Source organism: Rhipicephalus sanguineus, chromosome 4 (genome assembly GCF_013339695.2).
Source record: "Rhipicephalus sanguineus isolate Rsan-2018 chromosome 4, BIME_Rsan_1.4, whole genome shotgun sequence".
NCBI lineage: Eukaryota > Metazoa > Arthropoda > Arachnida > Ixodida > Ixodidae > Rhipicephalus > Rhipicephalus sanguineus.
The window spans coordinates 174,725,319-174,869,497 of record NC_051179.1 but is presented as its reverse complement, the minus strand read 5'-3'; the positions used below and the strand labels follow the sequence as shown (position 1 = coordinate 174,869,497).

Here is a 144,179-nt window from a genome sequence, read left to right as displayed (position 1 = left end):
AGTTTATTTCAGAAATAGTCATGCATTAACAACGAAGCTACAATGCATGTAATAGAAGTGACAAAACGAGACAAACGCTTTGGAGAGAAAGAGGACTGCGCACATGCCGTGTTAAATAGATATACACCGAAACTGAAGTAGGATCGAAAATTCGTGCATTAACCTAGTCGTCGAGGAATTCAATATCCGGGTCCGGACCGAGTTCTTCCTCCAGGGCAGCCAAGTCGACCCGGGAGGGCGCCAGTCCAGCGACGAACTGCCGCGCGCGGTCCAGCCGTAGCTCGACCTCGGGAGGCGAAGTCCTCTGTCGTCTGGCAGGGCGGGCTTCACTGTCGTCGCCTTCCCTCTGGCGCCTTCTTCGGGGACGGCAGCTACCTGCAGGGACACGGCGATTCCTGGCAGCTGCCAGCTCCCGTACCAGGTTCTGGTGGAGTACCCGGCGCCGCATATCCCCGCTCTCACAGCACTGGCGCAGCTTCTCCTGGGCTGTAGAGAGAAGGGTGTTAATGTCGGTCAGTCTAGGCATGATAGAGTGGACGATACTCACAGAGAAAGTCTCCACTGTCAGCAGAACGCGATGGACACTCCGTCGAACTTGGCAGTCACGAACAGAATGAGGCAGGGGGTGGACGACACACGTGTCGTGTGTTCCTGCTTTCCCTCTCTACCCACACTCTCGCCCTCTTAAGCCTGCACCTGGAGAAGCGATGCTTTGTTGGAGAGGGGAGGGGGGGGGGCTGCACTTATAGACACGTGCGCCGAACCTTAGAGGAGAGATGTTGTTATCGCCACTCGCAGTGAGAAACGAAATAAATGATACATTTATTTCGCCGATAAGTATAAACTATGTTTTGAATGACGCTAAAGTAAGACGTAAACACGACAGCACCGGTGCATTGAATAGTAGCTTATGTTGCTGGGGCAGTTGGTGCGTACTGGTCGACATCTTCGTTTTAGCACTAAAAGGACACACACATGAAAGACCACAGGACTCAGATATTGTACGCAAGAACATCGCGTGAAGTATGTTATTCATCTTTCTAGAAGCTTTTGCTTTTTACTACAATACTCAATATTTATTATAAATTTAACACCTCATATATGATTTTTTTTTTTTTTTGCCACAATGACACTGCCTCCCACTGAAGCGACTTACGTTCGACAGTGTTTGCGAGAAGAACAATTCTTGCGTTGAAGATAGGCGCTCGGATAGTTTTCCCCATTTCTTTGAACAAATATAGACCTTCGTTCACCAGCTTCGCAATTTGCAATTTCGGATGATGTGCCACTGTCCTACCATCGCCGACATTGTGCCTGTCAAAAGCTCGATTGTGCTTCTCCCCTCACAGAGTACGCCGTTTTTCAACTGCGTGACAGGAAAGCTGCTTTTGCTAATCACGACTTTCTGCGGCGAGCAGCCGTGTTTCCCGGACTTAGGCATTTGGACGCGCCAGTAAAGAGCTTGCCGCAAAAACCAAGCAGCATAGTCGTGTTAGTACTCGCGACTATCACTTATGATTTCGTTCCAACGGATGACACCAGTGGTCACGGGACTTTTCGTTGTCATGCCTACGCATTATAAACATACCAGTAAATAATCGCCACTGCTGCAGAATACACTATTGTGGACTATTGTACAAATAAAGTTGTCGTGGTAGCTTAGCACCACTTGTCCTACTGGATGCGGATTCAGTGCCCGCCTTCTGGTGAATCTATTTCACTTGGGGGAAGTGCATTAACTTCCGCGAACTTACATTTAGGGGCATTGTGACGAATCCAGGATGCCGAATTTAGAGAGTTTGAGAATTGGGGACCCAGGACATTGGGTCCCCAAGCTGCGTTGGGTAGGTTGTTCTTGCGTTCTGAAGAGCAGCAGAGTTTGAGAATTGGGTAAACCCAAGCTGCTTTAGGCCAATCGCGCGGGGCGCCTCACGCGGTGCAATGAAAATCATGCGACACGCAAGCCATTCTGTGCCGTGGCCCACGCTGCGTCTTCAGCGTCTCCCTGGCGACCCAAGACGCCTTGGGGACCCACGGTAGTTTTCGATTTTTGGGCCTTGGCACAACACGAACGCAAGAGTCCAAGAGTGGCTTGGGTTCTGCGCATGCGTCCTGGTGGCTTGCAAAATTTGTGGGTCCCCTAGCTCCTTGAGGCCCCAATTCTCAAACTCTTTATTATTTCGGAGTACCCCGTTAGAACGTTCCCCATAATGATATCGCGGATCTAGCACGTGAAATACGATAGATACACATAACGAAAAATTAATTGCTTCATTGCACATAAAATGCCGTTAGTTACTTGAATAAGCATCCTATAGACCTTTTCCCAGACGGCTCCCTGGGCGCCGCCATAGTTCTCTTTGGGCTGCGCTAAATAGGCGTGACCCCCCAAAAATGCACTACCGAGGCTGTGGCCTCGGCCTTTGTACTCCCGCGCGCAGCCCAACATGGCGGCGTTTTTTCTCTCCTGTGAAAAGGTGTATACTCGGGGACAACTTTCTGTGACAATGAAGGAAAAGCTACAGAGCCACAATGCACGTATCCTACCGTTAATGAATGTAGTCCCACAATTGCGTCCGTATTTTCTGCGTGAAGCCGCGTTCAGACTGCAGTCGCATCTGTCATAAGTGTCGTATCGCGTAACTGCTGTAGCGTCCGTTTACGTTGCTACCGACCACGAGTGTTCACATTGAACCCTTCGGTAATATACGTCTTTTACGACGGGCCAATCACCGCTCTGATTTTACAACATGGCGCCGTTGGTGGTAGAAAATGGGTCTTTGACGCACTTCATCGCTGCACAATGAAGGCCTTTCCGCACTAGTCGTGGAACTTGCCGCGAGAACACAAAACAACGAACACGGGCAAACCAGCTCCACGGACACGCTGCTGCATGCCAAGACGCGCATGAAGACTCGGAATCTGGGGAGACCGGAAGCCCCGTGTGCGGAAAGTGATAACCGAAGATGCTTTGCCCATTGGTCGTGCCGTAACGGTCGCATCAGTTGTGGTCGTAAAAGTCGCGGACCCGCCAACAAATATGCCCAAAGCGTTACGTGCTTTACACTAAATACAACAACGTCTCAACAAGCTCATTACGTTGATTACGTTTACGGTCGCGATCCTTATCGACGATCCGTACGTTGCGCACGTAGCCTGAACACGGCTTGAGATATATAAAATACTCCTTCATATTCTACATGTAGCTTTTTGAGACGGAACGCAGCGCTCACAAGCGAGATATATGTATTTCTTTTACTTTATACGTTGTCACTTTGCATTTTTGCGTGCGTGAAAAAGTCGCGCTTTTTACCCGTACCTTAGACGCTAAGCAGCGTTTGCGTCGAAATGCAACGCTCGCCATCACTTTTCATGGCGTTACGAGACGCGCGCCAAACCGGACTACTTCAAGTAGCAGTACATGTGCAGACGCCCCGCCCCCTAGCTTTCCCTTCATTGCCACAGAAAGTTGTCCCCGAGTATGGAAGTCTTGTACTAAATAGATAGTTTAGAGGTATGCCCAAGATATTACATAAATGCCCGTATAACACCACAAGTGAACTTTAAAAAGAGCTTACAAGATCATGCCTTTAGCACAAATTTTGACCGCGTGAACAAAATAAGTTATAAATGGTGATATAACGATCAGCAATTGAAATTACGAAAGACGCTAACATCCGTGCAATAAAAAAAAACTCTTTAAAGTTGCGAACAAAATGAAGCATAAGGGGGGTGTCTAAGACAACCCGGACAATTCAAATACACCCTAGAAAACCATGCATAGAGCACAATCATCCATTCTATGAACGAAATGACGTGCAAGGAAGTAGTTAACGACCAGAAATTAGTCTTAATAACGACCCTAAACATCATGCATTCACTAAAAGGGGCTCCAGGGCTAGCTGCTACACATCTCTTAGAAAAGGAATGCACGGTAAGAACCCTGGACGTAAAGCACACGTCTATACACAACTCGTCAAAAAAAAAAAGAAAAAAATGAGACAGCTGCATTTTCGATGGAGGCGAAAATGTTTGAGGCCCGTGTACTTAGATTTAGGTGCACGTTAAAGAACCCCAGGTGGTCGAAATTTCCTGAGCCCTCCACTACGGCGTCTCTCATAATCATATCGTGGTTTTGGGACGTTAAACCCCAGATATTCTTATTATTATTATTAAAAAATGAGACATCAGTTAGGCTTATAAGAGGGGAAAACATTTTGAGAAAGTGTGTTGAAAATCATGCATGAAGCAGAAAGCTCAAGGACACAATGGAGGTTAATGAAGAGGCGTAATGATATGAATGCCTAGCAAGAACCACCATAAGCCCCCCCCCCCCTCCCCCGCCCTCACCTTTCGTGCCCTCTTAGGCTTTTTTTTTTTAAACCAATGTAGAAAGGTGTTTTCCCACGTTCAGTAATACAAGGATATACGTGCAAGCTGAAGTGTGATTGAATATCCCTTCAATAAATAAGGACTCGATAGCTACATGCGAAATTATACATAAATAGCGGATATAAGTGAAGCAGTTTATTTCAGAAATAGTCATGCATTAACAACGAAGCTACAATGCATGTAATAGAAGTGACAAAACGAGACAAACGCTTTGGAGAGAAAGAGGACTGCGCACATGCCGTGTTAAATAGATATACACCGAAACTGAAGTAGGATCGAAAATTCGTGCATTAACCTAGTCGTCGAGGAATTCAATATCCGGGTCCGGACCGAGTTCTTCCTCCAGGGCAGCCAAGTCGACCCGGGAGGGCGCCAGTCCAGCGACGAACTGCCGCGCGCGGTCCAGCCGTAGCTCGACCTCGGGAGGCGAAGTCCTCTGTCGTCTGGCAGGGCGGGCTTCACTGTCGTCGCCTTCCCTCTGGCGCCTTCTTCGGGGACGGCAGCTACCTGCAGGGACACGGCGATTCCTGGCAGCTGCCAGCTCCCGTACCAGGTTCTGGTGGAGTACCCGGCGCCGCATATCCCCGCTCTCACAGCACTGGCGCAGCTTCTCCTGGGCTGTAGAGAGAAGGGTGTTAATGTCGGTCAGTCTAGGCATGATAGAGTGGACGATACTCACAGAGAAAGTCTCCACTGTCAGCAGAACGCGATGGACACTCCGTCGAACTTGGCAGTCACGAACAGAATGAGGCAGGGGGTGGACGACACACGTGTCGTGTGTTCCTGCTTTCCCTCTCTACCCACACTCTCGCCCTCTTAAGCCTGCACCTGGAGAAGCGATGCTTTGTTGGAGAGGGGAGGGGGGGGGGCTGCACTTATAGACACGTGCGCCGAACCTTAGAGGAGAGATGTTGTTATCGCCACTCGCAGTGAGAAACGAAATAAATGATACATTTATTTCGCCGATAAGTATAAACTATGTTTTGAATGACGCTAAAGTAAGACGTAAACACGACAGCACCGGTGCATTGAATAGTAGCTTATGTTGCTGGGGCAGTTGGTGCGTACTGGTCGACATCTTCGTTTTAGCACTAAAAGGACACACACATGAAAGACCACAGGACTCAGATATTGTACGCAAGAACATCGCGTGAAGTATGTTATTCATCTTTCTAGAAGCTTTTGCTTTTTACTACAATACTCAATATTTATTATAAATTTAACACCTCATATATGATTTTTTTTTTTTTTTGCCACAATGACACTGCCTCCCACTGAAGCGACTTACGTTCGACAGTGTTTGCGAGAAGAACAATTCTTGCGTTGAAGATAGGCGCTCGGATAGTTTTCCCCATTTCTTTGAACAAATATAGACCTTCGTTCACCAGCTTCGCAATTTGCAATTTCGGATGATGTGCCACTGTCCTACCATCGCCGACATTGTGCCTGTCAAAAGCTCGATTGTGCTTCTCCCCTCACAGAGTACGCCGTTTTTCAACTGCGTGACAGGAAAGCTGCTTTTGCTAATCACGACTTTCTGCGGCGAGCAGCCGTGTTTCCCGGACTTAGGCATTTGGACGCGCCAGTAAAGAGCTTGCCGCAAAAACCAAGCAGCATAGTCGTGTTAGTACTCGCGACTATCACTTATGATTTCGTTCCAACGGATGACACCAGTGGTCACGGGACTTTTCGTTGTCATGCCTACGCATTATAAACATACCAGTAAATAATCGCCACTGCTGCAGAATACACTATTGTGGACTATTGTACAAATAAAGTTGTCGTGGTAGCTTAGCACCACTTGTCCTACTGGATGCGGATTCAGTGCCCGCCTTCTGGTGAATCTATTTCACTTGGGGGAAGTGCATTAACTTCCGCGAACTTACATTTAGGGGCATTGTGACGAATCCAGGATGCCGAATTTAGAGAGTTTGAGAATTGGGGACCCAGGACATTGGGTCCCCAAGCTGCGTTGGGTAGGTTGTTCTTGCGTTCTGAAGAGCAGCAGAGTTTGAGAATTGGGTAAACCCAAGCTGCTTTAGGCCAATCGCGCGGGGCGCCTCACGCGGTGCAATGAAAATCATGCGACACGCAAGCCATTCTGTGCCGTGGCCCACGCTGCGTCTTCAGCGTCTCCCTGGCGACCCAAGACGCCTTGGGGACCCACGGTAGTTTTCGATTTTTGGGCCTTGGCACAACACGAACGCAAGAGTCCAAGAGTGGCTTGGGTTCTGCGCATGCGTCCTGGTGGCTTGCAAAATTTGTGGGTCCCCTAGCTCCTTGAGGCCCCAATTCTCAAACTCTTTATTATTTCGGAGTACCCCGTTAGAACGTTCCCCATAATGATATCGCGGATCTAGCACGTGAAATACGATAGATACACATAACGAAAAATTAATTGCTTCATTGCACATAAAATGCCGTTAGTTACTTGAATAAGCATCCTATAGACCTTTTCCCAGACGGCTCCCTGGGCGCCGCCATAGTTCTCTTTGGGCTGCGCTAAATAGGCGTGACCCCCCAAAAATGCACTACCGAGGCTGTGGCCTCGGCCTTTGTACTCCCGCGCGCAGCCCAACATGGCGGCGTTTTTTCTCTCCTGTGAAAAGGTGTATACTCGGGGACAACTTTCTGTGACAATGAAGGAAAAGCTACAGAGCCACAATGCACGTATCCTACCGTTAATGAATGTAGTCCCACAATTGCGTCCGTATTTTCTGCGTGAAGCCGCGTTCAGACTGCAGTCGCATCTGTCATAAGTGTCGTATCGCGTAACTGCTGTAGCGTCCGTTTACGTTGCTACCGACCACGAGTGTTCACATTGAACCCTTCGGTAATATACGTCTTTTACGACGGGCCAATCACCGCTCTGATTTTACAACATGGCGCCGTTGGTGGTAGAAAATGGGTCTTTGACGCACTTCATCGCTGCACAATGAAGGCCTTTCCGCACTAGTCGTGGAACTTGCCGCGAGAACACAAAACAACGAACACGGGCAAACCAGCTCCACGGACACGCTGCTGCATGCCAAGACGCGCATGAAGACTCGGAATCTGGGGAGACCGGAAGCCCCGTGTGCGGAAAGTGATAACCGAAGATGCTTTGCCCATTGGTCGTGCCGTAACGGTCGCATCAGTTGTGGTCGTAAAAGTCGCGGACCCGCCAACAAATATGCCCAAAGCGTTACGTGCTTTACACTAAATACAACAACGTCTCAACAAGCTCATTACGTTGATTACGTTTACGGTCGCGATCCTTATCGACGATCCGTACGTTGCGCACGTAGCCTGAACACGGCTTGAGATATATAAAATACTCCTTCATATTCTACATGTAGCTTTTTGAGACGGAACGCAGCGCTCACAAGCGAGATATATGTATTTCTTTTACTTTATACGTTGTCACTTTGCATTTTTGCGTGCGTGAAAAAGTCGCGCTTTTTACCCGTACCTTAGACGCTAAGCAGCGTTTGCGTCGAAATGCAACGCTCGCCATCACTTTTCATGGCGTTACGAGACGCGCGCCAAACCGGACTACTTCAAGTAGCAGTACATGTGCAGACGCCCCGCCCCCTAGCTTTCCCTTCATTGCCACAGAAAGTTGTCCCCGAGTATGGAAGTCTTGTACTAAATAGATAGTTTAGAGGTATGCCCAAGATATTACATAAATGCCCGTATAACACCACAAGTGAACTTTAAAAAGAGCTTACAAGATCATGCCTTTAGCACAAATTTTGACCGCGTGAACAGAATAAGTTATAAATGGTGATATAACGATCAGCAATTGAAATTACGAAAGACGCTAACATCCGTGCAATAAAAAAAAAACTCTTTAAAGTTGCGAACAAAATGAAGCATAAGGGTGTCTAAGACAACCCGGACAATTCAAATACACCCTAGAAAACCATGCATAGAGCACAATCATCCATTCTATGAACGAAATGACGTGCAAGGAAGTAGTTAACGACCAGAAATTAGTCTTAATAACGACCCTAAACATCATGCATTCACTAAAAGGGGCTCCAGGGCTAGCTGCTACACATCTCTTAGAAAAGGAATGCACGGTAAGAACCCTGGACGTAAAGCACACGTCTGTACACAACTCGTCAAAAAAAAAAAAGAAAAAAATGAGACAGCTGCATTTTCGATGGAGGCGAAAATGTTTGAGGCCCGTGTACTTAGATTTAGGTGCACGTTAAAGAACCCCAGGTGGTCGAAATTTCCTGAGCCCTCCACTACGGCGTCTCTCATAATCATATCGTGGTTTTGGGACGTTAAACCCCAGATATTCTTATTATTATTATTAAAAAATGAGACATCAGTTAGGCTTATAAGAGGGGAAAACATTTTGAGAAAGTGTGTTGAAAATCATGCATGAAGCAGAAAGCTCAAGGACACAATGGAGGTTAATGAAGAGGCGTAATGATATGAATGCCTAGCAAGAACCACCATAAGCCCCCCCCCCCCTCCCCCGCCCTCACCTTTCGTGCCCTCTTAGGCTTTTTTTTTTTAAACCAATGTAGAAAGGTGTTTTCCCACGTTCAGTAATACAAGGATATACGTGCAAGCTGAAGTGTGATTGAATATCCCTTCAATAAATAAGGACTCGATAGCTACATGCGAAATTATACATAAATAGCGGATATAAGTGAAGCAGTTTATTTCAGAAATAGTCATGCATTAACAACGAAGCTACAATGCATGTAATAGAAGTGACAAAACGAGACAAACGCTTTGGAGAGAAAGAGGACTGCGCACATGCCGTGTTAAATAGATATACACCGAAACTGAAGTAGGATCGAAAATTCGTGCATTAACCTAGTCGTCGAGGAATTCAATATCCGGGTCCGGACCGAGTTCTTCCTCCAGGGCAGCCAAGTCGACCCGGGAGGGCGCCAGTCCAGCGACGAACTGCCGCGCGCGGTCCAGCCGTAGCTCGACCTCGGGAGGCGAAGTCCTCTGTCGTCTGGCAGGGCGGGCTTCACTGTCGTCGCCTTCCCTCTGGCGCCTTCTTCGGGGACGGCAGCTACCTGCAGGGACACGGCGATTCCTGGCAGCTGCCAGCTCCCGTACCAGGTTCTGGTGGAGTACCCGGCGCCGCATATCCCCGCTCTCACAGCACTGGCGCAGCTTCTCCTGGGCTGTAGAGAGAAGGGTGTTAATGTCGGTCAGTCTAGGCATGATAGAGTGGACGATACTCACAGAGAAAGTCTCCACTGTCAGCAGAACGCGATGGACACTCCGTCGAACTTGGCAGTCACGAACAGAATGAGGCAGGGGGTGGACGACACACGTGTCGTGTGTTCCTGCTTTCCCTCTCTACCCACACTCTCGCCCTCTTAAGCCTGCACCTGGAGAAGCGATGCTTTGTTGGAGAGGGGAGGGGGGGGGGGCTGCACTTATAGACACGTGCGCCGAACCTTAGAGGAGAGATGTTGTTATCGCCACTCGCAGTGAGAAACGAAATAAATGATACATTTATTTCGCCGATAAGTATAAACTATGTTTTGAATGACGCTAAAGTAAGACGTAAACACGACAGCACCGGTGCATTGAATAGTAGCTTATGTTGCTGGGGCAGTTGGTGCGTACTGGTCGACATCTTCGTTTTAGCACTAAAAGGACACACACATGAAAGACCACAGGACTCAGATATTGTACGCAAGAACATCGCGTGAAGTATGTTATTCATCTTTCTAGAAGCTTTTGCTTTTTACTACAATACTCAATATTTATTATAAATTTAACACCTCATATATGATTTTTTTTTTTTTTTGCCACAATGACACTGCCTCCCACTGAAGCGACTTACGTTCGACAGTGTTTGCGAGAAGAACAATTCTTGCGTTGAAGATAGGCGCTCGGATAGTTTTCCCCATTTCTTTGAACAAATATAGACCTTCGTTCACCAGCTTCGCAATTTGCAATTTCGGATGATGTGCCACTGTCCTACCATCGCCGACATTGTGCCTGTCAAAAGCTCGATTGTGCTTCTCCCCTCACAGAGTACGCCGTTTTTCAACTGCGTGACAGGAAAGCTGCTTTTGCTAATCACGACTTTCTGCGGCGAGCAGCCGTGTTTCCCGGACTTAGGCATTTGGACGCGCCAGTAAAGAGCTTGCCGCAAAAACCAAGCAGCATAGTCGTGTTAGTACTCGCGACTATCACTTATGATTTCGTTCCAACGGATGACACCAGTGGTCACGGGACTTTTCGTTGTCATGCCTACGCATTATAAACATACCAGTAAATAATCGCCACTGCTGCAGAATACACTATTGTGGACTATTGTACAAATAAAGTTGTCGTGGTAGCTTAGCACCACTTGTCCTACTGGATGCGGATTCAGTGCCCGCCTTCTGGTGAATCTATTTCACTTGGGGGAAGTGCATTAACTTCCGCGAACTTACATTTAGGGGCATTGTGACGAATCCAGGATGCCGAATTTAGAGAGTTTGAGAATTGGGGACCCAGGACATTGGGTCCCCAAGCTGCGTTGGGTAGGTTGTTCTTGCGTTCTGAAGAGCAGCAGAGTTTGAGAATTGGGTAAACCCAAGCTGCTTTAGGCCAATCGCGCGGGGCGCCTCACGCGGTGCAATGAAAATCATGCGACACGCAAGCCATTCTGTGCCGTGGCCCACGCTGCGTCTTCAGCGTCTCCCTGGCGACCCAAGACGCCTTGGGGACCCACGGTAGTTTTCGATTTTTGGGCCTTGGCACAACACGAACGCAAGAGTCCAAGAGTGGCTTGGGTTCTGCGCATGCGTCCTGGTGGCTTGCAAAATTTGTGGGTCCCCTAGCTCCTTGAGGCCCCAATTCTCAAACTCTTTATTATTTCGGAGTACCCCGTTAGAACGTTCCCCATAATGATATCGCGGATCTAGCACGTGAAATACGATAGATACACATAACGAAAAATTAATTGCTTCATTGCACATAAAATGCCGTTAGTTACTTGAATAAGCATCATATACTCGGGGACAACTTTCTGTGACAATGAAGGGAAAGCTACAGAGCCACAATGCACGTATCCTACCGTTAATGAATGTAGTCCCACAATTGCGTCCGTATTTTCTGCGTGAAGCCGCGTTCAGACTGCAGTCGCATCTGTCATAAGTGTCGTATCGCGTAACTGCTGTAGCGTCCGTTTACGTTGCTACCGACCACGAGTGTTCACATTGAACCCTTCGGTAATATACGTCTTTTACGACGGGCCAATCACCGCTCTGATTTTACAACATGGCGCCGTTGGTGGTAGAAAATGGGTCTTTGACGCACTTCATCGCTGCACAATGAAGGCCTTTCCGCACTAGTCGTGGAACTTGCCGCGAGAACACAAAACAACGAACACGGGCAAACCAGCTCCACGGACACGCTGCTGCATGCCAAGACGCGCATGAAGACTCGGAATCTGGGGAGACCGGAAGCCCCGTGTGCGGAAAGTGATAACCGAAGATGCTTTGCCCATTGGTCGTGCCGTAACGGTCGCATCAGTTGTGGTCGTAAAAGTCGCGGACCCGCCAACAAATATGCCCAAAGCGTTACGTGCTTTACACTAAATACAACAACGTCTCAACAAGCTCATTACGTTGATTACGTTTACGGTCGCGATCCTTATCGACGATCCGTACGTTGCGCACGTAGCCTGAACACGGCTTGAGATATATAAAATACTCCTTCATATTCTACATGTAGCTTTTTGAGACGGAACGCAGCGCTCACAAGCGAGATATATGTATTTCTTTTACTTTATACGTTGTCACTTTGCATTTTTGCGTGCGTGAAAAAGTCGCGCTTTTTACCCGTACCTTAGACGCTAAGCAGCGTTTGCGTCGAAATGCAACGCTCGCCATCACTTTTCATGGCGTTACGAGACGCGCGCCAAACCGGACTACTTCAAGTAGCAGTACATGTGCAGACGCCCCGCCCCCTAGCTTTCCCTTCATTGCCACAGAAAGTTGTCCCCGAGTATGGAAGTCTTGTACTAAATAGATAGTTTAGAGGTATGCCCAAGATATTACATAAATGCCCGTATAACACCACAAGTGAACTTTAAAAAGAGCTTACAAGATCATGCCTTTAGCACAAATTTTGACCGCGTGAACAGAATAAGTTATAAATGGTGATATAACGATCAGCAATTGAAATTACGAAAGACGCTAACATCCGTGCAATAAAAAAAAAACTCTTTAAAGTTGCGAACAAAATGAAGCATAAGGGTGTCTAAGACAACCCGGACAATTCAAATACACCCTAGAAAACCATGCATAGAGCACAATCATCCATTCTATGAACGAAATGACGTGCAAGGAAGTAGTTAACGACCAGAAATTAGTCTTAATAACGACCCTAAACATCATGCATTCACTAAAAGGGGCTCCAGGGCTAGCTGCTACACATCTCTTAGAAAAGGAATGCACGGTAAGAACCCTGGACGTAAAGCACACGTCTGTACACAACTCGTCAAAAAAAAAAAGAAAAAAATGAGACAGCTGCATTTTCGATGGAGGCGAAAATGTTTGAGGCCCGTGTACTTAGATTTAGGTGCACGTTAAAGAACCCCAGGTGGTCGAAATTTCCTGAGCCCTCCACTACGGCGTCTCTCATAATCATATCGTGGTTTTGGGACGTTAAACCCCAGATATTCTTATTATTATTATTAAAAAATGAGACATCAGTTAGGCTTATAAGAGGGGAAAACATTTTGAGAAAGTGTGTTGAAAATCATGCATGAAGCAGAAAGCTCAAGGACACAATGGAGGTTAATGAAGAGGCGTAATGATATGAATGCCTAGCAAGAACCACCATAAGCCCCCCCCCCCCTCCCCCGCCCTCACCTTTCGTGCCCTCTTAGGCTTTTTTTTTTTTAAACCAATGTAGAAAGGTGTTTTCCCACGTTCAGTAATACAAGGATATACGTGCAAGCTGAAGTGTGATTGAATATCCCTTCAATAAATAAGGACTCGATAGCTACATGCGAAATTATACATAAATAGCGGATATAAGTGAAGCAGTTTATTTCAGAAATAGTCATGCATTAACAACGAAGCTACAATGCATGTAATAGAAGTGACAAAACGAGACAAACGCTTTGGAGAGAAAGAGGACTGCGCACATGCCGTGTTAAATAGATATACACCGAAACTGAAGTAGGATCGAAAATTCGTGCATTAACCTAGTCGTCGAGGAATTCAATATCCGGGTCCGGACCGAGTTCTTCCTCCAGGGCAGCCAAGTCGACCCGGGAGGGCGCCAGTCCAGCGACGAACTGCCGCGCGCGGTCCAGCCGTAGCTCGACCTCGGGAGGCGAAGTCCTCTGTCGTCTGGCAGGGCGGGCTTCACTGTCGTCGCCTTCCCTCTGGCGCCTTCTTCGGGGACGGCAGCTACCTGCAGGGACACGGCGATTCCTGGCAGCTGCCAGCTCCCGTACCAGGTTCTGGTGGAGTACCCGGCGCCGCATATCCCCGCTCTCACAGCACTGGCGCAGCTTCTCCTGGGCTGTAGAGAGAAGGGTGTTAATGTCGGTCAGTCTAGGCATGATAGAGTGGACGATACTCACAGAGAAGTCTCCACTGTCAGCAGAACGCGATGGACACTCCGTCGAACTTGGCAGTCACGAACAGAATGAGGCAGGGGGTGGACGACACACGTGTCGTGTGTTCCTGCTTTCCCTCTCTACCCACACTCTCGCCCTCTTAAGCCTGCACCTGGAGAAGCGATGCTTTGTTGGAGAGGGGAGGGGGGGGGGCTGCACTTATAGACACGTGCGCCGAACCTTAGAGGAGAGATGTTGTTATCGCCACTCGCAGTGAGAAACGAAATAAATGATACATTTATTTCGCCGATAAGTATAAACTATGTTTTGAATGACGCTAAAGTAAGACGTAAACACGACAGCACCGGTGCATTGAATAGTAGCTTATGTTGCTGGGGCAGTTGGTGCGTACTGGTCGACATCTTCGTTTTAGCACTAAAAGGACACACACATGAAAGACCACAGGACTCAGATATTGTACGCAAGAACATCGCGTGAAGTATGTTATTCATCTTTCTAGAAGCTTTTGCTTTTTACTACAATACTCAATATTTATTATAAATTTAACACCTCATATATGATTTTTTTTTTTTTTTGCCACAATGACACTGCCTCCCACTGAAGCGACTTACGTTCGACAGTGTTTGCGAGAAGAACAATTCTTGCGTTGAAGATAGGCGCTCGGATAGTTTTCCCCATTTCTTTGAACAAATATAGACCTTCGTTCACCAGCTTCGCAATTTGCAATTTCGGATGATGTGCCACTGTCCTACCATCGCCGACATTGTGCCTGTCAAAAGCTCGATTGTGCTTCTCCCCTCACAGAGTACGCCGTTTTTCAACTGCGTGACAGGAAAGCTGCTTTTGCTAATCACGACTTTCTGCGGCGAGCAGCCGTGTTTCCCGGACTTAGGCATTTGGACGCGCCAGTAAAGAGCTTGCCGCAAAAACCAAGCAGCATAGTCGTGTTAGTACTCGCGACTATCACTTATGATTTCGTTCCAACGGATGACACCAGTGGTCACGGGACTTTTCGTTGTCATGCCTACGCATTATAAACATACCAGTAAATAATCGCCACTGCTGCAGAATACACTATTGTGGACTATTGTACAAATAAAGTTGTCGTGGTAGCTTAGCACCACTTGTCCTACTGGATGCGGATTCAGTGCCCGCCTTCTGGTGAATCTATTTCACTTGGGGGAAGTGCATTAACTTCCGCGAACTTACATTTAGGGGCATTGTGACGAATCCAGGATGCCGAATTTAGAGAGTTTGAGAATTGGGGACCCAGGACATTGGGTCCCCAAGCTGCGTTGGGTAGGTTGTTCTTGCGTTCTGAAGAGCAGCAGAGTTTGAGAATTGGGTAAACCCAAGCTGCTTTAGGCCAATCGCGCGGGGCGCCTCACGCGGTGCAATGAAAATCATGCGACACGCAAGCCATTCTGTGCCGTGGCCCACGCTGCGTCTTCAGCGTCTCCCTGGCGACCCAAGACGCCTTGGGGACCCACGGTAGTTTTCGATTTTTGGGCCTTGGCACAACACGAACGCAAGAGTCCAAGAGTGGCTTGGGTTCTGCGCATGCGTCCTGGTGGCTTGCAAAATTTGTGGGTCCCCTAGCTCCTTGAGGCCCCAATTCTCAAACTCTTTATTATTTCGGAGTACCCCGTTAGAACGTTCCCCATAATGATATCGCGGATCTAGCACGTGAAATACGATAGATACACATAACGAAAAATTAATTGCTTCATTGCACATAAAATGCCGTTAGTTACTTGAATAAGCATCCTATAGACCTTTTCCCAGACGGCTCCCTGGGCGCCGCCATAGTTCTCTTTGGGCTGCGCTAAATAGGCGTGACCCCCCAAAAATGCACTACCGAGGCTGTGGCCTCGGCCTTTGTACTCCCGCGCGCAGCCCAACATGGCGGCGTTTTTTCTCTCCTGTGAAAAGGTGTATACTCGGGGACAACTTTCTGTGACAATGAAGGAAAAGCTACAGAGCCACAATGCACGTATCCTACCGTTAATGAATGTAGTCCCACAATTGCGTCCGTATTTTCTGCGTGAAGCCGCGTTCAGACTGCAGTCGCATCTGTCATAAGTGTCGTATCGCGTAACTGCTGTAGCGTCCGTTTACGTTGCTACCAACCACGAGTGTTCACATTGAACCCTTCGGTAATATACGTCTTTTACGACGGGCCAATCACCGCTCTGATTTTACAACATGGCGCCGTTGGTGGTAGAAAATGGGTCTTTGACGCACTTCATCGCTGCACAATGAAGGCCTTTCCGCACTAGTCGTGGAACTTGCCGCGAGAACACAAAACAACGAACACGGGCAAACCAGCTCCACGGACACGCTGCTGCATGCCAAGACGCGCATGAAGACTCGGAATCTGGGGAGACCGGAAGCCCCGTGTGCGGAAAGTGATAACCGAAGATGCTTTGCCCATTGGTCGTGCCGTAACGGTCGCATCAGTTGTGGTCGTAAAAGTCGCGGACCCGCCAACAAATATGCCCAAAGCGTTACGTGCTTTACACTAAATACAACAACGTCTCAACAAGCTCATTACGTTGATTACGTTTACGGTCGCGATCCTTATCGACGATCCGTACGTTGCGCACGTAGCCTGAACACGGCTTGAGATATATAAAATACTCCTTCATATTCTACATGTAGCTTTTTGAGACGGAACGCAGCGCTCACAAGCGAGATATATGTATTTCTTTTACTTTATACGTTGTCACTTTGCATTTTTGCGTGCGTGAAAAAGTCGCGCTTTTTACCCGTACCTTAGACGCTAAGCAGCGTTTGCGTCGAAATGCAACGCTCGCCATCACTTTTCATGGCGTTACGAGACGCGCGCCAAACCGGACTACTTCAAGTAGCAGTACATGTGCAGACGCCCCGCCCCCTAGCTTTCCCTTCATTGCCACAGAAAGTTGTCCCCGAGTATGGAAGTCTTGTACTAAATAGATAGTTTAGAGGTATGCCCAAGATATTACATAAATGCCCGTATAACACCACAAGTGAACTTTAAAAAGAGCTTACAAGATCATGCCTTTAGCACAAATTTTGACCGCGTGAACAGAATAAGTTATAAATGGTGATATAACGATCAGCAATTGAAATTACGAAAGACGCTAACATCCGTGCAATAAAAAAAAAACTCTTTAAAGTTGCGAACAAAATGAAGCATAAGGGTGTCTAAGACAACCCGGACAATTCAAATACACCCTAGAAAACCATGCATAGAGCACAATCATCCATTCTATGAACGAAATGACGTGCAAGGAAGTAGTTAACGACCAGAAATTAGTCTTAATAACGACCCTAAACATCATGCATTCACTAAAAGGGGCTCCAGGGCTAGCTGCTACACATCTCTTAGAAAAGGAATGCACGGTAAGAACCCTGGACGTAAAGCACACGTCTGTACACAACTCGTCAAAAAAAAAAAAGAAAAAAATGAGACAGCTGCATTTTCGATGGAGGCGAAAATGTTTGAGGCCCGTGTACTTAGATTTAGGTGCACGTTAAAGAACCCCAGGTGGTCGAAATTTCCTGAGCCCTCCACTACGGCGTCTCTCATAATCATATCGTGGTTTTGGGACGTTAAACCCCAGATATTCTTATTATTATTATTAAAAAATGAGACATCAGTTAGGCTTATAAGAGGGGAAAACATTTTGAGAAAGTGTGTTGAAAATCATGCATGAAGCAGAAAGCTCAAGGACACAATGGAGGTTAATGAAGAGGCGTAATGATATGAATGCCTAGCAAGAACCACCATAAGCCCCCCCCCCCTCCCCCGCCCTCACCTTTCGTGCCCTCTTAGGCTTTTTTTTTTTTAAACCAATGTAGAAAGGTGTTTTCCCACGTTCAGTAATACAAGGATATACGTGCAAGCTGAAGTGTGATTGAATATCCCTTCAATAAATAAGGACTCGATAGCTACATGCGAAATTATACATAAATAGCGGATATAAGTGAAGCAGTTTATTTCAGAAATAGTCATGCATTAACAACGAAGCTACAATGCATGTAATAGAAGTGACAAAACGAGACAAACGCTTTGGAGAGAAAGAGGACTGCGCACATGCCGTGTTAAATAGATATACACCGAAACTGAAGTAGGATCGAAAATTCGTGCATTAACCTAGTCGTCGAGGAATTCAATATCCGGGTCCGGACCGAGTTCTTCCTCCAGGGCAGCCAAGTCGACCCGGGAGGGCGCCAGTCCAGCGACGAACTGCCGCGCGCGGTCCAGCCGTAGCTCGACCTCGGGAGGCGAAGTCCTCTGTCGTCTGGCAGGGCGGGCTTCACTGTCGTCGCCTTCCCTCTGGCGCCTTCTTCGGGGACGGCAGCTACCTGCAGGGACACGGCGATTCCTGGCAGCTGCCAGCTCCCGTACCAGGTTCTGGTGGAGTACCCGGCGCCGCATATCCCCGCTCTCACAGCACTGGCGCAGCTTCTCCTGGGCTGTAGAGAGAAGGGTGTTAATGTCGGTCAGTCTAGGCATGATAGAGTGGACGATACTCACAAAGTCTCCACTGTCAGCAGAACGCGATGGACACTCCGTCGAACTTGGCAGTCACGAACAGAATGAGGCAGGGGGTGGACGACACACGTGTCGTGTGTTCCTGCTTTCCCTCTCTACCCACACTCTCGCCCTCTTAAGCCTGCACCTGGAGAAGCGATGCTTTGTTGGAGAGGGGAGGGGGGGGGCTGCACTTATAGACACGTGCGCCGAACCTTAGAGGAGAGATGTTGTTATCGCCACTCGCAGTGAGAAACGAAATAAATGATACATTTATTTCGCCGATAAGTATAAACTATGTTTTGAATGACGCTAAAGTAAGACGTAAACACGACAGCACCGGTGCATTGAATAGTAGCTTATGTTGCTGGGGCAGTTGGTGCGTACTGGTCGACATCTTCGTTTTAGCACTAAAAGGACACACACATGAAAGACCACAGGACTCAGATATTGTACGCAAGAACATCGCGTGAAGTATGTTATTCATCTTTCTAGAAGCTTTTGCTTTTTACTACAATACTCAATATTTATTATAAATTTAACACCTCATATATGATTTTTTTTTTTTTTTGCCACAATGACACTGCCTCCCACTGAAGCGACTTACGTTCGACAGTGTTTGCGAGAAGAACAATTCTTGCGTTGAAGATAGGCGCTCGGATAGTTTTCCCCATTTCTTTGAACAAATATAGACCTTCGTTCACCAGCTTCGCAATTTGCAATTTCGGATGATGTGCCACTGTCCTACCATCGCCGACATTGTGCCTGTCAAAAGCTCGATTGTGCTTCTCGCCTCACAGAGTACGCCGTTTTTCAACTGCGTGACAGGAAAGCTGCTTTTGCTAATCACGACTTTCTGCGGCGAGCAGCCGTGTTTCCCGGACTTAGGCATTTGGACGCGCCAGTAAAGAGCTTGCCGCAAAAACCAAGCAGCATAGTCGTGTTAGTACTCGCGATCAGCAAAATCTTCGTATCGCGGACATTTTAAACGCGGAGGGTTTTGTTTTCCCTGATTTATTGACGAGATATCCTCCCTCATATTCCTTCGTTGCATGACGACCTTGCTGGATAGGCTATGGAATGAGCTGTTTTCAACGTCAGAGGTTCGAATCCCGATGTGAGGCCCATTTTTGTTGTTGTTTTTTTTTTCATTTCAGAAAGCTTCCCAGGAGCTGTATAGTGGTCTCTAGATTTATGAATACGTTTGAGTGACTTAATAAAAGATGCATTTGATAATGAATGGCGTAACGCACCGAACGATCTGTGGGGTGGGAGATGTTGGGTAAGCTGGCTCATGTGCTCTTTATTATCCGCAGTCCGTATGCGATCGTTTGAAGCTGAGACTTTTTTCGGGTACCGAAATGGGTACCACAATTTCAGTTGCTGCAGCTCACGACGAATCGAAGTTCGCGCGGTCAAATACGTCCCAGCCTAATCAGGATACCTTGCTTTCACTTAGCCCCGATAGGTGGCGCCATGGGTCCGGCCATCGCATAGCAAGTAAACAAAAATTTCTTCGGCTGGCGCGAGCGCTCGGCTGCGTCCGCGTTGTGAGGAAATGTTTTTTTTTTTTTTTCAATGTAGGATGATTGGCGTCATCTCTAGTGCATTCTTTTAATTATAGATGCCCAAAAGATCATTAATAATATAATTTCAAAGTTCTAATTCTTCTGCATGCACTTGTACCGGCTTCTAAAATTTTGGATACCCAATGGTGTACTGCGGGTCTGAATTGTGTTCTTAACACTTTTCAGCTATATACCTGGCCGACGATTAAATTCAAGCTCTTTTGGAGGAAAGCGACGCGGAGTTTTTAGAATCTGAAGACGCAGATCCCGACAGTGAAGATGTGCTAGAAGAAGAAATAGCATTCGATGAATGTGAAGACGACACTATTGCTGATGAGGAACCATCTGGCCAAAGAAAGCTACTTTGGAAGACAGAACCGTATGTTCTTTTTTCTTATTGTGTTGTGTTATATTTTTTCGAAAATGACGCGCGAAAAGCGCGTAAGCTTCAAGCACAGTATACTGAAAAACTTCTTTTTTTTTCATTTTCTGCGGGAACAGATTTGTAAGCCTTCAAGTTGAAGATGAGCAGGCGACTACGGTTGTCAGAGAAGCGACCAGTATTTTTCGTTGTACTGTGGGGACCAACTTTGGGAAGAATGCGCCTTCGAAACAAACGTGTACTTGGTACAAGAAAGGTCTGGCCAATCTGTCAAATCTGACGCTGAAGAATTGAAAGTGTTTGCTGGGATACACATCTTAATGAGAATTCTAAAGCTACCCCGGGTGCGGATTTAGTGGTCGCGCATGGTTAGTGTGAATATCAATTCAAAGGCGATGCCACGTAACCGATTGTTTGATCTGCGGAGGAACCTGCACTTTGCGGACAAATGTACGTTCACTGAAGAGAAAAAGGGAGAAAACAGGTTGTTTCTTGTGGATCCAATTGTTGGTTATTTCAGAGAAGCCTGTTTGATGTTGCCGCGTTCGCAAAATGTGCGTGTCGACGAGCAAATCGTTCCTTTTTCGGGAAGATGTCCTTTTCGGCAGTACGTGCCAAGTAAGCCGAACCCTCTTGGACTAAATAATTTGTGATGGCAGCGGCTGACGGCCTCGTTCTTGACTTGCTCATTTATGTCGGGAAAGGAACCGCCCGTGAGGATGATATGAAACAGCTGGGCCTGGGAGCCAGCGTTGTGAAAAAGCTTGTGGAGACGGTCAGAATGTCTGACCCAATGTTTGTTTTTACTGACAGACATTTTACTGGCTTCAAGCTCGGAGACTACCTCCTTGAGAAAAAGATGTCCCTCACAGGTGCTGTGATGGCGAGCAGAACAGGCGGTGTGGCGCCAACAACACCTCAAGACAAGTCTACGAAACGAGAACAATCACACTGCAATGTTCGCAAAGATGAAAGAGGTGTGCGTCCTGTAATGTGGAAGGACACCAAATCCGTGTCCTTCTCTTTTCCAGTGCATTCGGCACTGAGCAGGAAGGCAAATGTAGGAGATGGGCAAAAGATGAAAAGAAGAAAGTTGACGTGACGTGGTCAAGAAATACAATGCAAACACGGGTGGCGTCGACCTAATCGATTGCTATATCTCATACTATCGAATTTCACTCCGAACGCGCAAGTGGACAGTACGAGTTTTTGCGCATTTTTTGGACCTCGCATGGTGCAACAGTTGGATTAAATACCAGAGACACTTCGAAAGGGCGCTGACCCACAAAAAAGAAAGACTTGTCCTTCCAGAATTCAAATCTAACATAGCCAACGTACTCATCAAAGCTGACACTGGAAGGCAGCTAAGATTAAGCCAGAGCTCAGTGATTGAAGAGCAGCCATCACTGTGTGCAGTGAAGCGGAGCAAGGTTACCCCACCTCCACCTGATGAGGTGCGGTTAGACCAGGTTGGACACTTCCTTCAACATGAAAAGCTTTCATTTCAAATGAAGTGCCCTTACCCCGGATGTGGTGAAAAATGAAGGGTCAGATGCCTGAAATGCCATATTTTCCTGTGTTTGCAGAATCGCAACTGCTTCCTCGCGTTTCACACGCATCGAGACCCAGAGTACCCAAGCGGCTACCACCAAATTTTGATACAATCGTTTAATTTTCTGCACTTGTGATATTTCTGCGTTCATTGAGCAAGAAGCCAAATAAAAGACCTTCACATATTTCGTCTCATTTGTGTCTCCTTGAAACCGAAGAAATTAAACTGCAGCTTATCAGGCCTACGGGAATATGGTTGCGCATGAGGCCATTCGGCTTCGTATACGGTTTTTGCACACTGGGCCTGTGAGATCATTTTGCGACTGGTGCCTTCGGAAGGGGTCCTCTGAGCTGCATGTACATCGAGTTAGAGCACTAGTCCATGGAGCGCCAGCTGAATGCTGCATGCAGCCGAATGCACACCCTATTTATTTTCACTTGCATGCACCCCTTGTACGAAACCGAGTACTAACACTAATCCCGTAATCATTAAACAAAAACGAACGTATACCGCTATATTTTAGCAGCCTCTACGAGGATCCTTATTGGCGTTTGGAGAAGGGGGGAGGGTGTGCCCGCCTCTCCCTTCAATAATTTACGTGGATCGCCAAACTTGCCTCACATATTCAACGTACTCGGACCTTTGCCGTCATTGCTGAAATGAGTCCTGATACAAAAATTGGAACACAATTTTAGACTTACAGCAGATAGGTGTATGGCGAAAAGTATCAGCCGTAAATGCTACCTGAAACGTATTTTAATGTAGTACTGAAGTCGGTGGAAGCGCCGAATCTGAAGGCGAAGCACGTAGCGATGTAGTAATCGCGCAGGTCTGTTTTGTAAACGACGTATTTCATAAGTATAGGCAGGGTTACTGGAGACTTGTACGTGATGGACAACGCTGGTAGCGACAGCTGATTATGCGGTGTCTAACAAGAGATCCACAAATCTAACGTTACAGTGACTTACCCTCCTCACTGATTGTAGCGGGATGGCATTCTATAGTATTGAGCTGCTAGCCTTACTTCGTATAACAATGTGATTGGCTGCTGTCGCTTTCATTGCTTCGCCTCTGCGGCGAAACTGCAATTTATTTAAGGCGATAGACTTAGATGCCTCATCAAACGCGAAAATTGGCCGTCAGCGGCGTCGGCGTCAATACGAGCGATGCAAGACATCTCCATCACGTGATGACGTCACCATATGACATCTCAATGACGACACTGATCGCCAAAAATTTGGCGACCAGTGTCGCCAAAAAACATTCACAAATGTTGGACGCTGGCGTCATTCTCTGCACTCTCCCCTTGCATGCGTTATAAGGTTAACCAAATGAAGCGGCGTCACGCTCAGGGGAGTAGAAAGGAGATTTTCTAGTGAGCCGAGGAGCGGGGAGCATTCATTAAACCGAAAAGCCTGCGAGTGGTAGGCGCCTTCCAATTATTCCTTCCGGAAAAAAGTTCCCGCAATGGCCTTCAAGACCGCTGACTCACTGCGATGCAAATGCAGCTTCCCTACCTCGCCATTTTCCTTGCATATCCTTTGAGTTGCGTAACCCCATCCTAGCCGTGTAAGAACCTGCCTCCCGCCCCCTCCCCATTAGGCACCTGAGTCCACTTCTGTGCAGACCACAAGGACACGCGTGTGCGACCCCTTGGACGGTGTACCGATGCTTACTCATACTTAGAAAACCTCTCTTGAGGTTCTGTGAATGTTTTAGAACAAAATCCTGAAAACTTTCCTGCTAAATAATGAGCAGAGCACACTTCAACGTGGCGTGTCGTTTCTCCAACACCTATCCCATGATGGAAATATTTATGCTCAAATGTTCAAGCCTTAAGTACCCAACAGCTTATGCAACAAATAATTTTAAATTCTGGTCATACAAGATTTCAATTATAATTATTTTTTAAAGGTAAACATTCGGTAGAAGTCTGCCTGGTTGGGTAATAGAAACCGGAGAAAAGAGAAAGCTCCAACCAAGAATTTATTTCTTTCCTGTAATTTCCTGAATCTGTCTCATGCGGTACAGTGTGTGTTCTGGACGGTTCGTTCATATCTCTATAGTTATAGGAAACTCACGCGGCCCTTTATGCATGTGCTAAGACGGCTTGAGGAAGTAAACGATAATCTTCTTTCTGGCCTTATTTTTCATCGGAGTCTATTGCATTGATCCTCCCTCCCCTCTTTTGGAAGCTCTTGCAGCGAACGTGGTCGTGCACTGATTTCGGGTTTGGGGTATGAAAAGAGTCATGCACCTCACATGGTTTTGTGCAGCCACCGTAATCGGCCCATCTTTGACCAAGCGATGACGTCGTGGCATGACGTCGTAATGCGACGTCCACATGACCTCATGATGGCGTCACAAATTCTTCTGATCTGTGACGGCATGCTGGTATCACAGGGCGACGTCACTTACTGATGTCGAAATAATATTTAGAACTATCATACAATAATGCCAAGGAAAGTATACGGGATGTTATTTGTGGTAATTAGAATATAATTGTGAAGAAAATAAAGTGGACGAAACGACAACTTGCCTCCGGCAGGGACCGAACCTGCGACCTTCAAATAACGCGTCCGATGCTCTACTGAGCTACGGCGGCGGTCATCCTACACTGCAAACCGTTTCACACCCTTATAGGTGTATTTGCGATATAACACCTATCGTACACCCTTTTTTCTGACAATATTATCCGAAAGGGTGTAATGTCTTCTTTGCACACCCTTCACACACCCTTTTTTATTTTTGGGTGTACAATGGGTGTATGTTCTGTTAAACACCCATGGGTGTTCTTTGAATTTTACACCTATGGGTCAATTCACGCAGTGAATTGACCCATAGGTGAAAACAGGTATCGTTGTACTGCTGAATGCAATTCACTGAGACACTGAACACCACGGGCAACGCCTCCTGAAACCACGGGTCACTACCCTGTTCGACAGAATGTCTTGGCACAGGATACTGTTTCACGAGGCACCTGAGTGTGAAGCTACCTGCTCGTTAATCAGTAATGGTTCACGTTGCTCTGCTAAGCTTGCCACTCAATTTTCATTCTTTTAGTTGTGCATCACAAGTCTGCTGTAATTGCAAAGACGCATGTATTTTGCCTACTTTATTAGGCAAGTGGTAGTGAAAATAAAATATAGCATTGTCGTGCCTGAGGTTCTGAATGCAGTGAGTCAACTGATGCTACTTATTTTGAGCTCACATGTATTTAAGCCTTTACATCCCGATTTATTTTTGAGAAATCATTTCCAAAATAATTTCATTTATTGCTTGATTGGATTGACACGTTGAATGAATGCCCGAAACACATTCGGAATAATATATGTATTTGTTTAGCATTCATAAGCATTTGTTCAGTTTAGAGACGGTTGGCTTCACTGCACTGTGATCATCGCAAACACCTCTCCTAACGCTTAATCTATAGCATACATATACAATGAAATCTCGTTGACACGACTCTGCATAATACGTTTTTCAGCCTAATACGTTATCGTTTTTATTTGCTGCCAACATCCCTTAAAAATAATGCATTTTAATGCGTTTAATACCATCACATTTTTGCCAAAACTGGATAATACGACCGCGAAAGTGGACCTTGACCGATATATCGCGAAATCTTGCGTTTATTCTTCGCTATGGCAGCTCGCACCGCGTTCCAACAACCCACGATCTGCGCGTAGCAGAGCCGCTGAGACCACAGCAGCATCAGTTTAGCGGCGAAAAGATCGCTGCTAGGCGATCTTTTCTTTGAGATTATGTATATACATATATATTGCCGCTTTGTGAGGGCCCGCCCTCCAGTGAAGGGAGACTTTAAGCCCTGCTTGTAGTCGTGCAGCCCTCACTGTGTCGTCGCAATGCTTACTGCGATTCGAATACATGCACTGTGTAAAGCATAAAGCATAACACTGCCTCGAAAGAAAGCTGCGCCCACGCGACCCAACAACGGCCGGGTCGCCACCACCTCGGCCGGCGTAGAGTCACTGAGCATATACAGTAACTCTAGGACGGCGCAGCCGCCGCGCGTGCGCAGCGCGCGGAACAGCTCTATCATCACGTGACTTATGCAACGCGCTCAGACACGCCGCCGGACTCAATCGTTTTCTGCGTGTGTTGTGCATCGCCTCCCGATCGGTCGAGTTTTGCAGTCGGTGTTTCGGTTGTTTGAAGTGTGCCTGCGCTGTGTGCTCGTCCTTTACCTTCTGCCATGCTGCTTATTACGAAGATGCACTGTACTCAAAGGGAGACCCGCAGCTTCATATCGTGGAGCATTCGAACTGAAACGGTATGTACCACTATCACGTTGCTACGGCCAGCGCTTTGTTAACTCCGAGAGCGCGATCTAATGCCGTTAACTAAGCTTTTCTTAACTGGTTGACGATCGGTGAGCATTTGTTAACGCAGCGAGCATATGTGAGTGTATTGATTCATCGGGATGAAGGCAAAGTTGTGTGACATCAGGCGCGGGCAAGCTTTGCTTTGTTTGGTGTTGAAAGCAGTGTGCGCATGCGCGGCCGTGATTCGGAGGGGGATTTGAACACAGTTGTGGCGGTGCCCTCCTGTCGGCGGTGGTGTTGGAAGGGGGCCCCGCTCTCGATGAACCACTAATTTGATTTAAGAATAGTTGTGTTGTGACGGCGCCTGTTACATCTAAGCGTCAAGCGTGTCTAAGGCGCGTATGCTTCGGCCTGTTGGTAATTGAAGTGCATTTTTTTTTCGCACAAGAAAAAAAAAAACAGGACAGAAAACAACGACGTGGTGTCCGCGTCGTTCTTTTCCGTCCGTGTTTGTTTTGTGCGCTGAAACTACCGTGATGCTCGGGTTGTTGCGTGTGGGTCATTTTAACGCAGCATGTTGCTTCGTTTTAGGTACGCCGCGCGAAGCCTGCCTAAGTGCTAATACATTCCGTTTCGTTAAATTCGTACCGATGTTTTAATTCATCCGTACCATATTTTTCCTGATAATGCCGGCACCCGTGCACAGGGAGCCGTTCGTTAAACTTGACTTGTGTTCGAATGAATTTTTCATATCTATGTGTGGCCGAATCGCCTTAACTACCTGAACTGTGCAAGCGCTAGTTCGAGCATCAGTGTGCACTTAGACGTGCGTAGGGTTCCCCATCAGGGGGGAGGGAAGTAGGAAGGTTAATCGCTGCCCCCCTCCCCCCGCCTTACTAAAAAGTAAAAGTATGGGGGCAGACTTTGCGCTCCCCCCCCCCCTCTGTCTGAATTGACTAGGGGGAGGGGCGCATCCCCCCCCCTCTTCATGCGTACGTCTGAGTGGCCGCGTTCGAGCACAATTTATTTTATTCTGTTTGTTTCCATTATGTCTAGCTTTCATTATTTTGTTGTGGTTATTAAGAGTTATATGCACCTCGCCTCGCTTTGGCGTTGTAACTTCGCTAAATACTTTCACCTGTACAAACATTAAAAAACGCACTTTGTACGACCACCTGCAATGATATTATTTGGTAAAAGACAAGCCTAATGATTTATAAGATATTTTAAATTCTCCACTCATCTTCAAGGCTGCAAGTTGCAGCCTTGAAGAGAAAAGTTCTTGTGCATAGTTTTGTTTTATATGCTTTTTATCGATGTGCAGGAATCCTTCATGCCACTAAAGAATGCTCATTTTTCTTTAAAAATGCGCATGATATTTGTCAAATAGTACTTTCTCTTTCCCAAACAAGCTAATTGCACGTAGAAAAGCTGTTAATTCTCTCCAGTTCCATATGGGGCATGTTATGAGCTTCATATTTGGATGGTACTATCGTGAGCAATATGAGCTCTAACACGCGAGCGCGTGGCGAACAGCCTTGAACCTTACGTCGGCTGATTCGCAGCGGCGGCTGTCGGAAACAAAGCGGAAAGGGCGCCGCGCTTCCATTAGCTGTTGACCCTCCCGCTTCGATATTGTTGATGCGAAACAGCATCGTAGAGAGTGTCAGTGGCCGCTAGCGGTGATATGAATTCCCATCAACGCGAACAGCCACATCAGACAAGGTAGCTGCTGAGATATCGGCTGTGACGTAGCCTGCCACGATGCGCAGGCCATGCTTGCGCATCGGTATCTCGGTGGTGTCGGCTGAGGATTTTGCTGCGCCTCACTTATTTATTTTGTTATCATTGCTAGCGGTCATTGGCACGCAATCAGCCGACATCTCGCAGCAACGGTAGCGAGGCGGGAGTACCAACAGTCAGCGGAACAGCTCCCCCCCTCTCCCCTCTAGTTTCGGCAGCGCCATCCACGTATCACCCTATCTCAGTTTTAAGGCTATTTTCCACGTGCTCGCATGTTCGAGCTCATATTACTCACGATAGTACACGGTACAGAAACTATTATTTACTGAAACAAATAATTGAAGTCTGCGTAGCACTTTATAGACAATGATTTTTTTTTATCATGCAGGGAGAAAGCGTTCCAATAACACCTTGCATTGTGTACGATGGCCCCGATCTTCCTTATGCCAGCAAGCTTTTCCTCCATGTGGACAAAGAACTGCTCTTCAGTGTGTAAAATGCCGAAGAATGAGTAGCTGCACTCATGGCAGCACATTGGCTGTTAAATATCGACTGCCATCACAAGGCGTTCAACGTTCTCGTCGCTGTTGAATGGCTCCTTCTTGGCCAGTGGGTAATGACTCCGAGGACACAAGTAATAAAGCTCCTGAACATTTTCAAGAAAGCCTAGAAAATAGGCCTCAGCTTCTGCTTAAAGTATGTCGCCACCTGTGATTAACTCGAGCTTAAGCCATAAAGTTATATTTTCATATGGTAACGAGTAGTTATTTGTTTTACATTATACAGAAACGAATACTCTGGCGGTACTAGTATTTCATTTCAATTTCTTGCTCATTTTCTTGTGACATTTTAATACAAGCCATTTTGTCTCTGCCGATTTCAACATGTTCTCGCAGGTCATTCCACTTTGTGGTTATTGGCTTAGTTTTTATATTCAAAGGACTTTGTGACTTTTTTGCAGTAGTTTTAATAATTGAGATGTTTTGCTATTGAAACTTTAGCTTAACAAAACTGCCAGTACTTGTCAGTGAAATCAGTGCATCGAATGTTGTTTTAAAATTTATTTTTGAGTTATATGACAAGCTTTAAGTTTTGTCAATATTTTTTAAAAGAAATAAATACTCGTTTTATTCAATTACCAATGATTCTGTTGTATTTGCTTGGAAAGGGATAATCTTTACATTTCTCTGAACATGCCCGTGTAAAATTTGATTCTACTGTTGTTATGTAGGTAATGCTTCTGCAGTGCTTTCGTGGTCATAACGTCCCTATTCCCATGCATTTCCTGCATATTACCTGCATTTCCTGCATATTGCAGCGCATTCAGCATGCGCTGCAACGTGCGCGTCTTGGCGCGATTGCTCACTTTTTTGTGTTGGAGCCACAATCCATTGCTTTTGAGGAAGTGGGAAATATTTCATAATTCCAGCAATGTGCACAGTTTTCTACTTCACCCATGTACTTTTCCAGGAAAGAGATAATATGAAGGCCTGCTGTGGAAAACGACATTCTGAGTCCTTATAATATTGCGTGAGTTGTCACGGAGCACTGATACCCTGCTCGTGTATCAGCTACAGCTGTGTGATGGTAGTGTTTACCTTACTAAGAAAGTCGAAAACAGGCACAGTGGTGTGGGCACTGCTGGAATTTTGAAACTTTATCAATCCCCTTTCTCATCAAGGGATTGCACATTTCTGAACTATCTCCTTAACAGGAGAACGACCAGACCGTACCTTGTGTGTTCCAGTTGACTTCAAACACATACACTGATGTTATGCAGCCCATTTAAGAGGATGGCACCTTATTTTATCAACTGCATAAGTGCAGGTATAAGAAGTGGCACCAATATTTCCATTCTTGGGAAGGGAAACTACAGCGGGAAAATTCATTCTGGGGTGCGCCCAAAGGGACCAGGTGTCTGTAGTGCCCCAAGGGGGCTGACAGGGAAGAAGGTTTATTTGTGCTTCTCCCTGTAACTGCTACCTTTTCGAGGGCGGTTTCGTCTATTACACCCCACTCGCACGGGTGTAGCTTGTTCTAAGACCCATACTGCACTATACGGCTGTGTTACAATGAAGCATGTTAAATTGAATTCCTCATTATGAAGTGGAAATAACGCCCTTGCTTCATATTTAGACACAAACGCCTTGGTCATTTGTGCTTCATGTAATTTGTGCTCCTGTTTGGCGGCATACGCGATGGCGCTCCGCACACTCGCGAAAGGTCATTGAATACCGTAGAATTTGTCTCGGATGTACGAGCTCTGTGTTTATTAAAGCTTGACTTTATTTTGTGCTATTAGATAACTGTGTGAACATCTTGCAATGTGTGTCAACACATTTTAGGTAATGACTTTGTGTTCAGTCAAGATTGCACTGTATATGTAAGGGCCATATATGCCGTGCTTCATATGCACCATAAAATCAGTGCTGCTGCCAGCATTTTCCTTCTGTCTGCAGGAGCCACTATAATAGGTCATGCGCCCTTGAAAGGACTAGCTAAAGGGTAAGCTTTCTAGCGTTTCAATGGGAGCCAACTGGGAGGGGAGAACCACTCGAATTATGGAAATTTTTGCCTGGGTGTTTGGGTGTAATTGTGCATAAACACCCTAACGCCCTTTTTCTCGTTTGGGTGTAATGTGCTTTTACACCCTACACCCTTTTTTTCATTTGGGTGTAATATGCTCTTACACCCAACAACACCCATTGGGTGAAAGATTGAAATTACAGCCATTGTATAGTGTAATCCTGCTTGGTACACCTATTTTTTGGGGTGTAGGGGTGTGACTTATAGACACCAAGTTACAACCATACGGGTGTAAAGTGGTTTACAGTGTACCGTACACTTTATGGGGTATAATGTGCATTTAAACAAGGAGTCTTAGCGCCTATCATAGCCGTGGCGGCGAGTGCGGAACGCTCTTTTTCTGCGTGTTTGCATCACGTAGCACGTGATCGTTTTTTTTTTTACGAGCAGGCGTGACTTTTGCTCATGCGACTTTTGGTACAGCGACTAGAAACGCAATAACTTGAGATTACGTGACTTTTGACCGAGTTTCAGTAGTTTTGTTTTCGTAGTTCGTGCTGACGTTGACTACAGGGTATCACGATAATCGTCAGGTCTCGCGAATTACGGTGACGTGTCGCCAAATCTCGCAAACATCCTGACTCATGTGACACATAAGGCTTTCGGCCTAATTTTGATTGTGCGTCCTGGTACCTTTAAGATTTGGCGCTGTATTTCATAGGATAACTGCCAACTGGGCATGTTGGTATAGGTTCATAATGTAAAAAGTGAAACTTGCACGGAGACTAGAATGCTGAACGGAGATATAATGCTCGTTGAATTGAACTTGTGAAGGTTTTCTTCAGCGGTGATTAGCGAAAATTGTTTGTGAGAAGCGTCTATTTACGGAACAAAATCAAAAGCCGGACTTGACGTGCGTGCCATTATCTCGGAAAGGGATTCATGGCTCCACCTGGTGTCCGGTTTTCTAAAAAAACATTTGCAGTCACTCGGTTCTTTTTATCCTTTTTTTAGTTTCCAACTCCACGGAAGTCGTAGAATACCTCAAGAGAGATGATCTAAGGGTGTGTGATGTCTTCAGTATTGACGTTGTTGATGTGCACTATTCCGTTGTGCATGGTACCTTGTTAATAAGCGTAAAAGAGTGCATCACAAACAAAAATGAGAAAGTGGCTTTTCATAACGCCAGTGGAGTGCGTAGAAGGTTTTATGGAGGCACTGGCAATGTATTTCAGTTCAGTGCTAGTTGGGTAAATGACGAAGTGTACGCCCGGAAAGATAGCATTTGCATTGGGCCTCGTGTCGCCCGGATCCTGTGCAGTGTATTTTGGAGCAAGCCTGACACAGCTATTGAGAAATAGCTAGATGGCAAGGGTCTAAAGCTGTACAAATCGATCGATGACTACCTTCTTTTGGTAAAAGTAAATCCGGGTACGAGCATACTTGCAAATGTTATGAAAAATCTTAAGAAAATGTATGCGGCTTGAGTATACCTTTGAAAGGGACGTAAAATTCAGTTTCTGGACCTAGTAATTAAGTTTTAAGAAATAAGCTATTTAGCAAAGCGTTCCGTGTGAGTCTACTCAGAAAACTATCATCATCATAAACGGATTTGTGCCACAGAAATTGGGGAAATCACAATACTCACCACTGGTCCACGAAAATGAGGAGGCAACAGTGGGCCCAAGAAATGGCTGTGAAAAAATAGGTATATACCCGTCACGGTGGTCTAGTCGTTATGGTGCTCGACTACTAATGCGAAGGTCGCGGTATTGAATCCCGACCGCGACGGCCGCATTTTCGATGGAGGCAGAAATGCTTGAGGCTCGTGTACTTGGATTTAGGCGCACGTTAAAGAACCCCATGTGGTCAAAATTTCCGGAGCCTTCCACTACGGGGTCTCTGATAATCATATCAAGGTTTTGGGACAATAAAGGAAAGGACAGCGGAGAGAAGAGCAGGCGCGCGATAAAAAAAAAAGATATAAACAAAAGGAAGCTGTAGATCGGCAGTACTAAAGCCTATTCAATAGGCCACTGGTCCTTTCCATCTTTCTTTCCCTTTCCCCCTCCCCTTAGTGTAGGGTAGCAAACCGGATGCTACAATTCTGGTTAACCTCCCTGCCTTTCTCTCGTTTTATTATCTCTCTCTCTCTCTGGGACAATAAACCCCATATATTACGATTATTAAAAAAACGGGTATGTGCCTCAGAAATTGGGTAAGTTCCATTACTCACCACTGGTCCACTAAAAAAGAAGAAGGTAACAGTTAGCACAACAAATGTCTGCGAAGCGACGGCAGCGAGCCGAAGACCCCGAGTACGTACAACGAGAGAATACCAGGGAACGGGAAATGCAACGACGGCTGCGAGAAGACCTCGAATCGACGGAAGGCCTACGCCAACGGCGGCGCGCCCGTAGATCTATGAGAGATGCGAAGGCTTGGTTTCAGTTCGAGTTTTTGTCTCTGATGTTTGGACGACCGTGTCGCCTCTGAGTCTGTGGTTTCAACGTAGAAACAACCTACGTAGAAACCTAGCAACGTAGAAATGACGTAGAAACAACCTAGAACCACCTAGCTAAAGCCTAGCAACAACCTAGAAGCAACCTAGAACATGTATCACCTAGCTAAGGCCTAACAACAACGTATAGTTGTGCGTCGTCGTGCAGTATAGTTTGGTTTTTGTTAGCGTGCACGCGATGTGCTAACTTATATGATGTGCAGCTGTGACTGCTGTGCGCGTGGTTTGATCTAAGATGTCGCCCCTACGTTTTGTATTAGCCATTCGTCCTCAGGGAAAGCAGCTGTACGCTCTCAAAAATGGATGCGTCGAGGTTTAACCGTGCCATTGTGTAGAATACTTGGTGCCACAGTTGGCGGTGTGGGATCTTGTCATCACGAATGCTCAAGGCGAGTACCTGTTTTCTTAACACGAAAATATTTTATGCCGGCGTCCATCACGGCTCTGCTGACGTATTTCCGTCACGGATATGACGTTGTAAAATATACACTAACAGGTGGCAAAGAAAAAGTGCCGTTACGGGGAGTCGAACCTACGACGTCTCGCTCCGCAGCGCGCGTCGCGAAACCACTCGGCCACAAAGCGCATGTTCTCCAGCTTACTAACGGTGAACTATTTATATACACCATTTACCATCGCCGGTACTCAGAGCTCGGTGGATTCAGCCTGTTCTTGTTATCACTAGCGAGATGGCGCGAAGAGCGCGCAGGGCGCGCTTTAAAGGTCAACGCCCAGGGCGCTGCGATGCGAGTGCGCCTCTACAGGAGGTGTCTCTCGTGTGCGTGAGCGCTTATTTCGTAATTGGGGTGGTTTGCACGTCTTGTGCTTTCACCGCAAGTTTCGGTTGACGTTACAGAGAGCACTTCGCTCGCTGTAGAGACCGCATTTCCGAAAGTAGCGCGCTGCTAACACTCGAAGAAGTTGATACAGTTGAACACACAGTTGATAGTTCGCGCTCGTCCTGTTTATGTTCTTGTAGTGCGTCCTTTCTTGTTTAGAGCGCGCTGCAAGTTTCGGCTTGCCGTTCTTTGCGCGACGTTACAATTTGTTGCTATAGCATTCTTCGCCCTTGGGGCGAAATAATGCACAATAAACACTCAACTACCTCTATGAAGACATGTTTCACTTTCGTGTTATACCGATTCCTATGAAAGGGGGATCAGCCATGTTTTTTGTTACGTTTTTGTGGTTGGCATTTGTGTCTTGTGTCGGATGTTATTGTATGTATTGCGCAATTCACTGCTAAATGGAACATGGGAGCTTAGCGGCCGCCGCCGCCTGCGACGAACTTCGCGCAGCCGCAGCACGTGCTGTGGGTGGTGCTCTGAACTCATCCTTTTGTTGTCTGCTGTCGCACCGGCCGCGCTTCGAATCCGCGCCTTGTTTCTGGCTTCGTGAAGCGAATCGTTTCAGCGTCGAAAGTGCGCTGTCCGCGGTGTTCCGTGCGCCTGTACGCGAAGCTCGTCGCTGCCGGCATTGGCGAGCAGCGGCTGTTGCGCGCTTCATGTTACATTTGGCAGTGGACCGCTTTGCACAGCCATTTTATCACGACCTCAAAATGTGTGTGTAATACTTGGATGTGAGTGTTTGCCAGAGCTCGTACAATGCGGCGGAACACCTACCTATAATAGTCGGATACAACTTAAGATGTCCGCAGAGGCCCCGCACAGACGAACGAAGCGTTGCAGTCGATCGGCTCCGCGACTAAAGAAATAGTCCCGCTCATGCACGCGGCAATGGTCTCCGAAGGGGGGTCACTGGCAATCCGGCTCATGACGTCAATCTCGAGTCCGACTCATGACGTCAGTCTCGAGTGCGCGCTCATTGGTGAAGACTTGCCAGCATCCGCCTCTGATGAGGAAATGCCGCGGACTTCTAAAGTTGTATCCGAATATAGGTTATATAATGCAACAGGGTCGACAGATGGGCCACTTGAGGACAAATAACGCCCGTGTTAAGCTGCACACGGAACAGGAAAAATAGGAGAAAACATAAGTAAACTGAACACTCGGTTCCGCCGCTTGTTCGTGTTTTCTCTGAATTGTCCTGTTTCAGGCGCGGCTCCCGCCCCGCCCCCCCCCCCCTCCCACACACCATGAGGATCTTTGAAACGTGCACTTTTCCAAGCGGTTGATCCGCCCCTCTCGTGCACAGCGCAACACCATCAGCCTATTTTGACGGCCCATGTGCTCGGCGTTATAGACGGTTTGCAGTCAAAGTGCCATAATTCATGGAACAAACAGTAATGTACAAAATTGGAATAGAAATTGCGTGTATTTTTAGCACGCATGTCATAAGGTTGCAATTTACAAACCTACGTTGTAATTCCAACTGCGAGCAGTCTCTGTGTTCTTGTATAACCCCGTATGAGCTCAAAACTACCATGTCGGCCTTCAGATAGGTAGTGACAAGGGGAGAAGAAGAAAAGTCCTGACATTGTGCAGGGGGCCACATAATCCTGCCCCGCGGGCCGCATGCGGCTCGCCCGCCTCAGATTGCCGACCCCTGTTTCAGAATACTTTTCGTACCCGCTCCTCTCCTATCAGAGCACAGTTGTCGCCGCGGGTGGGAAAAGTAGTATCTTGTTGGGCCGACGCCGCGATGGCCAGCTCTCTTAGTTTCCGCAAAGGACGCGCATTTCGCGGTTCATGACAAGGAATGAAGGTGGCAACCAGTGGCGGCCGCGTGCGTTTGGCTCGTCACCTATCTAAGCCGTGCAGCACGCATACAACAGTGGTACTCGGGCAGATAGGTTCACTTCCTTATGGTGATAGGGCTGTGCCTATACTGGCAAGCTCATAGATGGCCGTAACCGCGCTTTTCATGCTTTCCGGTGTTTATCTGTAACGGCGTCGCCGCATGCATTGACGCTGGGGTCCGACTTATTGATAGGCATTTCTCTGCGCTTTCCCAAAGGACGGAATACCTTTTGCGTGGCGTCGGCCATATCACGAGTTCAGGGGCGCGGTTAATCTTCATGCCAAAAATCGTGATCGCGGCATGCGCCAACCGGTGGGAATATGGCCACGCACTACGACAGGGTATAGCCTTGGTTGGGGATTCGACGCAATGATGTTTCAACCTTAATAGGCTTAGAACGATAACGTGTTTGTGATATTCTACTTGAAAAACAAGAATGCGTAGCACTCAAAAGCCTTTATTTGTTCGAATTTGTCCGAATATTCGGAGACGCGCGATTTCGCATTTTTTAGCCCAATATGCTTAATATAAACGGAAAATATTCAACTCGTAATCGAAATTCCGGATACTTGCACACACCTATGAACTACCAATCAAGCACACAACAATAATGTTGTTAAAGGAGGGTAATGGTTCGAGGGCTCGTTTCTTTGTAAGACAGAGCCAAATGAAACTAAACGCCAATTAAGCCAAGCTTAATTGTCTTTTGGTTTCATTTGTTGCATATATGAGAGTTATTACAGCCCAATTATTCGCCTAGGTTGATCTTAGAGCTAGTAGGTGCTCCATATTCGCCGCGAGATCGGGTTATAGGTAGCAGCACCGTCACCACGTTTGTGTGGATAGGCGGTCGGCGGCACGTATACAAATGTACGCAGCGGCGCTTCGCCGTAGGCGATTTGAGTCGATTGTCGGCAAATAAAGCGCGTTGACTGCAGCCTAAAGGTGATGTATACGGCCTGCATTTCCACAACAATGCACGAAACTGGCATAACGTTGCTATTACGTGTGAGAGAAGCGCAATGTGCCAATCAATGGGGTACTGGCCTTCGGTCACATACATGTTTTGCACTGTGCTCGATGTTTTTTCTTGTTTTATTTGCACGTGTTTAAATTGTATTTTGCCTTTATTACAATATAAATAGTGTTGCGTCACTGAGCCAATTAAGTATTTACTTCTTGCTCTAGCGGCTACAAAAAAAGAGAGCCTGTATTTCTGCGTAATTAGATGAAGTAGACCTTTGTGCACTCAGCTTTTCTGTTTGCGCGAAGACGCGTAGTGCTATAGAAATACGTGGCTTCAGGGCTTTCTTTCCGCTAAACGGCCTCTGCAGACGCTAGTTCATGCTTTGCGGTATCACAAGGATTTCGAAATCGCCAACACTTCACGAAATGGTGTCGCTAAAATTCTGCATTCACACCTCGACATTTAGTACTTTTTTTCGTTTAGGACGACGTCAAATGCACTATGTGATGTGCTTGAACGACAAAGTGGTACCCACATTGAAATGATTTTGGCGAATGGACGGTACGACCGTTAGACCTAGCGCCATACGGACACGTGCATGCACTCACTTATTAGAGTGCATACAAGTCTCGTAAGGTGAAATGCTTATGTATATCGCGTAGGCATACGTACGAGCATTTGATACTGTGCTAGCACAACGGAATAAGCTGCAATCTGAGGACGTGAATGACGTACGCACACATGCGAACACTGTGTGGCTAGCACACGACGCAAGAAGCCATCCACACTACGGGGTTTCGTCCGCTCGCCGCTAGGTGCCAACTGTGCTCGATCTCGCGGCCAATAACGAATTTTTTCCAGCTCGTAAAACAGAAGCAGCTGTAGAAAAGCTTCACCACTGTGTGCGCCTTTTTGTAATGACCAGGGAGACCAGTAGCGCCAACAGCTTCAGCTTTGTTTCGTTTTCTGTTTGTTCCCTGCGCTGTCACTTCTTAACAAGTCCGACAATGAACCAACTAGCCCCAACCCAAGTACTGCTCTACCTATAAGTGTTTAGGTGTAGGAGGATATATATATATATATTAACTGCTACTATGACTTCTGCTTTCCTACACTTTAACTAGAAACTGAATATGCACGTCATTACACTGGCAGTAAATGGTCTGCAGTGTACAGGACATTAATAAACAATATACTGTAGCGAACGGGTATGGGCAAGTAGGTGTGTATTCACTTTGTATTAGTGCACGAACACACGAGGACACAATAAATAATGGACACATGTTTTCCACAAGGTAATATGTTGGGCGAGTTGGTTTCTAGCTTCCATATTTTACAGCGTAAGAGGACACCACAGAAAGAACCACAAGACACAACATTGTGTCTTGTGTGCCTCCCTTTCTGTGGTGTCGTCTTGCGCTCTAAAATATGGAAACATCCCTTACAAAAATCCATTTAGACAGTCTATAGACTACCTAAACCCATTTTTAGAGTGTCTATAGACGGTCTAAACATATTTTTGTAAGGGATGTTTACCATTGTGCGTTTGCGCTGCAGTACAGCGTGCATATGTTGTACCCACTCAGAATGCCTTTTATTTTCAATGCAGGGTCACATTCTTGCAATGCCTTGTGCCCCATGTAACGACGGTGGTTTATCAGAGGTGTCACATGCTGCATCAACTAGACAGCGATATTCCAATGGTTTCAAGTGCATCTACTTGCGGCTTTGCGGATTTCCCCTACCTCAAGGTCAATCATGAACATTTTCGTTTATGGACGATGAAACGGCTTGCTGTATGATAGCGCCTGTTTCACTTTCACTTTTTAGTGCAACGGGTTATTTTCGGCATCTGTTTGCTTGAATTATGTTTTAGTGTTGATATAATGCAAAGGTTTGTTGTTAGGTTTTGAGCATAGTAAGAATGTTTTAGATTTTTTAACACCAAAATGTTTGATGCCGGGGTCCACCAAGACTTTCTTGACGTATTTCCGTCACGGAAATGCGTCAGCGAAATGAATGCCATCATATGGCAAAGAAAAAAAAACTGTAAGAAAAAGGCCCGTTGGTGGGAGCCGAACACATGACCTATCGGTCCGCAACGATGGCTAGCGGGCGTTTAGCCCACTGAGCTACCGCCAAACCTTTTTTTTTCTTTATTACCAGTGAGCTACCACCACACACATTATGGAGGCTACATGAACGTGCCTTTTATCTTTCCCACTTTCCTCTCACAGCGCTCTAGGATGGATGGATGCTATGAGCGTCCCCTTTATAACGGGGCGGTGACATGTGTGCGACTAGGCTCGAAAAAACTAAAGCAACAAAAAAAATCACAGCATATCCACGGAGTGAATGATGATGAGTGGGCGAAGCTGCGGAGGTTCATCGGTAAACCGTGAATCTTCCGTGAATTCTGCCCAGTACATCATCACCGACGCGAGATCGGGCGCGTTTATACTAAAGGTTCGATGAGTTATGACGACTTGCAGCTCACTTTAATTTTACATGTACACAGTGAATTTTCATTGTTTAGAAAACCATTGCTTTAGAAAAAATCTGGCGTCTTTCGTTAAGCAGCTGGCGTCTTTTCGTTTTGCTTTAGAAACATCTGGCGTTCTTTCGTTTTGCTTTTACAAAACATCTGGCGTCTTTCGTTGGTTTATTTCATCAAAAAACGGCGTTTTGAACGAAATTTTTATTGTTTAATCACGCACAGGAGAAATCTCACCAGGCACTACCTTGGAGGTAAACAATGGCTGCTAATGGGAATGAGAGACAGAAGAAGTCGGCTTTTAGCTAACACTTACACTTCTACTAACGTTTCCTACTGGAACATGCCAATGGCTGCTAATGGGGAATGAGAGACAGAAGAATTCGGCTTTTAGTTAACGCGCACGCTGCGAATTTTTTATTGTTCAACAACGCACAGGAAAAATCTCCCACCGGCACCACCTTGGAGGTCAAAGCGTAAGACTGGTTACGCACTACGACTACGACTACGAGGGACGAACGGGTGCCGCCTTAAGGAGCTTCGCCCCTAAAAAACACACCGTTGCTACAACCGTACCGTTCGGCGCGTCTCCAATAGAAGTGTAATTTTTGTCAGCGATTTAACACACCGCGAGGCGGCGCCTTTAGCCAAAGCCTCGCTCATAGCATCCATACATATAAAAAAATAGCTCTCCGACGCTCGCCTGGCTGTCGCTCCGCGTTCCCCACTCGCCCTGTGAGAATTAACGGCCAGGCCAGGCTAGAGGGAACACACGACGCGCGTGGCGTCTCTGTTCGCGTTTCCCGACGCTGCGAAGGAGTGCATACCGACTATCAGTGTTTATTATGTGCTTGTTGACGCCATCGTTGCGCGGGATTGACCATACGCGATGTCCAGGTATATCTTGACAACTTCAGCTGCCGCAACGCTTAAATGATGGCGTTATTCATCGGTTCGGAGATGTGTCACTGGCGTCTGCGTGCGTCCACATCTAAAGTCCCTGAAAAATAACTAAAGTAGCGCCAACTGCCTCCCTTCACATCTGCCTCCTCTCCTAGCAGCTGCATCAGCGCCTCTAGTGTGTCCTCTGGGAAACTACAAATTTTACCTGCTGTAGTGAAAACACCTTCTTTCTGCTGTTGTACCGGTGATTGCTGCCACTGGCACAACAGGTCGGCATCCCGAAGCATCCAGAACCACCGTACGAACTGACTCAAGCGCGGTCGACCACACACCGTGCACCGATCAAGTAAGCAACCGAGACGTGGACAAACACGATGGCGTTCGTACGACCTTCAGAAAAACTAGTGCGCCACTCTTAAAAACTAGCCATTTCTTAGCGCCGCCGAGTTTTCAGTGGCGCTGCCATCAGGAACGAGCACTTTTTCCTACTAAAACATTATGTACCGTACAATTTTGTACTGTCGGACACCATGAAAAAACGCCACTTGCTTCTGTACACATTACATTGCCGTATTTATCGCTATTGGGAGCTGGATCGCCAGTTTTTTAAGCTGGGGCGAAGTCCCTCGCTGTAACCTGCATCCATCCATTCAACGCGTCGTGGAACGCGAAGAGGAACGCTACGCGCGTCGTGTGTTCCCTCTAGCGTGGCCATTATTTCTCAGAGGGCGTGCGTAGAACGCGGTCGACAGCCAGGCGAGCGTCGGACAGCTATATTTAGGGCCACCTTGTCGTGCGCGTCTCGAGCTCGGTTTTCAAATTGAAAAAAAAAAAAACATTAGGAGCATTACGTCTGGAAGTGTCGACAATGGAGAATCAGACGCTCTTAGATATTTCTTTTATATATACTTCATCAATGTGTATATAATTGTAAATTGGGTACATGGTTCATCAAAATTATAAATTAATAAAACATTGTGTATATATGTATGTATAACAACGTGCGTCTCGTCTTCATATGATGGTAGGGGACTTGTACGGAAGATTGACGGGTTTTCCTGATCTTCTCCGAGCCAGCTCCTCAATCATAATCCACTTCGTGGAAATGGCGTGATTTTTTTAATACTCCTTATTTCGCGAACTTTTCCCACTGCGTCACTTCGAACCGCAGCGCCCTCGAGGGCGCTAGCGGAATAATTGCACTAGCCTCTCTTTCTGTCCAATAGCCATGCTCTGCGAGCTTCGCAGCTCAACTAACTTCATCTGCAATCTACAAAGCGCACGAGAAAGGAGGTGCCTGCACACTGACACGAATGGCGCTACTTTAGTTATTTTTCAGGGACTTTAGTCCACATCAAGCGGTGCTATATCTGCCGAAAAACAGTAGACTTGTACAAGCTCTCATATACCAGTGTACTATAAACAATCAAGTACTTCTGTGACGACACGTTTCACTTTCGTGTTATACCAATTCCTATGATGGAGAGATCAGCCATCTTTTTACTATTCAAGACATCTTAATATGGAATTCATTATTTTAATTGCGCGGTAAACGTTGTGCTGGTGAATTTTAGCAGTCTGATGTTTAGCTTGCACTCTGTGGCGAAACTGTTTCTCTTTCAAATAATGTGCAACATTCACCACAAGTTCTGCTTCAAGGACGGTAATGGTGCTACATTAGTATCACTTCAAATCAGTGCACAGAATATGGCATGTACAATGATACACACATGGACAGGGCAGCGGAGAGCTGTTGTGTCTTTCTGTGCCTCTGTGTATAGGTGTTCGTTAAAGGCAGTGCATTACCAAGCAGCCCAAGCTACAACTCCTGTCACCTCTGGTAATATGCGCCCAATAATTTTAGTATTTTTACCATTTGAAAGAGGCGTTACACTGGCATTACTGCAACTTTAAGCAAGAAGTTTAAAAAAGCCGGCAGATCCCACGGACTGTGGGAATCGACGTAATGCGAAGCAGCCAGCAAAGAGCTGCATACATCGCTTTGTTTATTTTTTAGCCAAATGAACTCATTCATGCCATGACATCTAGTTCACCATATATCGCATGTTTGCCAAGCACGCGTGCATGTACAATGTGGTATATACCATGCCAATTTAACGTATATTCTGGTATATACACTGCATGACTGGTCCATTATGTTCATCACGCACTCCTGTCATGCCATACAAATTTTGGTATATATCCAGTTATCTAAACGGCCGGAAGCGCACCATAACAGTTTCATGTAAATCATACCGTACATGACATGCATAACATAATTCGCATGTTAGGACCTGTCATTTATGTTCGCCTACAGTCACATCGCACAATACAAATTTTGGTGTATATCTAACGAGCGAAATCGCCGCGAGTCAACCACGAGCGTGGCATGTACATCATGCCATACATGACATGCATGTCATGGTTATCATGTTACGCCCTGTCATTTATGTTCATCATACATTCGCGTCACGCAATGCCAATTTTACTGTATATCAAGCTAGCGAAATGGCCGCGATCGGACAATGAGCGTGGCATGTAAATCATGCCGTAAATGATATGCATATCATAATTTTCAAGTTACCACCTGTCATATATGTTTGTCATACAGTCACGTTGCGCAATACCAATTTTGGTGTATATCAAGCGAGCGAAACGGCAGCGATCGCATCATGAGCGTGGCATGTGAATCATGTCACACGACTTGCCTGTCATGATTTTCATGTTACCACCTTTCATTTACGTTCGTCATACAGGCGCGTCGCGCAATACCAATTTTGGCGTATATCAAGCTTGTGAAACGTCTGCGAATGCACCATGAGCGTGGCATGTAAATCATGACATGCATGTCATGGATTTCATGCTACCACCTGTTATTCATGTTCTTGATACTGTCACAACGCACAATCCCAATTTTGCTGCGTATCAATCTAGCGAAACGGCCGCGAGCGCACCAAGAGTGTGCCATGTAAATCATGTCGTACATGACACGCATGTCATGATATTCATGTTACCACCTCTAATTTACGTTCGTCATACAGTTGCGTCGTGCAATAAGAATTTTGGTGTCTATCAAGGCAGTGAAACTGCCGCAAACGCACCATGAGCGTGGCATGTAAATCATGACATACATGACGTGCATGTCATGGTTTTCATGTTACCACCTGTTATTCATGTTATTTGTGCAGTCACATCGCGCAATACCAATCTTGGTTTATATCAACCTAGCGAAACGGCCGCGAGTGCGTAGTGAGCGTGGAATGTAAATCATGACGTGCATGACACGCGTGTCATGATTTTCATGTTACCACGTGTCAGTTATGTTCGTCCTGTCGAAATGTCTCGTCATACCAGTTTTCGTATATATTCATTCATTTAAACGGCCGCGAGCGCCCTGAGACCATGTCATGTAATCATGCCGCACATGACATGCGTGTCATGATTGGCACGTTAGGACCTGTCATTATGTTCGCCATGAACTCTTGTCACGTCATACCAGTTTTGGTATATATGAAACTAACGGAATGGCCGCAAGAGCCCCAAGGCCGTGGAATGTAAATCTTGCTGTTCATGACATGCATGTCATGATTTTCATGTTATGAGCTGTCATTTGTGTTCGTAATACGGTCATGTTATTCCATACCAATTTTGTATACATCCGATAACGAAACGGCCAGGAGAGCACAAAGTCGTAGGCGGCTAGATAGATAGATAGATAGATAGATAGATAGATAGATAGATAGATAGATAGATAGATAGATAGATAGATAGATAGATAGATAGATAGATAGATAGATACGCTCAAACTCGCAGAAGTTCGCTAAGAAATGCTTCGCATTTAAAATTGATTTTTTTTTCACTTGGGCTATAGTGCAGTTGTGGTCTTGATTGATTGTGAGTTGATTTTTCACTTCATCAAGAGCAGAATACAGGGTGTTCAAAATCAGCTTTATTCCTTTTTTTTAAATTCAGCACCAGGAGGTACGTTATAACCACCTTTGCTGATAAGATATGTATCCACAGAGTCACAATGAGACAACAATTATCGCTGTTAACCGCCCAATTAACTAAGATCGAATGAAAAACTTCTTAGTGACTGCAGTATAAGCGGGTATTTTTCTATTCAAAAATTGAAGGCGGTCCCTTTTCTACGCCGTTCCATTTGGAATAATTCTTCTAGCATGTCGGCGCTCCGAGATATCTTGCTGCAAAATTCATTTGCGGTTTGCATTATTACGCATGCAAGACGGTATACGCGCTAGCGCAAAGCCCCCCCCCCCCCCCCCGCTACATGTGCCACAGTGGTTGCGTGCGGCGTTTATTCTTACGACTGGTTGAAGGAAAAGATAACGGTTACGCTTATACAACCGGCTGGCGATAGCAAGCAATGACTGCTCGTCACATCAGTGAGGAATACTGCGCCGATCTACACCGCCCTGGATGCGTAATCATGCACTCCGCAATTAAACTCGGTTGCAGCGGAATATCTCGGAATACAGACATGCTAGAATTCTTACTAATGGAAAAGTGTAGAAACGAGACTGCCTCCAACTTTTCCATACAAACGTGCTCGCTTGCTGCACTCACTGAAATGTTCATTATTCAATTTTAGTTATTTTGGTGGCTGACAGCCATTATTATTGTCTCAGTTTGCGTCACCCTGTATACACGTACGCAAAGGTGGTTTTCAGGTTATTTCCAGTGCTGAATTTTAAGAAAACCTTAAAGAATAAGTTTTACCACTAGTATAGCAAACTGAAGCTGTCGTTTTACTATACAACTGCGTGATCTTTTTATATAGTAGTTTTGCGTTGATGTTAGAAAAAATTTTAGAAGTGATATAGGGTTGAAAATGCTCGTGCAGAGATTTCAATCGAGGGGATCAAGCCACTCATACAGAATATTTTTAATGAAATGAAGCTACTCGCTCGAAACTATTCTGAAGCAAAGTTGTGTTCCAGGAATTCTGCTTCGTCCTCTCAATTATATTCAATATTGAAGCATCACATACACCACCTTTCACGAGGCCCGTAGCCAGGCAGGAGGGAGGACAAGGGACCGCCCCACCCCGCGAAGTTCTGATAGAGTGGGATTTTTTACCGAAAAAAATAATGAAAATAGCTTTCTTCAAGGCTTTCAGCAAGTGCCCTCCTCCTCCCCCCCCCCCCCCACCCCGCGATAAAGATTCCTTGTTACGGGCCGACGTTTCACAACGGCGTTTTTTAAAAAATACAGTGTTATGTTGAAAAAACCTAATAGCATTCAGTTACTGTTTTACAATTGAAATTTTGCACCGCCTTCGTTGACGTTTTCATTATCTTTTTTGTGCACCCTATTGAAAATCGTGGGTTGGTGGATGCTGGAAATCTTGGTGGACATGGTGGAAACAATAGTGGACAAGGTGGAAAGAATAGTGGATGTGGTGGAAGCTGTGGTGGTCATGATGGCTGATGATGGCGAGAGTGGAAAAAATGGTGGCAGATGGTGGTGGTGGTGGCGAGCTTCTTTTGGTGGTAAGTGGAAAATGCTGGCTGATGGTGGCGAGAGTGGAAAAAATGGTGGCAGATGGTGGTGGTGGTGGCGAGCTTCTTTTGGTGTTAAGTGGAAAATGCTGGCTGATGGTGGCGAGCAAAACATGTTTTGGTGGATGGCTTGGTGAACAAGCCGGATGACGGTGGCAGGATGGAAACATGGTGGATGACGGTGGCATGATGGAAGTGAACGTGACATTATGTGAAGTCGCCATCAGTTCTAATGTATTCCTCTTGAATGTGCAGAAATATATGCAGTTCAAAGAAGCCAACACCGATCATTAAGTTTTCCAGCACTATTTTTTTTATTCATGCGGCGCCAATAACCGCCACTAGTTTTCTGGAGCACAGCAGCCGTGAATGTTTACACTTTACGCACGTACTTATCAGGTTCACATCCGCGATGTGTTGCTTTATATATATATATATATATATATATATATATATATATATATATATATATATATATATATATATATATATATATATATATATATATATATGTATGTGTGTGTGTACTACTACTAATTTCGTTTCATGATTCCTAATATGCAACACAAGTGTGTGATGACCGAGTTTGAAGCTTCAGATGTACACACGAAGCTTATGCATGCATATCACTGCAGATTTTAGTAATTCGGGATGTCTTTCCAACCGAGCCTACCTTATGCGAACACCACCTTTGCCAAACCGATATGAAGTCGCGTTTGTGCAAAGGTAACAGGCTCGGTATTGCATCCCGAATTAATGACATTCGCAGGAAAAAATCCATGGCGCCCTTTGTGACCACCTGAAGCTTCTGTTTCGGCTATTACACATAATGCGAAATGAATGGTGCACACCCTTGCAACACATATACAGAAGGATGTTAATACGAGCTAGCACCCCAACACCCCACGAAATTTTTGCTGACCACCCTTTGTCTGGGGTGTTGAATTAACACCTTAACATAGGAGTTTAGGCAACAATACCCTTAGGTTGTCCGTCTGGCGGCAAGCCGATTGACACCCTTAAGGGTGTAAAAATGTTTAGTGTGCAGACAAAAGTCGTGGCTGTGACGTGAAACATGGCAGATGATTTGTTCAGTCAAAAAATTCGGCAGATACCACGCAGTGTGGGAATCGATGTAATGCGAGGCAGCCAGCAAAGAGCTGCATACATCGTCTTGTTTGTGATTGAGGCTAATAAAGTCATTCATGTCGTGACATCTATATCGCTATATATCGCGAGATTGTCATACATGCATGCCTGTATAATCTGGTATATGCCATGCTAATTAAACATATATTCTGCTACGTATATACTATGCGTGACCTGCTATTTATGTTCGTCACGCACTCCCGTCATGCCATACCAATTTAGGTATGTATCCAGTAAACAAAATGGCCGGAGTACACCATGAGCGTATCGTCTAAATCATACCCTACATGACATGCATGTCATGATTTTCGTGTTACCACCTGTTATTTATGTTCGTCGCACAGTCACGTCGCGCCATACCAATTTTGGTGCATATCAAGCTAGCGAAACGGCCGCCAGCGCACCATGAGCGTGGCACGTAAGCCATGCTGTGCATGACATGCGTGTCATGATTTTCATATTAACTCCTGTTATGTGTGTTCGTCACACAGTCCCGTCGCGAGATACCAATTTTGGTATATATGAAGCTAGCGAAAAGGCCGCCAGCGCACCATGACCGTGACACGTGCCATGCTGTACATGACATGCGTGTCATGATTTTCATGTTAACTCCTGTTATTTATGTTCGTCGCACAGTCACGTTGCGCGATACCAATTTCGGTGAATATTAAACTAGCGAAGTGGCCGCCAGCGCACCATGAGCGTGAAAATGTAAATCATGCTGTACATGACATGCGTGTCATGATTTGCACGTTAGTACCTGTCACTTATGTTCGCCATACACTCTTGTCACGCCATACGAATTTTGGTATATATCAATCTAACGAAACGGCCGCAAGAGCAGCAAAACAGTGGCATGTAAATCATGTCGTTCATGACATGGATATCATGACTTTCATGTTATGACCTCTCAGTTATGTTCGTCATAAAGTCATGTTACGCCATACCAATTTTGGTGTATATCCTATTAACGAAACGGCCAGGAGAGCACAAAGTCGTTGGCGGCTAGATAGATAGATAGATAGATAGATAGATAGATAGATAGATAGATAGATAGATAGATAGATAGATAGATAGATAGATAGATAGATAGATAGATAGATAGATAGATAGATAGATAGATAGATAGATAGATAGATACGCTCAATGTCGCAGAAGTTCACTAAGAAATGCTTCGCATTTATAAAGATGTGACGCAAGGTATTCTTTTCACACGTGGAAGGGAATACGTCGGCCAGACGGCCGCTGCCTTCGCGAACATCAGTGTTTGCTAAAAGGTTCACCGTACCCGCACTTGGCGATGCACTGCAAGGAGTGAATATGTCAGCCAAAACTTTCTGACAAAACCATGATTGACAAGCACAAGAGAACAACATGGTAGATAACTGAAGTCTTTCGCATTGAGAAGGAAGAAGATAGGTGTGTCAGCCACGCGTCTGTACTGCTGTCAGATTCCAAATTTGCTTCCTTGGATTTAATATGACTGTCTTTGTTGATATTCAATGGTTTCACGCGCGCATTCCTGTTGTATGTAATAATTTCTTCTTGCTGTCATACGTTCATTAACATCGGTCTTAGATAATAACGATGGTTTGTGGCGACGCGCACATGTATGTGATGCGTATATAAGACCGTTCTTCCGCAATTAAAAGTTTTCAGTTGCTACTAAGCGCTCCACCCTGTGTTGTTTCTTTCTAAGTCTCCGTGCAAGTTGCCCTTTCGAGTGCGAAGCATTTCTTAGCGAACTTCTGCGACTTTCAGCGCATCTATCTATCTATCTATCTATCTATCTATCTATCTATCTATCTATCTATCTATCTATCTATCTATCTATCTATCTATCTATCTATCTATCTATCTATCTATCTATCTATCTATCTATCTATCTATCTATCTATCTATCTATCTATCTATCTATCTATCTATCTATCTATCTATCTATCTATCTATCTATCTATCTATCTATCTATCTATCTATCTATCTATCTATCTATCTATCTATCTATCTATCTATCTATCTATCTATCTATCTATCTATCTATCTATCTATCTATCTATCTATCTATCTATCTATCTATCTATCTATCTATCTATCTAAAGCGCCTACCACTTTGTGCTCTCGTGGCCGTTTCGTTAATACGATGTATACTACTATTGGTATGGCGCAACGTGACTTTATGAAGAACATAAATGGCAGGTCATAACATGAAAATCATGGTATTCATGTCATGAACGGCATGATTTACATGCCATGGTACTGGTGCTCTTGCAGCCGTTTCGTTAACTTGATATATACCAGCATTTTCTTTGGTGTCACAAGAGTGCATGAGAAACGTTAGTGATAGGTCCTATCGGGCAAATCATGAGACGCATGTCAAGTACAGCACACTTTAGATGACATGGTCTCGAGGCGCTCGCGGCCGTTTAATTAGATGGGTATATACCAAAATTGATACGACGAGACAGTTATGTATCATGAACATAAATGACAGGTGGTAACATGAAAATCATGACATTCAGGTCATATACGCCATAACATACATGCCCCGCTCATAGTGCACTTACGACCATTTCGCTATCTTGACATGTTTTACCAAATTTGGCATTGCATGAAATGGCTGTATGCAGAACCTAAATCACAGGAGGTAACAAGACAATCATGGCGCGTATTTCATGTACAGCATGATTTACATACCGTGCTCATGGTGCGCTAGCGGCTAGTTGGCTAGCTTGATATACACCAAAATTGGTGTTGCGTGGCGTGACTGCACGACGAAAGTAAATGACAGGTGGTAACATGACAATGATGACATGCATGTCCTGTAAGACATGATTTACATGCCATGCTCAAGGTCTGCTCGTGGCCGTTGCGCTATACTGACATACAGCTACATTGGTATTGCGCAACGCGACTGTACGGCGAACATAAATGACAGGTAGTAACATGACAATAATGACGTGCATTTCATGTACAGCATGATTTACATGCCACGCTCATGGTGCGATCGAGGCCGTTTCGCTAGCTTGATATCCCCTAAATTGGTATTTCCTGACGTGAGTGTATCACCAACCTATATGATAGTTGGCAATATGAAAATCGTGACATGCATGTCGTGTAGGGCATGATTTACATGCCGTGATCATGGTGGGCTCGAGGTTGATTCGCTAGCTTGATATACCCCTAAATTGGTGTTTCGTTACTCGATTGTATGATGAACATAAGTGACAGTTGGTAACATGAAAATCATAACATGGATGTCATGTAGGGCTTAATTTACATCCGAAGCTCATGGTCTGCTTGAGGCTGTTTCGCTAGCTTGACATGTACCAATATTGGTATTGCGGGACGCGACTGTATGATGAACACTAATGGCAGTGGGTGAGATGACAACCATGTCATGCATTTCATGTACAACGTGATTTATATTGCCACGCTCGCTTCTTCTTTTATTTTGATGTGTTCGAGTTTGACCAGCAAGGACGGTTATCAACGCTCGACGCTGGCCCCGAAGCAGTGTTCGAGAAGCTTCACGATTTTGGTAGATCGTTTTGTTAAGATTGCGCGCCGCACGCGAATGTTCCAGCTTTCTCGAGAGATAACGCCGCCATCAGCGATATTGCTGGAAAGTTCCATAGCGCCTGTATAAAAGCCGACGCGCTTGACCGCTTGTCAGTTGATCGACGGACGACGCCCTGTTCACCGCTATCATTGTACAGCGTGTACTGCTGTAGTTCTAGTTCTCATTTTCCAACCGCCACCGACGAAGACGATCTCGACGTTGCCGCCTATTTGCAACGCGCCGAAGAAGCTCGACAGCTCGCCCGCCTGCGCATCAAGAACCAGCAGAGGGTCGACAGCCGTCACTATAATCTTCGACGACGCCACATGGAGTACCAACCCGGTGACCGTGTGTGGGTCTGGACGCCTTCTTCGGCGATACTTCGGGCCATACAAGGTGCTTCGACGTCACGGCGCTCTTGACTACGAGGTCGTCCCGCACGGAATTACGATCTCCCAGCGACGCCGCGCACGACCTGAAGTCGTCCATGTCGTGCGCCTTAAGCCGTTTTTTGCGCGTTAGCGAACCTGGGGACTCTACTTTTTCCTTTGTTATTGTAATTTATTTGTGTATGCACTTGCTTTTTCCTTTCCATGTTGCAAGCATCGGGACGATGCTTTTTTCAGAGGGGGGCAATGCCACGCCCGCTTCTTCTTTTATTTTGATGTGTTCGAGTTTGACCAGCAAGGACGGTTATCAACGCTCGACGCTGGCCCCGAAGCAGTGTTCGAGAAGCTTCACGATTTTGGTAGATCGTTTTGTTAAGATTGCGCGCCGCACGCGAATGTTCCAGCTTTCTCGAGAGATGACGCCGCCACCAGCGATATTGCTGGAAAGTTCCATAGCGCTTGTATAAAAGCCGACGCGTTTGACCGCTTGTCAGTTGATCGACGGACGACGCCCTGTTCGCCGCTATCATTGTACAGCGTGTATTGCTGTAGTTCTAGTTCTCATTTTCCGGCCACAAGTTCGGCCAAATAAACAGTTTCATCCTGCAAACGCCGACTGCTGTCTTCGTTGACGTCACGACCACGTGACAATATGCCACGCTCATGGTGCGTTTGCGGCCGTTTCCCTAGCCTGATATACACCAAAATTGGTATTCTGTGACCTGACTGTATTACGAACACAAATCACTGGTCCTAACACGCAAATCATAACATGCATGTCATGAACCGCATGGTTTACATAACACTGTTTTGGTGAACTTCCGGCCGTTTTGCTAACTGCATATACGCCAAAGTTGGTGTGGCCCGACATGAGTGCGTGCGGAACAGAAATGAGAGGTCATGCATTATATATACCAGAATATACGTTCCATTATATAAAAGATTGTACATGCATGCATGCTTGACACACATGGGATATACAGTGAAATAGATATCATGACATGAATGACTTCATTTTCCTCAAAGGGAAACAAGAAGAGGTATGCAGCTCTCTACTGTCTGCTTCGCATTACATCGATTCCCGGAGTGCGTGGGATCTGCCGGATTTTGTTTTTTTCATTATGAAGTAAGTAGGATACATCCGTATCTTTTTTCTACGTATCTGAATACACGAGACAAAGAAAAACTGCGGTCAGATCAGGCGCACACCAAAAGCCTAGATATAGGTACTGCAGGCAACGATTTCACTGTATACCTACCACTTCAATATCAAAGAAATTATTTACATTTAATTTCAAATTATCTCCGTGCTTTAACTTAAAAAAAGTGCGCATCGCTAGAGCTGTTGAAAAGGTTTCAATCATTTCCAGAAGTAGCATGGATGCGTCCTTTTTTTTTAAAAAAAGAAACCAGTTAAAGAACAACACTTGTTTTATTTCATTCTAAACAAGAGTTCTTCGCTACTATGCCTTTTGTTGGTTTTGTGGATGCCCTGAGTGCCTTTTGCTGGAAATGTTTTGCCACGTACATTCTTCTGTTACTTGTGCCACGGCTCGGGACTTGTGAGACTGGAGATGAGCTTTAGGCCTCCGTCCACTGGCATCGTGATCCCAGTGACGAACGAAGCATCGTCAGAGGCCAGAAAAACAATGCAGCGAGCAACCTCCTCTGGCCTTCCGATTCGGCCAAGCGCGTGCCGACCACCTGCCATCTTCTCCAGAATCTGCGGGTATAAAAGTAATATTTCTTTAGAAGACACACCTAATTCAAATTATCAACGTGAAAATGTGTGGTGCTGTCTCCAAAGAACATGAGGGAGTTTTTAAAAAGCATGCGATGTCTTAAGCCCATCTAACCGAGCGATGAGAATATGCGACTCATCGCATGCGAGCTCACACATCCCTCTCGAACGCATGGACAACAACCGGCCATTTTTACACGACACTGATGCTTAACCTGCATGGCGGAAATAAAAAACTTAGAAGGAAGCGCGCCTAGCGTCCACAAGTCATTTTCCTGCGAAGCCTCGTGCTCGATGCCCATGGTTCAATTTACAGCATGCTCCTTCATTTTCTTTTTTGGCTGGGCTTCAGCATTGTAACATGACGCTCCCTCCTAGCTTATTTTCATGGTATTTCTTAGAGAGACACCGACGTAGCGCCATCTCAAGTTTGCAAGGCAAACAGACAACGTTGTCAGCATGACGAAAACACTTACTAAACACCATTTGTCTTCACCCGTATTTTACGCTCTTCGGAGAAGCAACATAAAATTATTAACCATAACCATTGTGTATTTGATTCCATTCTCACTAAATACCTGTTTCACTAGAAATGGTTTTGTGGTAACATAAGCGGCTGAATTACGTCAGGAATGGTAGCCTTCTTGCCTAAAGAGGGCACAATGAATTAATTTGATGTTACTTCATTTCTTGGAGCATATTGTCACGTGGTCGTGACGTCGACGAAGGCAGCACTCAGCACCTCCGAGATGAAACTATTAGGCCGAACTTTTGGCCGGGAAAATGAAACTCCAGCTACAGCAATAAACTGATAGCGGCGAACAGAGCGTCGACCGTCGATCAACTGACAAGTGGTCAAGCGCGTCGGCATTTATACAGGCGCTATCGAACTTTCCAGCGATATCGCTGGCGGCGGCGTTATCTCTAGACAAAGCTGGAACATTCGCGTGCGGTGCGCAATCTCAACAAAACGATCTACTACAGTCGGGAAGCTTCTCGAACACTGCTTCGCGGACAGCGTCGAGCGTTGATAACCGTCCTTGCTGGTCAAACCCGAATACATCAAAATAAAACAAGAAGTGTGCATGGCAACATAGAACTAATAAAATTATTTTTTTTATTTATCAGTACGGCGACATGTATTTGCCGAATATAAGTCATGTTTGTATCGCCTAAGTAGGAGGCCCAGCAGGGATAACAAATAACAATGCCTCACATGCTTTTAATATAGGCACGCCTGTTGATATCCTCCATTTCTTCGTGTTAGCTGTGGTATCCGTGCGGAAATGTGTTTGCTTACGCCAGCAACTGTCTTAGAATGCATGTTCATTTTTACAGGAAAGCTATTATGAGGTCACAACGGCCGCCGTTTTTGGCGCCATAGTTGTCCGCCGCCGCTGCCGCCGCCGGTGTCCGTAACGGGTATTGCGCGAAATAAATAAAAAAAACACGCATCTCCACGAAGTGAATTATGAAGAGTGGGTGAAGCTCTGGGCATCATATGGGTGAATGACAGTACGTTACCCGAGCGTTGTCTTATATAATGTAAATTGAGTGACATAAAGTGACATAAAGAGTCGACGACAATGCTTGGTCCTAAGGTCCATAATCTCTAGGTTGATGCCGCCGAGTAGTATAAACCGTATGTGCTTGTAGGTGTTTTACAATGTTCTGTCACAATTATGATTTATGTTCGTGTATTGCACACCTTTTTTTATTCACATACACACATATGTTTTGACTATACCAACGGCTTTTTATAAACCGTGACAGCGGACAGTGAGAGTCGACGACAAAGCTAGGTCCTAAGGTCCATAATGTGTACGTTGAAGTCACCGACTAGTGTAAAGGGTTTGTCCTTGCAGGTGGTTTATATTACTCTGTCAGAATTATGATTGAAATTAGTCTATTGTTAAACCTATTGTTAAAACCACGCGTCTGCACGAAGTGAATGATGACGAGGGGGCGAGTAGGTGTATAAGCACGGACATCCAGAATGGAACGGGGTTTGAGCCTGGGCGCTCTGCGTGGGAGGCCAGTTCTAGCACAGAGCCATGCCGCTGCCTGAAACTCGATCCGTTGCAAAAGGACCCTACACAGGCTTTATGTCAGGTAGGAACCACATTAACATATGTAGTATAGCGTGGTCGAAGAGCGAAATAACCAGGCGTCACACAACGCGAATTCTCTAACCTGTCGTAACACAATGCGAATTGCGCAACGAGTGTGTCGTTGATTGCTTCCGACTAATTACCAAGGGCTCAGCCATAATTCTTATCGTCATCAGGCACATCATTAACAAAGTGCACATAATGCCTTACAGATGTGTAGCTGGTACGGCGGTTCTCCGCAGAACGACGAAAAATGGCACAGTGGCTGCTTCGCTACCTCACAAATATTATGATTTATGGTGTAGTGGGTACCTTGCAAATTTACTTGAATTAGCAGGCCCAAGGGAGTTAACAACGGGCTCTAGTACATCGGACTTATCGCGAAAACAGTGGACCGTGGCAGGAAATCGCTTAAATTTGTTTAAGAGATTTCCGAAACCGCAGCAGTGTTCTACTCAGCAATCATGATGAAATTGGTGGAGCGCTGCCGTTTGGGGTCATTCACTAGAATAACAAACGACAACAGGCGTTTACTCTCAAATCAGTGCTCTACGGAACGGCATTCCAAAGGAATGATGTTCCAGGAACTAGCTCCTTTTCGGAGGAACGATGGAACGCCACCGTTCCATGGAGGATCGGTGGAACTGTAACGGTAACTCGTTACGTATACGTAGGAACGCAGGGGCGTAGCCAGGAATTTTTTTCGGGGGGGGGGGGGGGTTCATCCATACTTTATGTAGGTTCGTGCGTGCGTTTGTATGTGTGCGTGTATATATGCGCAAGCAAAAGTGAAAAATTTCGGGGGGAGGGGGGGTTGAACCCCCCCAACCCCCCCTTGGCTACGCCCCTGTAGGAACGGCAAAGGGAACGGCGTTTCTTCTGTAAACGTTCCTCGCCATTGAACAAACGCACGCACGCAGCACATCATGCAGAATAGGTCGGATGAGCGACCGTGAGAGAAGCAAGAATCTACAGGGAAGTGCGATGCCGCAACCGACCACGTGCGAAAGGGCCAGCTGATTTTTTGCCCTTTTTATATAAGCCAGTCTGACAGCAATGATGGGCCGTTCAGGAATGTAGACACACCTCGGGGAACTTTTATTTCACATTCGAGAATCATCGAACCCCATTCGTTGAAAGGCCGCCTTTTTGTTCGACCAACTCGTTTGTGTGTGTGTGTGTGTGTGTGTGTGTGTGTGTGTGTGTGTGTGTGTGTGTGTGTGTGTGTGTGTGTGTGTGTGTGTGTGTGTGTGTGTGTGTGTGTGTGTGCACATGCGTGCGTGCTTGCGCGTGCTGCTGCGTATTACGGTGGTTCTGCCTCGCATACTTGTGACCTTTTCAGCATCGGGGAAAGGAGGTGACCCAATTTATCGTAGTCGAGGCGCCTGTGCGCGGTTCCGCAGAGTCTGCGCGAATCATCGTCGTGAATCTTGTGCTTGACGCGCATTGGACAGAGGAACCAATGATAACGCTAGATAGCTCAGAAAGTGAGTGAAGCACCCACGTGCTAACCACCGTAATCCCGCGCGGTGACCTACCGCTTCGCATGGATGGTCTTTGGCCCCAACGCAACGGTGGCGAAGCTACACTTTGGTTCTATCCCTTGGGAGTGAGCGCCTCGCCGCGTGCAGCGTACGCTTCCGACGTTGTTTTGATTTTATGTTCACGCGCTCGCCGATTGCGAAACTTCAGGGCAGTTCCTGGGAGTGCTTTTCTCGTCGCACGGTCTCTAGTGGCTGGCAGCTTTCGACAAATCTGTCGTTTGATACCCGGTTGCGTGGATGGCGGGGAAGAGGACCGAAACGCAGTGGACGCGGGTGCCGCAGTGGCGCCTTCGGTGGTTGCGTTTGGTCAGGCATCGCTTCAACATGTGAGTTACCTCCGTGGCTATCGGTCTATAATTTTTATTATCGTTCACTTCGAGAGCCACCGCAACGATGACGCCTGTCATGCAATAAACGATACGTATACATCCACCGGTGCATTCTTGTTGCGCCCGCTGAACCTACCCTCACCTCTACGGCTTTGATTGACATTGTTCCTACTTGTGTACAACACGGCAGTAGCCCCAAGCGCTTGATGGAGCGCCTCTTCATCATAGCCAACGAAGTGCTGACGAGATAACAAGTTTGTCTGTAGGATACCATCACCATCATCATCAGTCTGACAACGCCCACTACAGGCCACAGGCCTCTCCTGTGTTCCGCCAATGAACCTGGTCCTGTGCTTGCTGCTACTTCGTTATAGACGCAAACTTCTTAATCTCATATGCACACCTTACTTTCTGTCTCCCCCTTGTGCGCTTTCCTTCTATTGGAATCCAGTCAGTTACTCTTAATGACTAGCGGTTATCTTGCTAACGCGCTACATGCCCTGCCCCTGTCCATTTCTTCTTCTTCATTAAGACTAATATGCCCTTATCACACGTTTGTTTCCTGACCCATTCTGCTCTCTTATTGTGCCTTAAGGTTACACCTATAATTTCACTTTCCATTGCTGGCTACGGATTCCTCAATTTTAGTTGAACCCTCTTTGTAAGCCTCCAGGTTTCTGTTCCGTAGGCAAGTACTGGTAAGATGCAGCTGTTATATGCCTTCCTCTTGAGAAATAGTGGTAAACTACCATCCATGATGTGAGAACACTTGCCGAATGTGCTCCATCTCATCCCTATTCTTCTAGTTACTTCAGTCACATTGTTCGACTCCGTGGTCGCTACCTGTCCTAAGTACACGTATTCCTTAACAACTTCCAGTGCCTCGCTACCTATCGCAAAGCGCTATGCCCTGCCCAGACAGTTGCATATAACTTTAGTTTTCAGACCTACCATTCTGCTTTCCTTGCCCAATTTAATAATCATGAGTGGCGATTCATCGCCTGAGTTACTCATACAGGCATCGAGTCGCAAATCTTGCTGAGTGCGAATAAGGGACTTTACTATGTTGCGAATATGTATCCTGGACATTATTTTCTACTCACGCTGCAATAGTGAATCAGCACTCATCAAACGCCGATGTATTTTTATTTTCAATGCTGTTTCCTGTGCAAGAAACTTAATTATATTGGTGCGTATGCGGAAATGTGTACTTGAATATCTGAAGCGCAGTATTCCGAATGCGCATTTGAAGATTGATGTGGAAAGTGCCAGATGTGTAGCACTCGTAATAAACGAGCACGAAATTTGCAGTTAAACATGTCTGTAGTATGGCCGGTGGTCTCTAAAAAAATCGCCCAGGAGCGTTTTTTTACATTCCTTTTATCTACATATAACCTTCTGACGGCGAAGTCAAATTCGTAAAACATATGTAGCACGAACGGAGCTCTAAACTGCTCTTTATTTCGCTTCAGGATTCTACACCACTATATTTTGATTAAAATTACAAATCTAACGGTAATGTGACGCACGTTCGAATTTTCGAATTGTAACTGGAACGAGTTCCTTTCGCATTAAAGGTACTTGTTACGATAACTCGTTCCAAGATTGGGAAGGAACGAGGAACGAGCTTCCGTTCCTCTTTTAGAGGAACGTGTGCAAAACTGTCTCAAATGAGCATTTTTTTAACGGCCTGATAGATGCAAGAACTGGCTGCAACATATTTGCACGTTCATGTACTTTTTCAAGAAAACGGTATGAACGCTGTTAGCAGTTCCACTGACGTGAAACCTGGGGAGGGGCGAAGCACCGGTGTTTCGCACAGGGACACGTCAATAGGTACTTTTAGCTGGGCACTGACGATCCGCTCCGGTCAGACCGGCGAATGCACAGGAACGCGTAGAAGGAACTGTAGTGCGCGTGACTCAGTTAACACACAGATACGTTGAAACAACTGCAGTGCGCGTGCGCGGAACGATCATGTGACCGGTGGAACGTAGAACGCATCTCTCGCACCGCTCGTGAAGCCAACTGACCGGATCGTGAAGGTGCGTCCACTTGGTTTCGCCGTCGTTTTGCAGCCAAGCTGACCGCGTCTCGGCAAAACGCGGTCGTCATATACACGAAAGCTATGCAGTTCCTGCACTCTCGCGGGACGCTACACATGCGAGGGACTGAGCGTAAGCGACGCTCAGCTAAAAGAGCCTAATGGCAGTGAGACGACCACGTCCTCCCATTGCTACAGACAGCGTCGCAGAAAGCGTTCGTTACAGACAGCGTCCAGCGCAGAAACGGAGCTTTTCCTGAGCTTATATGCCACTCGAGGAAACGCACCTGGCGTTCTCTCGAGGGAGAGGGCGCCTTCTTTCGAGCTTTATCAGGCTTTATCGTGACGGCCGACCACTTGCCTTATCGTGACGGGCACCGACAGGAGACGCTGACAACGTGAGGGCACGGCTATGGTGGCTAGAGGGGGGGGGGGGGTGTCAGCAACGGCGCGCCGGAAACGCGGCATTTTTTCATGACGAAGCGAAGGCGAGGGAGGCATATCGTTGCCGACAGCAGCGCCGCCGCATGGGCGCGTCTGTCGGCTCCGAGATTTCATGATTTCATCCGCGCGCTGGCTTAGGGCTTAGGTTCGCGGAGGTGTTGGTGCGGATGCGAGGTGCGTTTTGCGTCCACGACGGTTTGCACACTAACCATATCACCAAATAATTTTCGAGATACTGGCCCAACAAGGGCTTTGGTAATTGATTCGTACTGCCGAAGCTTTCTGTGGAGTGTAACGATTGGAAAACACCGCACCTCGGCTTATCCGCCTCGTGCGCTGCTGCTTTCAGTTGTACTGGTGGCGCCACCAACGGCGAAAGGTGGATACGCGCGGCTCATAGAAGCCGTGGTCAAAGCGCCCGTTACTCGCCCTTTTTCTATTCATTTTTCATTCTGGTTTGATATTTGCACTGCCAATGCTGCTCCACTAGACAACCATGCCGTTTGTTACGTCAATTGTCCTATATTATTTGTTTTAAAATGATAGGCCCGTTTTTTTCATGGGTGCGCGCGATGCACTGCGTACGTTTCTTACGTGCATGTGTCCAAGTTGTTTGCGTGATCTGTTAACACAGATGAAATAAAAACTGTTGCAGTACAAAACAGCATCCTTATTTTATTGAACACCCCAAACAGTACAACAACAATTACTATTACGGCTGTATGCCTGCTTAAGAAACGCAGAAAAGACACGCGTTTTTATCTTCGCCCAACACTTGTAGCACTCAACTAGGCGAAGAAAACCAAAATCTAACTTGCTGAACGTTTTAACAGCAGTCACACAGCTGCATAATAATGCGTGAAAGTACTTTAGCAAATGACCAACAAACATTCACACAGCGTTTTTTTTTGTGCTCACAGACCGTGTTAACATATGAGAAAGTTCGAACTGCATTGCAATAACATATTTCTATTTCGGAATATCTAATCACTTTCACCATTGAAGCCACAATCCTCTAACACATGAGCTTTAAGTTGAGCAGGGCATTACTCAGACTTACACTGTAAACGAAAATGTACCCAGCTGGGAGGTCTTGGGGGATGATGCTCCCGCCTAACTCCGGTGCCCTCTCCCCAACTCGAACACATCGGAATTTGCCGGAGTATATACGTTCTTTCACCGCCGTTCTCCTCCCGCGGCCGATGGATGGGAGGAAAAAGGCGCCCATTCCCTGAATATACTCCGGTGCACGTGCCGCAAATACGTCGGCGGCATCGCTCAGCGACGTTCATTGGCTGCTGGAGGAGTGACGTAGGCAGCCTCGCCGGCCGACCGGTTTCCACCAACACCTCCTAGGCAGGTTTTCAGGCCTGCGAGCAAGAATTTGACGACACAAGCCGCCGGCCGTCCAACCCGTCCGACGAGTTCGCTTGCCTTGCATTCCAATCCCCTGTCTCCCTAGTGACCCGGCCTGAAGCGCGTGTGTCCGCGTCATAGTGCAGCGAGGATTGTCCGAAGCCTTCGGCCGCGTTCGGAAAAAGGAAATCGTTCCATGCACCTTGCGGACATTACAAGCGACTACAAGCGTCAACGAAGGTTGTCATCTCATCGACAGCAGCAAGTTGCGGTGCCCTAATCGCGTGATGGTGCCGTGCAGCAAACGACACATTGTGATCTCGCGAGTGGCGAACAAGCGGACGGTCGCGGGTGTGGCGCAAACCTGGTGAGTGAGCTCTTGTTGAATTATCTGCGTCATTTTTCTCGAAGTGCTAAAATTGGGTACTGTTATGTTGAGAACCAAAGAGATTACGAAGACTAGGTTGGCATTACAGGATGGCAGTAAAAAAATCCAGCGGAAATTTAGAAAACGCATTGTTTGGACTAGGTGTTCTTTTTTTTTAATATGGATAACTGCGGTAACCTAAACACAGCACTGTAATATTCGGAGCGCGGAGTGACCCTAGCGATATGCATTCATGGAAAACATCATAGTTGTGGGTTAATTCAAAAAGAGTTATTAAGTGATAAGTAAATCTAATTGGTAAAGAGATATTGTTGGCCTGGTTAGTATAAATAAAAGGTAATTTTTGTCCGCTTTCGATATTAATATACGCCAGGTCGGGGTCTATCATTAAGTGTTGATATTCTTGATCTTTCATATAAACGGAACTAATAGGACATGGAAAACTGAAACCAGTATTAATTTTTTATATATTTAGCGAATTGAGCTAGAGAAATGTGTTTGGTACAGATTTTTAGAACGCATGTACGTGCTCATTTTGGCGAAAAAATTATTTCATATGATAAGTGGCATCCGAAATATCAATGTAGGAATGTAATTGACACTTCGGAGAATGTGGTCCGTCCATAAAAGAAAGGGAGAGAGGGGTGTCGAGACCAGTGGGGAATGCGAAAGGAAGGCAGGGGTCGCTTGGCACAGAAACGGGTTGGGGGTGGAGGCGCGGACTAATGGCATGTGAGTGCCAGAAAGGAGCAGGGGCTAGCTGCGGGGACGCGGTGCTGGATGTTGGCTGCGCTTCATTGTGCTCTCGTCGCTTGTGTCCTGCGCTGCCGAAAGGCCCCGGGAACCAAGCCCGAGCAGACAGGCTGAACTGCAGGCGGCACAAACAGCTATGCAAACAGGGATAAAGCTGGGGAGTAGATCTAGTTCCATCGGTTCCCGTCTGCAATCGCCGTCGCCGACGGCCTTGTTCGCGCACCGGCCGCCAACGACGGCCCTCGTTTCATCAAGCTACATGAAATACATAGGCTGAAGATAGCTGTTGAAATATTAGAATCCGCGACGCATCGAAAAGAAAATGAAAGCAAAACGGGAACAGGAGTTTGCGCGATGTACACCGGAGGAACAACGTGTGCGATCGGCGAAGCATTGCGTAAAGAAAGCCGAAGATCGAATAAGAGACGTAGGGTATCCTTTTCAAATGTTGGGAGACAATGTTAACATGTAGACAGAATAACAAGGTATTAAATATTCGGCAGATCCCACGCCTTGTGGGAATCGGTTTCATGCGAAGCAGTGAGCGAGGCTGCATTTTTTTTTTTTTTTGGGCCAAGCGTTACGAGGTGGATCGACGTGTTTTTCTAAGTGCAGTAGTTGTGTACACATCGTCGTCTTACCAGGCAATAACTATTTTGAAAAATGTCCGTTACGAAAAGTTTCATGACAGAGCGGGCGCAGCAAATTAAGAAAGGAAGGTACAACGCCAACTTGCCTCGAAGCCTGCTTTGGAAAGCAGAATACAGGAACGCTTTTCTTATGGAGCGGTCGTAAGCATAAAAACTGGAAGCGCCTAATATGCGGGAAGTAGGACGATAAGAACAGATTGAAATGCAACTGTAATAACCAGTAATGATATTTTATAAAATTAGCAAGTTAATCGGGAGAGGCATTCGTGATACTTTCGTCGAGAGTACTGAAATTCGCTCATTTTAGTGAAAAAGAAAGTTTTGAAAGACTGAGCAGAAGTAGAGGTATCGATTTATAATTGTATGGAAAAGTTTTGCGCGTTTTGCACTTTGTTCGCGGCGCGGAGGTGTGTTTTTATCACAGAGCGGCTGGCTGACACCAGAGTACGTGGGATGTGCTTCTTTATATTGACTTCTTTGTGATATTGTGTACTTTGTGTGGTCCGTTTAATTACTGCTGCTCTGTCAAACTTTGTCGTTAATTTTAGTATTGACTATGCTGTAAGAACCTAGGTGTTCTCATGGACTGCCACCCTGTATGTAATTTAATGAGTATCTGTGGCTTCAGTGTCCTCAGTTTTCGTGTTTGTGGCATGACTTAGTTCTCATGTACTACTTTTTTGCTAAATTATGCAGGAAGAAGTCAGCTGAATCCTTGCGTCGTCAATGAATCTGATGGATGGTCCGTCGTGGATGGTTTCCGGCGACTACGCTTCCTTCGTTTGTTGTGCATTCTTTTGCAGCATTCTGGGCTTCATTTCGACACGCTGCGCTTAAAACTTGAGCGCTGTTGGTTTCACGTGGTCTGACTTCTGCTTTGTTTTTTTGGTGGCCTTTTGCATATTTGTTTCTTGTATTGCTTTCACAAATGCTGGCTCATGAACAGAAAACTGCAGCTTATTGTGAATAAATGAAATAATAAAAACTCACGTGTTCTCTTGACTTTCATCTGCTATAGAGGTCTGTGGATAAAAGTACACAGTGACTCTGCAGTGTTTTGATGACAATTCCCTTATGTAACCAACGCGTGACACGATCAGCATAGAGTGAAGAAACTGTAGCAGCGAAGCAAAGAGAAGAATACTCCCGATGCATCTCACTGAAATTCCGTCCGGACGGAGTAAGGAGATTCGTAAAATACTCCGGAGGTGACACGAAAAAAACTCCGGATAGCCGGAATGAAACAACGGCGAAAAATACTCCGAAGGTGCCATGCAGTCACTCCGGCCAGCCGGAGTGAAAGAACGGCAAAAAATATTCCGGAGGTGCCGCGCAAAAACTCCGGCCAGCCGGAGTAAAAGAACAGTGAAAAATACTCCGAAGATGCCACGCAATAACTCCGGCCAGCCGGAGTGAAGGAGCGGCAGAAACACTCCGGAGGCGCCACGCAATAACTCCGGCCAGCCGGAGTAAATGCTTTACTCCGGAAGTCCGGAGTATAAAAAACTCCGAATGGGGGGGTCGCTAGAGGACAAGCATTTTACTCCCACCTGGGAGTAATTTTTTTTTACAGTGTATAATGCAAAATGCGCACGCGTGGCATTACTCAGATTTATATAGGAAATGCGCACGCGTGTGATATATCTCGTATGCTAGATTCTCCTTTGGTACGTGCAGCTCAACATAAAATGCGATTCTAGAAGTAATGTTCGTGGAGTAGCGAGCATATAGAAGGGCAACAACTTACAGCTTCACTTACCTTTGCAAAAACGGTATTCCAATTGCAATTCAATATTAACCGACGCAACAACGATAACAACACACTTGTTGCACACAGTCGTATCAGGCTGACGCGCGAGGCCAAGCGTGGTATTTTAAGTGTAGCACAATCGTGCGCGTACAGTACGTTAGAATATTCTGGCACAATGTCGTCAAGCTTGCAGTCACTTCAGCGGTTCCCACGACGTAGCACCAGTTGACCTCCTCGTGTCATCAAACTGCTGCGACGCCGAGAACTACACACACAAGTGACTTGGAAAAACACGGTCTTGCAGGAGGCCATCTTGTCCAGCAACCAACGGACAAAAGTCCACAACTGAGGCGTCTGAAACATTGCCGTTGATGAGATGGCAGCTGAACAAAATCAGGGCTCATCCTCCGACGTGTTGTCACCGCCTTAACACAATATTAACGTTGCAACGTTCAAGGAAGACGCAACGAAAGCGACGGGCCCAGACGTCTTGTCGGGTGCGCTGCCGACTGCACAGTGCACAGCGCGCGCTCTCACGGCCACCAAATGAAATAAAACAAAGTGTAGAGAGGGGTCACCTAGGAGCATGGCGTATCGGTGGAAGCAAGAGGAAGTGTTGCGTCGTCGGTGTGGCGTATTGTCGAGAGATGGCGCTAGTTTGTTTTTGCGCAACGGAATCGCAAACTTCATTCAAAATGCATGGGATCCTATGGGGGGTTGGGAGAGGGTGCAACCGCCTGAGTCGAGCGGTGGCGCCACCATACCGATGCACGAGGCGGATACAGTGGGCGGTCGTTTGCGGGGGCTATTGCCTCCCGTTTCGCTGGCAACTTCTTAGAAAGGTACGCAGCGACGTTGGCGAACAAAGCTGGAACCGCATCTGGTGTGAGAGAAGGGTGACCACGGGGAATTGCCACTGTTTCACCGTTGACCACATGTGTGTAGCTGCGAAATATAAACCTTTCATCGAAGTGAAGTTCACAGACAACGCTGTTCTTGTCCAGCGGCTTATCACCTCATGGAATGGAACGTTCCCAACCCTGGCGACGTTCATCATCGACGGGATAACTGCGATGAGAGACCTTAATTTCTATCTTTTTTAAAGACGATAGCCTTTCTTGGGATACTTAAACGAAGAAATTTTGGTCTGTCTTTCTGTCTTTGTTTGTCGGCACGTCACTCGATTCAGCCACTCGGCCAAAGTTGAACCACTTGGCCAAGGGCCAGCCATCTTGAACGGCTGACTAGGTTCATACTTGTGTACATTGTCGATCAAAAAGCAAACATTCCGCATATCTGAGGCGCAACATCTCTAGGTAAGCATTAGGTGGTGTGTTCCTTTAATAGAAAATGCATACATACGTAATTTTAAAGAACCTGGTTTCTTAAGCTGCGCTGGAAATGCGACTGTGCTGAAACTTGCCTTCCTCCGTGCCCTCTGCACGAGCTCATTGTTGTGTTTCGATTTCGGTTCTGTATTGCACTGTACGAATGCCATGAGGCGCCGCTCTGGCATTCCTGTTTTATGCAAGCGACGTGTGAATAAAATACTGTGTGGAGAGTACTCGTTGAGTGCGTACGTTTCTTCTGCTTCAGCGCTTCTCGCCAAACCGCGTGTTCGAGCTGGCTGGTGTCCCCGCCGGTCGCGTTAGTCGCCGCCGGTCTTCTCCTGCTGCTGCGCCGGGACTACCAGCCCGCAACAAAGCACTCATGTTTCCCGACGTATTGTCAGATGGCGTCCATATCTCCCGCAGCGCCTCTTCTATCGTCTTTAGACGACATTTGCAGCGAAGCACCCAGATACGCGGCCAACTTTTTCTCTCTGAGACGTATCCCGTAGTGGATTCAGGGGCGAAACAATGTATCTGCTGTCTCTGTTGTTTTTCCATCTCGTAGCGTCAGCACATAAAAACAACGAACTCGCAGGTGAGCCGTCGGCGCGGTGTAGCGGACGCTTTCCGGCTTTCTTGCGAAGCTCGGTCGACCACATAAAGTAACCAAGGCACGCGTCCGCTGGTCCGGTGACGGCAACGGATAATCTGTCGACGGGACGACACAACTTCACGGCAGAAAATGTTTTGTGTGCTGACGAGATCGGCAGCAACACCGGCGATCTTTCTCGCTCGCGAGAAAACGCGACATGCGTTTCTCGCTCGAGAACAATGCGGCATACGTTTATCGGTCGCGAAAAACGTGACATGCTTTTCTCGCTCGCAAAACCAGGACATACGTACGTTTCTCGGTCGCGAAGAACGCAACATGGATTTCTCGCTTTAGTCGACAGCGTGCAATGGACGCGTTCGCTGACTAGGAAATTCAGGTTTCCCGCGAAGCGCCGGTGGCTACGGCAACGCCTTTCGCAATCAGGCACCAATACGCACAAACAAATGCCGAGCAGGCGAAGCAACAGGTCACATAACACGCGCTTTGCCGGAGAGAATCCACGAGACCACTTCGCCAGACTGGCCAGACCTCGCTCTAGGCATCTCGGAAACGACGAGCGTGCCACCTGTCGGCGTCATGAAAATTTGCCGCACCGGCTTGCACGGCGCAGGCCGTCCGATGCTGACACCTCCCCCTCTAGCCAGCATAGCACGGCCGCTAAATAAAAAAAAATGGTGCGGGCTGCCGAACGCTCCTTTGCGCCGGTGCGAGCGCTAGTTCTTGCTCCCACCGCCGCAGCGCTGCACAACGGTAAAGGAAAACCGCTCGCACAGGCAGCCAGCCGGCTGCGCGCATTCGTTTTAGCGTTCAGTATATAGTCGCCCAGCTTTGACCTGTGATTGCAAATGTGTACCAGACACGTCAGACCACATAACAGTATAGTTTTCTTTGCGGTTATTGGCGGTATACGCGGGAGCGTATACCGCCAATACCGCGGGAGCCAATACCGCGGGAGCGTTTTGCTCCCGTGGAGACACAAGTGTGTGGCAAAGCGCCGTTGCCAAACATAGATGGATGAATGAATGTAGAACTTTATTGAAAAATCATTTTTTATTCTTCTGCTGGAAACAGAAGTGGTCCACTGCTGTTCGTTGATATTCTCAGTTTTTTTAATGCTCTATCTTTTGTCATCTGCGTGGATGACTTCCTCGTTGATGGGGCATTTTTAGAGATGCGTGATCACTTACTGTTCTTCAAAAAAAGAGAACTAGCGTGACATGGGATATCTGCCACGCATATAATTGCTAAATCTGGTGTATTGGTACTTCGCATTGCACTAATAAGTGCCATTTAAATGACGCCCGAGTCAAACATGAGTTGTTACCATTGAGCTGCATTACTGAAACACAGTAAGTGCAAACGTCTTGCCTAAATATTGTTACAAAGTGGCTAGTTGGGCGAGTTGGCGCGTACTCACGTCTTGGAGAAACACCGCAGATGACAAACGAGTACAAGAAATGGCGAGAAGACACACAGCGCTGCACACTGAACTGAAGGTTTAGTGAGCTTCTTCACTTCACAAAAATTATGATTTATGACATAAAGTACCTTGCAAATGTACTTGTATTAGTAGCCCCAAGAGAGTTAGCAACGGGCTCTAGTACATGGGACTTCCTTGCGTTATTCATTTTATTCTATATGATTCGCCTATTCCTATTTAGTATTGGTACATACGCTAATAATTCTTCAATTTTCTATATACCCTGCATGGCCGATTAGTTCCTTTTCCTTGGTCTAAATTCTAAATTTCCCCACATATATTACCCGCCGGTTTCATGGCCAATACGCTGTAGTGGGCAAGAGCCAACCATTAAGGGTGAAGCAAGCAAGCAGTGCCGCTCTTCCAGCTTTCGCTGTGTCTGTGGTGCGCTTTCCGCGCAGGCCTGGTGTTTTTCGTAAGGTCATCTGCGGCCTCAACAAAGGCGCTGCATCCTATCTGCTAAGTACGAGAACTTGCATTGGCTAGAAGCTTATATGCCCGGCCCACAGGGTGTCATACTTGAAAATAAAATTGGCGGAGGCATAATTCTTGTAACCCTAGTTGGCACGACCAAAAGGTATGTTTCGCTTGGTTTTGCAAAGACTATGCGCATAATGTTTCATTAAAGTTAAACTTTATTGCAAATATGATGGTGAAAACACCCAAGACTTGAATTTTAGTGGTGGCGTTGCAGTCGTGCACGAGTCCACAGCGAACGCTAGTGGAGTTTACGCGCTTGATCGTGGCCTCCGCGACTAGACCCGGCAACGCGACAGCGCTCTGCAGAGAGGGTATGCGAGTCGAGCACCTGTTAACTCCGCTTCTGAGGAACCCGTTCCCGTTCTTTGCGACTACTCGGCCATCCTAAACCATTACAGAAGACTCAGGCAAACTTATTCCCTACCACATCGAACATTAAATAAAGAAGAATCGGTCAGCAGGAGAAAAATTCATCCGGCACGTTTCCAAATTTGTAGGTTTTGGGTGTAGCGCCGGGTACGAATTGGTAAGAAAGAAGAAGACAGGAAAGAGGCGCTCTCGCAACTGCACTTTAATTTGCGTCGATTGCAAATATAAAGCTATGAAAAGCACCACGTGTTACCTATAGCACTGCCACATAGTAAAACCAGATAAAACCAGATAAAACGGCCTACCGCACTAATCGTCGAGATCGTCTATTTCACATGAAAATAGGTCAAGAGACGGCTTGCTGATGCACCTGCTCCCCAACTTGTTGATGACATACGCTTCAAATAGCTCACGCTGTTCTCTTCTTCTATATATTTTAAGTACTCGCGTCTTCTCGAGCTCAGGTGTGCAGTGGGCTGACGCGCACTGTTTGATGCAATGAAGTGCCAAGTTGCTTCCCGTGCCCCTCTTTAACGTACCCCTATGTTCCCTTACACGTTTGTTGAGGCACCGACTTTCAGGTTCTTTGTTGTGCATAGGGTGTTGCTCCAGTCGCTGTGGTTTTTGTGATGATGCCGCTGCATGAGGTCACCTACGCGCACGCTTGCCGTGGGCGTGTTTGTACCGTTGACCGCCCCGTTTGACCGACGTACACCAGTCCGCACGTCAGGGCGATCTCGTACACGACGTTCCTTCGGCATTCGACGAAGGACGTGACGTGTTTCTTGGTGCAAGTCGGCGTCCTGTGTTCACGGGAATTCACTTGTCGGAACATGGCTCCGAGCTTGTTTGGGGCGCTGAAGACAACACGAACACCTACGCGTGCCGCGTTCTTTTTGATGCGATGTGAGACGCCGTGAAGGTAAGGGATTACCGCACTCTTTGGGCGTGTCTCCTGTCCTTTGTCTTTTTCTGCAGCATCAGTGCGCTTCTTGCACAAAAGCATTGTTGCCAATTCATACAGCATGTGAGAGGGAGCAACAAAGCTGTCCTGTATCTTGTGGTGGCAAGATCGCTGCAATGCGTTCCTCAATGCTGATACCGCGATGCCCCGCTTGACAAGCTTGGAGTGACCAGAGGTAAATGGGAGCAACGCCTTCTTGAAGCGGGGAGAGTACGCCCAACAGACGTGTTCCCTTGCGAATGTGAGTTCTAAGTCCAGGAACCTCAAACATTGCTGAGTTGGCAGCTCCATAGGGTTAGGCCGTCGAGGGTAGCCTCAAATAGATAAAGAAGCTGCCTTGAGCGAGCTTCAATGGAGTTGTCCTCCACCTGGAAAAGCACCAGATAGTCGTCCACGTATCGAAATACGCGTAAAACAGTGAAATCGCCAAGTTTTTGCTGCAATTGCCGATTGAAATGTGCCATTAGCAAGTCGCTTAGCACGGGCGCCAGGCGACAAGCAATGCAGATTCCTTGCTTCTGCCGGTATAGAGAACCTTCGAACTCCACTATCGAAGACAACAGGTAGGTCCTCAGGAGCTCAAGAAATCCTTCGGCGCTCATGCCACACTCATTTTGAAAGCGAAGCGCTCCGTGATTGTCGATCGCTTCGGTAATATATAGAAGAAAACATGAGCGTGAGGTATTTAAAGCGTATGTCATCAACAAGTTGGGGAGCAGCTGCATCAGCAAGCCGTCTCTTGACCTATTTTCATGTGAAATAGACTATCTCGATGATTAGTGCGGTAGGCCATTTTATCTGGTTTTACGATGTGGCAGTGTTATAGGTCACACGTGGAGCTTTTCATAGCTTTATATTTGCAATCGACGCAAATTAAAGTTCAGTTGCGAGTGCGCCTCTTTCCTGTCATCTTCTTTCTTGCCAATTCGTACGCGGCGCTACACCCAAAAGCTGCAATGAAATACCAACTAGCCTGCGTTGACACCCTTGTCCAAATTTGCGCACCCTCAGTAAAATGCATCCTACTTCATACTCTTCTCACTGCCCATGGTACCCAGCAAAAGCTACCCTGTACCACGTCACGTGGGCATGCCAGACCATTACAGCCTTACCCTCAATACATAATACCACAGCGAAGCGATGGGAACAGCTGCTGGCCAGAGAGAACCTGAAATATCAGCTGAGTCTGTTTGACCGGGCCCGTAGAGCGGTTGCTGCAAGTGGAGCCCTGGACTGAGGGCCCCGCCACCGCAAGCCAAGAACCTCCGAACATCCGGAGCTTCTCCGCACAAATTCTGTTAATAAATGTTTTCACCACCACCACCACCTGCCGGAGGCTAACACGAAGGCCACGGCTTGATAATCGAAACTGACCCTTGCATGTTTTGCTCTTTTGCTTCGCCACGCTCCGTTCGTCGACTCGTCTCTCCACATTTCCGAGTGCTCCTCCTCGGCGTGCGAGCAGAAAGAGCAGGGAGCGTGCGCACCTGCTAACATACAAACAGGTTCTTGTTTCAGCACTGAACAGTCTTTATCGCTCGTGACATCCGGTAATCGGACAACTCTGGATAGAGGAAAAGCACGAAGATGATCATGCGAGCGCCTGTTTGCGGTTTAACTTCGACCAGTCACATGGTACCGCAGCGGCGAGGCGCCGGTGGAGCGCAGATGCGATGCCACTTCGTAGCGGATCACGTGATGTGATGTCATGCCTGCCACAGACGAGCTCCGGCGGCTCGAGCTCCTGCGACTCAAGGCCGTTGCGACTCGATGAATTACCTTGTGAGACGTGGCGAGTGGAGCTTTCACTCTAAAACTAGAGGGCAGTCTGGCGCTGCCAATAGTTCAGCCACCATGGGAATGATGGAGAGTAAATGCTTCGGATAGGATTGTGTTAGCAAACTGCCTACAACTTCCTTTCCTTTCTGCAGCTTTCCTTTCGTTCCGCGAGCAGCAGCTCCATCCTGCCGCATTGTGTACAGTGCTCCCTGGCACGGGTGTTGTGCAGCGCGAACAACTGAAGTTCGCTATACTCCATCTCGTATGCTTGTTGCTGCACTGTAGAAACTACGTGGCTGCTTAGCCAATAGGAAGAGCGAACACCCGTCACGATTTATTCATCAGCACCAAGTCGTCTGCTCGGCGTCGCCGTAGCGTCTGCGTTCACGCGTAGGGCGAGTAGAGCGAGCAGACCGCAGCAACCAACGCTCCAAGCGTTGGGTGGTAAGAGCAGAGCCGCAAAAGAACAACGCGCGCTGGACGAGTAAAGCGAGCACACGGTAGCAACGAACGCTCTTAGCGTTGGGCAGTAACAATAGCGGCGGAAAAAATTTGGCTGCGCATCTGCCCGCTTCGCAGCAAATGTCGTCGACAGACGATAGAGGAGGCACTGCGTTAAAGACCTTGCATTTTCAGGGACTTTACGCGGCGTGAGATATGGGCGCCATAAGGCAATATGTCGGCAAACATTAGCTTCTGCAGAACCAAGGGCCACAGCCAGGTGGCAGCGCCATATTGTCGCCAGAGGGCTTTTTCTTGCACAGCATCGCATTTTCAGCGCAGCCTAAGAAACACTACGGTCTTTAGAATTACGGATCAATGTATAATGTAGTAAAGGAAGACACCACCTAATACTTACGGATTGATGTTGCGCCTCAGATATGCGTAATATTTGCTTTTTGATCGACAATGTTCACAAGTATGAACGCAAGTACCACTTCAAGATGGCTGAGCGTTCAGAAAGTGCTTAAACTTTGCCCGGGTGGATGAATCGCGTGACAACAGACAGGCAGAATGACCTACAGATAGACAGACAGACAAATAGACAGACAGACAGACAGACAGACAGACAGACAGACAGACAGACAGACAGACAGACAGACAGACAGACAGACAGACAGACAGACAGACAGACAGACAGACAGACAGACAGACAGACCAAAATTTCTGCGTTGAAGTATTCCAAGAAAGACTCTCGTCTTTAATACTGAGGAACGACATAGCAGCACGCGTCGAAGCTGGCTCCTTGCGCCTAAAAATTAAGAAGTCGCCGTCGTGAGCTGTGTGGCCCGTAAGTTCTAACCCGACGCTTGCGTTTGCGTTATATTTGCGTCCTGATGCTTCGACAGCAATGTATTCGTGTCTATCTTGCACTGTTTCCAAGATTCATTTTCAAATTCTCGTTTACGAGGCTTAGCAGGCGTGCCTGAACAAACAGCTAATCTCAGAAATAATGACAAAACCTAACTGATACTTTGTCCTCGACGTGATATGGCACAAAGCGATAGCCGATTCAAGCGTTTATTTATTGCTGTGAGGACGGTGGGCAAATAGCTAGCGAGAATTCGGATCGAAGCGGGTGATCGCGTCGTAATTGGATGCTGCCATGTTGGTTCGTCATCACAGCTATTGGCAGTCGCCGGTAAAATAATTAAATGCTTATAACGTACGTCCGAATCGTGATTCGTGTATCACGTATTGCTCTGACCTAGCACGTGCCAAAAGAAACGCAGTTTTTTAACCTTCACCAATTATAATGCAATTACAAACGGAATTACGTTTTGCTGCGCAAGCATGTGGTCTGTTTACACCTCGTAGCTTTCACCCTGCTGCAGCCAGCTTGTAAATGTAGTATATTGGTTGAATTTTTCCGTGCTTCGGATCAATCTCACTGTCACCCAAACTTTCTCCAGTGAGATTTACATACGGAAGAATGAAGCAAACTTTCATTAGAAATAAGCTTGTGTACAACTCCGTAAACAAGCACTGCCAGTCTCAAGAATGAAGTTCATCCGAAGCCGATCCGAAGCCTATACTTCCCATCAATCCGCGGTGGTTGAGACCGTTCAAGGATGTCTCGTGGGCGCTAGCGTCACATTATGTCCAGTTTGTGTAATATGAATCTCGATGGCTTCGCCTAAGGTGTGACTTGGAGTTCACTAAAACAAGAATACTGGCTGTCGGAATTGTTCGGCTATTTTTCTTGAGGAGGTGGCCGCCGGAGGAAATTCAGGTGATTTAGCAGGTGGCGCACTTGTGCTTACACACTGCGGGTGTTCTTGCCCTGACTGTCCCTCTCCCAGAGCCCGAACAGCAGCACGAACATTTTGTTGAAATAAGCTTTGATGGCACAAACCTCTAAGTTCTCCTGTACGTTGACGTCAGGAGGCATCCCAAAAGCGGTCTTGATCACACCGGGGCTGCAAAACAAAGATGCATATTAGAATATGTACCTGCAAACATGGCACTTACTTGAAGTACTCAATTGCACCAATTACATGAAATCTGGAAGTGGATTACCTCCTGCACTAGTGGATAACTTATTTTAGGCAGACCTCTCATGCAGTGTTACGGGTGCAATGTTTAGTTCCTCAGTCAAACCCGCATATATGAAACTCGCAGAAAAACGGGAATCGCTTCAACAACTCGCACCAATGCTTAACAGGGTGGCCTTGAAATATAGCAAAGAGTATCACTCGGTACTCGTGCCACTAAAAAGTAAAATGGATGGAATGTAGCTAAGGGTTGTGTATGATAGAGTGAACGATAAAATGTCCTAAAATCAAATCACAAAAATAAAAACAGCGTGAAGTACTGTAGCGAAGCCTTGGAACTTAGTAATGGGTTGCGTTCTCCAGCGCCTTCTAGTGGGTCGTCCACTTTGGACCCACTCGGTTTTAGACGTCTTCATCAACCTCCGTGATCACAGGCATAGCTTTTTTATGTTTACTGTCTTGATCCTACGACTACAAAAGGCAAACCGGGGCTTCGGACATCCTGTGGTTGTGGGTGCGACACAAAAACAAGGGGTGTGACGGGCCCCAAGGAGACCGTCCGAAACTCGCAGCATTTTTATCGTTGCCTGCAACAGCTGCGGACACCGGGTTCAACTGAATCTGAAGGAATGCCAATTTGCAGCGCGGCAGTTGACAATCCTAGGCTACGTCGAGGTCACCGAGGTCGTCGAGGTTTGCCGATGTCGGCAAAGGCGACCGTAGTGAAGAGACTTCGCAGTTGCCGCCTTCGCGACCGATGAAAATCGATGGCTCAGGGGATGACACGACGGCGACTCGTCCAGCTCCGACATGCCACCTGCTGGAGAGCTTTTACGCCACCGACGAAGAGACCAACCACGCGATCAAAAGAATGAGAAGAAAATCGCCATCGAAGAAGAGGAAACCGAGAAGGAAGTCGACAAGGACGGCTGACTAGACGTCCTCGGAAGGCCGAACTCAAGAAGACGGTAATCAGGCTAGGCCTGGGCGAAGACTCTAGGCCGCAGTGGCCCAACTGGGTCGTGCTGAACGTGAAAGGCACCCTAGAAGATGTCACTGTCTTCGAGGAACACAAAGACTGGCGCATCATTTTGGGCGAGATGGAAACTGTCTGTGGCTTGGACATACGCTTACCTTCATGGTGAAACGCAAGATCGCCGAAAATTTGGTACTGGCCAGGCTGGGTTACGGAGACCAGGGAAAGGAGCCAGATGTGCCCCCCAAGGCAAAGCTGCGCTTTCACGTGAATCTGCTGGACACCTTCCAAAGATGACAATGAGCTGCCTTTCCAAGAACGCCTCTCTATTGGTGACGCGAAACGTGAGGGGGTAAACTTTTGGTACAGCAGTGGCGATTACTCTAATGCAGTCCACTGTTACAGGAGGGAATGTGATTTTCTTCCCGACATGGCTCTGAACTTATGAGTCACCCGCCGACCTCCAGCGGTTGCTGGATACACGTTTAAAGGTCTACAACAACCTCAGAGCAACACAGTTGAAGATGAGGGCCTATGAAGCAGCACATATGTCAGCGGACATTGTTCTGAAAGTTCAGCCCAAGAATTTCAAAACATTTTACCAGAAGGAAAAGATACTGGCAGAACAAGGCAATTATTCCGATGCCGTTTCTGTTTTAAAGAGAGCCTTGAAGCTGGCGCCTGATACTAAAGTCATCCAGCAGGAACTCTCACGGCTCATGCGGCACAAAGAAAAAGACCGCATTGAGACAGCCATGTACAAGCCCATGTTCAAGGGAAGCAACAGCAGCGATGCCAAGGAATCAAGCAAAGGCTCTCGCTTCGGCAAGATTTGTAAGTGGACGTTGGTCGTGCGCAGTGCGGTGGTGGCAGGTGCGGCTGTTGGCGTTGCTGCCTATCGCCACCTGGGCCCCATATGAAAGCTGCCTCCTTGGGGAACACCCCGCACGTGAAAAGAGCAACTTTGTATTCTACCTCGCGGGAGTAGCAAGCTTGTGGTAGAACCATGCATCCGATTTTGCGACTTGGTCCAATATCAAGACCACCATCATCACCGTTTTTGGCCGCCCTGCAGTTCGTAAGCTGCAAGCAGAACAGCGCTTACACGAACGAGCTCAGCAGGCAGGTGAACCTTTCAGAAGTTATATCGAAGACGTCCTCGACTTGTGTAAGAAAGCCAACGGAGCCATGTCTGAGTCTGACAAGATCCGGAACGTAACGAAAGGCATCGACGGCGATGTATTCACCATACTTTTGCTAAAGCCCTGGAACAGTGGCCGAAGACATAATGCTGTGCCAGAGCTACGAGGAGCTCCAGCGGTAGCGGTCGACGACCCATCGCTCCCCATTACGTCACGCAGATCTTGCTGGCTTGGCGGCAATAGCTGACCAGGCCGCGTTGCTTGCAGAAGTCACGTCATTCGTGTTCGAGGAAATTGCACAGCAGTTCTCTCTGCTGGTCTTTTCCCATGCGCCGCGCGTTCAACAGTCGTCGACCAACCTTCTTCCTCCCCTCTGCCGAGCGATTGATCAGGAAATTGTGGAGGTCATGCCTGAATACCACCAGCAACCTCCGGCTTCTGCGCCCCAGAGTTACGCTCAAGTGCTCGTCAAGACGCCCCAAGTAAACCCTGCGGCTGCCCCACTTAGCCGCCACTAGACCTCCGTCCTTCGAAGCGTGTGTGCCGGCTAGGTATGCTGACGTCATCCACAGGCCCCCACTGCAGACCACCATGCAGTCATTTCAGCAGCCGCCCCGTCAATCGGGTCATGCGGCATGGGTGGGACCTGCCCCGGTGCACCGATGGAACACACCCGACAACCGGCCGGTCTGCTTTGCATCCGGTTACGCGGGGCACGTGGCAGGTTATTGCCATCGCGTGCAGCGGCCTCGAGACGCGTCACCCTCACCAGCCACTACAGCCGTGCATTCTATGGCCCACCTCCACCTGTGTCACTGACGTCACGCTCAGCTCCAACTATTCGCCGCTCTCCGTCTCTACGACGTCGCTCACTGTAAACCATGCGGCCACGTTGGGTCGCACGAGAGCAGAAAAACTAGTCGTCGCAGTCTAAGAACCAAGGGCTGCGAAGCGATCGAACTGTGAAAGCCCCCAGCGAAGGTCATCGAATGTAATAAACGTGTTTGTGGATGGTATTCGCGCATCTGCCCTTATCGACACTGGAGCCGCCGTATGCGTTACGGACGCAAAACTAAGCCGCTTACTCTGAAAAGTGACGACGCCACTTTCTGGGCTGTCCCTCCGTACCGCCAGTTCCCCGAGTATTCATTCTACAGCAGTATGCACTGCTCGCGTCGTCATTCAGGACGTTCTGTACGACGTTGAGTTCAACATATTTGCTGCATGCTCTCCCGACCTCATCCTGGGAAGGGATTTTCTCTCCCGCCACGACGCCGCAATTCATTGCGCACCAGCCGAAATCGAGCTCACACGGTTCTCACATTTGACGCCGGCAGACAGTCCATCGGCATTCAGCAACATCCTCCTCAAAGACGATACCAAGATGCCTCCAAACTTTTCAACGTCTGTGTCGGTCTGCTGCGCCGGTCTCTCCGACACCGTTGCACTCCTTCTCTGACCGCGCTCTGACCACGTTCGCACTAGGGAAAGGGTTGCTGGTACCTTTCGCGGCCGTGCAAGTCACTCAGCGCAGCACCGCTATTTTTGTTACCAACCCATCCCCGCACATTGTTACGTTTGTGCGAGGGGAATGTCTCGGGAGAGTGGAGCCCCTCGAAGACGCACAAGTTCAGGACGCACCCGATGACTCGCACTGTACCAGTTCCCGTACCATCAGTGCGGTTACCACATCTGATTCGTCACCCGCTGATGTATATGTTCTAGTGATGCACAACTGCCGGTAAATTGACTATCGATAGCATCGATAGTTTCTTTGAATGTATTGATAGCACTACTATCGACAAACTATCGATACTGCAATATGTAGTACCATCGTAATATTACTAGCAATATCACTGCCACGCGTGTTTATTGCTTTGTTTTGATGTATTCGGGTTCAACCCACAACGACTGTTAGCAACGTTTGTCGCAAACCGCGCCGCAATGTTTGACAAGCTTCACGATTGTTTGAGATAATTCTATTAGGATTACGCGCCGGACGCGAATAGTCAAGTTTATTCGACAGCTTACGTGGCCACCAGCGACAACGATGAAATCTTCGATAGCGCATGCATAAACGCTGACGCGCTTTACCGCTTGGCAGATTGCTCGACGGCCGACGACTATTCTCTCCGCCATCAGTACACAGCGTGCATAACTTGTATTTTGAGTTTTGGGCACAAGTTCGCCAAAAATGAAGAGCTCCGTATTTCCCAGTCTTGCTGCAGCATTTTGCACCGTCACAACCACGGGACAATACTGTCGATAGTGGTGTGAATAATGGTGCTGTTGCTGGCCGGCCATATTGCCAAAATATTTGCGACAGCCTACCATTAACTTCGCCTAATGTATGAGCAATTTCTGGGGAGAGAAGTGAAATATTTTGGCAGTAAAAATGGCGGAATATGTCCATCAATAAATTAATGTTCGAATGGAACCATGTACACCTTACAATTAACAAACTTAGTTCTTGACATTTTTTAAAATTTGAAATCATAAAATGCAATATAAATTTGAAGCAGCGCAGTTCCACCACATGTAACGGCTTCCTTTCCGCTACAATTGAAGAGTTTTACTTTATAATCATGTGTGAGCTAAGCACTCTGGTGAAGAACACAAGCATGTCGACTTTCTTGCCATTCAGCCTGCTCCTCCGGCTCCCCTATGTACCACGCCCACGGGCAAACCAACTTTATTCTGCAATGAGTTCGTGCTGTTATTTTATAATATCGATAATACCACCGACCTTACTATCGATAACTCTATGGATAGTATTTTTTACCTTCGATAGCTCGATAGTGACTCAGCTATCGATAGTATTGATAGTACCATCGATAGTTCTGCATCACTAATTTGGCCCCTCCATTGCTCACAACCTTACGTCGATCCAGCGTTCCCAGCTTGTGTGCCTGTTGGAAGGCTTTCGTTTTTCTTTCGATGATGCCCAATTTTCTCTCGGCCGCACGCCACTGTTACGCATCGTATCGACACTGGCGCCCAGCCCCCACTGCGGCAGCGTCCATATCTCGTGTCTCCCGCAGAAGGTGGGGTAATTAATGAGCAAGTCGACGACATGCTTCGACGCGATCTAATTCGGCCCTCGGACAGCTCATGGGCGTATCCCATTGTTCTCGTTGTGATGACGGTTCTGTGCGGTCCTGTGTGGACTACCGACGGCTCAACAAAATCACCCGCAAGGATGTTTGTCCACTGCCGCGAATAGACGACGTGAGTGACAGCCTCCAACGCTGTCATTATGCAAAACCAACTAGCCGAAAGCTTCACTTTACTAAGCCTCGAAGGAGCAAAATTCTTTTTACCTCTCCATTTGCGCTCGCGGTACTGACGCACGACCGAGGACAGAATTTATCACGCCCGACCGCTTGTACGAGTTCAACGTCATGCCGTCTGGTCTGTGTAATGCGCCCGCGACCTTCGAGTGCATGATGGACACCGTTCTGCACAACTTGAAATGATGTACATGTTTGTGTTACGTGGACGACGTCGTCGTTTTCGCTCCGGACTTTTCAACGCATCTGCAACGTCTGTGGCATGTTTTGACCCGTTTGGCAACGCCGGCCTCCAACTGAATCTGAAGAAGTGCTGATTTGCCGCATGGCAGCTGACAGTCCTAGGCTCGAGCCCACACCAATTACACCGTCACGGAAAAAGAGTGCCTGTCGATCATCTGGGCACTTACAATGTTCCGACCCTATATGTATGGTCGCCCATTTGATGTCGTCACTGACCGTCATGCACTATGCTGGTTGTCGTGAATTAAGGATCCATCAGGCCGTCTCGCCCGCTGGGCACTACGCCTGCACGTCTACGACATCAGCGTGCTGTAGCGCTACGGACGCCAGCATGCTGACGCCGACGCCTTTTCGCGCTTCTTGCCTGACGACAATGCCCCCTGGTCAGTATCTTACATTGCTGTTTCTTCCATCAACGTTCACACTATCGCTACAGCGCAAGAATAAATGGATCAGCTCGCTGATCGACTTGCTCACTCATCCGTCGCCAACACCATCCACTCTCGCGTTGCGTCGTCAAGCCCACTATTTCGCCATCCGTGGCGACCAACTGCACCGACGCAATTACAACGCCGACTGCCGCCAGTGGCTACTAGTGGTGCCCCGCAGTCTGCGTTCTGAAATATGCGAGTTCTTCCACTCTGATCCGCAATGCGCGCACCCTGAGATATCTAAAACTTACCACCGCATTCAACAACGATACTTCTGGCGAGTGATGTACCGCTATGTGCAGAAAGAATTCGTTCGCTGTTGCCTCGATTGCCAACGCCGAAAACCTTCAACGCGCGTGTCGCCAGCCGGTCTACAACTATTACTTTGTCCTAACCATCCGTTTGGGCCCGTGGGTACTGATTTGTATGGACCACTTCCTCTGATGTCGGCTGGTAACCGCTGGGCCGTCGTCACTGTTGACCATCTAGGCGATCAATCAGAGACGCCTTGACAACTCCAAATTCAGCTCAGTTCCAGCAGCTGGCCCGAAGTTCGCTTTCGCTTGGACACTTGCAGATGCGAGCTTCTCTCCTGCCTGACGCGCATCCTGTGAAGAAACCGGACGAGCCCATAGGGCGTTTCACCATGCCCGCCAACCTAACGAATACTCTTGTGGGGCTTCAAGAACAGTCGTTTCCAAAATGCGCGGCGGATCACCTTGCGCCGAGTGAGAAGCGTAAGGTAGCAGGAACCGCAATGACACGAGATACCCATCGAGAAGATGCCAATACACGCCTCTGTCTTCTCGGTAAGAATGGAAAAGCAGCCAGAGAAAGGGAACCCGGATAGAACGAAAAGGAGCCTCAGATGGTTAGACCAGACGTGCTGAAAGGAGAGGACATGCAGCACATCATGGGAGGCTTGCAAAGGATCGACATAATGAAGCTCAGTCTGTCCAGCACGCTGATGTTGGGTGAGAAGGTTCTACAGAACAAGCGCAAGAGTGCTGCCCAGTCACTGTTCCCATCGCGTGTTGACATACCATCATCCATCCTCAAGCATCCTGCGCTGCACCCCTCAACCCCGGTACCCGGTGTGCCACGCGGACTGCCTCCAGAGCCATCGGACGTTGATGGAATATATCAAGTACTCAATATATATCAACGATATAACAACGATTCTTTGCCAATCCCCCAGTGTGGATATGCGCCATGTGTAGAGGCACAACAACAAAAACAATAATAGAACAGAAATAATAAATGGCCGACCACACCCGTTTTTGTGTAGCTCAATGTCTGAGAGAATTACCTTAAAGGAACGCAACATTTTGGCGCAGCCGCCAAGCGAACAGGTGGGTGACATTCTTCTTCGATCGAGTATCATCAAGTGAGATAGCCTTCACCAGCTACCAGTGGAAGGTGAGCCAGCGAAGAACCTTGCCCGCAATGCGACAACCGCCATTCTCGCCAAGTTGGTGATGCAAGAAGCTTCGAGCAACCGCGAAGAACTTCTAGAGACGGTATCCGCCAGGCTGGTCCTCAAGCTGGACGAGCTCGTGGACTGGGTCTCGGAGCTTTCGGGCTGACGCATCGTTCAAGAGAAAACCTCGATGGAGGTGAGGAATTTCGTGAACATCATCGAAGAACAGCAACGACAGATGACACAGCAGACTGTATTTATCGCAAACGCACTGAGATTACATGACCACTGACGAAACATTGTAGAACCAGACATTTTTGAGGAAAACTCCACGAGCCCCAACTACTGGCTTTCGTTTTACGAATACGAATATGCACGCGAAAAATTGGGTGGGTCTCTGAAGTCTTGAAGATTGAGAATACGCGCCTCTATCTTCGTGGTGTAGATCAAAAGTGGCACGACATGCAACTGCTGCTTCAACCACCAGCATGCTGGCAAAACTGGAAAAGGATCTTTTTGCCGATTTTCCATCGCAAATTCTGTGGAATGCCAGGACGCTGCTCTGCGCTTTACCTACTGTTGTGGTTCATTACTAGAATACGTTGAGAAACGGCGCTTGTACGAAGCGGTGACTAAGCTCGCACAACCGGTAGCTGTTGCTTTATTTATGCAAGGGCTATGCGTCGATCTACGAAGCCAAATTTAGATTAGAGTCCCGAATACATGTGAAGATTTCCTACAGTGCCTGGAATTCGTGTTGTCGAAAGCTGAATTGCCGCAAGAACTACCCTCTTGTAAAACAGGACACGTTTCTAACTCAGCTGAACTGAGCGCACTACGTGAAGTGAACGCCCACGAACAGTTGGTTCATGTGTCAAGCTCGTCACCTTGTCTGAAGGAAAACTCATACCATGATAGCAACGGCCATCTTGACACACTGTCAGTACCTCGACTGTAAAGTAAAAAGTTGGGCCAGTTGGTGTTTGATCATGATAAACAGAGGGGCGCGATATTATAGCACACAAAGAAAAAGGTGGCGCGTCGTCCCGTGTCCACCTTTTTATGTGTGCCGAAGTATCGCGCCCCTCTGTTTATGGTGATACCTCAACTGTTACCGCCAAGAGAACCCGAGGTCGATGAAAAGCCTGAAATGACAGGCTTGTATGATACACTATACGTCGTGTCCACTTGCTTGCTTCACGTTCCTGTTACAGTCAATGACGAGAAATGAAACTTCTCGTGGGCACTGGAGTATCCGTGTCGATAATGAACAAGAGGCTCGTAGACATCAGCCGCCTGCATGCTGGAACGACCCTTCGCTTTCTGGGATGCGATGCGACTGTGAGTTCCTGTAATGAATGGGCATCTGTAGTTCTCGAATTGCAAGGCCACAAAATTACAACCGACGCCTTGGTGCTGTACCAGGTTGTCACTTACCAGTTTACACTATCTCGCCCCCACAGAAAAAGTCAAAGATAACATTTACTGGGACGACAAGGATATTATCGAAGACCACCTAGGAAGAAAAGATGAGAGAGAGATTCGCCTGTACGCTAAAGATAAATTTACTGCGAGGAAGACATACAAACCAAGTACGCAGAGTTTTGGTAAAGGAAACTACCCTCCAGCAATAAAGTTTCATAAGGTTCCTTTTGACCTCGAAGACAAAACAATTGTTCGAAGAAGTCCATATAATATGTCGCGAAAAAAGAGCTATGGTTGAGATCAGAGTTACAAGCGGTGCTAGATGCTGGCATTATTCGACTTTCGGCGTCGCCATTTGCATCGCCAAGAACTATTGCTCCGAAAGAAGACAGCACTTTTCGTCTGTGTGCAGATTACAGGGCTCTCAACAACCAAACTCAGTTGATAACATACCCAATGCCTAGGATTGATGACATCATAGACAAGACCGGTGGTTGCCGTTGCTTTTCAGGACTAGACCTTTTCAAAGGCTTCTCGCAAATTCCATTGAAAGAAGACACATAGAAGTACACTGCGTACACCGTTTCACTTATATGAATATTACCAGCTACAGTTCCGGTGGATGTATTGCCCAGCCTGGTTTCAAAATATCATGAACGAAACCCTGAAGACGTACTTGGGCGTATTCTGCAACGTTTGCATCGACAATATATGTGTTTATTCGAAAACAAAAGAAGAGCACCGGAAAAACCTCGGAAGGGTCTTCAACGAGTCCACGAAAAGCATAAAGCAGGAATCCATTGAGAGAATCTCAAAATTGGTAAAACCCAATGACATACATTCATTGCGTGTTTTCCTGGGTCTGGACGGACACTTTCGGTCCTTCATTAAAGACTATGCTATTAAACAAGATGTCTGACACGCTTAACCCAGAAAGGTTACCGTTCAAGTGGGATGGCGACTGTGAAAGGGCTTAGTCTGAGCTTGTGAAAATAGTATCGTCGGGCCCTATGCTACGGATACCGGAGTTCTCCTTGCCGTTTGTGCTGAATACAGATGCACCACATTATGCGACTGGAGCACTCTTATACCAGAGCCTATCAGACTTGTATCACCAAAATCACTATGTAGCAGGGTATTACAGCTATACACTGAAGGCGGCTGAAGTTAACTAGTCGACCACAGGAAAGGAAGTGCTGGTCGTATTGAAAGCTGTGCAGTATTTTCAAACGTACCTTGAGGGTGCAAAACTTACTCTCTTTACATACCACCAAGCATTGACTCACCTTCTCGGTATGACACAACCAAGAACCAAGAGGCCGCATCGCAAGGTGGGTAAATTATCTGCAACAGTTTGATTCTGTCGTGTCACATGGTCCAGGTCCTCTACTCCCTAATTCGGATGCACTATCCAGGCTTCTGATATCAACCGCAGTTGACAAGCCTTTTCGAATCAATAACACAAAGCTCTGGGAAGGTACCGAAGATATGAAATTCATTTTTGGAGAATACCATGTCCCACATACAATGATTGCCAAGATTCTGCATCTTTGCCACGATATCCCGTAATCAGACGGACATGGCGGCTTTTGGCGTATGCACAGAAAACTCCTGAAAAGATTTACGTGGCCATTTAGAAAAAAATGACATCAGGACGTACATTAGCACCTGCCATGAGTGTGAAACGAACAAAGTCAAGTTCAAGCAGCGCACGAACGTAATGATAACAAGAGAGCACCCCAGTGTCCCATTCGACGTTGTTCGCATGGACTTCGCGGAGCTCAAAAAGAAAGGGGAAGGGGTCAGCAAGACGCAAGCTTTCCTGCTCGGTATTAAATGCACCAGGATGGTTACGGCTAGGGCAGGAAAGGAAGAAGCCAACAGCGTCATGGCTCTACTGAAGGCAGAGTGTTTTTAGTATACGAAGACATTAGTGTACGACAATGGTCCGGCTTTCCGCAGCACAAAGCTTTCGAAATGGGCGAACGATCACAAAATGACGATCAAGTTTTGCTGACCATTCCACCCAGCTGCTAGTGGCATGCTATACGAGACGTGAGGCGGTACATGATGATGTACCCGAACTTTCCAAGTGGTTGGAAGTGCTGCATCGAAGCCGCTGTGAGACATCACAACCGTTCTTGCACAAGTGGTCTGGGATGCAGGCCTCTTTCTGCTGCTTCAAGGACTGTACCGGTGCTTCCAGCTGACCGCGAGCCTTCTTGAAAACCTGGTTCTTTTTGAGAGAAAGAAGACTGAAAAACAGCAGGATGCCTACAAAAAGAGAAGGAAGAGGAACTGCGACAGCAGATGGAGCATTGACATACCAGACGTACGACCTGAGGACTACGTTCTAGTGCTGAAAAGAATAGGAAGCTCGAACGGTAAGTTTTGTGGGCCCTTTCAAGTCTTCAAGACGTCTTCGCAACATACTATCTTGAAGACCATCTGGTACCTGGGAGTCTATGGGCAGAAAGAGTGTGCCTCAATCACCAATATGTCGACATATTGCACCAGGAAGTGTAAACAATGAAGTCCGGGAGAGTGAAGCGATCTGTGCCTTAAGAGTCAGCGGAAAGCGATCAGGATGAAGAAGAAGAGGGTGGGGTTAGAACAGGGCTAATAAATGGCGGACGACATCCGTCTTTGTCTGGCTCAATGTCAGAGTGAATTGCCTTAAAGCAACGCTACAATGCTATACTATACATGGTTATGCTATGCTTCACCCTTTCTCCTTCTCTTCTCTATACCCTTGCTTTCAATTTATGTAACTAATCATTCTATATAACCACTCAATCACAGCTTCTCTGTGACGCATTTTTGCGCCACTAGTGCAAGCTGCGCAATTTTTAAGATATTCTATCTTGTAAAGGGTGGATGAAATATAAAAGGGACTGTGAGCAAGCAATTGTCTCGAAACACAAAAACTTGTCCTACTTGAATTCAAAATGAAGATAACAATTTATCTAATACAAGGGGCCACCTCTGTGTCCAAGAGACAACGTTAAGAATATGGAAGAAAAGAATAAAATGACAAAGTAAGGCCGTCTGGTTGACAGAGGTGCAAGATCATTCCGTTACCTCCGACAATGTGATGTATGAAACTACAGGTCACTGCTCTGGACACCCAACGGGTCGATCAGATGGGAAATGCAGAAATTAAGAGTGCAAAGTCAAATCTAGAGCGAAATGCCTCAAGCGTGGTGTTTTCCTTTGCTTATACAACAGAAACTGCTTTGTGGACATCCAGACCTGTGAAGTCCCAAAGGCCCCGCTAGGGGACAGCCAAATTTCAGGAGTTTTTTAAATCGTTCATGCCAAATAAATTTTTTGTCGTATGCTTAAGAGCGAAATTAAGAAGTATGAAATAAATTGACCAAACGTTTTCATCTTGGGACTGAAGACGACATATATATATGTATATATATATATATATATATATATATATATATATATATATATATATATATATATGTCGTCTTCAGTCCCAAGATGAAAACGTTTTGTCAATTTATTTCATACTTCTTAATTTCCCTCTTATATATATATATATATATATATATATATATATATATATATATATATATATATATATATATATATATATATATATATATAGTAAACGTTTGAATTTCGTGCGAATGCGTAGTAAGTAGAGCAACACTAATACTTAATACATTGTAAGTTAGAAACTACCTAATCGGACGTTTTGCAGACATATCTACAACTTTCTACTCGTAATTTTTTTGCCTAGCTTCGCTACTTCATAAGTTAATCAGTCAATCTTACCGAATTAGGCAATTAAGCAGCGCACAAAATATAGCGTGATGAACTCCATACAAGAATCAGCAAGATGCATTTTTTACCTTGGCTAGGGTTAGCTGGAGTACCCTATATAATACATTTCCTGTTAAACGACACCTTCATCTATTTTCATTCAGAAACATGCCCAATAAAGTCGAACAGAACAGCTTTTCCATCTTTTCCCGCCAAATGTCACTTAGAAATGTCTACCCAGTGCATAGCAATATCGGTCCTGTCAGGCCTGCTTCACGCAGCTGTATGAACGATCCAAAAATTCAAGCGCGATGATAGGTACAAGCATGAAAACACGGCGATGATGTTGGCAAAACAATTGCAAACACGTCGGACAGTGGAAAAAATGCCACTATGTTGCAATTGGCGCACTTCTGACCAATTTTGCAATTTTGTTCCCTTGCCGCTTCTCATGTTGAAAGTCGACAAAATCGTGTGGTGCGAAGGTATCTCTTGGACTATTCAGGAATGTTTACCGAGGCCAAATCGTAACTTGAAGTGGGCACGGTGGCAGCGCAGAAGCCATGTCACCTGTAACTCGTCTTCTGTGCCTTGAACAGGTGCTTTTGATCTGCGCATCCTGCCATAACGTATTCAACACGTGTATCGCCGGACCGGTTCCTGATAGGACCATTCTCAAGTTGGAAGTCCCTGTCAGCGACACCATCGGCGCCGGATACTACGGAGGGATCACGGGAACTTCGTCCTGTCCTATAAAGGCAGCGGACTCACCAGCCTGCATCAGTGGGCACGGTGGCACAGCAGAAGCCATGTCATTTGTAACTCGGCTTCTATTCCTTGAACAGGTTGGTTTCTATTCGTACTAAGGTTACAATAACGATAATTGCTTCATTGTAGTGCTGCCGTGCCCGAAAGTGCTTTACTTGTCATTCGCTTCTTTGTGTATGTTGCTACCTTGTGAGATCGAAACAAATCCAGGTCCTAACACGCCAGCGCTCTTGAAAGAACTGTTTGAAGGGCAACAGGCCATCATAACTGATTTAGCCGCATTGGGCGAAAGAAGAAAACAACTCAAGAAAGCGGTACAGGTGGTCAAGGACCAAGGCAAAGTGATAGCCGGCTTGAATAAGGCAAACAGAACCATGAACGCGACTGTAAAGACGCTGCACAATAGGCTTGTGTCACTTGAAGACAGAAGCCGATGAAATAACCTCTTAGTTTTTGGAATTCCGGAGGGCGAAAAAGAAACAACGGAAGAACTACAAAAGTGCTTAGCGATTTATTTGATAAACAGCTGAACGTAACCCTGCGTACAGTTGAGCTAATTCAGAGGATGGGCAAGCGGCAGACCAGGCCGCGACCTGTTATTCTGAAGCTTTACGACTCCAGAGAAAAATCAAAAGCATATAAATAACTGTAAGAAACTGAAGGGAAGTGGCATATACGAGCGCAAGCTTCTCTGGAATTCTGCGCAGGATGAACGAAAGCGAGGGCAGCGCGTACGTCTTGATTATGATAAACTGTTCATCGATCCTGATATGCTCACTTGGGACGACGAAAAGAACCGTCGAGAAAAATCAAGCGTAATAACAACGCGCTGTCAGCAGCACGGTGTAAGAATATTCAGGTGTTGACATTGCGCGCGCCTAAGCGGCCAGAAAATGTTCGGTGGTCGGTCCGTTGAACGGTGCGCCATGTAGTGGCTTGAGGCAGAGTGCGCCGCGCTCGCCGTGCCCTCTCCTGTTGCTCTATCGATTTCGCCTCTCGACGCCGCTTGGCGGATGCACATTGAGCTTCTTCGATTTACAAGTCCCGGACGGCTCCGGACGGCCCCGGACGCCGGCGCTACATTCGTTTTTCTCGGGGACCAACCGGAAGCTCCGCCCTCTGGTCCGGGACCGCTCGGACGCATCTTCGTTTTTCGCGTGCCTGGCGGCCTGCGGACGGCCCGGGACTGTCCGAACGATTTCTTTCTGGCAGCTGGCGGACGACGGCGCGGTGCGTCACGCGTGCGGCCATCTTAAGTTGGACACGGGAAGTTTTCGACGTGCTCTTGCTCTCTTCTTGCTTTGCTGTCCGCTTCTCGTACGTTTCCGGATTTCGCATTGTTGTCGCACCAATTTCTTGTGGTCGGCGTTGCGAGCCGCGTCGAGCATGTCCGTATTTCTGAAGGTCGGGGAAACACGCGCGGTGCTCGCGAGAAAAAACAGCGACGGAACGCCCACGCGCGTCTTCGATGCGCACGCGCTGCAGTAGTTTGCTTGGTAAGCTGTGCCACAACGCAAACAGGTATCATTCACGACCTAACCGTCGTTGCGGTCGGAATTGGGTCGGTGTTGTGACTGGTGTTGCAGCCATAGACAGAGCAGACGGCGTAGCAGACGCCATAGTGGACGCGGCCGCAGTATTTCAAGCACGAGTGCGCAGACGGCCCGTCTGGCGGCTCGGGACTCTTGGATCACGTGATAACGGCGCAACGTGACGTAGTTACCTTTGAACCGAGGCGTCCGCGGGCCGCCGGCGACTGGTCCGGGACGTGTCCGGGACTTGGTAAATCGAAGAAGCTCACTATCCAACAAAATGGCACAAAAAATGCACGTTATCAGCAGCATACGCGTTGCTATGGAGACGACTGCCCCGCTTTTCGTAGCGCCCTCCAAGACGGCGCCGATGAAACTGCAAATCATCTGATAAGAACCCGAACATTATCTGGACGCGCGTGGACTGCGGTTTCCCATGCGTTGGGGGAAGGGTGTCATCACCTGAGTATATTCTTACACCGTGGTCAGCAGCAAGCCAGGATTGAACGAAATGGAGAGGGCATCAGGAATTCCGGCTAGTCAACTTTAATGCCGGAAGTATCGCCAATAAGACGGCAGACTTAGAATACATATTAGTCATTTATGATCCTCACGTAGTTACAATCATGGAGACGTGGTTGCGTTCAGAGATTCAAGATAGTGAGATAATACCTCCCGGATACAAGATAGTGCATCCGGATCGACAGTCTCGAGGAGGCGACGTTGCAATAATATTGAACAAAGATGTTGAATTCAAAACACTAGGCGGCATTGGAGGAAACGAAAGTGTTTGGTGTGGTATGCATATTGGAACGTCACTAGTCCTTTCCGGCACTGTTTACCGACCACCAAACTCACCTCTCTCATTTTTAGAGTCGATGCAGAGTTACATAGAAGCAAACAAAAAGCGCAACTGCCGGCTGTTCCTAACGGCGACTTCAATTTACCTGCAATTAACTGGGACACGTTCATAACAGAGTGCCGGGAACAGACGCACTGCGATTTACTCCTAGACATTGCATTCCCCTATGACCCCTGCCAAAGTACGCAAAAATCGGGGGAAAGTCCGTCTATTTTGGACCGGGTATTCCTGGACGGGCGCTTTGACCAGTTCGAAGTGTCAGTTGATAAGGGCATCTCAGACCATGAAGCTGTCGTTGTCGAAATTACTCATAACGAAAGAATGTAAAAACATAAAGAGGCGATTGCGAACGTTCCCAACTTTTTCGAGGCCGCTGACACAAGTATCCTTGACTACTTGATCATTTGCACTGGACAGTTTTGATTCTGAAGGTGATGTCAATGCCATGTGGGAGTCTTTCAATGATATTATCTTCCACCGTATCGAAAATTTTGTACGATTTCGGAAAGGAAGGAAAGCTAAGCGGAACCCTTGGATAAGCAGAGAAATAATCCAACTGAAGAGTAGAATAAGTTGCCAGAGTCGCAAAGTAACAAAAGACCGCGCAAAAATAACTGAATTATCTGCACAACTGCGTTCCATGATTACAGAAGCCAAAAATAGATATTACAAAGAAACAGTGACAGAGTTCATGACAAAGTCTCCTGATAAATTTTGGCGTCACATGTAGAAAAAGGATGACGAGTCACTTAGCATTGTAGTGAACAACAAAGTGGTTACTGATCCTGCAGTAATCGCTTGTTCTTTTGAGTTCTTTCAGTCGGTGTTTTCTACACCGTCACAATCCGGTGTCGAATCCGCTCTCTTTTCATTGTTTTGCTCGGAAAAAATGCCAGATGTTGAAGTCCCGCATGAGGAAATTGTGGTCCAACTACTGAATATTGACGTAAAAAAAGTCAGTAGGCCCTGATGAGATACCGTACGCATTTCTGCACAGGTATGCGGAATAGGTTGCTCATTACGTAAAGATTAAATTTGACACGTCACTCGCAGAATGCCGAATCCCTGATGATTGACTTGAGGCAAAGGTTATACCTGTACACAAGTCTGGTGATAAGCAGTTCATTGAAAACTATCGTCCAATATCGCTGATCGCCGTTTTCTGCAAGCTCCTAGAACACGTTGTAGCCAAGTCAATTTACACGTACACTGGAAATGCCAACACATTTTTTCCCAACCAACATGGATTTCGACACCGCCTTTCCACAACAACACAGCTTCCTGAAACAATTAATGACTTTGCCATGACGTTAAACAAAACGAAACAGATAGATGCCATCTGCCTTGATCTGTCGAAAGCATTCGACAGAGCGCTACATGCAGAATTGCTTCTGAAACTGGCAGTTATGGGAATAAAAGAACAAATAGTAAAATGGATAACCGCGTACCTTCGGGGCAGAACGCAGTACGTAGAGAAGTGAAACACATTAAATCAAAGCCGTTGAACGTGACGTCAGGTGTCCGCAAGGGTCCCTGTTACGCCCAGTGCTATTCTTAGTCTATGTTAATGATATCGCCTCTGAAATTGACGAAAGAATCACAGTACGGCTATTCGCCGATGATTGTCTATTGTACAAAGAAATTGATAGCCCGGAAGATCAGGAGTTGCTCAGTTACGCTCTTACGACAGTAGAACAATGGTGCGACAAATGGAAAATGAAAATAAATGAGAATAAAACTGTCTTATTGCGCGTAACAAATAAAGTAAGTAACACCTTCTACTTTAATTACATAGCAAATTCCTCGGTACTTTCTAGAGTTGACGTGCTGAAATACTTAGGCGTAAATATATCCACGAATTAAGCTGGCCTTACCATGTTAGCAAAATATACGAAACTGCGGAAAAGAAGCTCTGGTTCTTGCGACGGAAACTGCATTTAGCCTCACAGTCAGTAAAACTAACAGCTTATTTGACCTACGTGCGGCCCACGCTAGGTATGCTAGTACAATCTGGGACCCTCATCAGTCAGGGCTAATTCAGAGACTGGAAAGAGTTCAACGTCGAGCAGCAAGGTTTATTCTAGCGCGATACTCTCGTACAGATTCCGTCACCGAAATGCTCAGTTTGCTAAACTTGCCCACGCTTGCTGAACGCAGGCACGTAGCAAGATTATTGATTTTTACCTCCTCACTAAAAGCAAATTTAACATCAAAAGCAGTCAGTACATGATAGCACGACAAGGTAGAACATTGCGAAGAAGCAAAGTTGATACTTTCGAAATAGCTCAGATGCACATTAACAGTGAGGCGATTTCTTTCTTCCCAAGAACCATTAAAGAATGAAAACAATTTATTGCCACTACTAACGCGAGCAAGCATCAGTGCAGATCAGTTTGAAAATAACCTAGCAGGCCATTAAAGACGCACGCATTTACGCATGCTTTCTATTTTCTGGTTGTCTCAGTTCATTCGTTACCATTGTGTTAGTTTTGTATTGTTTGATGGGTGTTTGTACAGATTATTGCGCTTATGTACGGCTGTGTGTTTTTGTACGGTAATGGTCGGTTATATTTTCTAACATCGCTTGTTAACTGTGCATTTATGTGTTGTATAGATTGATCAATGTATATACGAACTATATCGCTTATGGACGCTTATGTTTTCTTGTGTAGTATTTTATGTATGGTTTCTTACGTACGCTTGCGTTTTTTCTTCTTATGTAGTATGATTTCCTATGTATTTTTTTTCTTCTCGATTGTGCTTTTTTGTTTTTTTTAGTGTAATGTACGACATGCAAAAGTGCTGCTTTTGACCCACCCTGTAACGGCCGACAAGCCAACAGTAAGAGTAAATAATAAAAAATAATATGTTGGAGCGACCATCGCTTCCTGATTTTCTTTCATGGCTATAGAACATTTGGCAGCCCAAGTGGCTGACGCTTCCACAAAAATCGCAGTCATATTTTACATGTACTTACTTGATTGCGTTCACTCGTACACCATATGGCGCGTTCTCTGAAAAAGAAGGAACGCTACATATAGAGCGTCACCTTGTCTATTCAGTAATTTCAACGGTTGTAAATGGTAATTCTTATATGACCTCTACCATGATTATCATGTGCACAGAAAGGAGGAATACAGGAACATTGCGAGACACCAGCATGTCATTACCACAGCAAATTTCCGCGATGAACGAAAAAAAACCATAAAAATGTTCAATCCTCTTCTTTGTTCATTTATAAATGTCGTACTGAAAGAAGGAAATTATGAAAGGTTAAAGCAAAGCAAAAATATTTGTGGAAGTTACGGGCTGTAGTGACCAGCATATACGAATCTGTGCTTGCGATTAGCTCTGCTCTTGCGTAACGGTCATCTCAAACTACAGGAACAGAAACCCAGGACCAGGAAGCAAGCATTTTGAACGGGAAAGCATCAATCAATGTAAACTTCATCATCGTTGCCATGATAGTTCTCAGTTATTTGATGTGCGCTGCAGCATGAAGACCTCTCCCAAGGGTCGCCAATTTGCCCTAACTTTCTCATACTTAAGGCGCTTCAACACGACCGCCGTTCGTCAGTGCCGCTGAAGTAGCCATGACGGTGAGCGTCATGGCTACGAGCGGCGCTGACGAATACTCCTAGGTTTAAATGCACTGGTATACCCGATAAAGTGAACGGGAGGACTACCGCCTCCTTAGCTAAATTGATAGAGCATAGGACACGTTATTGGAAGGTTGCAGGTTCGGTACCTGCCACCAGCAAATTAATTTTTCCTCCACTTTAATTTCTGCACATCTGTATCATAATATCTACGAATAACATCCAGTGCACTTTCGTTGACATGATGTTCTGTTAGTCCTAATTAAAGTTCTGTCTAACAAACAACAAAATAAGCCCTCAAACTCTCCGGCTTTCTTTCATGTAGACCCGAAGAGGCACAGCCGAAGAGGTATATTGTTTGCGCTTGGCTGGAAGCTTAGAGCGAAAAATCCGGCAGATGTTACGCACTGTGAGAATCGATGTAATGCGAAGCACTGAGCGAGGAGCTGCATAGAACGCATTGTCTGTTTTCGAGGAAAATCAAGGCATTCGTGTCTCTACATGTTTTAGATGCGAAGCAGCTTTTGCGCTTGGCTGTGTCCGTAGTTACATCGGCGACCGTCCAACCTAGCATAGCCATCTGAGCGCGCGCTCGCGCCAAGAAGTCTTCTTCCTCTTAATCTTCGACCGCCTTGATGATGATACGTGCAGAGCACTTTAGGGGCCCGGGCTGCCGTATGCTGTCCTACCTTGGCGTAACGCAGGCAAAACCATGTGTGCTGGCACGCGCTAGCGCGTTCGGGCCTATGTAAGGGGCTGGGTAAGACGATGTGGCCTCTCCCCCTTACACTCTCTCAGCAATCATGTGATGGCGTCGGGCAACGAGATTCTGCAGACGCGCCATGAACCAACGCGTTGTATCCTAGTCAGAACGCGCTGGCACGCGCTAGCGCGTTCTGGCCTGTGTAAGGGACTGGGTAAGACGCTGTGGCGTCTCCCCCTTATACTCTCTCAGCAAGAACGTGATGGCGTCGGGGAACCAGATTCTACAGACGCGCGATGAACCCGCGTGCCATGCTCCAACAAGAGTTCGGGAGGAGCAACAGCAACTACAGTGAATTCATGGTGTATAACATCGGGCAAGGTGCCCGTGATGAACGGAACGTTAAGTCGACCCATGCGCTCCTTCGCATCCCCACATGGTTCCCTTTAGTGGGAGATGGCGTTATCTTTTTCACTATCTCATGGTTGTCATGTATACATGCATGTACAATCTGGTATATACCGTGCTATTGAAACGTACTATCGTGAGCAATATGAGCTCGAACACGCGAGCGCGTGGCGAATAGCCTCAAAACCGAGATAGCGTGTTACGTGGATGGCGCTCCCGCAACCGGCGGGGAAAGGAGGAGCGCTCTTCCGCTGATTGTTGGCACACCCGCTTCGGTAGCGTTGCTGCGTAACGGCAGCTGACTGTGTGCCATCGGCCGCTAGCAACGAAAACGCAAAAAACAAAAGAAGATTGCACGAAAAGAAATAAATAAAAGAGGCCTGTCGAAATGCTCAGCCGACACCACTATAGATATAATACAAGCATGGCCTGTGCATCACGGCAGGCTACGTCACAGCCGATTTCTCAGCAGCTACATAGCCTTATGGGTCATTGGGTGTGGCTGTGCGCGTTGATGTGAATTCATATCCCCGCTAGCAGTTACTGACAAGCTTTAAGCTGCCGTTTTTGCGGGAGTGTCAACAGCTAGCAGAAGGCCGGCGCCCTTTCCACGTTGTTTTTGACAGTGGCCGCTGCGAATCAGCCGATGTAGGTTTCGAGGCTATTGGCCACGCGCTCGCGCGTTCGAGCTCATATTGCTCACGATGGTACATCGTGGTATATACAATACTAAACTTATTTATATTCTTCATGCACTCACGCCATGCCGTACCGATCTTTACATATATCGAGGTAATGAAATGGTCGCGAAGGCAACATGAGCGTAGAATGTAAGTCATGCTTTACATGAAATGCGTGTCATGGTTTTCATGTTTAGACCGGTCATTTATGCTCGTCATAAAGTCCTGTCGCGCCACGCAAACTTGGATATAGTCTAGCGAAACGGCCGCTAGCGCACCATGAGCGTCACATGTAAATCGTGCTGTACTTAACATTCATGATTTTCATGTTACTACCTATCGTTTCTGTTCGCCATACACGCATGTCCCACCATGTCAACTATGACATCTATCAAGAAGGCGAAGCTGCCACGAGTGGTCAAGTGGTGGTAGATTGAGGAAAAGACGGAGTCATCCATGATACAATCAAAGACCATCTACGATCTTTTTGTTGCCACCACGGTCAGAACGTCGTGTAAATTGGGCGCCGCTATTTCCGCGTTTCTTTCCATCCTCCCTGTACCTGTGAAAGCCTGCGAGAAGCACGAACGCAATCAAACTCGGATAGAAACAAGGATTCGTGAGCTTAGTAATACGTGCGGCCGTTGAGCGCCAGCTTCCCGCAGTCTACTCGCACAGCGCTACCCCATGTCAGCGGTGAGCGGAGGTGGAGCACGCGCTCGACGACCCGAGGAGAGCACGTAGAGAAATGGAGAGCATTCGCCTAGGCACTCAAAAAATAGGGGAGGCGCTGGTGTGGTATATGCGCGATGCGTGGTGCCTGAACGTTCTCTTTTGCATACGTGTGGCCGTTTTTCTTGTGCAACCGTGATTACAGAGGCTAGGGGTTTGCGCAGACGGGCGGCGCATGTGGTGTGTGTGCCTATACATTGGCTTCTTCTTCAGATATTGATGATGGACAAATAAACACTTTTTTAGTTTGCCGTCAAATAACTTTACTGAATGCCCCGCGAATTGCTGGGATGGGTCTGGATCCCTTTGAAAAAATAAACATTTGGAAGGGTGCGCTGTTTCCTGTCTCTCTTCTACCCTTCGTGCTTGCGCAGTAGGCTACCCGTATAGTGATATGAACCAACTAGCCTGCAAAAAGGTCTTATTGCCCACTACCCTCCACTGGTCCACTAAAAAGGAAGAAGGCAACAGTTAGCCCAACACTAGGGAACGGGAAAGGCAACAGCGGCTGCGAGAAGAGCCCGAAGCGATGGAAGGCCCTACGCTAAGGACGACCTGCCCGTAGATCTATGAGAGGTGCGAATGCTTGGTTTGAGCCCGAGTTTCTGTCTCTGTAGTTTGGATATGGGTGTGGTGCCCGGGACTGTCTGTGGTTTAACTCGAACTTCTCTGCGCTGAGAATCAAGAAAGAAACAAGCTAGCATTAGCTAGCTAAAGCCTAGCAACGGCCTAGAAGCAGTCTAGAAACAACCCTCATCACCTAGCTAAGGCCTAGAAACAACCTAGAAGCAAGCACGTTAGTCTTCACAATCTTCCAGTTTCGCTGTGTCAAGCCTTGCGCAGCTTAATGCTTAGTGCAAACTTCGCCAATTTTTTCGTTATCATTTATCGGAGGCAGTTGTGTTGCTTTCTTGTAAACCTTGCATACATTTCTTTCTTCTAATATATTGAACATGTTTTCTGTTAGTCTGCATTATTTCGACTAGCCCGGTCAAAAACCCCTACATTATTCCGCTCTTGTCCTGTGCAATAATGTAAATAATTATTTATTTGGGTTTCTAAGAATGTTGCCATCCTTTCCATGCATCCACCTTGTAGCGGACCATCGGTCCAGTAAAGCTGTTTTTTCAATAGCTTTTAGCCAATGGTGGTATCCTCCATTACTCTTCGAAGTCTACAATTAAAGAAAAACAAAAAAGAAAACTCGGAAGCCTATCTCCTATCGGGGGAATGGGGCAGGCATGCGTGCGAATGCCTGACGTACTCCTTTTCTTTCTTTCCTTCTCCCTTTCCCTTTTCCTTTTTTTCTGTCTTTATAGGTAGTGGCTGTCTACGGAACGCTGTTTTTGAGCGGAATCGGTGTGGCGTCTTTCATGTTCTTTCCAGTCTTCGTCAGCATCCAGAACGGCCCAACGGAAGGACCATGACGCGAAAATGGAAATTCGGTTTCTTAAAGTCATAATTCAATTTTATTGAGGTCGAATTTTTTCTGAAATGTGCAATTTCTGATATCGACTTTACGCGTTGTCCAGCAGATCGCTTTTAGATCGCCAACTCGAAATATTTCAATGAAGCGCCCATAGCAGTTGCACTGCTTCCCAATTTTTTTTTTTTTTGCATCGTCGGTAGAACACATTCGTGTGCTTCAGTTCAGTTCACATCGGACAAGCATGGGTGGTGCTGGTGTAAATCTTTTCTTCATCTATTTACATTGAGATGTGTGGATGGGGAAAGTCGGAAGGGGCCGCCCCTCACAAACACTGGAAGGGACGCTTAGAGCGTTATCCCTGTAGCTTCAGCGGCGGCCCCGGCTCTAGCCGCCAGTCCCAGTTGGGATTGGAGGTCGAAGCAGCCGAGCATGACGGCTTCCCAGTACTGTCAGATGGGTTTGTAGGGGTCGGTAGGATTGGAGGCTCATGCCCACACCATGTGATAGGTGTGACAAAGCTCCCCCTCACAGTGCGCGCATGCGCCCGAGAAAGCAGGATTGGAGTGCTTAAGTATTACCGAACACAGTACAGTAGCCTATTAGAAAGGGTACCCTAATTCAAACCCCAGCCCCGAAAGAAAGTTTTCTTTTATTTATTATTTCTTTGGTTGGCACCAGCTGTGGGTGAGGAGGGTTTTTAGGAACGCCACCATCACCAGCTACACAGGTCAGACGATACAAGCTTCGCTTGAATATATATTGCATTTTGACGTTGTTTTCTGCCTCGGGTATCTCATGACCGAGCTCCACTAAATATCCGTTAAAGGCCCTGTGAACATGCTGCAAGCCGGCTTAGCCTAGCGGTTGCACCACTACTCTGAATGGGCTGTGAGGTTTTTGGATAATTCCAGCTGTCCCGATAAATAGACCGTTAGCTGAGAGGTTAGACAAACACTTGCGCATTCGTCTCGGTAACTGAGAAGAACATGGAAACTGATCGAGGGAGACCCAGGCAGCGACTGCTGCCTGTTGACAGGTATGCCGTAACTAACCGGACAAAATTCGTACCTTAATGTCGTAGCTGTTTACAGCTGTGTCGTACGGACGGTTGTGTAGGAGGACCCGTATGTGTAGCTGTCGGGACGATAACCTCGTTCCCGCGTTGACCAGTAACATAGGTTGCACGAGATACTTTGGCTAATACTTACCAAACGCCGCGTATCTTGTCAAGTGGTCCAAGGCGGCTTTCGTCGTGCCATACGGCATCAGGTTACGCACCTGTGATACAAAAAAATGCAGCTGCAGCAAAATGTCCAATTTGCAGCGTTAAACTCATTCACGAAATCGGTATGGTTTGGTGGGCGTTACTTTACCAGGAAACACTCTCCGCTATGCTTGTTGTCCACATTTACATAGAGTTTCAAGAAAGTGACGTTTTCAAACTTTGACACTTGCGGTGATGATTGTGACAAAATGATACGGTGGCTTCCGCAATCCTCCTACATAACAGAATGGTAATGATGACTATAGCGCATGTGAGCGGGCTCAGGCAGTACCTGCCCATGGTGCATCATGGAAGCTGCCATCGAGTTAGGTGCCTTGTGCTTGGCATGACCAGCTACGTCGTAGTTCTTCACCGTAAATGCTTTCGAGAGCGTCACCTGGTGTTATGTATAGCGTATTTGTCTTGTTCGCTTTGAGTCGTGTGTGTTTTCGCGTTAATCGACATGACTATGTTGCTGAGCTCTCTTCGAGCATTTACGAATGAGAGGCATGGCCAAGTTGGATTCAGCAGTTTCTCCTATAAAATATTAAATGGAAATATTTCCCATCGTATAGCTAAACCATCAGTTCACAATGCCAAATGTTGCGTCTTTGATCAGCATCCACGGTTTTCTGGACTAAGAAGGCTGCCCACCTGCGAAGGATTGCGTCTGTTCCTGATAATGTTTATTTCTCTGTCTACCTCTCTGTCACCAACGATGAGTTCACAGCGTGTTGTATACGCGCAAAAACAGCTCAACGTCGTTATACTGCAACTGAAAGTATCTGTTATACACATGTGATTCCATCTCGCCCGCTGCTATAGGTAGCCGCTAATGCGATTGGTGGGCAGCCTTTTTGAATTACGTTCAGAATGAGACACTGTCTGGTTATTCCCCCTCCCCCCCCCCAAAAATATCGTTATTGTTCAGAACAGTAATGCGCTGCTCATTGTGCACACTTTATTTTAACGCCGCAAGTTTTCACCGACTTGCGACTTCGCGTAACAAGGAGGCGATTTTATGACTCACCGAAATTTTTTGACGAGTCGGGAAGAACCACTGTCGAACAATACGCCGTATTGAAAATAGTTAAATATTTTTTACGTAGTCATGCGTGAGTGGTAATTACGCGGTGGATCACTTACGCGTCCTTTGTTGCGTCGTATTACGAGCAGGTGCTGTGAGCATGACCCAGAAAATTTCGGCCAATCATAAAGAGCTAACGGCCTATACGGAAGGAGCAATGCGGGGTAGTTTAACGTTGTAATCGCCCACATTTTTTCAAAGAAAGTTTGGGCTAACACAGTTTACGTACGCTATTTACTCGGAGTAACCGGAGGGGGGCCTGCACAATATCTTTGTGCAGATTCTTCCTTGGTTTCAGACATGTTTATGAATAGAAAAAATCGCGTCAAATTGAGAGCAAACGCAGTTCTCTCTCTCTTCCTCCCTCCCTCCCTCCCTCCCTCCCCCCTCGCTCCCTCCCTCCCTCTCTCTCTCTCTCTCTATATATATATATATATATATATTGTAGTGAAGAAGATGAGTGCTACTCGGAAAGGCAGAGGGTACCACTCAGGTGGAAAAGAAGAAGACGTTTGGTTGTCTCGGCGCTTAGGCTGGTTCCGCCATTAGCACGTAACTTATCGTAACTGTTCCTCTGTTTTATAAACCAGTGCTACTCCTAAACGCCTTATTTTAACTGGTGGAGGTGCTGGGTACTCCATAATCCTGGAACTTCGAAACCGTACGTTGCCTCCAGTTTCTACCATGTCCACGGACGAAGATCAGCAGGTAGCCGCCTCGGCTTCAACTACTCCGCCTGTTGTCTGTTCCGGCCCCATTCGGCAACGCGACCCACCTTCCTTCAGCGGTACCGATGACAAGGACGTGGAAGATTGGCTTGATGAGTACGACCGGGTGAGCAAGCACAACAAATGGGACGATGCGCATAAGCTTACCGTCGTCCAGTTTTATTTAACCGACGTCGCCAGTCTGTGGTACCGTAATCACGAGCGGGATCTTCCCACCTGGTCGGCCTTCAGAACGGCGTTCGCGGATCTGTTCGGCCGTCCAGCGCTTCGCAAGCTACGTGCCGAACAGCGCTTGCGCGCTCGAGCTCAGCAAAATGGTGAAAATTACACCAGCTACATCGAAGATGTGGTCGACCTTTGCCGGCGTGTCAACTCGGCCATGACGGAAGCCGAGAAGATCAAACACATTTTGAAAGGTGTGAGTGACGACGCATTTCAGATGCTTGTCGCCAAGAACCCGCAAACGGTCTCTGACGTAATCCAACTCTGTCAGAGCTATGACGAGCTCTGGAAACAGCGTGAATCCACTCGTCGCGCCAGTGCGTCATGTGCAACGATCTCCGCTTTAACGTCGGCTGGCATTGCGGAAGACCATTCTGCCTTGCTCCTTGAGATCAAGCAGTTTGTACGCGAGGAGGTCGCGCGCCAGCTGTCTCTTGTACCTTACACCTTTGAAGCTGCCCCATCTACTTTGCCGCCATCGATACAGCGTGTCGTTCAGGAGCAAGTATCCGAGGTGCTGCCCGCAGCCCATGTACCACCAGTGGCTGCTCCGCTGACCTATGCTGAAGCACTGACCGCACCCCGACGTTTGCCTGTCGCGAACTCCTACGTTCCCGCGCGCACCTTTGCCGCACCGCCTGAACCTGTGCATCACGCTGCCCGTCCGTTCTCCCGACCAACACCATCACGCCTTCAAAACCCATGGCGCACTCCAGACAACCGCCCCATATGCTACGCCTGTGGTTTTGCGGGTCACGTAGCACGGTTTTGCCGACGGCGTGAGTTTCTCCTACGTGACGACGTGCGGCCAAACAGTTACGATTTCCCGCCGAGACCTCAGACTGCTCCATCTGGCCCGCCTGCCGCCATGGACACATTTTCGACTCGCCAGAACTTCAACAGACGCCGGTCGCCTTCACCTCGGCGCCGTTCCCTTTCCCCTATGCTACGACGCCCTCCTTCTGTCCCTGAGGAAAACTAGAAGCCGCAGTTCCGGAGGCAAGAACTGCGCAGCTTTCGAACTCTACAAGACCTTGTTTTTCGCCGTCTAATGTCGTTGCTGTCTCCGTTGAAGGTGTCCCTGTTTTAGCACTGGTTGACACTGGCGCCGCAGTGTCTGTAATGAATGAGAAACTTTGCTGCAGACTCAAGAAAGTAACGACTCCTCTTCACGACTTCGTTTTGAGCACTGCAAGTGAGCAACGAATTCGCCCTCTCGCTGCGTGCACGGCACGCGTTGCGATTGCAGACGTTATTTATGCTGTCGAGTTTGTTGTGTTGCCGACGTGTTCCCACGACATTATACTGGGCTGGGACTTTCTCTGCACTCATCATGCTCTCATCGACTGCGCCCGTGCCGAAGTCGAGTTCTCGCCGTTGTGTGCATCTGCTGCGGTCGACTCGCCACCTTCACCTGTAAAAGTTTTTGTGGCTGCCGACACACCGATACCCCCTTTCTCATCCGCGCTAGTACCGCTTTCGTGCGACATCTCTACTGGCTCACCTGTCCTTTTTACGCCTTCTGAAACCGCTGTCCGGCGCAAGTGCTTCCTGATTCCCTTCGCCGTTCTCACTATTCGCGATGGATCAAGTGCAATTTATGTCTCTAATCCGTTTCCCTCGCCTTCCAAATTACTGCGCGGAGAGTGGCTAGGCCTTGCAGATGACATTGATCCCTTGTGTGCACATGTCGTTCCTGATCACTCGAATCCGCTTCATATCGACGCCGTTGATTGCTCCACGTTACCCTCTCAACCATCGTTCACCGAAGCACTTTCGCGATGCATCGACAGCAACCTTACGGCCCAGCAGCGCGCCGACATCATCGCCCTCCTCGAGCGCTTCCGCACAAGCTTCGACCACCAGCAACCAACTTTGGGCCGTGCTTCCACTGTATGTCATCAAATCGACACTGGCATTCACGCACCTTTACGTCAGCGTCCGTATCGTGTGTCGGCATCTGAACGCCGTGTCATCGCAGAACAAGTTGACGACATGCTGAAGCGCGGCGTTATTGAGCCCTCTAACAGCCCATGGGCCTCGCCGGTTGTTCTAGTAAAGAAGAAAGATGGCTCAATAAGATTTTGCGTCGACTACCGCCGGTTGAACAAGATCACACGCAAAGATGTTTACCCGTTACCTCGCATAGACGATGCGCTCGACTGCTTACAAGGCGCCGAGTTCTTCTCGTCGCTAGACCTGCGCTCCGGTTATTGGCAGGTTCCGATGGCCGAGGCTGATCGCCCAAAAACGGCTTTCGTCACCCCCGATGGTTTATACGAATTTAACGTCATGCCATTCGGGCTATGCAATGGGCCTGCCACCTTCGAGCGCATGATCGACAACATCCTCCGTGGCCTGAAATGGCAAACCTGCCTGTGCTATTTAGACGACATTGTCATATTTTCCCGTGACTTTTCAACACATCTTCAGCGCCTCGAAACAGTGCTGACTTGCCTCAGTTCCGCCGGTCTACAGCTCAATTTAAAGAAGTGCTGCTTTGGCGTCCGACAACTCCTAATTTTGGGCCATGTCGTCTCTAGAGATGGTGTTCGTCCGGATCCGACGAAACTTCGTGCCGTTGCAGAGTTCCCTAAGCCAAAGACGATGAAAGAACTTCGCAGCTTCCTCGGCCTATGTTCTTATTTTCGTCGTTTTATCCGCAACTTTGCCTCCATCATATCGCCCTTGACTGAACTTCTTCGCGGCAACCGCGATCTTTCGGGATGGTCATCGGCGTGTGATGATGCATTTGCCACACTCCGTCGCCTTCTTACATCACCTCCAATATTGCGACATTTTGATCCACTTGCTCCGACAGAAATCCACACGGACGCTAGCGGTATCGGTCTCGGTGCTGTGCTCGCCCAGCGTAAGCCTGGATTTGATGAGTACGTCGTCTCCTACGCCAGCCGTGCGCTCACAAAAGCGGAAGCCAACTATTCCGTTACAGAAAAAGAGTGTCTGGCCATTATATGGGCAATAGGCAAATTCCGACCCTATCTTTACGGGCGCCCATTTAGCGTGGTTACAGACCACCATGCATTATGTTGGCTTTCCTCTTTAAAAGATCCTTCCGGCCGCCTCGCCCGTTGGGCACTTCGGCTCCAGGAGTACGACATTCACGTCATTTACCGATCTGGCCGAAGACATTCCGACGCAGATGCTCTGTCCCGATCACCCCTACCATCTAGTGACGAGTCGCCGCCTCCGCCTACACACGACGTATCTGCACTTGGTGTCAACGACATGTTTCTGGAGCAAAGGAAGGATCCATGGGTTGCTTCAATTCTTAACTTGTTGCGTCGGCCTCCCTCGCAACCCATCCCTAGAGGTATGCGCCGTCAAATACAGCACTTCGTTATCCGCGATGGTTTGCTATACCGACGAAATTATCTCCCTGAAGGACGCCGATGGCTCCTGGTTATTCCCACACATCTCCGCTCGGACATATGCGCCTCCTTTCACGCCGACCCACATTGCGCGCATGCGGGAGTGTTAAAAACTTACACCCGCCTATCACAACGCTTCTACTGGCGCGGAATGTGTCGCTTCGTTCGCCGCTACGTCCGTTCCTGTATTGCTTGCCAGCGCCGGAAGAATCCAGCTTCCCGTTCTCCAGCTCCACTACAGCCCTTGCCATGTCCTGCCAGACCATTCGACCGTGTTGGTATAGATCTCTACGGACCTCTTCCAATCACACCTGCTGGAAATCGCTGGATAATCGTCGCCATTGATCACCTTACGCGGTATGCAGAAACTTCACCGTTGCCATCTGCATCGGCAAGTGACGTCGGTTCTTTCCTATTGCATCGAATCATTCTACGTCATGGTGCACCGCGTGAGCTGCTCAGCGACCGAGGACGCGTGTTTTTGTCGGACGCAGTCGAATCACTTCTAAAGGAATGCCATGTCATTCATCAGACCACCACCGCGTACCACCCTCAAACAAACGGCATGACAGAACGATTCAACCGAACATTAGGGGATATGCTGTCAATGTACGTCGCTTCCGACCACTCCAACTGGGACCGTGTTCTCACTTTTGTGACGTACGCGCATAATACTGCAGTACAGACAACCACTGGATTCTCTCCATACTTCCTCCTTTACGGACGCGAGCCCTCCTGCACGCTAGACACCATCCTCCCTTACCGCCCTGATGTGGCTGAGTCGACGACGGTGTCACAAGCTGCTAAATACGCGGAAGAGTGTCGCCAGCTTGCCCGCTCCTTCACTACTGCTGACCAGCAACGCCAGAAACACCATCGCGATAGCTCGACGCCTCCGGCCTCTTATGCCCCTGATCAACTTGTATGGCTTTGGATCCCATCAACCAGCCCTGGTCTGTCAACGAAACTTCTCTCCAAGTATCACGGCCCTTACCGTGTGGTCAAACAAACATCACCTGTGAATTACGTAGTGGAGCCGCTTGCGCAGTCCTCTGATCAACGACGCCGTGGACGTGAGACTGTTCACATAGACCGCCTGAAACCGTATTACGACCCATCTGTCGTCTCCTGCCCCTAAGTCGCCAGGATGGCTCTTTTCCGGAGGGGAAGAAAATGTAGTGAAGAAGATGAGTGCTACTCGGAAAGGCAGAGGGTACCACTCAGGTGGAAAAGAAGAAGACGTTTGGTTGTCTCGGCGCTTAGGCTGGTTCCGCCATTAGCACGTAACTTATCGTAACTGTTCCTCTGTTTTATAAACCAGTGCTACTCCTAAACGCCTTATTTATATATATATATATATATATATATATATATATATATATATATGGCGGACAGAGTGAGTGACGCCAGCCCCCCCCCCCCCTCCCCCCCAATCGTGAACGAGTTGGTACGCCACTGATATGGGCGGTACGGCGTCAGTTGCGGCGGCAGCGGCGTGTTCACGTAGGCACGGAGGAGGACCGTAACGGCGCGCTGCAGCAGCGTAGCTCTGGGTGGTCTCTAAGCGTTTCTCACCTAGCACAGCCGCAACCGCAGGCGGCGGCTCTGCTATACTCGCGGACAACTTTTCTTGGCAATGAAGCGAAGGCTACAGAGCCACAATGCACGTATCCTACCGCTAATAAATGTAGTCCCACAACTGCGTCCGTATTTTCTGCGTGAGATATATAAAATACTCCTTCATTTTCTACATGTAGCTTTTTGAGACTAAACGCAGCGCACACAAGCGAGCTTTTTGCATTTCTGTTACTTCATACGTCGTCACTTTGAGTTTTTGCGTGCGTGAAAAAGTCGTGCCTTTTACCCGTACGTTAGACGCTAAGCAGCGTTTGCGTGGAAATGCAACACTAGCCATCACTTTGCACGGCGTTACGAGACGCGCGCCAAACCGGACTACTTCGCGTAGCACTACATGTGCAGACGCTCCGCCCCCGTAGCTTTCCCTTCATTGTCAATAAAAGTTGTCCACGAGTATAGCTGAGGAATGCCCAGAGATTGCTGGCTCTCCTGGCGCACGACGTCCGCAATGGAATCCACTTGAGGCTGCTTTGGAGGCAGTAAGTTTCGCAGCCCTTCCCAAAATAGGGACCCTCCCCGTTTTCTTTAAATTTTAATAAAGGAATGTTTTCATCATCTTGCACGATCACTCTGATCGTCTCACGTAGATCGGTGGAGCAGAGCCCTTGTATTTCATTGAAGTGTGGCGTCAAACAACGACTGTATTGCCGGTTGCGCTTGTCCAGTATCTTCTCAATAGTCGTCGCTTCAGAACCAATATATTGGACATTGGTCGGTTTGTTCCGCGTGATTACTGCGAAAGGCTCCTCCTTATCTCATCGCATGAGGGGGCGAACTGTCTTCTCTTCGGGCATGGCAGGGTTTGCGTGGCGAAACAGTCTGGTCATCTCTTCCGTGAAGAATGCCGCGTTTTCATTTGGCAGGTAGGTAGGTAATAAACTTTATTTAGAGTGCAACGAGGAATCACTGGCCGCTCGACACGGGTTTGTAGCAGAGCTTCGGCTCTCTCCTTGCGGACGACGCTTGTGAAAGTCGCAAGGAGCCTGGTGCGAAAAATGTCCCACGTTGTCAGGCTTCGTTCTTGGTTCTCGAACAAGGTCCTGGTGGCGTCTTCCAAAGCGAAATAGACATGCCGTTGCTTGTCGTCGTGGCCCCAGTGGTTCAAAGCGGCCACTCGGTCATACGCTTCCAGCCAGCTTTCAGGGCCTTCGAGTGATGATCCGCGGAATGTTGGCGGCTCCATAGGCTGCTAGAGCACGATCGGTGTAGGCGGCACAGGGGTTGTCATCGTCCTGGCGGTCGACGTTAGGTCTTAGACTGTTTGGTGTTTTCGGGGAGGGCTGGTTCAACGATCCGGGTGGTCTTTAGCGCCATCTTCGCGATTTGAGCTGGGCTCACGGCCTGATCGGGGCGTCCGGAACATGGACGAAGCAGCACCTCCACGAGATGCCAGGGAGTCGTGACGTGGACGTAGGCAGCAGTCGGCTTGTTCAAGACTCAACTTTTTATTTGCGCGAACCTGTGCCCGGCAAACGAGAAGTCAAACTACAAGCGATACACGCTTACACTGAGAGCGGCGAAGAGAGCATCGGCCGCCGATAATCTGAACCGCGGCAATGCGCGTCGGCATTTACACATGCGGCATCGAGCATCCGAGCCTTATCGCTGCTGGCCTCGTTAGTTCGTGAATAAACTCAGCTGTTCGCGTTTGTGCGTCCAAGCCTAACATATGATCCTGAAAGAATCTCGAATGTTCCCAGACATTCTGGCGCGGTTTGCGCAAGGCCACAGCTACACGTGCGATGGGCCGGTAATATCAAACATCGAAAGAAAGGAGCGTGTGTGGCAATATCAACGTTTTATGAACATACAATACGTGGTCGATCTGTAGTCAAGATGCCTGTGTGGCAACGTTTGGTCATAGAGGTACCTTGACTTAAGCCTTCTATGCCTTACTGCATGAACATGAAGAGTAAGAAGGCAGACAAATTGGCCAACAAGAACAATGGGCGTGTAAACTCACAAGTCCAAATCCGTACTGATCACTCCGTTACATTCGGAATCACGCAGTAAATATATTGTGATTGAACAGCAAATCAGCAAGGCCACCGATCTCTACGAGTGCGGCTGCTACCTGGTATTTCCCGCGAGGAAGATACACTGCTGTGCCGTCTGCGTCTGGGTGTAGAATTCACCAACGCCTTCTCATTTAACGTCCAAATGGCCGACAGCGCCAAGTGCAACGACTGCGCTGTCGAGGCAACTATTGGGGACCTCCTTAATGGCCTCCGGTTCTCGCGTCGAAACCCCGTAGGGACTCTAACGGAGTGGTCGAACATTTTCATTCGTTATGATACGGTGCTTAGCAAGGGGCGCTTGTCGGACCCACGATGACAACAAGAAAGAGTCCGTGTGTTCCTTCAGAAGGCATCGGAGCTGTTGCTGTTGGCGAGCGGGAAGACTTGGGTTACGTCGAAGGATTGCTCAGGAATTCGGGCCGTCGTGAAGGTGAAGCCTCTTGTCTGCGTCTTAAGCCAACATGAGGCTTCACCTCTGCACATTACATATACATTACCTGGACAGAAACGATTTCACCATCTACACAATATTGGGGCCATGCAACTTCCCGTGGCAGTTCGGAAAGGCAAGGAAAACGCTGCTTTGATTACATAAGGATACCAGACTGATTCACCGTCTGTAGTATCAAGCGCGGTACAGTTGCGTCGGTGGCAGCAGTGATTTTTCTCTTCCTTTCTCAATATTTTTTTTCCGTTCTCCAGTTCTCCAGCGCTAGGTGGGCTACCGGGCTCAGCCCTAGCTAACCACCCTGCCTTTCTTCCAACTTTCTTCTCATCTCCTCTCTCGTTCATTATGTCTGCTTTTTTGATCAGTCATCACGTAAGTGCACAAGGACTGGGCAGTATCGAAGATGCATGTATCTTCAATACTGCTCAGCACTGGTATTTGTATCTGTTTACTCTTTGGATACCTTGTATCTGTATCGCGATACGTCTCGTGAGACGTGTATCAGTATCTGTATTTCCGATACATTGAAGAATGTATCGTGTATCTTGAGATACAAGATACTGCGATACCACGCTGCGAAACAATAAATGTTGCTTGAACTCCGCTACTCAAGCCGACACTTCTCCGACTAAGCCACCAGACTAAAGCTAAAGACAGTGACATTCTTTTATCTTTTCCCCAGTTTTCCAGCGAGGGCAGGGATGAGCTCTGAGCGTCCCTATTGAGGGAGCAGAGTCACGTGGTCGCGCTCTCGTCGTCTCGGCAGACAAACGCTCGAAAGTCTGCGCCCACAGGACATTTCGTTTCCACGGTTTCTTTTTTAAATGCGAAGCATTTCTTAGCGAACCTCTGGCACTTTGAGCGTTTCTATCTACGTATCTATCTATCTATCTATCTAGCCGCCTACGTCTGGGTGCTCTCATGATCGCCCCCTTAACTTGGTGTTGACCAAAATTGGCATGGGAGGGTAAGAGGATTTGACGAATATGACTGTCGTGTCATGACATGAATAACGTGAAAATCCTGTCGCGTACATCGTCAAACCCTTTCCTACAGACACGTGCGGCACATACCCGTTTACCACGGGCCGCGGTGTACGGGTATGCGCCACAGGTGATTGACAGTTTATATCTAACCAGGAAAGGCGAAAACAGACATTGGTAACTTAAAGGCGAGAGCGTTTAGAAAAACCGACAGCGGACGCGTCGACCCGACGAATGGAAAGAATGAAAATTACGATCCCAGCAGGAATCGAACCCAAGCATTCTGCGTGGCAATCAGGTATTCTACGACAGAGCCACGCGAGGTCTGTAAACTGGTTTGGAAAAACAGCCGATGCAGGCGTAATATCGGTGCAACGTCAATTGTGGTTGTGGTGGTGGCTATCTAAGTTTACAAGAAAGCAAGAAACACTACATGATACTCCTACGATGTGTACTCCTACGATACAGGCGTCATATCAGATTAACGTCTGTGGTTCCAGTGTTGGCTCCGCTTTTATAGCAGTCTAATAAACATTGCATTTGAATTCCTATGATTCAGAAAGCTATATTGAAGCACTGCTCGACCCCGGAGGGATACACTAACGAAAGTTACGTATGATATTCACATCACCGCACCGTAAACTGCACTTAGTCCGCCAGAACGACGCAGTGTCCTCTTCATTTCTTACGAGGCTGGGCGATGGCCTCATGCTGACCGAGGATGATGCCAGATTGATTGACAGCCGCTTTGTAGACTAGGCTACCGCATACGCCCAGGTATAGTCTACGAATACGACAAGTGCCATCCACTGATGCTGGCCTACTTAGCACTATCTAGGTCTACGCAGCACTATACCTTACCAACGCGAAGGCTGACTTCAGGTTCCGAGAAGTCGCCGGCTCTATCGACAAACAATTTGTCGACGAAATGACCGAGGCATCCACGAATTCCAACAGCAGTACTATACATCGTACTTCACTACACATGGACCCTTCGTCACCGTGATCACGACCGGATCCGATAACAAGCCATGACCTGCTGCTGGTGCTCACTGATCACGGTGATAATTACCTTGTTCAAGAAGTGTCAAGAACCTCTTCCACACATGCACATGGATTGGTGAAACGTGCGTGCGTTTCCATCATAAGGGACAGGTATAAGCACTACATATCAGCTTGCCCCCCCTGGCTACGGGCCTGGATTGCAGAAACATTGTTATACAAAATTCTCCGTTTTTCTAATGAGCGTCTTAAGGAGTCGGTTTACGCTATCTTACATAGGCACTGAATATTCTGTAGTCTTACCATGAGGGGTACTGACAAAAAAATTTTGTCCTCGAGTTTTTTTTTTTTTTTGCTGCAGTGTGTTGCTGGGGGCCTGTTAGTCATAACACGGCACATCGTTTGCTGCAGCGCGCGACAGATAATTAATTACAGGCCCCTCATTACAGACCAGTGTCAGTTTCGGTTTCAAAAAACGACAAGACACCGGGTGGAACTATCACCACCTAGCGGGTGCAGCGCTCGATCACGTTAGCACACAGGACTGTGACGCACTTCCGCGCGGTTCGCGAGCAATCGCCGAGAAGTAGGCTGCTGGAGCGAACGCGGTAAAAAAACATGGCGGCTATGACGTCATAATAACTTGTTGCAGCGTGGTCACGTGAGGGTAGTAGAGGGGGTCACCGAAGGTCACCTTTGAGGGAGTCAGTAGCGCAAGGGTGTCGATCGCTCACGCAAACTTGAAAATTAATTTAAAATACCTTCCAAGCTATTTCGCTGTTCACATCTTGCAGATGATATACGCATGTTCACGGGAATCGATCCCGCAGGCTATCTCGGCCGTGAAATTTTGTGTCAGTGCCCCTTTAAATGCCTAATTCTCATAGCTATTAGGGGTTACCCGCAGCGGTAGTCTAGTTGTTATGGTGCTTGACTGCTAACCCGTAGGTCGCGGCGGCCGCAGTTTAATACCCGGGCGCTTATGTTTAGGTTTTGTAACACCACGTAGTCGAAACTTCTGGAGCCCTCCACTACGGTCTCTATCATTACATATCATGGTTCTGTGGGACGTTAAACGCAACAACTATTACTACCTCTTGGAGGTGCCGCCTGTATTGTGTTCCTGGTGGAGGTGCTGCAGTCCCTAACCTCAACCTGGAACTTCGCAACCGAACGTTGCCCCCTGCTTCAACCGCTGCGATGACCGACATTGCCACCAGTCAGCCCGACACCGCCGCGGCTTCCAGCTCCAGCGGCGCCATTCAGCAGTACCGTGACCCTCCTATCTTTAGCGGAACAGGTGAGACTGACGTGGAAGAATGGTTTTCCACCTATGAGCGCGCCAGTGAGACCAATGGAGCGCTCCAACTGGCGCGCACCAACTGGGACAACCCCGCCAAACTACGTGTCATCCTCTTCTATCTTTCTGACGTCGCCAACCTCTGGTTTCACAATCACGAGCGTGAGCTCCATACCTTATCTGATTTCAAGACAGCGATCGCAGAAGTGTTCGGCCGCCCGACTTTACGAAAGCTGCGCACTGAGCAACGCCTACGCAAGCGTGCTCAATAGCCCGGTGAGACGTATACGAGCTCCATCGAGAATGCAGTAAACATTTGCTCCCGCGTCAATGCCCCCATGAGCGAAGAGGAGAAAGCGAAACATATCCTCAAAGGTATCGAGGACGAGGCATTTCAGATGCTTCTTGCGCGGAACCCTGCTTCTGTCGCGGACGTCATTGCTCTTTGCCAGAGTTTCGATGAGCTGCGTCGACAAAGTGTCCTTGCACGCAGCGCTGTCGCAGCTGCCGAACCACTCTTGAGCCTCACGCTAGCCTTCCACCCGTCGCCCGATACATCGCTCTCTAGCTAAATCAAATGCTTCATTCGGGAGGAGATGGCACACCAGCGCTCTATGCTGCCTTTGAGCGATCGATCCCTACAACCTTTGACCCAGCCATGTTTGCCTGTAGCTGCACCTCTGACCTATGCCGCGGTCGTGGCGCGACCTCCGCCGCCGACATTTGCCTTCTCTGAAGCAATGCACCCGCGAACAGCCCATCCTCCTGCCCCGCCTCCAATGCCAACTCGGAGTCAATATGTTCAGAACTTTTGGCGCACACGCGACAACCGGTCCATATGCTTCGCTCGCGGTTTCGCCGGCCATGTGCCGCGCTTCTGCAACCATCGCATGTCACCGGCTCATCAAGCTCCCGCAACGCCCGGATGCGACTACCCAGCGCCTCCACCAGATGTCGTATAACGATTTATTAACAAAGCACTGACGACTTGTGCAGTAGAAGTAGCGCCGGTCCAACAGGAACGCATATCACGCGCACAGCAACAGATGACTGAGAGTGTCTTCTTCCTCCTCTTCGCTACACTTACGTATTCGCTGTGTTTGCTGCAAAACCGCTTTTCTATTTTACTTAGATAGCCTGGTGTTTCTTTTTTCGTCTTCTCTAACTATTTTTACTGTTCCTAATCACCAAGTTATCGGAGCTAGAGTGGCAATATAGTGTGAATAGCGGCGGTGTCCTGCGGCGCTTCGTGCATCTATAGAACGCGTCTGACACCCTTCCTGGGCTGCAGATGTTCTCTCATGAAAGAAAATTGTTAAAAGATCGCACATTACTGAGTACGTCGCTAACGAGCGCTTTACGCCAGCAGATATGTAGGATATAGAAGTTATTGCAGTTTTATGTCCTCTACGTAAACACGATGCGTCACAAAGAATGTCGCTACCAGCTTCTCGCTGATGTACACCTGTCCGGTGATCGGGTATTGCGAAAACCGTGATGGGATTACGGGCAAGATAGAACTTAACAACGGTATTTGCACCATTGTGCGGAGGCTTCTCATTGAAGGTCTTGTGATTAGTTTGCATCCCGCTAGCTGTTCATTCTAAAAAGACAGGGCGTGCAAACGCGGACACAAGAAGGAAGCTAGGACACCACAAACGCCGACTAACAACTGAAGAGACGCACAACGGCGGAAAAGAAAGAAGGCACGAAAACTTATCTGCGCATGCTCATGCAACAGGCCGACCTATCAATCCGGCACTCGTGGCCGTCTACGTGGCAGATAACTGTTAAGGCATTTTGTTTCATCTTTGCGCAAGTTAATCGACGGTTGGCTCACGCATGCGCTACCACTATTCTCGATATGCCATGCTTCAATTATCAGGCGCGTTTCTTCATTTCTATGCCGGTACAACACTGCGCATTCATCGAATTTTGGCGTGCACTTACAATCTCGACAATGTAAAGATAGATTAGAAGGTGAGCCTCCTGTTAGCGATCTCTTATGTTCCAACAATCTCTAGTTAATGCATCGGCCCATCTGTCCTACGTAGAAGCGGCCGCAGCTGAAAGGGACCTTATACGCCGCACTCGTACGGCAATCAGTGAATTTGTTGGTGTGTTTTACGAAACAAATATCTGTCCGCTTCTTGGCTTTTACTCGCTCATTCTTCCTCTGTACAGCGGCACAAATCTTACCTAGCTTATTGGCAGCCGTGAAAACAACATTAACGCCGTATCTGCTTCCTACTTTCTTTAGCCTGTGAGATACGCAATGAATGTGCGGAATACCTACGACACGTTTCTTCCTATCGCTTTCTGCAACCATGCTCGGACTTAACACAATGAATTTCTTTAAACGTTCAGCGAAAGAGGCCACTGCATCACGAGGATACCCTCCATCTAAAAGACGCGTAACCTGTGCGTTAAAGCTATCGCTCATTTTGTGCTCACACGTCTTGGTGAGGGCTGACTTAAGGCAAGACAAGGCGATGCCGTTTTTTACAACTTTCGTGTGCTTCGACCAAAAACTTAACAGCAGTTTCGAAGATCTAGGAGAATACTGTCAGCGCACGTGGTTTTTCTGGAACGTTAAGGAAATGTCTAGAAATTGCATTCCATTATTCTGAGGCACCCTTTAGTAAAGCTCAGCCCTCCTCCATTTAATTCGAATTCTTTGCTAACTGATGTCACCACCGTTTCAAAGCCCTCACCACTACGACAAATCAAGTAATCGTCCATATAATGAAAAACCTTAATGGCAGAATTACCTAAGGCACCTTCCAAAAGTTTGTCAATCTTGCTAAGGTATAAATCACGAAGAACCGGAGCAACCTTAGAACCAATACATATCACTGATTTCTGCACATAAACGCTTTCTTTCCAACCTACCAGCGTCGACTTTAAATACATGGAAAGAATTTCTAGAAATGCCCCGGTAGAAAGACCACATTTATCGGTAAAAACCGCCTCGTGCCCTTGTGCGTTATTACATTCATTAACACAGTTTAACAAGTCCTCATGCGGCAAAGAGTAATGCAGGTCTTCAATATCCATACTGAAAGCTTTACAACAACCTTGGTTCTCCTCTGGAAGGAACTAAACTAGCGCCTGAGAATTACGCATACGAAAAAAGTCTGAAAAACTCAAAGAGGTTAAGCAGTTCTGCAAATAACTAGATACAGCGACTTGCTAGGTGTCTTGCTTTGAAACTATTGCTCGAAACGGAAGCTCGTTCTTATGTGTTTTGGCTGTAAACACAATTCTAAAGCAAGTGATTTAGCCTTCTTGACATTACAAGCTATTTTCTCAAGGTTATGTCTTAACAAAACGTCGACAGCACGTTGCCTCACTACCGATGATTTAAGTTTTACCGTCCTAAAATTCTTTTTATGGCTATTAATGCCTTTACACAATACCCTTTCTTATCTGAAATTACTGGCCTGAGTTTCTTCTCGACACAGTAATTAACTAAAGGCCGGATAGGAGCAGGACACTTGAGATGCATATTAGAACCCTTGATACTAGAAACGGAGTCTGAAATGCAGTGGGAGCGGTCTTCTTCAGGAACGCGTCTAGTGATTGTGCGCGGCAAACTTAAAACGTTAGCTGGTTGGCAAACAGAGCATCGACTCCACCCAATTACAAAAGCGGCAAGCAAAAAATGTTATCAGCGAAGTGTATAAAGAATTGTCATGATATGCAGCTAAAGCAACCTCAATAGGCGCCGTGCAGTCGAGTTCTCACGTGTGACTGCAGCGCCAGAACGCACAGCCTAGCGGATAAAGAAAGCAACGTTGAGACGGCCCGGGGACAAAATCAAACGCGATGCGCGTCTCTCCGCCTCTGCATGAGTGTGCAGACTGTGGCCGGGCCATGCGAGCGTCTGTGTTTTGCCCGCCCCTAGCGGCTAATATAAGACAACTTGAGACGGCCCACACCGAGCAACGCAGCTCCCTCTGGTCTGTGGACGGTGCCTATAACTTGTTTCTGAATGAATGTAAGATACCTTTAGCAAAAAATACACTTTTGAGATACTAACAGACATTTATTTAAAATGAAACAAAAATGGTCGCAGTTATTAAACTTTCAAGCGAACATTTTTGTGCACCAGACTTTAGTGCTACATTACCGTATAGGCAGATATATAACAACAAATTTCCGAATATATCGAAGTATCTTAAGATACAATTGGAATGCGTCATATCGGATACAATCGGAGGTGTAGTATCGTGTATCTGTATCTCAAATACTTCTTGCCTGAGTATGTTGTATCGCATCGCGATACAATTTTAAAGTGTCTTTGCGAAGCCCTGAAGTGCACAACTTCCAGGATTGGACCACTTATACCTGGCGACAACTTGGCTATGCTGCCACAAAAACAGCGGACCCGAAGGACACAATTTTCTACTACGCTTCTGCATATCGTTTGCATTGTAAGTAAGAAAGCTGACAATCGTGAAGGATTTTCATTTTAAGTGCGAATGCACTTTATAAGCGACCCTGAATCCGCCGTCCCATAGCAACGGCGCGAGGAAAGGAGAGGAGCGTCTGTAGCAACGGCGCAGCGACGTCACACCCCACGTGACTGCGCGCGCTCCGGCTCCTCACCGCGGTTTGCGCGGGCGCGCGCCGGCTGCGCACCGCTCTTCTAGGTGGCATTGGGTGCAGTGCTTCGCCGCTCCTTCTCTCGCCGTTCGCTCTCTCTCCTCCCTGCGCTCCACTCTCCCGTCCGCTGGCTGGGCGCCTCTCGAAATGTGTGCTCGAGACGCCGCTGTGAAACGCCAACGGCGACCACAAGGCTGAGATTATGGCCGTCAGGTACAATGACAACACAAACAGGTGCTGATGAATGTGTAAATAAATGGTTACGGTACAAATCCTCGTCTCGTCATTAATTTACGCCATTAAGATTACTGCGCCGTGTACTCTCGGCGCAAGAAATGCATTCGCATTTCCTCACGATTCCCTTCGGGGAGGTGGGGGCATTTTTTTGCTGTTCCTTGTTTTACGGTGTTCTGGTGTCAATCTCGCGTCTTTCTGCCCCTGTAAACAAAACAATTACACCATTTCCCGCTAAAGGGGACCATGAGGCGATGCGAAGCCGGAGCACTTGCACGATCGCGTTCTGTGGGCGTTCGTTGGGCATGCTACCGACCTCGCGTCGTGGAACGCGAAGAGGAACGCTACGCGCGTCTTGTCTTCCCTCTAGACTTGCCGTTAATTCTCACAGGGCGAGCGGGGAACGCGGTCGACAGGCGTGGGAGAGGGGGGCAGCGTAGGAGAGGAGAGAGAGGGGGAGGGGACGCGCATGCGCTGGTTCTGATCGCGGCGTTGCGCAGGAGAGAGTTTCGGCATGTCTATCCCGCGTTTCAGAGGAAGAGCGGAAAGGGGCAGGGCAGAGGGGAAGGGGAAAGAGGGAAAGGGGAGAAGGGAAGTGGAGAAGGGGAGGGGAGAGTGGGATGGGAGAGGGAAAGTATAGAGAGGGGAGGGGAGGGTAAGGGGAGAGGGTGAGTAGAGAGGGTACGCGCATGCGCAGTAAGGGTGGTCACGCCGCACACCACCAACACCACCACCACCACCACCACCGGATTGAACTCTGCCATAAGACACTTCGCATCTAAAATGGCGGGCGTCGCTCGGTTGCAGCAGGCTCACACCGAAGCTTGTAAGCGAACGCGAGCGCGTGTTTCTTAGGTGATCTGCATTTATCGAGCAGAAAGAATCGAAGAAAGCGGTGCATTGTGAAATATTTTGTTACCCGTCTATACAATTACCGGCAAAGAATTGCGCAAGTGGTACCATCAGCGCAAGTGGATCCCTCATTGCGATAGCCATCTTGAAGGTGACGCCGGCAAACTGTACGTAGAATAAATGACCCAGTTCATATATTGCATTGCATACATGCTCGGTATTTCGATTGCTGCTATTGCTTATACAATCGCGCCTAACATCGCGTGCTGTAACACCATGCCTGTCGGCGCCTCCGGCAGCGGGAGCTGTCCTTTGCGTTTTGCGACGAGAGTGATTTACGACGATAAAATTAACAGTTCAATGCTTTGTCTGAGCAACAGACACGTTTATGTCTACTCTGAGGTTGACAGCATGCTTTTCATTGAGCAAAAACAGCGTTCTTGGCCACGGCGGTAAAGGAGCGTGTTTCAACCGCATGTAAGTATAGGCGTGAGACCAGTGTGTCGGAACGGAACAAGAACCACAAACGAAAAACGAAATAAACGATATTTTCGCGCGGCACGAAAACGTAACGGAAACTTTATCTGGGAAGTTCTTGGACCGTTGCCATTTTTAATCGATATTGACGACATTGCAATGAACATCAATTCTAACATTAAAATTTTTGCCGACGACTGTGTTATATACCAGGAAGTGCTTCCCTTAACACAATATCCGAGTGGTGTAAGCTATGGCAGATGTCAATTACCGTAAAAAAATCCGCCGTGATTACGACAACTAAAAGAAAAGATCCTTCCCACTTCGCTTATGCAGTCGACGGCACCGTACTGACTAGAGTATACGATCATAAATACTTAGGTTTGACGCTTACTGCAGACCTTAATTGGACCCAGCACGTCGATAACATTACCGCAGCAGCACTACGCAAGTTATTTTTTCTTAAAAGATGCCTAAAACTACCTCCTACCCCGATTAAGCTGCTCGGCTAGAAGACATTTATAAGACCAATTTTAGAGTACGCCAATGTGGTTTGGCTCCCGCATACGAAGACTAACTTAAGAAAGCTGGAAGCAGTGCAAAGAAAAGCCATAAGACTTATCCACAACAGGTACAGGCGCACAGACTCGCCAACTAACCTTCTAAACGCACCCAGTCTAAAAACGCTGTCAGAAAGAGCGAAAGAAGCCCGGCTAAAGCTTTTGTTTCAGATTCTTAACAACAACTTCAGGATAAACGCGTCCAAATACATTTCGTTTTCCGAATCTTGACTTACGCGTCAAAGGCACGCAAGTAAACTAACAGAATATTCATATAGTAATGAAACTTTTAAACATTCATTTTTTCCAGTTCCCATTAGGGAATTGAATCAACTACACCGATCTATCACAAATACCAAATCGTTCTCGGAATTCGCCAATAAAATTGAAGGTACACACAACTAGTATTGTCCCAATCAGATGTCATACTGCTTACTCCTATCCCCCATTAGTACTTGTCGGTTGCCTCCCCTTGGCACAGCTAGGAAAACATACAGGCTAATTCCCTCTTCTCTTTGTCTGAAAATACTTTTCATGGGATGTGATATTACTTCTTCATTGTACAAATGGTGTTCAACCTTAACACAGTGTCACTTGAGTGATTTGATAAATGTATGCAAGTTGATCGTATGTATTTATGTAACCACTGTTTGTTGTTGTAATATATTATTGTAACCTCTTTTTTTTCTACGTTCGTTTGCATATTTTATTATCCTGTAAACATTTCGTATATTGTACTGACTTTCTGTATTGCCCTCCTGCTACGCTCTCAGCTGAGAGCACCAGTATTGAAAATAAATAAAATATTTCGTTCGGAAGTGAAACCGAATTTTTTTTTATTGTTTCTTGGTTCACGGGAAAACTTGGCCATTCGGAACAACCGAGGTCACGCAACGTGAGCAATCACGAATATCTCAGGGCACAGTATTAGCGCGTACCTCGAGCAGGAATTCCAAAGATGTGTTGAAATCGTGCGAAAAAGAAAACAGTGGCAACCAAAGACGCTTATATTAACGCAAAAGGACGTCCGTGTGCCTGTCACGCAGGCCAACGTGGAGTGGGCATTCTCGGCGTTGAAGTTTGTTTTGTCAGAACAGCGGTCTCGCACATCAGGGAGTACATTCGATGACGTGCAGCTTCTGTGATCTTGATCACTCCCTTACCACAAAGCATTGTGCCTGATGAAAAAATTTGTAATTGACTTTCGAGCAAATATTTACTATGACTTTGAAGGGTACTGGTTTGCGCTAGTTGGTAGGAACACGTGGTACAGCTACTTCCGCTTTAATGAACGTGGCAAGAACGTGTTTTACCTTTGTCCCGCTTTCTTAAGAAGAGCGCACGTAACTTTACCACAAATCACGTTTTTTTATCGTTACTTTAGCTCCAAATTTTTGCATATAAATAAAAATCTTTATGAACCGTTACGGAGCATTTGTTTTTCGTTCCGGAACAGAAACGGAACGGAACACTTTGTGGTGGAACGAACCTAAAACCGAAACTTAAAACATTTTGTTCCGACACCCTGCGTGAGACGCCCGTTCACTACCGGTCGTGGGCAAGATTTCTGCAGCCTGCCGATGCCTTGGCGTCCCCTGACGAAATAACGTGAGCGTTTCCAGAGGGTTATTGCGACTCCTAAAGTCAGAAAACGACGATGCCCACCTTGTATGCACCGAACTTTAGGAAATGGTGTATGGCCTTTGCGTACGGTATACAATTGGCAGCTCATGCTTGGCCGCACCGTTTTTTCATTAAAAAATAAGACCAACCTTTTCAATAAAGCTGCTACCTGCGTTTCTTCTGGAAGACAGATGCGCAACTCTGCTACCTGCAATATAGAATTTTCTATCGCTTTCCGAAAAATGTGTACATTACTATATAGTGCTCAATTTGCTCGCGGATTGAACCGCGGGCAGAGTAGCGTTATATAATGGGATTTCAGGGGAGCTGAACAATGATTTCAAGCATGCTTTCCTCTTCACTCCTGCCTTCATAAGTACAGTGCCGTCCACTCTTAGGGTGAACACGGCTCAGCGTGGCCGCGCTCTGCGGGGCGCCAGTGCATCCAGCCAACGCCGGTGCTGGCACGCCCGTGATCGCTTCCCTGTAGTACAGCAAGAGGAGCACGTTCCCAAGCGTCTGCGCCGTTTCGTTTCGATGCGCAGAGCGCGGCCATGCTGATCCGTGTTCACCCTAAGAGTGGACGACACTGTACATCAAATCTTGCCGTAGGGTGATTCCACGAGAGATCGAACATGCCTGTCCGGTCGATATTTTTGTTTTGCCTGCGTTTTTTATATGTTATCTGGGCACATTCAAAGTGCACGGAACCGCTAATTTTATTTCGAAGAAACGCTCCCGGCGCGCCAAAAAATATTTGAAGCTGGCTGCGCGGGCCTCCTGATTTTGCTCGCTGCAATGTTTTCGGATTTCACGGCCGAATTTAACGCGGCCGAATTTAAAGGGCCCCTAAACCATCAAAAGACGCTCGCGTGCTCCTCTCCGTGCTTTTCCTTTATGGACAACAGCCGTCATGACGTCACGTGTATAATTAGGTGACGTCTCGAGCAAGAGACGCTGTCAATGGGTGAACAAGAGCCTGTTTTCTGCTAGCAGGTGCCCGCGCTTCTTGCGTTTTCACCTCGAACGCTGAGGAAGGGCACTCGGAGAGGTGGATAGGCGAGCCCACGAACGCAGCCTTGCGAGGGAAAGAGCGAAACGACAAAGCACGTGCAACTCCGCCAGCGTTCACAGTATGCTCGTGCACAACTGCAACGCCACAACTAAATTTCGACCTCTGCGTGGTTTAGGGGCCCTTTAAAGGCCGAACCATATAGAGCGTTTTTGCCGGCGTTTTTCCGGCGTTTCGTGCGCCGGCGTCCCTCGACGTCGACGCTACCGGTGACGGTGGCCGAAACGTCCACCTTTGGACGGTCCAGACATCACGTGCGGCAGCGTTGACGCCGGAAGCAGTTCGATGGACGCAGAACCAATCAGCGTGCGACTGGCAGCGACTTCCGCTACGTAACGGCGTCGTCGCTGCTGCCAAAAGGGCTGCCGCCCGCCTCGGATCTAATAAGTCATCGCCGTGCAGTGTGTGGCCCTTAAGCTATGCTTGTATTTGACTTAGCTTGTTCCCTAGAAGCTTCGACAGGAAAGCGATCGTGATATCTTTGAAGTCTTTCCGAGTGCCGTACTCAAGTTCATCGGTAGGCTTAGCAGGAATGAGTTCATTGGCCGAATACGTGGCCTCAAAGATGTACGGCAGCTTCAAGCTCAGAGGCGATATATTACAAATTTGTGCTTCTTCTTAATGCCGATAGCTGGCGCTACAAGTCAAATAAAAAAAATAGACTTTTCGTTGGCGTTGTGTCACTGTGACTCGTTTTCTGCACCACAGAACTGCTAATGAGACATAAAAGCTATAATCAGGAATATATCTTGTTGGTCCATTGACGGAAACTGTACACTGCTTTACGTAACGTTGGCTTTACGAGGTGTCAGGTTCATTCCCTCTGGTCACACTGTGTGACGCTGAGCTAACGCTATGGTCTAACGCTCTTCATATGGTTTGCCACCCTCTCTGACGGCGTTGATGCCACGACGCCGAGGGACGCAACCCCAGAAAACGCCGGCAAAAACGCTCTATATGGTACGGGCTTAACGCGAACTATAAATGATGAGTGGAAAATTTCTCTGCTGGTTTTAATACGCATTACTGGGAATTAAATCCATGCTTTTTTTATGCCATCCTCAAAAAGAAGAAAATGTAAAAAAATGGCAAACACGGTCGAAATTAAAAAAGGGCATTAAGTTTGAGGCGCCTTGGCGCCTTTGCTATTTCAAACAGAAACTTGAAAACAATATCAACTATAGAAAAGAGTCTTTGCAACATTTGTACGGGAGATGATCTTCCTAAGGGCAGCGCAAAACAAGAAAAAAATAGTTAAAGAAGCGAGTTTTTTCAAAAAAGTACATTTTCAAAAAATAAAATAAGAAAAGAACTCCGGTCTCAATTTTGACGAAATTTTTTATCGAAGAGCGCTTATGTCAGTGAACACACGGTTTTAATATCATGTGTCCTCATTTGCTTTTTGTACGAGATATAACTGGCCAAAATGACCCTTGCTGTGTGTGCTCACTTCAGTGCCACTGATGGTTGTTATTAGCTTGCATTGTGCTTAAATCTCAGTTTTAATTATTCTGCTGCAGCAAAACCTTGCTCTGGTGGCTTTTCGTCAAGAAAATTGCGTTCTCAGATTTTATTTGTGTCTAGCGTGTGCAAAAGTGGGCTGCTGCCGCCCTCTAAATGGCTAACGTGTAAACAAACTGCAGCCTACAAACTCGCTTACAATCATCAGAGGAAAGATGGGCGCGCCTGTTCAAGATATCAATCGCTTCTTCTTCCTGAAGAAATACCTGGTCTCCCTCATCGCGGTTAGATGTAGACAGGGTTTCCTTGAGGAGCGTAAAGCAATGCAAGCAGACTTCGCAGGTGTCGCGAAGATCCTCAGCCTATGACAATAGTTTCTGGAGGTAGGCAACAACAAAAAGAGCAAAGAAAGAAAATTTGCGCAACGAAAATGTTTTCCTCAGCAATCTTCTTTTTGTGAACGCGTAAATAATCGGCACAGAATAATAGGACGTAGCCATGGGCCGCGGGCATCGCGTGTAGTGAACATCTAGACCTAGAGCAAGTCGAAACGTTTATACTGAACGGCGCCGCACAAATTATCTCACATCTGCGCAGCTGTCATGAATGCGTTTCCAGAACTGCTCACAGTTTAATATTTTATGACTAAAGGTGTCTAAGCGCTTTGGGCTGTAATAGTAGTCCACACTCATCGTCAAAAATAAGGGTAATGTCCGTCTGGCGCCACCAATGACCTCTGCTGTCCTCGACGTGGGAAAGAACTTTAGTAAAGCGGCAACAAAACATCATCAATTGGGCAGCTTCGGCCACTCATGGCTAAATCATGCCGCACCGCACGTTTTCTGGCTGCTGAAACGCTGAAGTAAAGGTCGTGATGATACAGGAAGACGTTATCTGCGACGCCGCAAACATGTGATAGCGGGAAGTGAAATAAACTACTGAGAAATTATTGAGCTGACTTTTTACAAATGTTGTTTAGGCCCAGTGTGCGTCGAATGGGGACGATGGTTAGAGCGTACAATTCACGTAATGGAAGGGAAGGAAGCAGGCAGTGAGAAAACAACTGCATAACAGCGCGCCTGCTGATTGTGGCATTTAGTTACATATTAAGTTGGCCTTCGCTGCATATACGCTTTATTCTGTGTGCAAGGAGAGTTTTGACAATACGACCTAAACCATGTGTTCGCGGCGTTTCGAGTGCTTCTGATTAGCGAATACTGGCGGGGTAAGTTGAGGTTATAAGCTGCAAACCGTGTAGGCGTTAGGCCTTTAGAGAGCGGCAGCAGCCCACCCCCGCACACGCTAGACACAATTAAAATTTGAGAATACATTTTTCTTGACGACAAGACGCCAGAGCAAAGTTTTACTGTAGGAAAATATTTAGAACTACATTTACGTGCAATGCAAGGTGATGTCAACTATCAGTCGCACTGAAGTGCACACACAGCAAGGGCCATTTCGGCCCATTATATCTCGTGAACAAAGCAATTGGGGACATAAATATTAACACGGTGTTTTCACTGACATAAGCGCTCTTCGATAAAAAAAATGTCGTCAAAAGTGAAGCCTGAGTTTCTTTTAATTTTTTTAAAATGTACTTTTTTGAAAAAATACTCGCTTCTTGAACTATTTTCTTCTTATTTTGCGCTGCCTGCAGAAAAGCGATCTTGCAGATAAATGTTGCAAAGGCTCCTTGAAATACTTGACACTTTTTTTGAAGTTTCTGTGTGAAATAGGAAAGGCGCCAAGGCGCATCAAACTTAGCAAACTTTGTTGATTTGGACCGGGTTCGCCATTTTTTAAACATTCTTTTCTTTTTGAGGACGGCAAAGAAAAGCATGGACACAGCAATGCGTATTCAGAACAACAAAGAAATTTTCGACACATCATTTATAGTTCGCGTTAAATTCGGCCGTGAAATCCGAAAACATTGCAGTGAACGAGAACAGGAGGTCCGCACCGCCACCTTCAAATATTTTTTGCCACGCTGGGAACGTTTCTCGGAAATAAAGTTTTCGGTTTCGTGCATTTTGAATGTGCCAACATAACATATATAAAGCCCAGGCAAAACAAAAATATCGACCGCACAGGCATGTTCGATCTCTCGTGGAATCACCCCGACGTAGCTTTCGATTAAAGCTATACATTACCTATTTTAAACATTATTTCACAAATAAGATGAAAACCGTTGGATTTACGTACAAAAACGCGGATGTTAGATGCGCTTGCGGAACCAAAACTGAAATCGCCCGCGAACAGACTACTTGGCGTAGTGGGTAACACATGTGCAGAAGCTCCGCCACGTAGCTTTGGTTGTGCTGCCACAGAAAGTTGTCGCCAGGCATAGGCGCGCCTGGCCTGCAGACGCAGCAAAGCGGCCGCTGAGTTGGACAGGGTGGGAACTTACTGCAGCAAAGCAGGTCTCGATGCAGAGTGTATGGGTCATTCCTATGGCGATTTCGTTCGTCATGGTGTTCAACAGTTTCAAAGGCTGATCAAGTCAGGCGGGATGAGGGCAATAATTTCTTTCATTTTGAAGGACACATATATTTGAATTATATGCGCAATAGGTTATAACACATATATCTTACTTCAAATATCGAAACTATTAAAGTTCCCAGAACCCAGCAACGTAAACTTCTTAGCTAATCATATTACCCAGTAATTTAACTCCGTGAATCAAACTGAGCGATGACACGTTTCGACAAGAGTGGCCCCTCCTTAAAAGGAAACGCCTCTATAATTTAACTCATTGGCACCCGTGCCGTGGGACAGCTCGCACATATGAAACATGGTAATGCAACCACCGCACGCTGCATGAACAGCTCAGACTGTAGTTGCAACAAGTTAGTTCAATGGTGTTCTTTATTTCGTCTGAGGCTTGACATTAAGGCAAAATTTTCGGTGAGCTCAATGCTCTTCCAATGAAGCCAAGGCCTACGCAGAGATTCATTGTTGACAAGATGATGCCTACATGTACAGCGAAACACCTGAGATATTACGTGAAGTATCCTAGCGCTTCTAATCATATGGATATATGGGACTTCGATGTACTGCTGCCAGAAGTCGTGATAGTCTCAGTTGTCAACCCACCATGACTCTGGCGTAAGATTTACTAAAGTACAGACATTTTACAAAATATGAAAAATAAGTAGTGCAGGCGTACACGTTGTCAAACTTTGTTGTTATTATGTGCTGGAACGAAGACATCTCTAGGTTTAGAGATTCCAAACGCGACAAGAATATCAAAAATGCGAAATATTTATTTGCAATAAATACTACTTACCAACATGGATGATGCCGCACTTGAGACGTTGACAATAGTGCCTGTAAAATAGTAGGGACGCCAAAACTTTACAGTAAATGCAAACGTGCTAGAGCGTGCGTGGAAACTGGAAGAGCGCGCAACACGTTGTCTAAGGGAACATGTCTTGTTCGACTCAGACATCGCGAAAATGAACATTATTTCTAAGGACACCTCAAAGCAAATATTTAGCGCGCTTGTATGTTTGGTTGCATGGTCAGATATCAAGAAAAAGATGGTTTATCCCTCCGTCCTAGGAATGGGTATTGCACGAAAGGGAAACGTGTCGTCACACAAGCAGTTGAACGTTTAATATACATTGGTATACGAGAGTTTGTACAATGCCTATTGGTGTTGGGCGCTACAACACTGCTTGATGTGGACGCACCCACGTTGACGCCTGGTCGCACGTCGCCATCCCGACGACTAATGTCCGCGAACACGATTAAAACTATGTGGTAGCTGTAGTAGTAACATACACATAGACACCGCATATGATGAATCCCGCGCACACATGGCTCCAACAAGCAATAATAATCACCAACTCGACATTTGCTCTTTCTAAGCATCGTCATTTCATGAGAGAAACGGAAAGATGCGCGCTCCCTAATCGGTGCCAGTGCACTCGAAGCTGTAGGTGGCAGGGAAACACCGTTGATTAACTTGTAAACGACCCTACGCTAGCGAGGAGGCGTCACACGCTGACGCTAAAGCCCCTCCGTGCATTTTCCGCCGGCTTGGTTAAGTATCGCCAACTCGTCATCCCCCTCTCCATTTACACCGGTTCCGCGCCCAGCGGTGGCCGAATTGCCGCCATGACGTTTCTGCTCCTTTTCTGGTTGACATACCCTCCCCATGCCCATGCCCTCTTGACGCAGAAGCACCGAGCGAAAGCTCACTCGGCGGCACGCAGCGTAGGTCGGACCTCAAAACAACAAAACTTGCGAAACAGAGAAGAAAATATTTGCTTTCTTGCGTGTGCACATGCGTTTGCAGAAACAAGATGAAAGGAAAGAGCAGAAAGAAGTGGCTCAGTAACTTCCTTCCTAAGCGCCGGAACCGGAAATGGTCGGTGACGACGAAATAATAGATGGCGCTATTTAAAAATCGGCAGCAGACGCGATGGAGGAGCTTTAGCTGACGCGAATCGCGTAACTGCGTCGTCACGGAATCGAATCACTGTGGACGCCGCATTTCACTGACCAGAGTTCTCTACAATATTTCAACGAAAGCCTCCGCCACGCTGAGACTGCCGGAACGCTCGCAGTTGATGTTCGTTAGTGTCACGATGCATTACTCGTGCCCTACGAGATTGGCTCCGCCAACGCGCCGTTGCTAGTGCTGCCAGGCCGTTCCATTCGTACGGTGAAAGCGTAATCAGACAAAACGGTGCGACCGGCAGAATCGCACAGCTGTTTATTTAATATGGATGGGTGCTATGAGCGAGGCTTGGGCTAAAGCCGTCACCTCGCGGTGTAAGGCGTTGACAAAATTACACTTCTTTTGGAAATGCGCCAAATGGGACGACCGTAGCAACGCTGCAGCGACGCGTCGCCGGAGCTAATCGTGGAGGCCGTGCATTAGCCTACTTCACTCTACCGCTTCTAGTCGTCGACACCACCCAAAGAAACAAAAGCATTGTGAGAGGAAGGTATGAGAGATAAAATGTATTTCCGTGACGGAAACACGTCATGAAAACCTTGGTAGACCCCGGCAGAAAACAATTTCGTGTGGAAAAGTATTTCCATGTTTCCAGGTAAGAAGGGCCGCAAGATGAAGTTACTGTGCGCTTACATGTCAGAAAGGTATGGCCACATTTGGAGATAAGGAAGAAGCTCATGAAGACGAGCTGAGGCGGGCAAGCGCAAAAGCAGATTTGTTTGTGAGGCAATGTTAGTTACTCTCTTTGCGCAATAAATCACACTTTTCTTCCGTTTCTTTTCCTCCAAAAAACATAACTCTCGCAAACAAAACGTAAGAAATTGCTCAGCAACAGTAATGCCCCGATTTCATTCTTGCTTAATCACAATGCACTGCAAGGTGTCATGGTTGACGAAGTTCGGCGTAAGCTGGTTGAAGTTCTAGAGCAGAAGAGCGCTCCATGCTTCATGTTGTGTGGTTCATATGTTTTTGTTATTTACTTATTCAAATTCTTTATTTGCCGACATACAGCATAAAAATTTACCTAAATCTGGTTGGCCCCATAATCGAAGGCTAGTTGCAGGTCCAGTAAAAGAAGAACACAACAATTAGGAATACATAGCGAGATGCGTCACGTACGCACACATTTCGACTATACTATAGAATTCGCTCGAGATTACAGGAAAATGCAGCATGGCGAAAGAGATACTAATTATTGTTCGATTTCGATGTGAACATGCGACATTACTGGTCAAGGAAAGCAATATTGGCAAGGTACAATTACGCACTGTAAATGAAGACATGAAAACACTACTTGTAACTCCCCTCACCCCAAAAAGAAGGTTTAGGATCGTGTTCGATTTAAATGCCGCCGTTTACATGTCTTGGTACCATGTCGATAATGGTGGTAGAAAGGATTGTGCCACAGTGCAATCACCTTTTTCTGCTTGTTTATGCTGGATAAATATCTTAATCAACAGAATTACGTTTTCGTGCACACGCGTGTGTGCACAAAAAGTAAGTAGACGGATGCGCAGGAAGACTCTTGCTGCCTTTCAGGCTGCTAACAAGGCGTTCTTTATGTTTGTACCAATGTGACCACCGAACAAATGGTGGTTGTTTCGATTTCGTGTTCAACGTGCTCCGAAAAAAATGAGAATTAGTAAAGATTTCTGAGGCGCCATGATCGCCACTCTTTGCTGCCAGGCACTTCCGTCGGAAAACCACAGGGAGCTCTTTACGGCTGAGAACCACAGGCAGTCGTGCCCTTCTTTGTGGAAACCAGACCGTACGCCCGGCTTTGAAGGCCGCCATCCAGCTCCTCGTACATCACTAGAGGCAGCGTTCACTTCTCTCCTCTTCTTTCAATGTTTGCCTCCACTACTTTCCCCACAGAAGCTGAGCAGGGCTCTGAAATTGGATAGCAAAAGTGATATCTTTCCGACGTTATCCACGTCTCTTTACTTATTTCATTTTTTCAACGTGGCCACTATCATGATTCACTGTCGACGTCGCTACGTTTCTTGGACGTTTAAAGTAGCATCACTGTTACCTAGCGCTATTGCAAGCGGAGCGGCAGGCGGCGTCTAAAGATTGCTTTTACACGTTTATACTGCACTCAGAGGCAGTCACACGTCATAAATGTATACGACGCGAAAACTTCGGCCAATCCCATGCCTTGTGGAAATCGGTTTCATGCGAAGCAGTCAGCCAGTGGTTCTATGCTGCATTTTTGGACTTTGAGCCAAGCGTTGCGAGGTTGATCGACGTGTTTTTGTAAGTGTAGTAATTGTGAGTCGATCGTGAGCTTACCAGGCACATCGACAGCACTGGCGTTTAATGGGTAACTAACCTATGGTCTGACGTAACGTCAGCATTCACGTCAGAGCACATACGTCACTATTATCGAAACGAAGTACACATTACGGTGCGATGATGTGAATTTCGTACGTAACGTTCGTTAGCCTATTCCTCCGGGGTCGAGCAATGCTTCAATATAGCTTGCTGAATCATAGGAATGCAAATGTAGTGTTTATTCTACTCCTATAAAAGTGGAGCCAACACTGCAACCACAATTCACATTAACCTGACATGACGCCTGCATCGTAGGAGAACATATGCAGTGTTAATTGCGTTGTTACAAAATTACATAGCCATGCACTACAACCGCAATCGACATTGCACCTGACATTAAGACTGCATAGTGTTTAATGCGAAGCATTTCTCAGCGAACCCAAGGCATTTTGAGCGTTTCTATCTATCTATCTATCTATCTATCTATCTATCTATCTATCTATCTATCTATCTATCTATCTATCTATCTATCTATCTATCTATCTATCTATCTATCTATCTATCTATCTATCTATCTATCTATCTATCTATCTATCTATCTATCTATCTATCTATCTATCTATCTATCTATCTATCTATCTATCTATCTATCTATCTATCTATCTATCTATCTATCTATCTATCTATCTATCTATCTATCTATCTATCTGTCTATCTATCTATCTATCTGTCTGTCTGTCTGTCTGTCTGTCTGTCTGTCTGTCTGTCTGTCTGTCTGTCTGTCTGTCTGTCTGTCTGTCTGTCTGTCTGTCTATCTATCTATCTATCTATCTATCTATCTATCTATCTATCTATCTATCTATCTATCTATCTATCTATCTATCTATCTATCTATCTATCTATCTATCTATCTATCTATCTATCTATCTATCTATCTATCTAGCCGCCTTCGTTTGGCCGCTCCAATAATTGTCTCCTTAACGCGGTGTAGACCAAAATTGGTATGAGAGGGTAAGATGGTTTGACGGATATGGCTGTCTGGTCATGACATGAATAATCTGAATATCCTGTCACGTACGTCGTCAAACTCTTTCTTCCAGACAGGTTCGCGCCACATGTGATTGACAGTTTATATCTACCCAGGAACGGCGAGAATAGAAATTGGAATTTAAATGCGAGAGCTTTTAGAAAAATCCACATCAGCAACGTTGACCTGACGGAAGCAAAAAATAAAAATCAGGATCCTTAGACGAATCGAACACAGGCGTTCTGCGTGACAGTCAGGTGCTCTACCGCAGAGCCCTCCGTGTCTTGAAACTGCTTTGTAAAAGACACTATGCATGTGTAATGCCGGTGAACGTCAACTGTGGTGGCAGTGCTGGCTATCTAATTTTATAACAAAGCAAGAAACATTACATATGTACTCTTATGATACAGGCGTCATGTCGGGTTAACGTCAGTGGTGGTTCCAGTGTGGGGCCCGCTTTTATAGCAGTCTAATAAACATTAAATTTGTATTATTAGTATTTATCAAGCTATATTCAAGCATTGCTCCACCCCGGATGAATACGCTATTGAAAGTTACGTATGATAATATAATTGAATTGCATTTGCAGTCCCGAATAGCCAAATGTAGATAGATGGACTAGTTGGTTTCGGTTATAGCTATGTAAAATGATACTCGCGAACAAGGAGGCGGACACCAACAATGCGACTTGGTGTCCTTCTACTCGTTTGTGCCCTTGTTCGAAGTATCATATTTCTGAATAGCCCCAGGCTGAGCATTGCAAAACTACACAAAATACAGGCGCCTCGCCTTCACAATTTTCGCTGCCCCGATGAATTTCTGGACGCTCCAAGTATTGCCAGATCAATGTGCTTTTAATACACCCTGGTATTAACCTTCATATTGGATTCCTGACGACAAACAATAAGGTCCGTCCGACTTGTCTGCACTGCACTGAAACGGTTTAAGGCTAGGCACGAGAAGTTAAAGAGTTGTGCAGCCGTATATCAGTGGTGATGACACAACGCGACACTGGAGAGAACGATGTGGCGCGGACGTGGTGCAGGACCAATGTTACGTCCGCGTAATGCCTCCCGTCCACGCACGTTCGAGAGGTCGCGAAAAGCACTGATGCCCGGCTTATAGGAGCTGAAACACCAGACGTTGATCAGCGATGAGCATTTTTGCTGGTTTTCAGATGCGAAGCATCTTATGGCGGAGTCCAATCCGGTGGCGGTGTCCGGCGTGACCACCCTTACTGCGCATGCGCAAACCCTCTCCACTCCCCCTCCCCCTCTCGCCACTCCCCCCTGAAACGCGGGGTTGACATGCCGAAACGCTGCTTCGCATCGTCTCATGATCTCCTTTAGCGGGAGATGGTGCAATTTTTTCATGCCCGTGTTAAGGTGTTGGTGCGATAGGATTCCGCACATTCAAAAATTGGCAAGAGCAGTGGGGCCTCTCTCTGCATGGAGTCGGTGCTGAGGAAACTGGGCCCACACAGCATGCAACTTAGTTTTAATAATCTGGTTAGCCGATTAGAGGCTGCGGCTTCCTTCGATCGGTGATTACGGTGATTGCCGAGACACTGCTGAAGAAGTGGAACACTGAAAGCGACGACTGCTACACACTCCTCAAGGGCAAAGCCACACAAGTTATTCCATGTACCTAGAAGCTCTCGCACAATCTCAAGGTCGCGGGCAGCCACAGAATACCGCTGATGCTTTTGACGACCGCGAAAATCGGAACGTTGTGCCCACGCATTTGCAATGGCAAAAAGCACGGCTGCTAGAAAAAAAAAAAAAAACATGAGAGGCCGTTTGTGAAATGTTACACTGGGGACGCTTACTCGATACCGCTGCCAAGATGGAATAATAATAATGTCGGGGGTTTAACGTCCCAAAACGACGATATGATTATGAGAGACGCCGTAGTGGAGGGCTCCGGAAATTTTGACCACCTGGGGTTCTTTAACTTGCACCCAAATCTAAGTACACGGGCCTCAAACATTTTCGCCTCCATCGAAAATGCAGCCGCCGCGGCCGGGATTCGATCCCGCGACCCTCGGGTCAGCAGTCGAGCGCCATAACCATTAGACCACTAACGGAGCATGGTAAAAGAATACGCAAAAGAGACGACAAGTATGTAAACATGGTAGCGCTTCCTTTAAATTGTGGGTGCGAGCGATGGTTTTCTCACACGCAGGTTCTTGGTAGAAAGCGAGGAAAGGAAAGCAAAGATGGACGACACCTGTCGCCTGTCCTTCAGCACTACCGCGCGTGCGTTGCAAACCCTTTCAATGGGATGGGAAAAAGATCTAGGTTCTTGATAGCGTGTGCAGATGGCTTCGATTGTGTTAACGCAGGCATGCGCCTCGTGCTGCATAAATTCGGGTATGTATTCGATGAAGAAACAGTTGGAAGTGAGCGTTGTACATATTTTGGTTGAATGAATGTGTCGGTGCGTGCGTGAATGTGCCACCCATGCGGTAAATGAAACATATCACTAAAGCTCGAAACCGAGTTCTGCGCCATTAAGAAAGAGCGGAGGGAGATTCTCCTCTGCATTCCTTCTGATTTTCTTGTGTTTCTATGTTCTTCTGCTCTTCGCCTGCGTTGACGCTGACGAGCGAGGGTACGCTGGTGCTCGACTAGTGCTGCGGCGGACATTTGCCGGGCGGACGTGGGCGCAGCAGCGCCTGCGAGCCTTCGCGTAACTCCTGCCGGAGCGGAACCATGGCGGGAAGGTACCAGCTGTGCACTTCGCGTGACGACCATATACACTTCGCAGCTATGGCTCGCCCCTAAACAGCGCCACTGTTAAAAAAAAGTTGCGTAGAGAGCACATTCGAATAAGTTCTACTGTCCGCGTCTTCGGTGCGCTTAATAATAATTTTTTCGGACATCAACGTATACCAACTAGTCCAACTTGCCATTTTCTTGTTCGCATAATTAGGCTTGAAACGGCGCTACAACCGTGTTTTCCGTGACGTGGTTCTTCAAGGAGGATATGACGGTTGATGATGATTAGTGGGGTTTTTTGGCGCAAGGGCCATGGGTGGCCAAAGAGCGCCATGTCTGTTGTGTGGTGTTAGCGATGACCAATGGTTACGATGACAGGATGTATTGTGGCTGTATAGAGGCCTAAAATCACGCGCTATAAAGAAGCGTAAAAAATGTGTATACCGTATAAAATTATGGCAGTGACAAGTGGTGTGATCTATGGGTATGGGATAAATGACGAGTGAGCATAGTATTTACAAGTGAGAGGCGGGATAACAGCACGAGTGCCTCCTCAAGGCCTTTGATCCCAAAGGCCTGGAGGCAGGTGCTTCCTTTGATAGAAACCGTAGCAGCAGCCTCAATCATGAGGCCGCGCTACGGAGCGCCTGGAAAAATAACGTTAAAATTATGTACATCTTTTAAAAATTCGAAAAGAGACTGATATTTAAAAAGTGGTTCTCTGCCAATGAACATACCGGGACGAAGTGGGAACTGCAGGTGTATTGATGAAAAATGCTTTTTTCTGAGGGCGTCTAGTTCCTTGCATTGCAGTAGGGTGTCGAGAACAGTTAGTGGATCGCCACAGTAATCACACAGAGGTGGATCGCCTCCGGACAAAAGATATGAATGTGTACTATGTGTGTGGCCTATCCTCAGTCTGCAAAGTGTAACTTCTGTGTAGCGTGACTTCGATACCGGCGGCCAATTACCCAGATGCGGTTTGACAACGTGTAGCTTATTTCTTGTCTGCGTATCCCATGTGCTCTGCCAAAAGGCCCTGAGCTTTCTTTTGAGGAAGGGTTTTAAGTCTAGTGGGGGAATAGCTACGAGTGTATTGGGACTGTTTTCGTGGGCGGATACTGCTAGGTGATCCGCCAACACGTTGCCTGGAATCTCGCGGTGCCCTGGCACCCAGCACACTACAACATGTTGTTCGAGTGTGTATATGGTGCATAAAAGAGAGTATAGCGAGACAAGGACAGGGTTTTTGTGTTTTTTCAGAGTTTTTAAAGCATTTACCACGCTTAGGGAGTCCGTGTAAATAACTGCCTTTTGTAGTTTTGATTGTTTTATGTGCTTAACAGCCGCAAGTATCGCGTAAGCTTCCGCCGTGAAGATACTTGAGTTTGGGTGCAGAATACCAGAATCGGAAAAGGATGGACCAACCGCTGCGTACGACACAGAAGTATTGGACTTTGAGGCGTCTGTAAAGAATTCTGGACAAGTGTATTTGTGCTGGAGTTCGAGGAAGTGTGTACGGATATGTGCAAGTGGCGCGTGCTTAGTAACTTCCACGAAGGAAACATCACAATCTATAAGCTGCCACTGCCACGGCGGTAGTTGTGGAGCGGGAGCCATTAGAGAGTGTTCGAAAAGTGGCACACCCGTTTCCTCAGCCGAGCCCCTCACGCGAAGCGAGTAGGGCTGTCTCACCGAAGGACGGTGGTTAAACAGGGCAGAACTGGATAAATCATTAATTGTGGGGTGTGAGGGGTGTTCCCTGTCTGCGTTCACTTTGAGATAATATAAAAAGGACATGTAAGATCGTTGAAGGTGGAGCGACCACTCGTTTGATTCGACGTAGAGGCTTTCCACGGGGCTGGTGCGGAAAGCACCCGTAGAAAGCCGGATGCCCGAGTGGTGGACAGGGTCAAGCATTTTCAACGCGCTTGGTGTCGCAGACTGATAGACTACCGCCCCATAATCTAGACGCGTGCGTATGAGGCTTCTGTAGAGATTCAACAGACACTTCTTGTCACTACCCCACGTGGTGCGTGACAATACCTTTAGAATATTCATGGTTTTTATACACTTGTTCTTTATATACTTTATGTGTGATATGAAGGTAAGTTTCGCGTCTAGAATTACGCCGAGGAATTTATGCTCTGTTTTGACAGGTAGCCGTCCGGGTCAGGATGGAGGCCTCTTTTTCTTGAAAATAAGACGCAAGTGCTTCTTTGCGGGTTGAGGCTGAACCCGTTCTCGTCTGCCCATTTAGTTATCTTGTTCAAACCAAGTTGAACCTGCCGCTCGCACATTGTAAGATTGCAAGATTTAAAACCGATTTGCACGTCATCAACATATATGCAATAGAACAGGTTACGCGGTATGCACAGACACAAGGAGTTCATTTTGATAATAAACAGTGTACAACTCAGTACGCCGCCTTGCGGCACTCCTGTTTCTTGAACAAATGTTCGGGACAACACATTGCCTACTCGAACACAGAATGTTCGATTAGACAGGTAGCTTTCAATTATAGTCAGCATCCTACCTCGTACACCTAAATGTGAGAGGTCTCGTAATATGCCAAAGCGCCATGTGGTGTCGTAAGCCTTTTCCATATCGAGGAACACCAAGAGGAAGAATTGCTTGTGGACAATTGCGTCGCGAATTTGGGCCTCGATACGTACAAGATGGTCAGAGGTAGATCTACCCTCTCGAAAACCGCACTGGTATGGGTCAAGTGAGTTGTTGGCTTCGAGGAAATGTAGGAGCCGCCGATTTATCATTTTTTCAAAAACCTTGCACAGACAACTTGTTAGGGCTATTGGCCTATAACTGGAAACTGAGGATGGGTCCTTACCCTGCTTTAAAATCGGAATTATGATCGCTTCTTTCCAGGCCGAGGGGATCTCTCCGGAAAACCAAACAGCATTGTACAGGGAAAGGAGGGTTTTTTGGGTTTCAGAAGGCAGGTGTTTCAACATTTCATATACAACACGGTCGGAACCTGGGGCAGATCTATTGCATGAGTTCAGCGATGCCTGTAGCTCAGCTAAGCGGAAAGGTTCATTGTACGCTTCGTGTTTTGTGGATCTGCGATCTAGTTTCTGTTTTTCTATTCTTGTTTTGTATTCCTGGAAAGCTTCAGTATAGTGCGACGAGCTGGACACCTGTTCGAAGTGTTCGCCGAGGAAGTTTCCCTGGTCTTCCAAGCTGTCGCCTTGTGTGTTAACTAAAGGAAGTGAATGTGCTTGTCGACCTGCTACCCTACCAACCATGTTCCATACCTTAGCCTCCTGTGTACATGAATTGACGCCCGATAAAAATTTCTGCCAACTTTCCTTTCTTGCCTGTCGGCGCGTTCTCCTGCCTTGAGACTTTATGTTTTTAAAACTGTCAAGATTCTCGGCTGTTGGAGAGTCTCGAAGCAACCTCCATGCTTTGTTTTGTTTTTTGCGCGCATTTCGACAATCATTGTTCCACCACGGCACACGTCGTTTGCCGGGCAGTCCAGTTGTTTGTGGGATGCATTTAGTTGCAGCATCGATGAGAAAGGTTGTAAAGTAATCTACTGCTGCATCTGTACTTAAACCACACATATCAGTCCAACTTAAGCAAGCAACTTTATGAAACTCTTCCCAATTTCCGTTGTCAATGTTCCATTTGGGAACTTGTGGACGAGATTCATTATTTGTTGGTGCACTCAGAACTATTGGAAAGTGGTCACTTCCGTAAGGATTAATAATGACTTTCCAATTGAGTAAGGGTAGAAGTGATGGGGATGTAATGCTGAGATCTATGGACGAATAGGTGTTGTTAGCGAGGTTATAATATGTTGGCTCTTTCTGATTCAATAGGCAAGTACCAGAAGAGAAAAGGAATTGTTCAATGAGACGACCTCGTGCGTCGCAGCGTGAGTCACCCCATAGGCCACTATGTGCATTAAAGCCCCAAGTACCAGATAAGGTTCCGGCAGTTCATCCACCAAGGACTGGAATTCTTGTTTTTGTAGGTGGTATTGCGGCGGTATGTATAGGGAGCAAATGGTGATGAGTTTATCTAGAAGAACTGCTCGAACAGCCACCGCCTCCAGGGACGTGTGTAGTGGTAAATGTGTACATGCTACTGATTGGTTGACTATAATGGCTACACCACCAGATGATACCATGGCATCATCTCGGTCCTTTTGAAAAATGAGGTAGTTGCGTAGAAAGTTTTTGTGTTGTGGTTTTAAATGTGTCTTGTACACACAGCACTTTTGGATTGAGTTCGTGAAGGAGTTCTTGAATGTCATCGAGGTTTCGCAGAAGGCCTCGGACGTTCCACTGTAATATTTGTGTGTGCATATTAATGATAAAAAGGTGCTGTGTGTACAGTAAGAAAGTGTGGAGTGTTCAAGTGAAGTGCTTTGTTTCAGGAGGCAGGATGGTCGTCCGGCTCCGTTATTGGCTTTTTTGTTTTCTTGGCGCGGTCCAGAGAACTGCGCCGGTGTTTCGGCACCAGGGATGCCGATGCCGCCGTGTCCATAGCCTCCTCGGAGGCACTGGATGCCCGCACGGTCGGGCTAGTGGCTTGAGTTTCGGGCCTCGTCTGGCGTGACGAGGCCTTGAGACCCGACGGCCCTGGAGTCGCCGGTCCCTGTTCGCTAGTTGGCGGAGTAGACTTGACTACTGCCGCCGTGGGGGCAGGCGCCACAGCCGACGGGTCGCTCTGCGCAGACCGAGGGAGTGGCGGGGGCCGATGCGTCGCGGCCCCCCGGCGCGCCGCATCAGCGTAGGGTGTGCTGTGAAAAGGTGAGCACCTCTTACGGGCTTCACGGGAAAAAATGTTTTCTTTTACCTTGAGGGTGATTATGTCTTTCTCTCTTTTCCAGTATGGACAGGATCGCGAGTAGGCTGCATGATCGCCGTCACAATTGACGCAGTGAGTTGTGCTTGTACAGTTTTCAGAGGGATGGCCTTGGCCTCGACATCTTGCGCAAGTTTCTTGACCACGGCAGCTCTGCGAACCATGGCCGAATCGCTGGCATTTGAAGCATCGCCTCGGATTTGGGATGTACGGGCGGACGGCTAGTTTGATGTATCCTGTTTCAATGGTTTGTGGTAGAACGCTGGATTCGAAGGTTAGTATGAGATGCTTCGTCGCTATTTCTTTGTTGTCGCGTCTGATTATGATTCGCTTCACATCGGTGACATTTTGTTCTTTCCACCCTTCTAGAAGTTCTTGCTCCGATAATTCAAGAAGGTCTACTTCTGAGACGACTCCGCGTGTGGTATTCATTGATCGGTGAGGTGAAACAGATATTGGGATGTTGCCAAAGGTTGCTAGACCACCAAGTTTGTCGTAGTGGTGTTTTTCAGGTAGTTCAAGCAGAAGGTCACCGCTAGCCATCTTCGTTACCTTGTAGCCTGGCCCAAAGACTTCGGTCAGAGACTTTGCCACAACAAATGGGGAAATCGATCTGGCTTGTTTGTCTGTAGCTTCACTATGGATTACGTGGAATTTTGGATAGGAGGTTCTCGGTCGGTTGAAACATGCTAGTTCTTCGGTGCGTACCCTCTTCTGAGGGAGACGATCAAGTAGGCGGGGAAATGAGGGTGTTCCCATGATAGTTTTGTTTGTTTCGGCAGCAATGGCGGCCACCCACCATGGAGTCCAACTAGGGGACGCTGAAGCACTTAGATGTATAAGGCTACAGACGCCAGCCATACAGTGCCGCTATAACCTAATATAACTACTCAAGCGAGAGTAACTACACAAGGTTAACCCTTGCCGCCAGGAAAAATCGGAAGTAACGAGAAGGGAGGAGTAGACAGGAAAGATTTAAAGTGAGAGAGAAAGACGAAGATAGGGGAGAGAGAGACAGGAAAAGGCGACTGCCGATTTTGCCTGGGTGGGTCAGCCCAGGGGTGCCGTCTACGTGAAGCCGGGGCCAAAGGGGTGTGTTGCCTCTGCCGGAGGGCCTTAAAGGTCCAATCACCCGGCGTCAGCTCAACCCCCAGGATCCCATTTTCCCCGGACACGGCAATGCCACGCACGGCTAGGCGTGGGAGGGGGTCGAAACCCCCCCGTTAGCTCGGGTCCGTGGTGTCGCTACACACCAAACGCCTGCTTGCGCGGACGCCCCTGCGGGGGGATATGACGGCGCCATCTTCTGTGGTGCGAGAGCACAGGTCGTGCCACGTGCCCTTCATAGCCTGCAGCACAGCTGCTTCACACGCGCATATTTGCACGAAGTTCGCGCCGTCCTCGGGGATCGAACCTACCTATAGTAAGCTGGAAATTATGTCAGCAATTTGAAAGCGCAGGAAATCGAAGACACCATGCTGTACGTTCCGGTCGAATGATATTCACAACCGATGTCTTCATCAAAAGAGCTTGATCACGCTTACTGTGTGGCGCACTTGATACTTCGTGAATTTGTCATGAAATGTCCACCCTCCGATCCGCCTGCTTGCATTTCGTACCGTCTGTCAATAGTCTGTGCTTTGATTTATATAGTGCTCAACTGCTGACCCAAGGTTCCGGGACCGAGACCCGGCCGCGGTGGCCGCATTCTGACGGAGACAAAATGCTTGAAGCCCGTCTGCTTAGATTTAGATTCACGTGAAAGGACCCCAGGAGGTTGATATTTCCGGAGCCCTCCACTACGGCGTCCCTCATGATCACATCGTTGTTTCGGGACGTAAAACCGCAAGAACTATTGTATTATTGTTTCAATATACATTTTGGAATAAAGAATGGAAATGCTCGAAACTAAGACTTCCTTTTTTTCGTTTTCCTCATATTTCCAATAAAAGAAGTATCAGCGTAGACGTCTTGCAATCGCAACTTTGTACTGAACGCATTTTTTATTATATTCCGTTTGAAATTGCGCTCCAACATTGCATTACCATGTGTCAAAATCATCATCATCATCATCAGCCTGTCTACGCCCACTGCAGGTCAAAGGCCTCTCCCATGTTCGGCCAATCAGCCCGGTCCTGTGCTTTCTGCTGCCACGTTATACCTACAAATGTCTTAATCTCATCTACCCACCTAATTTTCTGTCTCCCCCTCACGCGTTTGCCATCTCTTGGAATCCAGTCAGTTACCCTTAATGACCACCTGTTATCCTGCCGACGTGCTACGTGCCCGGCCCATATCTATTTCTTCTTCTTGATTTCAACTATGATATCCTACTATGATACCTCTGCTCTCTTCCTGTCTCTTAAGGTTACACCTATCATTTTCCTTTCCATCGCTCGCTGCGTCGTCCTCAATTTAAGTTGAACCCTCTTTGTAAGTCTCCAGGTTTCTGCCCCGTAGGTAAGTACCGGTAAGATGCTGCTGTTATATACCTTCCTCTTGAGGGATAGTGGTAGACTACCATTCATGATTTGATAATGCTTGCCGAATGAGCCCCATCCCATCCTTATTCGTCTAGTTATTTCACTCTCATGGTTCGGCTCCGCGGTTACTACCTGTCCTAAGTAGACGTACTCCTTTGCAACTTCCAGTGTCTCGCCACCTCTCGCAAAGCGTTGTTCTCTGCCAAGATTGTTCCACATTACTGTAGCTTTTTGCATATTAATTTTCAGACCTACACTTCTGTTTTCCATATCTAGTTTAGTAATCATGAGCTGTAATTCGTCTCCCTCGTTACTCATCAATGCAATGTCGTCAGCGAATCGCAGGTTACTGAGATACTCTCCATTAACTCTTATCCCTAATTCTTCCCAATCTAAGGCCCTGAAAACCTGCTGTAAACACACGTCGCATTGCATTGGAGAGATCGTGTCTCCCTGCCGTACGCCCTTCTTCATTGGGATTCTGTCGCTTTCTTTATGGAGGACTATAGTGGCTGTGGATCCGCTGTAGATTTCTTCCATTATATTTATATAGGCTTCGTCGATGCCCTGATTCCGCAGTGCCTGCATGACTGCTGATGTCTCAACCGAATCAAATGCCTTCTCGTAATCTATGAAGGCTATGTATAGGGGTTCGTTGTATTCCGCGCATTTCTCTATCACCTGATTGATAGTATGAATATGCTCTATTGTTGAGAAGTCTGTACGAAATCCTGCCTGGTCCCTTGGTTGATTGAACTCTAATGTCGTATTAATTCTGTTAGCAATTACTTTTGTAAATAGCTTGTGGACCACGGACAGTAAGCTGTTGGGCCTGTACTTTTTCAGGCCCTTTCAGGTCCTTGTGTCAAAATATCAGTACCTTTATTCAAGAATATGATCCTGGAATTTTCCTTCACAGTCGAACCACAGGTTTACGCCAGATGTGTGCGTGCGTGTGTTTCTCCATGCAGCCTGCAATGCCGCACCGCACAGTTTCTGGCCGATCCCACGCATTGTGAGAACTAATTTATTGTGAAGCAATCAGCGAATAACAGCATATATCGGATTCCTTGCTTTGAGCCTAGCGTTACGAGGTGGATCGATGTCTTTGTGTAAAGTGTGTAGGTCGGATGTGGGTGGCTTGCCAGGCACGTCGATTACACTGACGTGCAAGGGGTAGCTCATGGTCCGACAGTAACGCCGGGACTCGCTTTAAAGTGGAGATGACAGTTTTATCACAACGAAGTGCGTGTTACGGTGGGATGATGTGCATATCATCAGGTACGGTGCAGGCGTGTTCGAGCAATGCCTATTTATAGCTTGCGGAGTCATACGTGTCGAAATGTAAATGTAATAATTATGACAGTGTTATAAAATCGGACATCAACCATTGCAACCACAATTGGCGTTGTGCGGACATTACACTAGTATAGGGTCTCTTTCCGAAACAGTTTGAAGCACTGACGTGGTTTTTCGGTAGGATAATTGACTGCCATGCAGAATTCTTGGGTCCGACTGGAGCTGTAATTTGTAACCTTTGCTAACGGCATTTTTCGCCCATCGAAAACGCTGCCGACAGCGGCACCAAATTTGCTGCGATGTGGACTGATTAGCGCTTTCACCTTAAGATTTCGAAATTCAGTTCTCGCTTTCGCTGGGTTCATATAAACTGTGAATCACCTGTGGTGCATACCCGCATGCCACAGGCCGTAATATGTGGATATGTGCCACTCATGACCGGTGAAAAGAGTTTCATGACGTACGTGACGGGGAAGTCACCTTATTCATGGCATGACCTGTGCACTCTGTTCGTTATAGACACATCTTCTCCTATGCCAGTCTTGGTATATACTAAGTTATGGAGACCACCATGAGAGCGCCCAGACGTTGGCGGATATAGATAGATAGATAGATAGATAGATAGATAGATAGATAGATAGATAGATAGATAGATAGATAGATAGATAGATAGATAGATAGATAGATAGATAGATAGATAGATAGATAGATAGAAACAGTCAAAGTGAATTTGGTTGAGTAATAATTAGAACTAACAGAGAAGAAAACCAAGGAAAGTATAGGGTATGTTACTTGTAGTAATTATGTTGTAGGCTAAATATGAAGAAATTACAGTGGACGAAAAGATCACTTGCCACCGGCAGGGACCGAACCTAAGACCTTCGAATAACGCATCCGATGCTCTAGTGCTGAGCTACGGCGGCGGTCATCCTCCCGTCCACAATATAGGGTATATATTTGCATTTAAATCTAGGAGTGCTAGTCAGCGCCGCTAGCAGCCATGATTTGCCGTCATGGCTTCTAGCGACGCCGACTAACACTCCTTGGTTGAAATGCACATATGTACGGCATATGTACCCCAGCTCAGTGGTAGAGCATCGGACGCGTTATTCGAAGGTCGCAGGTTCGGTCCCTGCCGGTGGCAAGTGATCTTTTCGTCCACCGTAATTTCTTCATATTTACGTCATAATCACTACAAATAAAATCGGCCATACTTTCCTTGGCATTATTGTCTAATAGTTCTCATTAGTATTCCCTGTAAAACATGATAGACGCTGGCTGATGGTGAGTGATAGAATGCTACGTACCTTTGCTTTGGCGCAAGTGAGGCAGAGCTTTTTGCATCATAGAGAGTGTACCTCGAACGTTGACGTTCCAAATACTGTCGAATTGGTCAAGCGTTGCAGTTTCCGTGCTCCCTCGTATAATTAATGCAGCGCTGTTTACCTGAAAGCGATACAAGGCCTGATCATACAAATTTACCGTTAAGTGTTAGAGTAGGCTCGGTCTCAGCAATTTCAGCTGTCCTCTTGATATAAAGAACGATGGCGCTGAGGCCTCCTTAGACAGCCCGTCTCTGTTTTTCACAGTACGGGTGAAAATAGAGGAAAGGCAGAGTGCTTGACGAGACACACGTCCGTTTTCGGACCCTCCAGAAGATCAATAGAACGTAGAGACATAAAATCAAAGAATAAAACTAATGGAGGAATGGCTGTGTGTACATTTCTGCAGTACTCACTTTTTACCAGAAGAAGTAGGAAAATGTGGGATAGTCAATAAATGGGTACCGTTCTTACACGTTTTTTTTTCATTCAAATTCTACAACGATTATGCACACAAGAATGCACTCAGAAAAGGAAAAATTAAGGAATTCAGCGGTGTTATTTGTCATTGGCAGTGTTAATTTCACAATAGCCACTCGACGACCCTCTGGTAGCGTTGTGAAAACGCGCTGAGCATATTGATTTACACAACGCAAACTTCTGAGGAAATCATGAGCTTGCATGCAGTATAATCTATGAGGCGTTCACATCCGTCTAATAAAGCATGCATTGTTTACGCACTGATCAGATCGTTGGTATTCGGTAATAGAGGCCCACTGTACAAATTCTGTTGTAAAAATAAGGTTAAATATTTTATCTATGTTCAAGAGGGGGAAATATCCTTTTAACGGTCACTTGTGGACGTACAGTACGGATGGAATGAAACGCGAACAGTGCGGCATCTATATTCTCTGCTGTTTGGCATTTATTTTCAAGCGGTTGTAGCTGGGATAATAATTTAATGTGCCGACCACGTGGTGTACCGACAACGTGGTGTACGTCATCCCATTGTTATGTGGGAACAAGTACGTCGACCAAACGTCAAGATGCCTCAACATACGCCTACGTGAACACCGGTGGGATGTGTAGCTCGGCACCTCCGGACATTTGAGCGCGCATTGTAAGGGGTGTGGGTGCCTGCCGGCCTACAGTCAAACTGAGGTAATCTACAAAAACAAAAATATGCTCACTAGAGAAATTGTAGAGACGGCCCACATTGCACGTCTGGAGGAGGAACGCATTAGCATGCCTTCCATTGACTTGCACAAAAAAAGAAGTCGGTTATCCTTCGCATGCGCATGCTCTCGCAAGAGAAAATTTTCAGGATTTTATTTTTAAAATTTATTTCGTCATCCAAAGGTGCACAATTTTTCACTACATGTGTTTTTTCTCAATACAAAATCAGCTGAAGGTCAGCGCTTGTCCATGTCAGCTCTCCTTTCGTACATTCCGGTTTCTTCCCGCGCTGTTGAAATTTCCTTTACGATGAACTACCAACTCACCCAAACTCTCACGTTAACCAATAAAAAGCCACTAAAGTCATCGATGGTACAATCAATAACCATTCTCTAATCTTTTTATTGGCACCAAGGTCAGAGCCCAATGAAAACAGCACGCTGCGCTGTTCGCATTCTTTTTTTCATCCCCCTGTACATCACACCGGAAGCTGGATCACCCACCCAAGTCCACCAAAGACCCAAGTCTTTGGATCTCTCCAAAGAAATCCTCACCACATCTTATTTCGTTGTCCTGATGCTGCGGTAAAAGTTAAATATGAGCGACCTACAAGTACTATAGCATAACAAAGCAAATTAATTACAGAGTTCTAAGCCACAGAAGTACTCGAATACATGCAGCGCTGGGCAGCATCGCGAGACAAGAGTATCGCGATAGTATTGTAGAGATACTATGAGTATCTGTATTTCTGTACCGAGATACATTTGAAGAATATATTTGTAGGTCAGTAGCGAAATACTTTTATACGATGTATCTTCTGTATTGCGATACTGTGCAG

The 144,179-nt window shown here is 47.1% G+C and overlaps 1 protein-coding gene across 1 annotated transcript; it reads right to left on the bottom strand.

Annotated features, from left to right (window-relative positions):
• Positions 1 to 52,164: 52,164 nt before the first annotated feature.
• On the bottom strand, positions 52,165 to 142,283 carry LOC119390907 (protein FixR-like). The gene is made up of 6 exons (XM_037658612.2): positions 142,151 to 142,283; positions 125,026 to 125,066; positions 97,979 to 98,048; positions 92,197 to 92,233; positions 73,215 to 73,278; positions 52,165 to 52,455 (listed from the first exon to the last, which is right to left on the bottom strand). The coding sequence occupies exons 1-6, from the start codon at positions 142,188 to 142,190 to the stop codon at positions 52,270 to 52,272; spliced, it is 438 nt and encodes a 145-aa protein (XP_037514540.2). The 5' UTR covers positions 142,191 to 142,283; the 3' UTR covers positions 52,165 to 52,269.
• Positions 142,284 to 144,179: the final 1,896 nt, after the last annotated feature.

What these genes read in the sequence shown, in the direction of transcription:
- LOC119390907 (XM_037658612.2), bottom strand. Translation starts at nt 142,190, where the DNA reads ATGATGCAAAAAGCTCTGCCTCACTTGCGCCAAAGCAAAG. An exon ending in TCACTTGCGCCAAAGCAAAG is followed by an intron (nt 125,067 to 142,150) that starts GTACGTAGCATT and finishes ACTATTTTACAG; the next exon opens with GCACTATTGTCAACGTCTCA. An exon ending in GACAAGATACGCGGCGTTTG is followed by an intron (nt 92,234 to 97,978) that starts GTAAGTATTAGC and finishes CTTCTTTTTCAG; the next exon opens with AGAACGCGCCATATGGTGTA.